The 116,365-nt window shown below is 45.1% G+C and overlaps 2 protein-coding genes across 2 annotated transcripts; one reads left to right on the top strand and one right to left on the bottom strand.

Moving 5' to 3' along the window:
* Window positions 1-20,399: 20,399 nt before the first annotated feature.
* Window positions 20,400-22,474, bottom strand: CLDN5 (claudin 5). The gene has a single exon (XM_080985371.1). It carries the CDS (start codon window positions 22,311-22,313, stop codon window positions 21,648-21,650), a length of 666 nt encoding a protein of 221 aa, XP_080841497.1. The 5' UTR covers window positions 22,314-22,474; the 3' UTR covers window positions 20,400-21,647.
* A 25,247-nt stretch (window positions 22,475-47,721) lies between these two features.
* LOC308465348 (septin-2) lies at window positions 47,722-108,025 on the top strand. Its single transcript, XM_080985237.1, has 13 exons — window positions 47,722-47,848; window positions 56,339-56,390; window positions 57,171-57,270; window positions 61,042-61,128; window positions 64,098-64,221; window positions 70,191-70,325; window positions 71,612-71,729; window positions 76,843-76,944; window positions 77,353-77,498; window positions 79,848-79,931; window positions 82,524-82,581; window positions 94,797-94,888; window positions 106,766-108,025. Exons 2-12 carry the CDS (start codon window positions 56,364-56,366, stop codon window positions 94,863-94,865), a joined length of 1,050 nt encoding a protein of 349 aa, XP_080841363.1. The 5' UTR covers window positions 47,722-47,848; window positions 56,339-56,363; the 3' UTR covers window positions 94,866-94,888; window positions 106,766-108,025.
* The last annotated feature ends 8,340 nt before the right edge of the window (window positions 108,026-116,365 follow it).

Genomic DNA, 116,365 nt, shown 5'->3' on the forward strand with positions numbered 1-116,365 from the left:
ATGTATGAATAGTAGAGGGAATGCAACTTGCAAAGTGATCCCAGGAATGAAAAATATAAGTGTTAAAAGCATATCCCTGAGAGTATTGGAGAGTATGCTAGAATGAACACAGTGGCCTTGTGCAACAACATACTTTAGCCATCATCTGCTAAAGGCAGTAGTATACCCAGGTTTCCAGAGCAGACAAGATACCTTTATGTGGCATAATTGCTCCTGTTCCTTTGCTGGTACTTTTTCTTTTTTCTTTTTGAGATTTAAATCAAATGAAAACAAGCCAAGCACTGCCTGTCTCCCTGAATTCCTTCCAACTCAATGGCAGGTGTCTCCGCTCTTCGCCTGACAAGCTCGAGTGACTGATTAAATGAAAGTAAATTCCCCGGAGTTAAATGGTGGAAAGAGGCTTTTTGTTTTTAATGGGCAGAGGTATTTGGATCTCCCCTCTCTGCGATGGAGTTGGATCCAGACTATCTTAGGTCCCATTGATGTGGTGTATGTGCTTCATACTCTGAACAACCCGTGAGGCAGGTTTTGCTGAGAGACAACAGTGGACCCAAAGTTGCCCAGTGAGTTTCATGGCTGAGAAGATTTGAACCCTGGTATTCCAGGTCCTAAAGGGTAAAGGGACCCCTGACCATTAGGTCCAGTCGTGGCCGACTCTGGAGTTGTGACACTCCTCTCGCTTTATTGGCTGAGGGAGCTGGCGTACAGCTTCCGGGTCATGTGGCCAGCATGACTAAGCTGCTTCTGGCGAACCAGAGCAGCACACGGAAACGCCATTTACCTTCCCGCCAGAGCGGTACCTATTTATCTACTTGCACTTTGACGTGCTTTTGAACTGCTAGGTGGGCAGGAGCAGGGACTGAGCAACGGGAGCTCACCCCGTCGCGGGGATTCGAACTGCTGACCTTCTGATCGGCAAGCCCTAGGCTCTGTGGTTTAACCCACAGCGCCACCTGCGTCCCCCATAACGCCACCTGCGTCCCCCCATCTGATTAGCCACGGTGAAAATTAGAGGTTGGACTAGATGGGCCATTGGCCTGATCTAGAAAGCTCTTATGTTCTTATCTTCTGTGTGATTTTATGGAAGTCACCATCACAAGTTGTGGGGGCAGCTACTGTGGCTTAGATGGCATTGAAAGAGAACTGGGCAAACTCCTGTAAGGAAAAGGGCGTCAGTGACTCAGATAAAGCTCCCAGACAAAGAGGCGTTGTGCTGCTAAGTCCAGTTGCTGGGAACACGGACAAGGGGGCAGTTGCCTTCATGTCCTGCCTGTGAGCTTCCCAGGAACATCTCATGGGCTCTTCTGCCCCACAGGAAGCTAGGCTAGATGAATCACTGGGCTGATGCAGCAGGTCTCTTGGTAGGTTTCCTTGGCATCAGGAACTGGCTGTAAATGATTGTTTAAAGCACAGCAGGAGTGCACAGAATCATTGTATATTTTCGACTTAAAAGCAGACTTTTTAAAAAGGTAGGAGCGCTGCATCATCCATCAGGAAAAGCATCAAAGGGAATGTCCAACGGGGACCAGCGGTAACACTGGTTCACATTTTGTGCATCGGTCACAACAGCAGGTGATGTGTTATTTGAAGACAGCGTCACTTATTCTTACTTAGCAAAGGTTCCCCCTTTTAGAGACTGTACTTTTTGAGAATACTAAGGAAAAACCATCTTCCGCAGAAACTGCTGCTTGCCTTCTATCACTGTGCCATTGAGAGCGTGCTCACTTATGGCTTATGTGTGTGGTACGGAAGCTGTACTACCCAGGACAGGATGGGGTTGTGCAGGGTTGTTAAGGCAGCAGAGAGCATTGTTGGCTGCCCACTCTCCACCTTAGAGCAGATTTATGCCACAAGGTGCCATAGGAAGGCACTGGACATAGTAAAAGATCCATCGCATCCTGGTCACTGTCTCTTCGAGCTCTTGCCGTCGGGACGGAGATACAGGACGATGAAGACAAGAACGAGCCGTCTTAAGAACAGCTTCTTCTCCAGAGCGATCTCGGCCCTGAATGGGAAGCCCAGACTTTGAAAGTCATCTAATCTCCCTTGCTGTATTATACTGTATTGATTAATTAGATTAATTTTTATGGAGCAGTCAAGTAATTTCGTTGTCCCCGAAGGGGGCAATGACAATAAAGATATTATTATTATTATTATTATTATTATTTATTTATTATTATTATTAATGCCAAATCCCTTCAACAGAAGCGGTTCCTTGCAAGACTGTATACTGCGAGCAGCGAAGGAGCATCTGATGTGCATTTATGTTTCACAGGCATAATTATGTAGAACACTTTCCATTTTCTCTTCTTTTGCAAGACTTTTCAGGAAATCTTCCTCCAGTCTTCAGGGTGAAACCTTTCACTTGGTCTTCTTACAATGCAGGACTGCTGCCCTTTCAGGAAATGCCTAGCTGCTTACACTGCCTGAAGAGGTAGGTGCCTTGCTAAACAAATTTAGGATGTGGGGAGGCAATGGGCCCAGAGCCATTGTTCTCTATTTCATCTCACATGCTAGAAAGAAGTCCATTGACTATATACTGTACACAGATACGGATATTCCCTCCCGATCTCAGAAAATCAAGCCAGATTTGCTTCTGTTACACGCCCCCCCCCACCAATTAGCTCTTTTTCTGTATACAGTGGTACCTCGGTTTAAGAACAGCCCTGTTTACGAATTATTCAGTTTAAGAACTCCACAAAACCGGAAGTAGTGTCCCGGTTTGGGAACTTTACCTTGGTCTAAGAACAGAATCCAAATGGTGGAAGGGCACCGGCGGCAGGAGGCCTCATTAGGGAAAGCACGCCTCGGTTTAAGAACGGTTTTGGTTTAAGAACGGACTTCCGGAAAGGATTAAGTTCATAAACCGAGGTACCACTGTATTTTGATTGCTCGTGTTGTTGCTTTGGGGGGGGGGGCTTTCTTCGCCGCTGTGTATCAGCTGGAAACTGGATTCCCACATACAGTGGTACCTTGGGTTATATGCTGTGATAAACGTAGGGGTTGCTCGTGCGCAGGTTGGTGCCACTCCTGGCTAGGTTGCCTTGTTAAACCTTTTCTGTCTGGACAGCCCTGCACTTTGTGGCTGTTCAGTCGCTAGCAGAATCCGTCAGTGGGCGTTTCTTAAACCTTTTCCAGCATAAAAGTTGTTTGACTCCAAGTCTCCTCCTACTCTCCCTGCGCGGAAGTCTTCTGCGCAGGGAGGGCGTGGGTAGCGGAGGACCCGTGCTCTCCTCGCTGATCTCCGGCGAGAAGTCCTGGAGCCCCCTCGCCGATTCCCCCATCTGCCCCCCTTTATCCCTGGTGTTACGCTGATTTCTTTCCCCAGCTGGTGAGCCGCCTCTCCCCCTGCTGGGCCCTTCTCCAGCATCGCTTGAGAGCCTAGCCTCCGCCTCAGGCTCCGATGTCAGTTCCCTGACACATACGCTTCAGGTTACAGACTCCGCTAACCCGCAAATAATACCTCGGGTTAAGAACTTTGCTTCAGTATGAGAACAGAAATCGTGCTCCAGCGGTGCGGCGGCAGCAGGAGGCCCCATTAGCTAAAATGGTGCTTCTGGTTAAGAACAGTTTCAGGTTAAGAACGGACCTCCGGAACGAATTAAGTACTTAACCCGAGGTACCACTGTACTGTGTAGTATACTGTGGAAGCAGAGGAATAGTTTGGCACCCAATTGCCAACAATCACACAAGATGCAGAGGAGAAAGTGGAAGGCAGGCCTCACAGTGTTCCACTTCCTGCCCCACCCATGCAGACAGAGGCTCTTATGCGCAAATAATAAACAGATCTCTATTCAGGTAAGTTACAATCACCAATAGTCAGCATGGATTTCTGAAAAATAAGTCATGTCAGACTAACCTGATCTCGGTTTTTGACAGAATTACAAGCCTGGTAGATGAAGAGAACGCAGTGGATGTAGCCTACCTTGATTTCAGCAAGGCATTTGACAAGGTGCCTCATGATATTCTTGTAAAGAAGCTGGTAAAATGCGGTCTTGACTATGCTACCACTCAGTGGATTTGTAACTGGCTGACTGACCGAACCCAAAGGGTGCTCATCAATGGTTCCTCTTCATTCTGGAGAAGAGTGACTAGTGGGGTGCCACAGGGTTCTGTCTTGGGCCCGGTCTTATTCAACATCTTTATCAACGACTTGGATGATGGACTCAAGGGCATCCTGATCAAATTTGCAGATGACACCAAACTGGGAGGGGTGGCTAACACCCCAGAGGACAGGATCACACTTCAAAACGACCTTGACAGATTAGAGAACTGGGCCAAAACAAACAAGATGAATTTTAACAGGGAGAAATGTAAAGTATTGCACTTGGGCAGAAAAAATGAGAGGCACAAATACAAGATGGGTGACACCTGGCTTGAGAGCAGTACATGTGAAAAGGATCTAGGAGTCTTGGTTGACCACAAACTTGACATGAGCCAACAGTGTGACGCGGCAGCTAAAAAAGCCAATGCAATTCTGGGCTGCATCAATAGGAATATAGCATCTAGATCAAGGGAAGTAATAGTGCCACTTTATTCTGCTCTGGTCAGACCTCACCTGGAGTACTGTGTCCAGTTCTGGGCACCACAGTTCAAGAAGGACACTGACAAACTGGAACGTGTCCAGAGGAGGGCAACCAAAATGGTCAAAGGCCTGGAAACGATGCCTTATGAGGAACGGCTAAGAGAGCTGGGCATGTTTAGCCTGGAGAAGAGGAGGTTAAGGGGTGATATGATAGCCATGTTCAAATATATAAAAGGATGTCACATAGAGGAGGGAGAAAGGTTGTTTTCTGCTGCTCCAGAGAAGCGGACACGGAGCAATGGATCCAAACTACAAGAAAGAAGATTCCACCTAAACATTAGGAAGGACTTCCTGACAGTAAGAGCTGTTCGACAGTGGAATTTGCTGCCAAGGAGTGTGGTGGAGTCTCCTTCTTTGGAGGTCTTTAAGCAGAGGCTTGACAACCATATGTCAGGAGTGCTCTGATGGTGTTCCTGCTTGGCAGGGGATTGGACTCGATGGCCCTTGTGGTCTCTTCCAACTCTATGATTCTATGATTCTATGATTCTATTCTATACAATACAGGCTTGGCAGCAGACAGAGTTCAGTAGTCACGATTTAGGAGTTCAAGATGCTCAGAACTGGATGGAAGCAACAAAAGCATCCTGACGGTTTTCACGCCCCGCCAAGCTTTTAAAGATGAGGCATGACCTGCTCTTTAGTGAGACTTTGCAGGAAGCTTGGGATTGCAAACCACACTCCTCCAGGGTGGGAAAGTCTGCTGCTCCCACCTGATTTCAGGATTCCTAAGCCTTTAAAAAGGCCAGCCCTAGACTGCCATGTTCTGCCTTTCAGGATGGTTCAAAAACTACAGCCGGTGCAGAATGCAGTGAGTCGCACTGCTGGTGGAAAGTAGGCGGTCAGGACTTATGGTGCCAGTATGAGCATAACTGCACTGGCTGCTTTTCTTGCTTTTCACTTTTAAAGGCTTCTGTCTCAGAACCACAATAGCTGACTGACCATCTTTTCCAACAATGGTGTAGTGATTAGTGTTTGATTAGGACCTGGAATAGGGACGCGGGTGGCGCTGTGGTTTAAGCCACAGAGCCTAGGGCTTGCCGATCAGAAGGTCGGCGGTTTGAATCCCCGCAACGGGGTGAGCTCCCGTTGCTCGGTCCCTGCTCCTGGTGGAAGCAGGGCCTGAGGACAAGAGCCCCCTCCCCACTCCTGTGGTTTCCAGCAACTAGGATTCAGAAGCATTCCTGCCTCTGATAGTGGCAGCAGAGCAACAGCCATCATGGCTAGTAGCCATTGACAGCCTAGTCCTCCATGAAGTGTCCAATCCTTTTAAAGCCATCCTAGCTGGTGATCATCACTGCCTCCTGTTGGGAGTGAGTTCCATAGTTTAACTACGATGTGTGAAGAAGTGCTTTTGTTTGTCCTGAATCTGCTGCGGGTCAGTTTCATTGGATGATCTAGTACAGGGTTTCCCAAACCTGGCTCTCCAGCTGTTGTTGGACTACAACTCCCATCATCCCTAGCTAGCAGTGGTCAGGGATGATGGGAATTGTAGTCCAAAAAGAGCTGCAGACCCAAGTTTGGGAAACCCTGATCTGGTATTATGGGGGAGAGAGAAAACCACCTGTTTTTCCACTTTCTTTCCACCATGTAATTTTATAAACGTCTGTTGCCACATCCCTGCTTATTTGCTTCCCTCCACCACCAGACCTTCATTCTACACTTAAAAAAACAATGGTCCAAATGCAATCCTTCTAAAAATCTTTATCCCAGCTGCTGTCTGCTGGACTTGAATTGATTTTATGTATGGGCTGTTATTGCTTGAAACTGTTTTTATACTTACAATTGTTTTGTTCTAACTGTTTTTACATATGTTATTGTAAATTGCTTCGGGGTGTCTGGCGGGAAGCAATTTGTAAATGAAATAAATAAATCATCACCATCATGGGTTGTTTTTTAAAAATCCCTTACGAGGCCATTCCTGGATTCCTGTAAATCTCTCTAAGATTTAACTTCTAAGAACTCTGAAGTTCAGTAGAACTTCTAAGAACTCAGAGTTCAGTAGTCACGATTTAGGAGTTCAAGATGCTCAGAACTGGATGGAAGCAACAAAAGCATCCTGACGGTTTTCACGCCCCGCCAAGCTTTTAAAGATGAGGCATGACCTGCTCTTTAGTGAGACTTTGCAGGAAGCTTGGGATTGCAAACCACACTCCTCCAGGGTGGGAAAGTCTGCTGCTCCCACCTGATTTCAGGATTCCTAAGCCTTTAAAAAGGCCAGCCCTAGACTGCCATGTTCTGCCTTTCAGGATGGTTCAAAAACTACAGCCGGTGCAGAATGCAGTGAGTCGCACTGCTGGTGGAAAGTAGGCGGTCAGGACTTATGGTGCCAGTATGAGCATAACTGCACTGGCTGCTTTTCTTGCTTTTCACTTTTAAAGGCTTCTGTCTCAGAACCACAATAGCTGACTGACCATCTTTTCCAACAATGGTGTAGTGATTAGTGTTTGATTAGGACCTGGAATAGGGACGCGGGTGGCGCTGTGGTTTAAGCCACAGAGCCTAGGGCTTGCCGATCAGAAGGTCGGCGGTTTGAATCCCCGCAACGGGGTGAGCTCCCGTTGCTCGGTCCCTGCTCCTGGTGGAAGCAGGGCCTGAGGACAAGAGCCCCCTCCCCACTCCTGTGGTTTCCAGCAACTAGGATTCAGAAGCATTCCTGCCTCTGATAGTGGCAGCAGAGCAACAGCCATCATGGCTAGTAGCCATTGACAGCCTAGTCCTCCATGAAGTGTCCAATCCTTTTAAAGCCATCCTAGCTGGTGATCATCACTGCCTCCTGTTGGGAGTGAGTTCCATAGTTTAACTACGATGTGTGAAGAAGTGCTTTTGTTTGTCCTGAATCTGCTGCGGGTCAGTTTCATTGGATGATCTAGTACAGGGTTTCCCAAACCTGGCTCTCCAGCTGTTGTTGGACTACAACTCCCATCATCCCTAGCTAGCAGTGGTCAGGGATGATGGGAATTGTAGTCCAAAAAGAGCTGCAGACCCAAGTTTGGGAAACCCTGATCTGGTATTATGGGGGAGAGAGAAAACCACCTGTTTTTCCACTTTCTTTCCACCATGTAATTTTATAAACGTCTGTTGCCACATCCCTGCTTATTTGCTTCCCTCCACCACCAGACCTTCATTCTACACTTAAAAAAACAATGGTCCAAATGCAATCCTTCTAAAAATCTTTATCCCAGCTGCTGTCTGCTGGACTTGAATTGATTTTATGTATGGGCTGTTATTGCTTGAAACTGTTTTTATACTTACAATTGTTTTGTTCTAACTGTTTTTACATATGTTATTGTAAATTGCTTCGGGGTGTCTGGCGGGAAGCAATTTGTAAATGAAATAAATAAATCATCACCATCATGGGTTGTTTTTTAAAAATCCCTTACGAGGCCATTCCTGGATTCCTGTAAATCTCTCTAAGATTTAACTTCTAAGAACTCTGAACAGGAACTGAAATTTGAAGCGTGACGCTAATAAAATGTTGAAGAAGAACCAAAAAGGCAAAAATAGGAACGGGTGATTAAACAGGGACCATAAATTTGGGAGCCTTAAGTGAGACTTGTACTTGTGGAGTTCTCCTTTTCAATGTGCCAGCCAGCAGTCATTGCTCTTTGATTTGCTCTCCCATCCCCTCCTCCCCACAACACACTCAGCATCAACTAAGTCTCCACCCTGCAAATTTATATATCACTTCTACAACCCTTGAGGTTATCTCAACCTCTTGTGTGTGGATGGTGCCCTTTTGGTTACATCAGAATCAATGCTCCAATGACAACTTCACTAGCACTTTATAGGATCCTTTCAGCCTAGTCTCCTGAACTGCTAGCTTTCAGTGTGCAGCCTTTGTTCTTGTAGGGAGGACCATTCAGACATGGGAGCCCCACCCCCAGGTTCATAACATAGTTCATCCTAGACACTTTTACTCAGTGAGAACCAGGCATACAAGATAGCTTCATGTATTTGAATTACTCACTAGCTTTATCTGGGGTAGTAAAATCAGTCTACCAAAAGATATGGTATTGGAACAGGAGTGCCAACTTGGCTCCGCAACCGTGGGTGCCCAGGGCCATGGGTGCCATGCAGCGTGCATGGCCCTGGCGCCGGAATTTGTGGGTGCCCAGTCCCTTCATGGGGAATTTTGTGAGTGCTTGGGCACTCAGGGGAGTAGGTGCCCATGTATAGGAATATATAAAAAGGTAGGGGAAAATAAAAGGTCAAGGACCCCTGGACGGTTAAGTCCAGTCAAAGGCGACTATGGAGTTGCGGCGCTCATCTCGCTTTCAGGCCAAGGGAGCCGGTGTATGTCCACAGACAGCTTTCCGAGTCATGTGGCCAGCAGGACTAAACCGCTTCTGGCGCAACGGGACACCGTGACGGAAACCCGAGACCATGGAAACACCATTTACCTTCCAACCGTAGCAGTACCTATTTATCTACTTGCACTGGTGTGCTTTTGAACTGCTAGGTTGGCAGGAGCTGGGACAGAGCAATGGGAGCTCACCCCCTTGACGATAACATATGAGAGTGCTGGAGGTGAACTAGTTAAACAGGTTACCTAATCAGAACCTAGGGGGTGGAGTCAGAGGGACTATAAAACCAGCTCTGGGAGGGGGGGAAGTTCCTTGGGAGTTGGGTGGTTGGTTGGAGTGGGAGTGAATTGGGATAGAGTCTGTGGGTAGGTTGAGTTAGTGCAGTGAAATAAGCTGAGTCAGGAACAGTTAGGAGCCAGGAAAACAAGTAAACATCTGAGAGGTGGTTTAGTGAGTGAGAGCAGGTAGCAGAAGTTATAGGTCTGGATAGTCACCCCATGATTGTAATTGACCGATACTGTTTATGAAACCACACGCTTGTTAAACTGCAATAAATAAACAGAAGTTTATGTTCCGATTTAACCCTGGCTGGACTCAGTATTGTACCAGGTAGGGCTTGGGTGGTCAGCGAGAAATAAGCTGGTGGCACAGGGATCAATAGACGGTGAAACGTCTGGGGACCCTGTGCGATCGCCACAGCCCCATCGTGGGGATTTGAACCGCCGACCTTCTGATCGGCAACCCCAAGAGGCTCAGTGGTTTTAGACCACAGCGCCACCATGGATATAGCTTATACCAAGTCAGACCACTGGTCCATTTAGCTCAGCATACCGACTGGCAGTAGCTCTGCATGACTTCAGATGGGATGCTCCCATCTCTACCTAGAAATGTCAGACATTGAACCTGGTATCTGCTCCCTGCAAAGCACATGCTCTATCTCTAGGTTGCTGCTCTTCCCTAAGTATTAATTCCCACAGGGGCTGCTGTGCTAACTGGATAGAGTACTCACCACAGCTGCATTTTGGTGTTATATTTAAAAGGGGAGGAGGGACAAGAGAAGGAAAGATGTAAGCAAAACAGGCAACATACTAACAGTGGGCTGTATCTTGGCAGCCGCTTCCAGAGAAATAATAGCAGGAAATATGGCAAGTATAAATTGCTCTAATCTTTTGACAAGTCTTGCTTGTTCATTTCTGCCTTCTGTTTCGAGATAGCAGCTGGGTTTATTTATACTGCGAAATGAAAGATTGCTATTGTCACCGTTAAAGGTCTATAATGGGTAGATTAGGGTAAAGGTTATCCTGGCTAATGCAACAGATATCCTACTTCTAATAAAAGTGATGCAGACAGGATATCCAGCAGGAGAGCGCTATGAAAAGACCTTCAGAAAAGTCCTTTGCCATATGAGAGATGCTCCTGAAACCGATACAGAAACGGCTTCCAGAGAAGTCGCTTTCATTTCCTCATTTTCAGCAGGAGTCAAGAGACCTGACTTGATGTCTTTATACTAAAAATCTAAAGAAAATCAGAGGGGGGAGGGGTTTCACAGTCAAGAACTCTTGGGAATCCCCAAAGTTTCAAAGAACTTCCAGTATTCTCAAAAGCTGCAATTCCAACGATTTTTTAAAAAGAGGTAGTTCCGCAAATTGATGCCCTACACCCAGTAAGGAGATCTTGGGTTTTCATGTTTGCTGTTTGGAGTTAAAATGCTGACAGGAGCTGAACGGAAAATTGAATTCCTGCTGGAGAAGCACACTGGGATTCTTGAGTTTGGAAAATAATACAGCTACATTTATTGTAGGAAATAGATAACTTGATAGAGGAAAGATCTTCATTCTAACTAAGGTGGTGATGATGTACTGAGCCTTCCCTGCTCTTGCATCTCGGATGGAGAGAGATTCAAAAGAGAGATGTCTCTTCTCATGAGAGAGGCATAGAAAATAAGGAAGAGGAAGTGAGGTCAGCACCCCTAAGGGTATAAGGTTCACATGGCAGGAAGTTCAGTAGGTCAGCTCAAGAAGGACAGCTGGCATTTGTTTCCCCCTCCCTGGTTCAGGAAGTGGGGATGAGCAGCATGTGTGTCTGAACTTCTAGCCACACTGAATTACGTTAAATGGGATCCACATTTGAATTTATTTATAGGAGATAGATATTGTAGTTGCATGGAGCCAATGATCTCTTAAATACTTTACAACCCTATGATTCGAAGAGCCCTGCTGGGGCAGTCCAATGACCCATCTAGTCCAGCATCCTGTTCTCACAGCGGCACACCTGATGCCAATGAGAAGCACACAAAGAGGAGGGACGCGGGTGGCGCTGTGGTCTAAACCATTGAGCCTCTTGGGCTTGCCAATCAGAAGGTCGGAGGTTCGAATCCCCACAACGGAGTGAGCTCCCATTGCACTGTCCCAGCTCCTGCCAACCTAGCAGTTCAAAAGCACGCCAGTGCAAGTAGATAAATAGGTACCGCTCCGGCGGGAAGGTAAACTGCATTTCTTTGTGCTCTGGTTTCCGTCACGGTGTTCTGTTGCGCCAGAAGCGGTTTAGTCCTGCTGGCCACATGACTCAGAAAGCTGTCTGCGGACAAACACTGACTCCCATGGCCTGAAAGCAAGATGAGTGCCGCAACCCCATAGTCGCCTTTGACTGGACTTAACCGTCCAGGGGTCCTTTGTTGTTTAGTCGTTTAGTCGTGCCCGACTCTTCATGACCCCCTGGACCAGAGCACGCCAGGCACTCCTGTCTTCCACTGCCTCCCGCAGTTTGGTCAAACTCATGCTGGTAGCTTCGAGAACACTGTCCAACCATCTCATCTTCTGTCGTCACCTTCTCCTTGTGCCCTCAATCTTTCCCAACATCAGGGTCTTTTCCAGGGAGTCTTCTCTTCTCATGAGGTGGCCAAAGTATTGGAGCCTCAGCTTCAGGATCTGTCCTTCCAGGGAGCACTCAGGGCTGATTTCCCTAAGAATGGATAGGTTTGATCTTCTTGCAGTCCATGGGACTCTCAAGAGTCTCCTCCAGCACCATAATTCAAAACCAGGGGTCCTTTACCTTTACCTTTACCTTTATACAAGGAGGACCTGAGCAGAAGAGTGGAGATAAACAGTGGAGATAGAACATGGTCCTTGTGTTTAGCCTTACTGATAGCCTTACCTTTCCTAACTCTAATACCCTTGAGAACTTAAGAAGAGTCTTGCTAGACCAGGTCAGTAGCTCATCTAATCCAGCCCCCTCTTCTCCCTGGGGTCAACCAGATGTCTACTGGAAGCGTGCAAGCAGGACCCAGGCACAAGAACACTCCTTCAAAACGTTTGGGAGCGGCTGTTTTACAGCCTCTCGCTTCTTTTGTGATTCTGTTTTAGGCAGCAAAAGAAGAAGCCTGACTCACAAAAGGAAGCAATAAGAGCAACAAACGAAGCAGATTTTTTGAAGCTTTGAAAAACGGAACGGGATGCACAGGTCTTTGAGTGAACGCGACTTCTTTCCCTGTACCAGACTGAATTCATAGCACCTTAAACCTTGCATTCTTCCTCTGCAAGAATGCCAGGCCAAAAGCTGCTTAATGTGCACAAAGGATCCGGGGAAGCGGGGAGACAGGAAAACTGTACGTTGTAAACAAGATCCTAAAATGCCACAAGACAATGCAAGCTGGTGGGCTGATTCATTGCAGAAAGCCGCGTTCCGTGTTTAAGGGGCAAAATGGTATAACAAGCTCCGGTAGCCAAGCAACTTCATAGCCTTCCCAGTTGCCATGGGGACTTTTATCCATGACGTACTGGCTGAAATTGTCTTTCCCTTGTAACTTAAGACTGTAGTAAGGAGGGGAAGAGGTCAGACAGACAGACCCCTCCTGCAGAGGAATCTAAATGAACAAATTTCCATCAAGAACACGCAAAGAAGGTTTGCCGGGTTCGGTGGCCTTTTGACCAGAAACATACAATTTATGTAGTTTTGCCATGGACCCATGATCTTGTGGTAACACAGAGATGGGCTTCTTCCACCAGTGGTACCAGTTCTGTGGAATGCCCTCCCCTGCTGAAATAAGAGAAAATCTATTGGAATTGGCAAACTCCTGGCAGTTATCTTTCCACAAGGGCCAACACTGATGCCGAAATCCAGCATCTCCTGAGCTCTGTAAGTGCAGCTTTCTCCCTATTAAAGTGCAGAGTGTTTGAGGACCAGGACATTCTCAGGCAAACCAAAATGCTTGTTTACAAAGCTATTGTACTACCAACCTTACCGTATGCTTGTGAAACACGGACCACTTATAAACGCCATCTCCAACTCCTCGAAAGATTCCATCAGTGGTGTCTCCAAACATTTTTACACATCACTTGGGAAGACAGGCAACTAATGCCAGTGTACTGGAAGAAGCAAAGATCACCAGTGTCGAAGGAATGATTCTTCAACATCAATTACGTTGGACTGGTCATGTTGTGCAGATGCCTGATTATCATCTTCCAAAGCAACTACTCTATTCCGAACTTAAAAATGGAAAGCGTAATGCTGGTGGGTCAACAAAAGAGGTCTAAAGACTCTCTCAAGGCAAATCTAAAAAAATGTAGTATAAACACCGACAACTGGGAAACACCGGCCTGCGAGTGCTCCAATTGGAGAACAACCTTTACCAAGGGAGTCATGGGCTTTGAAGACGCTCGAACTCAGGATGAAAGGCAGAAAAGTGCTAAGAGGAAGGCACGCTTAGCAAACCCTCACTGTGATCAACTCCCACCCAGAAACCTATGTCCCCACTGTAGAAGGACATGTGGATCCAGAATTGGCTTCCACAGTCACTTAAGGACTCACTGTTAAAACCGTGTTTATGGAAGACAATCTTACTTAGTTATGAGGGATCGCCAAAGAAGAAGAAGAAGAAGTTCCTGGATCTTGTAGATACACCTGTTTAGACCAACATTCTCCTGAATTTGAACTTCTTGATCAAGTTGTTTTAATTGCTCTTTTAAATGTTTAAACTGATGTGCTTTTTTACTAGCTTGTTGTCTTGTATATTTTAATTGTGGATGTTTTTAACGTTTGGATGGAATTTCAGTGGGTCTACTCTGGAGCAGAATTTTGTTGGAAGCAACCCTCTGGGATTTCCCACTGAGAGAAGCCCGTGCAAGGACTTAAACTATTGCAGTGGGGCTTTCCCCTCTGTGCACCCCATTGGCTCCTGGGTATGCAAGGGGGAAAGAGGGCAGGTTGGTCCATCAGGCAAGCTGACAGAGCAATCTGCTTAGCACTGTGTTGAATTCCTCCTATTGTTTTGAATGGCGTTTTAGGGTTGTACGCTTCCTTATGTTGTGATATGGCAGTATAGCAATACTTTTACAAACAATAAATAAACTTAGCAGTATGGTTGGGCAATATGTTGATATATTGTCGGAAACCATTTTCAAGTCCATATCGTGATAGCAGTTTCATAATTTTTGACCTGGCAATATACAGTGGTACCTCGGGTTACATACGCTTCAGGTTACATACGCTTCAGGTTACAGACTCCACTAACCCAGAAATAGTGCTTCAGGTTAAGAACTTTGCTTCAGGATGAGAACAGAAATCATGCTCCGGCGGTGCGGCAGCAGGAGGCCCCATTAGCTAAAGTGGTACCTCAGTTTAAGAACAGTTTCAGGTTAAGAACGGACCTCCAGGACGAATTAAGTACTTAACCCGACGTACCACTGTATTGCAAATCATTGTCTGTCTGTCTGTCTGTCTGTCTGTCTGTCTGTTATGCAGAAATCACAATGTGGGGGAAACCGTGAAGCCAGCCAATGCCTCTACATAGCTCCATCCTTATTTCAAACACCGTGATATGTCAGTATATTGCGATGTTTTAGCTGGTGATATCATGATGTTGAAAACCAGATATCACTAGTAAATTCCAGATGTGCTTGTCCTTTATCTAATTAAGTGCTAATCCACAAAACACAGTACCACGCTTCAGCTGCATATCCATTGCCCCTTACTCTGCTCCCAGTGCTGATGTCTGAAGCTGTGTACACAAGATGTCAGCCACAACCCATTGGTAGCTTGTAGTTTTGGGGGAAATACTGCTGATGGATGTGATTTCTCTCAAACCAGCTTTCACCCTGTTCAAAAATGTAAGGCATGGTAAAGCTGAGGCATGCACATGTTAGACATCCATTGTACATTCCCAGATAGCAACACATGAAGAGATGATGGCTAAATTGGATAAGAGCATGGGTAGGCAAACTAGGGCCTAGGGACCGGATCCGGCCCAGTCACCTTCTAAAACCAACCCCGCGGACAGTCCGGGAATCAGCATTTTTTTACATGAGTACAGTGGTACCTCGGGTTACAGACGCTGCAGGTTACAGATTCCGCTAACCCAGAAATAGTACCTCGGGTTAAGAACTTTGCTTCACGATGAGAACAGAAATTGTGCTCTGGTGGCACAGCCACAGCTGGAGTCCCCATTAGCTAAAGTGGTACCTCAGGTTAAGAACAGTTTCAAGTTAAGAACTGACCTCCAGAACAAATTAGGTTCTTAACCCGAGGTACCACTGTAGTAGAATGTGTTCTTTTATTTAAAATGTATCTCTGGGTTATTTGTGGGGCCTGCCTGGCGTTTTTACATGAGTAGAATGTGTGCTTTTATTTAAAATGCATCTCTGGGTTATTTGTGGGGCATAGGAATTCATTCTCCCCCCCAAAAAAATATATAGTCTGGCCCCCCCAAGGTCTGAGGGACAGTGGACCGGTCGCCTACTGAAAAAGTTTGCTGACCCCTGGATAAGAGTTTTGGAGGTTGCAGGCACAGGATGGGGAGGAAATCAGGTTTTGCTCGGGAAAACAAATCAGGTAATGTTGTGTACAGCAATGTGAAACCTAGGTTGAAACACAGCCGGGGTGGGTTGGGGGGGAAATGACCTCATTGTGCTTCGAGCTGCTAACGTGTACATGCCTTTAGTCTTCAAGGTGCCGCAAGGCATTGTGTATGTTTATGGTATCATTGTAAGCTACTTTGATTGTGTTATGCTATATAAAAAAAACCATGCAATGCAATTGTTAGCTTAGAATGGGGTGGAGGAGCCTGGAGTATTCTCCAAAGAGCAGATGCACGGCAAATACATCTGTGGACAGGAAGGGGAAATGCTGCCTTAAACATCCTGCTGCAGATGTGACTGAGCGTTTCCTTTTCCTCTTTGCCTGCTGACTGGGTAATTTCCCCTTTGTTGACCCTGCCAGGTTTGAAGTAGATTTGCTGTGGGGTTTCATCTGGAGGGTCTAGTCAAAATCCATCACTTCAATAATAATAATAATAATAATAATAATTTTTTATTTATATCCCGCCCTCCCCAGCCGAAGCCGGGCTCAGAGCTGCTAACAACAATAAAATAATACAGCATTCTAAAATCAATTCATTATAAAATCAGTTCAAATCAAATTAATGGCAACCATTGGGCTAGAGTTCTTTGAAGAATTACCAAAGGAGGGAGTCAGGTTGTGCCCTGGCCAAAGGCCTGGTGGAAAAGCTCTGTCTTGCAGGCCCTGCGGAAAGATGTCAAGTCCCGAAGGGCCCTAGTCTCTTGTGACAGAGCGTTCCACCAGATCGGAGCCACAGCCGAAAAAGCCCTGGCTCTGGTTGAGGCCAGCCAACCTCTCTGTGGCCTGGGACCTCCAGGATGTTCAGGAAAATTCATTGGCTTTGAAAGACGATTAGACAAATTCGTGGAGGGAAAGGCCATCAGTGGCTACTAGCCATGAGGACTAAGCTCTCTGCCTCCACAGTCAGAAGAAGAAGAAGAAGAGTTTGGATTTGATATCCCGCTTTATCACTACCTGAAGGAGTCTCAAAGCGGCTAACATTCTCCTTTCCCTTCCTCCCCCACAACAAACACTCTGTGAGGTGAGTGGGGCTGAGAGACTACAAAGTGTGACCAGCCCAAGGTCACCCAGCAGCTGCATGTGGAGGAGTGGAGACGCGAACCCGGTTCCCCAGATCACGAGTCTATCGCTCTTAACCACTACACTACACTGGCTCTCAGAGGCAGCGATGCTTCTGAATACCAGTCGCTGGAACCCACAGGAGGGAGAAAGTCCTCTTGCTCTCAGGTCCTAGAATCATAGAATCATAGAGTTGGAAGAGACCACAAGGGCCATCGAGTCCAACCCCCTGCCAAGCAGGAAACACCACCAGAGCACTCCTGACATATGGTTGTCAAGCCTCTGCTTAAAGACCTCCAAAGAAGGAGACTCCACCACACTCCTTGGCAGCAAATTCCACTGTCGAACAGCTCTTACTGTCAGGAGGTTCTTCCTAATGTTTAGGTGGAATCTTCTTTCTTGTAGTTTGGATCCATTGCTCCGTGTCCGCTTCTCTGGAGCAGCAGAAAACAACCTTTCTCCCTCCTCTATGTGACATCCTTTTATATATTTGAACATGGCTATCATATCACCCCTTAACCTCCTCTTCTCCAGGCTAAACATGCCCAGCTCCCTTAGCCGTTCCTCATAAGGCATCGTTTCCAGGCCTTTGACCATTTTGGTTGCCCTCCTCTGGACACGTTCCAGTTTGTCAGTGTCCTTCTTGAACTGTGGTGCCCACAACTGGACACAGTACTCCAGGTGAGGTCTGACCAGAGCAGAATACAGTGGCACTATTACTTCCCTTGATCTAGATGCTATACTCCTGCTTTTGAGCTCCCCACAGGCCACTATGAGAACAGAATGCTGGACTAGATGGTCCACTGGCCTGATCTATCAAGGCTCTTCTTATGTTTTTAGAAATACCAAACAGGAAGATGTCTTTATCTTGTCTGGCATGAAGTGGAGAGGCATGGAGTGACGATGTTCGAAACAGGAAACTGACATTTTTGCAAAGGATTTCTCGCTTGCATTAATAATATTTCGTTTGATTCATTTATCAAAGTATTTATTCACCACTCTTTCGCAAAACATCGGGGTAGTGCACAGGGACATGAAAACATTTTAAAACAACAGGAAGAGATAATTAAAGGGACATTTTAAAATAATTGCACAGGCCTACCAGTAATGAAGGATATAGAATTGTTGGAAGGGATCACAAAGGCCATTTAGCCCAACCGTCTGCCAGTGCAGGAAATCGAATTTATATGGCAACCCTACTTGTGAAATCCTTCTCTAAGCACGGGTTTCCACAAGTGCAACTATTGCATTAGATTCCTCCAGGGAGCAGCATTAAATCTACCCTTGTGTTAATGGACAAAGAATGTTGAATAGTCCTGGTTATTAGTTTTTAACCTCAAAAATTCACAGCTTATTTTTCAGTAAACCACTTCCAAGATGCCCCTGTTCATGCTAATCTCTTTTTCTGTACTGGGTTGCCAATAATGTGTGTGTGTGTGCACGTGTGTGTATAGTGTAAAGAGAGTGACAAATAATGGTATGACTTGGCTCAGAATCTCAGCAAACACCTGTGTGTGTAACCAACAAGAGCAACCCTTCATGGACCCTACACCATGAAAAATGATGCCTCTCTGGAAGACTGTCTTGGAAATTGACAGTGATGTCTGAGCTTGTGGCAGGTGATAGAGGAGGATCCAAATCTAGTAACTCATAAGAAGCCAGTGCCTCAAATTTACTGCCTATCCATTTCACTGGATGACCCAGACTTTGACAATGAAGGGAGAGAAAGATGCCAGAATTTCTAGCCACTTAGAAACACAGGCAGCTGCCTTGTACAGAGTCAGACCATTGGTCCACCCAGCCCAGTATTGTCTATATTGACTAGCAGTGGCTCTCTAGGGTTTCGGACAGACTCTTCATAGAATCAGAATTGTAGGAGTTCAATCCCTGGAGACGCCAGGGATTGAACCTGGGACCTTCTGTATGCAAGGCAGATGCCCTACCACTGAGCTACAGTCCTTCCCTCACTTTTCTGCATGCCTAAAATCTTATCCCCACCAGTGGTCTCTCCCCTAAACTGAAAAACCCCAAATGCTTGACTTTCTTTATCGGAGAGGTGCTCCAACGCTTTTGTCATACTGGTCGCTCTTTTCTGTATATTTTCTACTTCTGGCACCATCCTTTTCAGCCTAAGGCAACCTTTGGTTCCATCTGTCTTTTGCAGGGCTACAATGTTCATCAACCCCATCCAACACAGCCTGATGAGAGTTGTAGTCCAAAACAGCTGGAGGGTACAGTCGTACCTTGGTTCTCGAACAGAATGCGTTCCAGCAGTCCATTTGACTCCCAGAACCATTTGAAAACCAAGACGTGGCTTCTGATTGGCTGCAGGAGTGTCCTACAGCCAATCGGAAGCCAAGGAAGCTGCGCTGGATGTTTGGCTTCCGAAAATAGTTCGAAAACCACAACCCTCACTTCTGGTTTTCGATCATTCCGAAGTGGAAACGTACGAGTTCCAAGGCGTTCAGCAAGCAAAGTGTGACTGTACCAGGTTGGCAAAGACTGTATTAAGGGATAAGACATCTATACTGTCCTGAAGTCACGACCTGCTGCCATATCTATTCTTTTGGATAGATTTGTAGCTGTTGCAGCAAAGAGCTGTAGCAATTTTACTCAGCGGAAACATTTGCTCCGTTCTACGCAACTTGTTTTCTGGTAACATGCATTCAAAGCTGGAGTTTTAACAATAGTTTCCCTTCTGGCATTTGAATCATACAAAAGAAAACCCACCTTTTCCTGGAGGAATTGTGCCCCGGCACACAGAGAAAGGCATGTGAACAACAAAAGAGATGCCAGTTTCATGCCCTGAAGAATCAGACCCACAGAGGTCGGTTGGCGGCTATTAAAATCGGAGCGTTGAGCTTGCAGCCCACCCGCCCCCACCCTTGCCGGATTTGAACTAATCTCCTTGCACCGCCAAGCAGGGCTTTGAAACTAAGCAAATATTCAGCACCCAGAATGAAAAACAACTTGAGGCTGAGGAAGGCTGGGCTAAGTTTCAAAAGAGTCGGACAGCAGCCACAAACGCACACAAAGGTTGCAGAGGGAAAGCATTGGTCTCTCTCCTGCTAGCCTACTCTCAAAATTATGTCTTAAACCTGTTAGGACATTGACAGGCAACCTCTTTTACTTGAACATTCATCCCCATTTGTTTGCAAGGAGGGTAGAGGACTTTGCGCCAATGGGAAAGTACCATCCCAGAGTTTCCAGTGCATTTTCCTATCAGTTTCCTGCGCTTTTTGCACTTTTGTCTAGCTTGCAAGTTTCCCGTTGGGACATCTGGTTGGCCACTGTGAGGACAGAAGGCTAGACTACATGGGTCATTGGCCTGATCCTCTAGGGAAGCAGGTTTGTTGCACAAGGAGACCTCCCATTTGATTATCACTGCGTGACCTGAACCTGCCTGGGCATGACTGGATCCCACCCCAAAATAGCCACAGTCTGAAAGTGCCTTTACCCCATCTGGGTTGTTCCTACAGAACTAAAGGAAGCAGACCAGGCAGCAAGAAAGACAAAAGGAACCCAATTCGGCTTCAGGGACACTTGGTAAACATGAGCAGATACGGTTTCCCTCCTTAAAAATGACCAAAAAACCACCATGCAGTTGTAATATTTATATAAATATACACAATATATAAAACAGTCGACGATCTTGGATTCGAAAATACTGCTCAGAACAACAGATTAAGTTTAGGTTACAAAACGGTAGAATCCAGTACCAGTCTTGACTCCTGTGTCAACCCCACTGAAATGATCGAAGCTTATGCAAAAGCAAGGCTGTAAATTAAGAGTGCAATGTAAACGAAAAAAGAAAAATTGGGAATTGAAACCTTGAAAAACTGATTACTTGACCAGACTTTTGGAACCGGGATGGATTTTTATTTAGAGGCAAAAATACTGACACGGTCATTAATAAAAAATAAATCCAAGTGTGAAATTCTCCTCCTTATCGCACAGCTTAATAGTTAACAACATACACTGAAAAGTTTTTAAAAAAACAAAACCCAACACTTTTAAGGCAAGTGTGTAGGGAGGACATCTTACCCTATTAGTGCCCTGCCCTTTGAACACAGGGAAGCTCTGACCCTCAAGCCAGCTTTTGCACAATCCCACTGACTTCACATCACTGAGACCACTTGGGATCACAGCCATAGTCCAGTTTTGCTCCAAAGATGCAAATTCGAGGAGCCATTAAAAAATCCAATTCTAAAACGATCTAATACTCCTGTCTTCCCAACCACATGAAGTGTGCCAATTGAAACCAGCTTTACATCTTAAGCAATGCTTGCTCACCTTTAATACACAGCGAATCCCTTTGGATCATTTGAAACAGTACAAAACAAGGCAATCCCCCCACCAACCCGGAATATTTACAACCAGGATGGCTTTCCCAAAGCTAACCAAACACCTGCTCTCTTTTTTTTCTTCCCCGGCTTGATTTAGAGTGCAAATTCTCCCATTTACATATAATTTAAAAGAAGCAGATCGTGTGTGTGTGTGTTTTGTTCCCACCCGAAGCTTCTAGTTCAGAAGCGACGCCACGAAATCGGTACAATTTGGGGATCCAACCCCCCCCCCAAAAAACCCAGAGGAGTCCTAAATGCAACGGGGAGTTCCTGGGCGCGATTCCTTTTCTTCGCAAAAGAGAGTTTTCTTGGGAAGAAGAGACAAAAGCAGTTTAAAAGGGAGAGGGGAGGGAGCGCTGGTTTTCTGCCAAGGCGATCGCCCCTCGGAAGCTCGACGGCGAGGCCGAGAGACGCGCCAACGCCGCTGCCGCGGCTCCCCGCGAAGTCCCCGCTGCGCTGGCTCCGACGGCCGCCGTCGAAGTTCCCCTGCCGGGGGCGCCTTCAGACGTAGTTCTTCTTGTCGTACTCCCCGTTGGAAGTGGCGGCGTTGGTGGCGGGCCTCCTGGGAGCCGAGTACTTGACGGGGAAAGCCGAGGGGTCTCCCTTGCGGGCGCAGGAGCAGCAGATGAGCGAGCCGCCCACCATCAAGAGCGCGGCGGCGGCCCAGCCGAGGTACAGCGCCGCGCCCATCTCCCGCTTGCGCGACGACGGCACCGAGGGGTCGTAGAAGTTGCCGATGACGATGTTGGCGTACCAGCAGGGCGGGATGAGCACCAGGAGGCCGCAGGCCACGAAGAGGCCGCCGCCCACCGCCGCGATCAGGTCCTTGGCCTTGCCGGGGCGCACGCAGTTGGTGCACTGTGCGCCCACCACCGTCACCAGCAGCGCCACCAGCCCCAGCAGCGCCCCGATGACCATCAGCGCCCGGCCGGCCTGCGTCTCGGGGCTGAGCGCCAGGATGGAGTCGTGCACCTTGCACTGCATCTGCCCCGTGCTCTGCACCACGCAGTTCATCCACAGGCCCTCCCAGGTGCTTTGCGCCACCACGATGTTGTTCTCGATGAAGGCCGACACCTGCCACATGGGCAAGCCGGCCACCACGATGGCCCCCAGCCAGCCCAGCAGCGACAGCGACAAGCCCAGGATTTGCAGCGCGGCGGACGCCATCCCGGCGTCTGGCCTCGACGGCGCTTCTCCAAAGACGGGGTGGGATCTGACCTCTGGATCTCCTCTCCTCCGATCAGCCCGGGTCGCCTCTTTCAGCCTTGCTTCTCCTTGCGTCTCCTGCAAGCCCGCTCTGCCGCCTGAGTCTCATGCAGAAGCCGCCCCGACGTGCCTCTTTATAGAGGCGGCCGCGATGCCCGGGCAGGCGGACCCTGGCTGCCCCCGCCGGAGGGCCTCCCCCGCCCAGGCGCGCCGTAGCCAATCGGGAGAGGGCAGCGGCCCCCTCGCAGCCAATGAGGGGGCTGCGAGGCAGCGGTTGAAACAGGGCAACACAAAGACGCGTGCGGGTGACTCACGGTTCGACGGGGCGGGAGGGAACGGAAGCCGCTCGCCGCCCGCTCCTCATCCCCTTGTGACTGCGGTGGGGAAAGGGGGCCATGGGGCAAAGGTACTTCCCAGGGTTTAGAAAAGGAGAGAAAAAGGGGGAAGGCTCCGTCTGTGCCAGGGAGGTCGCTTGCGTCCCGTGTGAGACGTGCGCCAGGCAGGAAGATAAGAGAAGCTCCCTTTTGAAACCTTGCCAGTCAGTGTTGGAAATGCACCAATGGTCTGACTCCCTATAAGGCAGCTTCCTCTGTTCTCACGAAGATTAGAGTCCAAAACTACCTGCTTGCATCAGTGGGGAGAAATCTTTCCCTCTGGGAAAGAACTTACTTTTTTAAACATTTGGTTTAATTTACAGTGGTACCTCAGGTTACATACGCTTCAGGTTACATACGCTTCAGGTTACAGACTCCGCTAACCCAGAAATAGCACTTCAGGTTAAGAACTTTGCTTCAGGATGAGAGCATAAGTTGTGCTCTGGTGGCGCAGCAGCAGCAGCAGCAGGAGGCCCCATTAGCTAAAGTGGTGCTTCAGGTTAAGAACAGTTTCAGGTTAAGTACAGACCTCCGGAACGAATTAAGTACTTAACCCGAGGTACCACTGTATTGTACAGTCATCTCTCCGGTTACAGACACTTCAGGTTGTGCGTTTTCGGGTTGCGCACCGTGCCGAACCCAGAAGTACCGGAAAGGGATACTTCCGGGTTTCGGCGCATGTGCAGAAGAGCTAAATCGCACTTTGCACATGCGCAGAAGCACTGAATCACGACCCACACGTGCGCAGACACGGCGCTGCGGGTTGCGAATGCTGCGGGTTGCGAACATGCCTCCCACACAGATCACGTTCGCAACCTGAGCGTCCACTGTATTTCTAGACTGCTTTCCATTCAAAGCAGATTACAAACAATAGCATTATAACAAAAAAACTGATGTGGAAGTGTGTAGAACAAAATTTAGGATTGGGATTCGAACCGCTGACCTTCCGATCGGCAAGCCCAAGAGGCTCTGTGGTTTAGACCTCAGTGCCACCTGCACCCATGAAACAACAAAAACTGATGTGGGAATGTGGAGAACAAAATTTAGGGTTGGAAAAAATGAGAAATGCATAGAAACTGAAATTGACAGATCTGTCCATCCCTAGTTAGTAAATAAGTACTAATTATTGGAACCTTTTAATGAGGGTGAAAGAAGAGAGCGCAAAATATGGTCTGAAGCTCAACATCAAAAGAAGAAGAAGATCATGGCCACTGGGCCCATCGCCTCCTGGCAAATAGAAGGGGAAGAAATGGAGGCAATGAGAGATTTTACTTTCTTGGGCTCCATGATCACTGCAGATGGTGACAGCAGCCACGAAATTAAAGCACGCCTGCTTCTTGGGAGAAAGGCGATGGCAAACCTAGACAGCATCTTAAAAAGCAGAGACATCACCTTGCCAACAAAGGTCCGTATAGTTAAAGCCATGGTTTTCCCAGTAGTGATGTATGGAAGTGAGAGCTGGACCATAAAGAAGGCTGATCACCGAAGAATTGATGCTTTTGAATTATGGTGCTGGAGGAGACTCTTGAGAGTCCCATGGACTGCAAGAAGATCAAACCTAACCATTCTTAAGGAAATTAGCCCTCAGTGGTCACTGGAAGGACAGATCATGAAGCTGAGGTTCCAATACTTTGGCCACCTCATGAGAAGAGAAGACTCCCTGGAAAAGACCCTGATGTTGGGAAAGATGGAGGGCACAAGGAGAAGAGGACAACAGAGGACGAGATGGTTGGACAGTGTTCTTGAAGCTACAAACATGAGTCTGACCAAACTGCGGGAGGCAGTGGAAGACAGGAGTGCCTGGCGTGCTCTGGTCCATGGGGTCACGAAGTTGGACACGACTAAACGACTAAACTTCAACAACTAATTATTGGTTAGTCAACCAAATGTTACTCTTCTGTTAGCCTTTATCTTTTGCCAGACGGTACTTAAGAGTTACTGCAGCAGAGGAACAGAAGGCAAAATTGTTTTAAGAACACCTAATCCCCATTGACTATCGAGGAAGGCGGGGGATCATGAAAGGCAAATATTGCATTTAGTAAGCATCTCCCTCCCGTTGCTTGTTAGGACAAACTCTTAGATCTTTCGAGATGTATCACTTTGGAAGATGAAAAATATACAGCCCAAGTGAAGTTTTGTTACTCAGCCCTAAACCGATTTAATCCCACTGCAACTCGTCAAGCAGAATCAAGTGGTGATATTATAATTCTCTATACACATCTACTGAGAAGTAAGTCACTTTGTGGTTTTTCTAAATATCTTTTTCCATTTTACAATATTCAACAATAACTATAAATCACACACAAATCCAATAATGTTTTCTGCTGCTTTCCTCCCTCTTCTGCGGTTTCTTATTTTTCTATCAAATTCTTACTGCATATCTTAATTTATCCTTTTTACCCATTTGTCCTTTTTAATTCCCTTAGCATCCTTGCTGCTTGTGTTTATATCAATGCTGCTGATGTTTCTAATTGTTTACAGTTTGTTTTCATATGTATTCAATAAATTTTCCCCATTCTGCTACAAAGTATTTATCATCCTGATCTCTTAACCTTCTGGTAAGTTTCGCCATCTCTGCGTATTCCATCCATTTTAGTTGCCAATCGTCTCTTTTTGGGGTCGGTTTCTCTTTCCAGTTTTGTGCATATATCATCCGGGCAGTCATGGTAGCATACATAAATGGTTTTTTTCCTGATCTTTCGGCACCTCTTCTCCAAGTATACCTAAAAGGAAAGCTTCTGGTTTTCAAACAAAAGTTATTTTAAACCCCCCCCCCCCAATTCATTATAAATCATTTCCCAGAAGGCTTTTGCAACTTTACAGGACCACCACATGTGAAAAAAGTACCTTCTTTCTTTTTACACTTCCAACATATATTGGATTTAGACATACATTTTTTCCAGCTTGCTAGTCATCAAATCTAGACAGCATCTTAAAAAGCAGAGACATCACCTTGCCAACAAAGGTCCGTATAGTTAAAGCTATGGTTTTCCCAGTAGTGATGTACGGAAGTGAGAGCTGGACCACAAAGAAGGCTGATCGTCAAAGAATTGATGCTTTTGAATTATGGTGCTGGAGGAGACTCTTGAGAGTCCCATGGACTGCAGGAAGATCAAACCTATCCATTCTTAAAGAAATCAGCCCTGAGTGCTCACTGGAAGGACAGATCGTGAAGCTGAGGCTCCAATACTTTGGCCACCTCATGAGAAGAGAAGACTCCCTGGAAAAGACCCTGATGTTGGGAAAGATGGAGGGCACAAGGAGAAGGGGACGACAGAGGACGAGATGGTTGGACAGTGTTCTCGAAGCTACCAGCATGAGTTTGACCAAACTGCGGGAGGCAGTGGAAGACAGGAGTGCCTGGTGTGCTCTGGTCCAGGGGGTCACAAAGAGTCGGACACGACTAAATGACTAAACAACAACAGTCATCAAATACCATCTATACATCGTCTTCATGCAGTTTTCTTTTAATGCATAGCATGCTGTAAATTTTACATCTCATTTCCAAGATCTTTCCCATGCTTCCATATCAATATTATAACCTATATTGATTGCCCAATGTATTTCTCCCTGGCTTAGGAGAAAGGCAGGATACAAATACTAACAACAACATTTTAACCCTTTGTGGCATGCACTCCTTGTGAGATACGTCTTTCTCCCTCATTATTAATGTTCAAGAGGAACTTAAAATTCCTGTTCACCCTGGCAAAAGAGTCTGTCAATAGTGAAGTTATCAGGTGTGTGCATGTGTGATAGTTTTAAAATATTTTTAATGGTTTTTAAATATGTCTCTTATTTTATTTTTAATGCTTTGTATATGCTTCAGATAAACCTTTTGTTTTTAATGGTTTGTAAATATTTCAAATATTTATTTTCTTTTTAATTGCATTGTTTTCATAGCCTGGTGTTTGCTGTCCTGGGTGCCTTTGGGAAGAAGAGTGGGGTAATAAATTTGGGGGTGGTCTCTATTGTTAGCCCCGCTCAGAACAGACCCATTGAAACTGAGGGCACAGCTAACTTAGAGATATTCCTTTCAAGGGGTTTACGCTGAATGGAATTTAGTTGGAGGCAGCTCTTAAGAAATAAATAATCGCACTGAGCAAGGAGTATGGTAAAAGAAAGTGAGGTGGAGACCAGGGCAGGGGTCAGAAACCAGGGGCGGATTTAGGTTTGATGAGGCCCTAAGCTACTGAAGGTAATGGGGCCCTTTATTTGTCAATGACAAATTGTTGCTGGTTTTTTGTGTTGAATATATGAGAACCAAGGTACCCCACTGTATATAGAAAAGAGCAAACCAGTGATATTTTAGGGAACAGGCTAGCAGGTGGGGCCCATTACTTACATCAAAAGGTAAAGGTAAAGGGACCCCTGACCATTAGGTCCAGTCGTGGCCGACTCTGGGGTTGCGGCGCTCATCTCGCTTTACTGGCCGAGGGAGCTGGCGTACAGCTTCCGGGTCATGTGGCCAGCATGACTAAGCTGCTTCTGGCGAACCAGAGAAGCACACAGAAACGACGTTTACCTTCCCACCAGAGTGGTACCTATTTATCTACTTGCACTTTGATGTGCTTTTGAACTGCTAGGTTGGCAGGAGCAGGGACCGAGCAACAGGAGCTCACCCCGTCGCGGGGATTCGAACCGCTGACCTTCTGATCAGCAAGCCCTAGGCTCTGTGGTTTAACCCACAGCGCCAACCGTGTCCCTACTTACATCATAGGAGTCTACAAAATACAAAACACTGTTGCTGTATATAGGTTTTATTTTATTTGTTTTTTATCTTATAATTTGGAAACGTACATCCAGGTTTTTTTCCCTTTAATTTTTTTGGGGGCCCCCAAGAGAGCGGGGCCCTAAACTATAGCTTGTTTAGCTTATATTTAATCCGGCCCTGGCCGTTGCCCAAGGATGTCTCCATCTGACGTTCAGCCAGCCCTCTGATCCATGTGGCCGTACGACAAATGTTCCACCCTTCCCTATGCAACTTTCCTATGCGTAATTAATTATCAGAAGTATTCCTCCCCCCCCCCCGTTATGACATCAAAACACACGCCCCGTCTGCCTTAAAACACCTGCATTTTCACTCTGTGTTGGAGGAATTACAGTATACGGCACTAATTATCAGACTCCCTAGTGAGTTTCAAGGCAGAGGTTGGTGTCCGGTTGCTGCCAGAGGCTTCCTGAAACGAGGCGATGCAATTGTGGCCGTTGGTTTGCTCTCTGTGAAAAGAACAATAAAGCCAATTAATTTCCGTGGACCTCATTTTTCTAAGATGACGAGGAGGTTTGCGTTATCCTTAAGCGGTCCGATCCACCCCTTCTCGGTATGAAAAAGAGCGATAGTAAAATGATCTCGGCAGAGTAACTCTGCCCTCCATATTAACTTCATTTGAAACGACAGCAACACAACAATATGTATATTTATTTAGATCATTTGTACCCCACTCTTCAAACAAAAAGAATTCCACAGTGGCTTATATGTAATGTAATGTTAAAACACGACAATCCCTGCCGTTGGGCTTACAACCTATAAGGCATGACACACAAGACAAAAGGGACAAGGAGGGAAGAGGAAAACAACAAACTCAGGCAAAATAGTAACTGGCCACATTTACATGTCAATAGAAGCAAGAAACCTTGATTTATCCTAGCTTGAGGGAAACAATTACTTTCTCCATCAACATATATGCTGTATACAGTTTTGTAATCTTAATTATATTTGTTGGTTATTTTGTGATTGCTCTTTTCTCTGCTTTTATTTTTTAATTAATGTAGCCTCTTTTTCTTTTTTCTATTGTTTTAATTTACTTTTACAATAATAATAATCTCAATAAAACAAAGCAATAAATCAATAAATAAGCAAGCATGGGGAAAAGTGCCCCAATTAATACTTTGACCAGAAGTAATGTGCTCGTGAATTTCCCAGCAAAACATTTGCAATGTGCTTGATTTGCCACTCCTAAAAAAAGGAAATACTCAAAGTGTCTGTACATGTAACCGCAATGGTTTCATTGGTGGGAAGAGGGAAGTGACTCCAGCAACTTGTCGAGAGCACCAGCTTGTCCATCCTTGCTCTACAGGTATTAATTAACTCAGCAAAGCCTGGTAGCTCAGGTGGTGGAGCATCTGCGTTGCTTGCCCCAGTATCTCCAGGTGTAAATGGGTGAGACTGCTGCCTGAAGCCCTAGAGAGATGCTGCCAGTCAGTGTAGGATATACTGAGCCAGTCTAAGTGGTGAAAAAGAAAGTCAAGGACCGCTGGGCGGTTAAGTCCAGTCAAAGGCGACTATTGAGTTGCAGCGCTCATATCGTTTCAGGTCGAGGGAGTTGGCATTTGTCCACAGACAGCTTTCTGGGTCATGTGGCCAGCAGGACTAAACTGCTTATGGTGCAACGGGACACTGTGACAGAAGCCAAAGTGCATTGAAACGCCATTTACCTTCCCGCCAGAGTGGTACCTATTTATCTACTTGCACTGGTGTGCTTTCAAGCTGCTAGGTTGGCAGGAGCTGGGACAGAGCAACGGGGACTCACCCTGTCACGTGGATTCAAACCACCGACCTTCAGATCGGCAAGCCCAAAAGGCTCAGTGGTTTAGACCACAGCACCACCCACGTCCCTGTATTCTAAGTGGACCCAATGGGCAGACTCTGTAGAAGGGAAATCCCTATGTTCCTAAGTTAGTTTTATTATCACCCCTATGTTCCTAAGTTATTTTGCCCACATGTAAGTCATTTTTTTTGTATTTCTTTGCCATGTTTAAATCCGCAGGTGACAAGATTGTAACTGAAAAATAATAAAAATTATTATTAAAAAAAATAACTAAATCCACGCATGACTCATGGGGACACAGACCCAACCATCGGATGCTCTTTCCACACATTCCGCTTCCTTGCTATCAGTCCTGACATGTCATGCTAGAGGTCAATACAGTAGTCATTTCCTGATTGCCACAAAAGACGCTTCTGTGGTTACATGTGCACCCTCTTTAACCATTCATTTCCTTTTTAGGAATATTTATTTCTTCGCCTGTGTGCGCATGACATTTTCTTCCAGGACCAGTGGAGACTGAGTACTTACTTTCCCCCTGCATAACACACACACACACAAATTAGACGCATTGGTGTTTCTGTGTGTGTCCCTGAAAAAGGATTCTTGTGAATTTGGTTTCGTTCCAAAAAGGAAAGCTTGCTGCAGGTTGGCTCTGCATTGCTCCCACAGCACATCCCTTTGAATACAGATGTCGGCAGTCCTGGCAATGGTGTCTTTGTGGACCCACAGCTGCCCAATGACATTATGGGTGGGTGTTCCCCACAACTGCAATCACCACACTCTTTTTCATTCATCTGGACCAGGGGTCAGCAAACTTTTTCAGCAGGGGGCCGGTCCACTGTCCCTCAGACCTTGTGGGGGGCCAGAATATATTTTTGGGGGGAGAAATGATGCAAGAGCACCACGAGCCCCGGTGGCTGCTTACCTGTGTCTTGTGAGCGGCAGGTGTTGGCGGCAGCGGCGGTGGGGGAACAATGAGCAGCACGCGAAAGGGCTCTGGAGAGGGGCTGCTTAAAATGGCGGCTGCTCGAGCACTGCTGCTGCTGGCACCAACAAAGCCCAGCCCCCTTCCTCCTCTAGGCAGGGCAAGGAGAAGCCAGGAGGAGGGAGGGAGGAGGCGCCACCGCCACCGCTGTAGGAGGGAGAGGGAGAGAGAGAGAAGGAAAGAACGTGTGCACTGGTGATCCATGCCGCAATTCCCAGACCGTCTGTTGACCGGATCCAGAAGGCATTTGGGCCTGATCCGGCCTGTGGGCCTTAGTTTGCCTACCCATGTGCAGGGAGAAAAAGGTGTGGATCACCTCCTCCAAGGGAGGGTTTTCATTAATTTTTTAAAAAATTATTTATTATTAATGTTGCAATACATATATTAAAAGGGGCACGGGTGGCGCTGTAGTTTAAACCACAGAGCCTAGGACTTGCTGATCAGAAGGTCAGAGGTTCGGATCCCCGCAGCGGGGTGAGTTCCTGTTGCTCAGTCCCTGCTCCTGCCAACCTAGCAGTTCGAAAGCACAAAGTGCAAGTAGATAAATAGGTACCACTGCGGTGGAAAGGTAAACGGCATTTTTGTGCGCTGCTCTGGTTTGCCAGAAGCGGCTTAGTCATGCTGGCCACATGACCCGGAAGCTGTACGCCGGCTCCCTCGGCCCATAAAGCGAGATGAGCACTGCAACCCCAGAATCAGTCACGACTGGACCTAACAGTCAGGGGTCCCTTTACCTTTACCTTTACCTTTACATATATTAAATCTTTACATAATGATACATATACATTGTATTCTTAAATTCACATTTTCACATTTCATTATGTACCAACATTTATCCATTTCTTACCCTGTGTCTTCCCTCCACCCGTGCATGACTTCCTTGTTATTATTTTATAACTTTATTATTGAGATTGTATTTTTGTATCTTAATAATTAAACATTCAGTCTTATATATCTGCTTAGCTTAACGACTTTGTGGAATCAGTCTATACATATCAATAAATTATTGTTGGAGCATGTTTTGGTCATGTATTCTTCTACACATTTCCACTCCTGTTTGAGATTTTGATTAGATTGCATTCTAATTGTTGCCGTCATTTTTGCTAATTCAATCATTTCAAAAAAATTACGTTGCCAATCTTTCAATGTTGGTACTTCTTCCAAGAGTTTTCAAATACATCTCAAATAACCACACCCACCCTTCTGGATGGCAGGATCTAGAATCAATCTAGATTGAAAGCAGCTTCTTGAAGATGAGCAGGAAAGATTCCAGTTGGATAAAAGCTACATTTTTGTGCTACAAGTAGGTTAGTGTGTATGTAGTAGGCTTGCCATATTTCAAAAAGTGAGAATCCGGACACAAAGTTGTTTTGGCAGCTATCTAAATTGTATCGAAACTTATTCATTTATGCGACTACAGCGCCAAGAGTGTTACTTGCCCCAAAATGGAAAGAAGAAGAAGTCCCAGCAAACGAAGAATGGATACAAAAACTTATGGAATATGCAGAAATGGCGAAACTTACCGGAAGAATAAGAAATCAAGATAACAAACTTTTTATAAAAGAATGGAAATGGCTTATTGAATATTTACAGATGAATTGCAAACAGATGAAAACAGTAGCAGGATTATTGTAAGAATATTGTAATGAAACTGCAGTTTCATAAGAGTATATATTTAAAGTAGATAATTAAATGAGCAAATTAAATGAATTTGGATATGCAGAAGATATTAAAAAATAAATTTAAGGAACTGCAGAAAGAAGGGGAAGGAAGTCAAACTTTGAAATGTGAAATTGATTGTAAAACTAATGAAATATATAAACTTGAAAAGCATAAATAAAAACTTTAAAAAAGGGAAAAAAGAATTTTGTTATATTTATACCAAAGACCTTCCTTTTTCAACAAGCCTTTTAAGTGAAGATCTTTACCCAAAAAACACTGGACCTATTTTAAATTATGTTTATCTAACAGATCAGCGGCGTAGCGTGGGTTGTCAGCACCCGGGGCAAGGCAAGTAATTTGCGCCCCCTAACCCGGGGCAAGGCAAGTAATTTGCGCCCCCTAACCCCTAACCTGCCGCCGCTGCCAGCTTCTTGCTGCTGCCTGGTCTGGTCTGGTGTGGTTCTCTCCCGCGCTCAGCGCTGCGCTGGGCGGCCGCTGCACTGTCCCTCCCCCAGATAGTCCCTCGCTCTCTCTCCGCACCGCACGCCTGGCACCCACCCCCTCCACAGTGGGCGGCGACCCAGCGGATCAGATCGGATTCGCACAGCCAGCACTGCAGTGAGAGAGAGTGAGTGAGCCAGGTAGGGGCAGAGAGCTGCGAGTGCGAGCGCGCCCCCCCAGATGTTGCGCCCGGTGCGGCTGGCCCCCCCTGCACCCCCCACGCTACGCCACTGTAACACATTATCTAACAGTGTAAATGAAAACTTTTAAAAAGGGGGGAAAATATTTTGTTATATTTATACCGAAGACCTTCCTTTTCAACAAGCCTTTTAAGTGAAGATATTTACCCAAAAAACACTGGACCTATTTTAAATTATGTTTATCTAAGAGATATTTTTTGTTAAGTCTTTGTATTGCTTTTTTACACCTGGAATAGGGTTGTTTCTTCTTTTTCTGTTTCTACAGTTTTGTTTTATGACTGTATCTGTTTAATTTGCATTATAATTGTAGATCTTCTCATTGTAACTTTCCCTGGAATCCTATGGTAAAGGATGGGATAAGAAATGGAATGAAACAAGTAGATAAAACGTCAGTGGCTGTCTTAAAAAAAAAGACAACTGGAGATTATGTCACTGAATTGCCTCTATTGCAAATGCTTTGGGTTCCTTGTTTTGGTCCGAACCCCTGACTTGCTTGTGGTGAAAGTGTCTCATGGCCTGGTCTACTGATCATTAGCCGCACAAAGAGGAAACTGGTCTGATGCTCTGAGCAGGCAGAAAACAATTCCAGAGGAAACATTTTAGCAGCTAGTCAGAGATGTAGGCTTGTTTCCCCCACCCCACCCCCCAAAGCATGAAGAAGAAGAAGAAGAAGAAGAAGAAGAAGAAGAAGAAGAAGAGTAGTAGTTTGGATTTGATATCCCGCCTTTCACTCCCTTTAAGGAGTCTCAAAGCGGCTAACAATCTCCTTTCCCTTCCTCCCCCACAACAAACACTCTGTGAGGTGAGTGGGGCTGAGAGACTTCAGAGAAGTGTGACTGGCCCAAGGTCACCCAGCAGCTGCATGTGGAGGAGTGGGGAAGCGAACCCAGTTCACGAGTCCACCGCTCTTAACCACTACACCACACTGGCTCCTATGAAGCATCATCCTAGGTGCAAACAGAACATGCGGGATTTGTTCTTCCTTCAAGCCCCTGAACTTTATGCAGGATAACCAGCCTCATGTAATGAACATGCTTAGGCATGTCCAAAGTCCGTTTCGGGGGCTAATCCGGCCCGCTGGTTGGTTTAATCTGGCCCCTGTGGCAGTTTACTTTCTGGGGTAAAATCCTAAAAACAACATCAATCCTAAAAAAGCGCTCAACAGCTTCAATCCTAAAAAAGGTTAACAGTTTTGGTTGGCCCTCTGGTTGGCCCTTCACTTCATCAAATCTGGCCCTCTTTGAAAAAAGTTTGGACACCACTAAAGAAGGGGCTAATGCTGTTATGATTTGGTGGGGTGTGAGACACCGTACATTCCTGGGTCCGTGAAAAGAATTGATCAATATTTGGGTTTGAGAATGGCAGAGTTGTTATGCAAATACAGTGGTACCTCGGCTTAAGTACTTAATTCGTTCTGGAGGTCCGTTCTTAACCTGAAACTGTTCTTAACCTGAAGCACCACTTTAACTAATGGGGCCTCCCGCTGCCACCGCACTGCCAGAGCATGATTTCTGTTCTCATCCTGAAGCAAAGTTCTTAACCCGAGGTAATATTTCTGGGTTAGCGGAGTCTGTAACCTGAAGCGTATGTAACCTGAAGTGTATGTACCCCGAGGTACCACTGTAAAGGAGCAGGGAGATGGGCAATTAACAAAGCAAGAGAGGGGTGCAAGTCCCTCCTTCCTCTAGAGAGGTAGTTAGCAGGAAACAAAAGGCGAGAGTTTATAGAATGGCAGTTGGCAGTGGTGTGTTAGCAAACACTACTTGTGCTGCGCCAGAAGTGGTTTAGTCCTGCTGGCCACACAACCCGGAAAGCTGTCTGTGGACAAACACCGGCTCCCTCGGCCTGAAAGTGAGATGAGCACCGCAACCCCATAGTCACATTTGACTGGACTTAACCGTCCATTGGTCCTTTAATTAGCAAAATCTGTGACAAGCTGTAAAAGGAGACAGAGTGCGTGGCTGGTTTCTATTTTGGAGCCAAGGTTGCTGCGCCTATGGAACAAAGCAAAAGATCCTCTTGGATTGTAACGCTGGGAACCTCTCCAGTCTCCATTGTAGGCCAAGATTGGGTATGTGTGTAAATAAACCATATATCATAAAGACACCACGGTCTCTGCAATGCCCTCATTTCCAAAGGAAACACAAATCCTGGGTAAGTGCCTGAAACCACAAGAATATTTCACTGCTGGGATATTCCATATTAAGTGATCCAACTTTTTTTTAGCCTCTTGTCATATAATTTTCTTAATATATTTGACACTTGTTGAATGATCAAATCTAAGTTTAAATCTAAATTTTTATTTTTTTTATCTCCTCCCGTTTGTGAGTTATGAGGGTTTGAAATTTCAAAAAATCAACAATTTTGGTCTACACAAAACCCTTAAAAGCTCAGCTCAGAATTGAGACACATCAAAACTAAAAACACCTGTCTTTTTAGAACTTTATGGCCTTTAATATGATATGTTGCATGATGGATTTACTTTAAATTGTAAATTTAAGTTACAAAATTGAATTTTTTAAAAAAGTGATTAAAAAAATTATTTAAAAATTCAAAAATTGTATTGATTATTTATTATTTCTAAGAGCGACCTGCAAAATTTCATCTTGGGATCTCAAGGGGATCACATAAAAAATTTTTTTGTACATACATGTCTGCCTTATTGGGTTCTGTTTAGGATAAATATATATATATGGCTGTATATAAAACATACATATAAAGCAATATGTATTTAATAATACTCAATAATACTGGGAACTGTAGTTTGCTATGGGTGCTGGGAATTATAGTTCTGCATGGGACAATGCACGGGAATTCTTTTTTAAAAAAATATTTTTATTGATTTTTCCATGTATATGTCTTCTAACAATATATCTTTAACAATTTTTCGTATTTTGACCCTCCTCCCCTGGACTTCCCCCATACTCCCATTTTGTTTTATTTCCATATTGTTCACCCTGCATTTTGTTTCCCCAAAATTTTCTCAATACATATGGTCTTATTTTTTGTTGTATACAGTTGTGATTGTTTGCTCAAACCCTGCCAATGAGTCCATTTCTTTATGTTGCCTCTTCATACATGTTGTAAATGGTTCCCATTCTCTTTTAAAGTCTTTGTTGTCCTTTTCATGTAATTTTTCTGTTAGTTTTGACAGTTCTGCGTATTCCATAAACTTCCCTTGCTTCTACCTCTCTTTAAAATCAGAAGCAGTGAAGGCGATGAAGGTCCTGTGTGAGTGCCTGGAGGCAACTGGAGGATGGATGGCGGCTAACAGATTGAGGTTGAATCCTGACAAGACAGAACTACTGTTTTTGGGGGACAGGAGGCGGGCAGGTGTGGAGGACTCCCTGGTCATGAATGGAGTAACTGTGCCCCTGAAGGACCAGGTGCACAGCCTGGGAGTCATTTTGGACTCACAGCTGTCCATGGAGGCACAGGTCAAATCTATGTCCAGGGCAGCTGTTTACCAGCTCCATCTGGTACGTAGGCTGAGACCCTATCTGTAGGCGGACTGCCTCGCCAGAGTGGTGCATGCTCTAGTTATCTCCCGCTTGGACTACTGCAATGCGCTCTACGTGGGGCTACCTTTGAAGGTGACCCGGAAACTACAATTAATCCAGAATGCGGCAGCTAGACTGGTGACTGGGAGCGGCCGCCGAGACCATATAACACCGGTCTTGAAAGACCTACATTGGCTCCCAGTACGTTTTCGAGCACAATTCAAAGTGTTGGTGCTGACCTTTAAAGCCCTAAACAGCCTCGGCCCAGTATATCTGAAGGAGCGTCTCCACCCCCATCGTTCTACCTGGACACTGAGGTCCAGCACCGAGGGCCTTCTGGCAGTTCCCTCACTGCGAGAAGCCAAGTTACAGGGAACCAGGCAGAGGGCCTTCTTGGTAGTGGCACCTGCCCTGTGGAACGCCCTCCCACCAGATGTCAAAGAAATAAACAACTATATGACATTTAGAAGACATCTGAAGGCAGCCCTGTTTAGGGAAGTTTTTAATGACTGGTGTTTTGATGTATTTTTAACCTTCTGTTGGAAGCTGCCCAGAGAACAACAACTACCAGACTTTTAGAAGACATCTGAAGGCAGCCCTGTTTAGGGAAGTTTTTAATGTTTGATCTATTACAGTATTTTAATACTGGGGAAGCCCAGCCAGATGGGCAGGGTATAAATAATAAATTATTATTATTATTATTATTATTATTATTATTATTATTATTAAAGTTGCTTTAAATGTCTGCAGCCACTTTCCAAACCCAGACTTCTTAAAACCACCTATACAGCAAAATGATGCAGCCCACCTCTTCAGGATTTCAGCTGGTCTGCCAGTCGTGCCCTCCTCTAGGACATTCCGTTCCATTCCTTCTCTTCTTTTCCAATGACAGTAAAAGTTCTGTGGTCACACTAAGAACGCTCCGTTCTAAAAAAAATTCTTTTTGGGGGGATGGCGCACGCAGGATTGTTAAAAACTACTTCTACCAACCTGGGATTCTCCCCCGTGCATTCTGATCCTGCCCTCTTTGTTTCCCGTCACATCTGTTTTGGGCTCCGGTCCAGCTGGCACTCGCCACCTGAGCTTAGTATTTTCGGAACTAGGGAGGGATGTTCTGCTCTGGGCTAGCAGCAGGAAAGTCTCCGGCAGGCACAAGAGCGTGATGTCACCGGTGTTCCCGCAGCTCGGAGAACAAAGCTTCCAGTGGCAGAATGTATGTTTGGCGCGTCAAGTTGGCTGGGAATGAAACTTCAGAGAGCAGCGCAAGGAAAATGTGGGGCCAGGGTACCGCAGCCAGGAAGGCTGAAGGAAAAAGATGGAGGAGAACACAGGGATCTGAAGAAAAGCAACATGCGTGAAGGATGAACCAATGAATTCAGGGGTGATTCTCCTGCTGCCTGGAGGGTTACAGTCTGCGATCACCTGCTGAGGCCGTCCTCCTTTGTGCCTTCTCCTCAAGAGGTGCGGAGGGTGGCAACACGAGAACAGGGCCTTCTCTGCAGTGGCTCCTTGCCTGGGGAGAGTATTCCACAGGGAAGTTCATTACATACCTTTAGGCACCAGGCAAAAATGTTGCTTTTTAACCAGGCCTTTGGTTTATCTGTTTGACATCCTATACCATTTTAAAATGTGGATCTTTTCTCAGGGGAGGGTGTTATTGGGTTGTTGTTTTTATATTGATTATATATGTTGTGATCTTTTCTGTGAACCGCCCTGAGACCTTCAGGTATAGTGTGGTATATAAACTCAATGAGCAATAACAACAACAACAACAACAATAATAATACAGTCCTCCCATACCTGTTTTAAGAGTGCAAAGTGTTTCACATCCATTAGGGACTCAGCTACATTAGTCAAAAAACCACGGTTTGAATGCATTATAAACATGCAACACCAGATGGCGCTGTAGAGCAAAACACTTTTCCACAGGATTTTACATAGGTTTTTTTTCTTTTATTATAATGACCTAATTTCTGACTTATTTATAGTTCCCCACCCCCGCCCCTGTGTGTAGATTCACGCGAGGTCTGTAATTTTTAGGATCACTATAAAGCAAGCCAGCATTTTCCTTGTCTTCACAGCATCACATACATTAGTTCTTTACTCTTTAGGCCAATTATAAAGTAAGCCAGCCTTCTCATTGTCTTCACAGCACAAATGGGTACGTCACATGCTTAAAGGCCCCTCCTTTTGATTGTGGCTTCATTATGAGTAGTGTAGTAGTAGTATTTATTAAATTCGTACACTATCCTAAAGAGGTAAAACAACCAAATAAGTCTACAAGTAGGAATTGATATATAAGCAAAAGTAATTACAAACCAGAATAATGAATAGAATAATAACGGGTGGTAATTTTTTGTTTGAGGATATGCAGCATAAAAAGGAAAAATAGGAAGCCAGGGTGGGGTGGGGTGGGAAGTCTAAAGGGAATAAATGAAGGAAAATATGTAGAATATGTATGTATGTATTGAAACTCTGGAAAATAATAATAATACTAAAAAACTTTGAACAATGGAGGAAAAAGGACACTGCCCTTCATCCGCAGATCTCACAACATAAAAGTGCAATATAAAAGCACAAAATCCAGGATAACTACTACAACAAAACCCCAAACCAATAACCCCTCTCCATGATTTGTCCTCATTATCCTGCTCTCAGTACTGCCTTTTCCTGCAAAATATTTGGAGTGGCCACAATGTTTTGTTCACAGTTAGTGCATATCTCATCATTTTCTGCTGAAATCTCCTGACTTTTAATACCACAAATTCTCAATCTTATCCCTTATGTTGTTTAACATCTACAGTGGTACCTCGGGTTAAGTACTTAATTCGTTCCGGAGGTCTGTACTTAACCTGAAACTGTTCTTAACCTGAAGCACCACTTTAGCTAATGGGGCCTCCTGCTGCCGCTGTGCTGCTGGAGCACGATTTCTGTTCTCATCCTGAAGCAAAGTTCTTAACCCGAGGTACTATTTCTGGGTTAGTGGAGTCTGTAACCTGAAGCGTATGTAACCTGAAGCGTATGTAACCCGAGGTACCACTGTATATGAAACTGCTGAGTGGAGTTATCTGGAGGTTTGGAGAACGTTGTCAGCAGTATGCTGATGACACTCATCTCTACTTCTCCTTTACACCTGCAGGTGAGGCAGTGGAAGTGCTGGACCAGTGTCTTGCCTGAATAATCGACTGGATGAGAGCCAACAAACTGAAACTGAGTTCAGATAAAACTGAGGCACTGTTAGTGGATGGTTCCCTAGATTGGATGCCTTCAATGTTGCCTACTCTTGATGGGGTTACACTTCCTCTGAAGGAGCAGGTTCATAGCTTGGGGGTGGATCCTTTGCTGTCGCTCGAGGCTCAGGTGGTCTCATTGGTCCGGAGTGCCTTCCATCACCTTCAGTTGGTTGCCTAGCTATGCCCCTATCTGGACAGGGATAGCCTAGCTACTGTTGCCTATGCTCTGTGAAATATACTCGGAGTCAAGAGTGGATTTCATGCTCTTTATTCAGCTCATAGTGGTGAAGAGGAATGGAAGTTCCCCCAGAATGTCTGCTTTATATACATGACAGTGGTATCTCGGGTTACATACGCTTCAGGTTACATACGCTTCAGGTTACACACTCTGCTAACCCAGAAATAGTGCTTCAGGTTAAGAACTTTGCTTCAGGATAAGAACAGAATCGGGCTTTGTTGGCGTGGCGGCAGCAGGAGGCCCCATTAGCTAAAGTGGTGCTTCAGGTTAAGCTCAGTTTCAGGTTAAGAACGGACCTCCGGGACGAATTAAGTACTTAACCCCTGAGGTACCACTGTATTTACACAATGGGCCTCATGTGATTGGCTAATTCCGGGATTCTCCTGTAGGCCAATCAGGTTGTGGATTCACTTCCACCTGGAGCTGGATTGGGTGGCTCCTGTGGACCATTCAGACTGCTGCATTCTGAATCCAATTGTTCTAGGACCAATCAGACTGCTGCATTTTGGATCCTATTCAACTCAATACATAACACCACTCTGGTAACCTCAAGGTTAGATTACTGCAATGCATTATACGTAGGGCTGCCTCTCAATACGGTTTGGAAACTTCAGCTGGTGCAGAATTCAGTGGTCAGGTTGCTCAGGGGAGCAAGACGGTTCGAACATATTATACCGATCCTGGTCTGACTGCACTGGCTAGCAATTAGTTTCTGGGCCCAATTCAAAGTACTGGTTTTGGTCTATAAAGCCTTAAATGGCTCAGGACCACAATACCTCAAGGAACTCCTCCTTCCTTATGAACCTACCCAAACCCTGAGATGATCTTCTGAGGCCCTTCTTCACGTGCCTCCTCCTCGGGAGGTCCAGAGGGTGGCAACACGACAAAGGGCCTTTTCTTCAGTGGCTTCCCATCTGTGGAATGCTCTCCCCAGTGAAATTTGCCTGGCGCCTTCATTATATATCTTTAGTCGCCAGGAAAAAACGTTCCTTTTTAATCAGGCCTTTGGTTGATTTGATTGACATCCTATGCCCTTTTAAAATGCAGGTTTTTTGGGGGGGTATTGGATTACTGTAATGGAAGATAAAGCTATCAAGAGCTACTAGCCTCAATGGCTATGTTTTGTCTCCACTGCCAGAGGCCAGCAATCTGTATAAGTAGGAGAAGTTTAGAAAACCAGGGCTCCTAACCTTTCTTCGTTTTTCCCCCAGACAGCATTAAGGTTTCGTGAGTTTCTTTTTTTCTGCCAGACCCTTTGTCAGCATTCCTCTTCCCTTACTTTCACTTCTTCTTTCAGGTTCACATGAATGGATAATGTGATTCTGAAGAAATGTAATAGCATCAAGAGCTGCTCAAGTTCCTCAATTTTGCACTTAAAAATAGATATTTATTGAAATAAATCAAACACATAAAACACAATAAGAATAATATAAATACAACTACAAAAGAGCAGTGTTGAACATTTGACATTTTATTATGTTTTCATATTCTACTGTAAGCCGCCCAGATAATAAATTATTATTATTATTATTATTATTGTTGTTGTTGTTGTTGTTATTATTATTATTATTATTATTATTATTATTAATATCAGGTAGTTAATAGTATTTAAGACCATTTGGAAAGCCAAGTTTCACATTGTATTGTGGAGTCTTGTATGTATTTATTATATATGAGATAAGGTCCCACTAAACACATATTTTTCAGGGTCCTCTGAACCTTTGGCAACATGAGAGCTGGACCATAGAGAAGGCTGATGGCCAAAGAATTGATGCTTTTGAATTATGGTGCTGGAGGAGACTCTTGAGAGTCCCATGGACTGCAAGAAGATCAAACCTATCCATTCTGAAGGAGATCAGCCCTGAGTGCTCACTGGAAGGACAGATCCTGAAGCTGAGGCTCCAATACTTTGACCACCTCATGAGAAGAGAAGTCTCCCTGGAAAAGACCCTGATGTTGGGAAAGATGGAGGGCACAAGGAGAAGGGGACGACAGAGGACGAGATGGTTGGACAGTGTTCTTGAAGCTACCAGCATGAGTTTCACTAAACTCCGGGAGGCAGTGGAAGACAGCAGTGCCTGGCGTGCTCTGGTCCATGGGGTCACGAAGAGTCGGACACGACTAAACGATTAACAACAACAACAATTTTTGATTTATTTTTTAAACTAATGCTAAACACCACATCTTTTGTACCAAACTGAGAGCCACAAGTTCTGTAAGGTTTTCCATTTTGGGGCAATGGAGATTCTGGCAGCTTGATAGGGTTGATGGGAAGTGTTGTCCAACAATGTCTGAATGGCCATTGGTTCCCCATCCCAGGTTTACAACAATGGCCACTTGTGCACCTCTGCATCACAAAGAGGACACTGATTTGCATACAATTTGCAATATGCTAACTTATATCTCCAAATGCAAATTTAGGAACACTCCCTGTAATATACCGTATTTTTTGCACCACAACACTCACTTTTTTCCTCCTAGAAAGTAAGGGGAAATGTCTGTGCATGTTATGGAGCGAATGCCTGCGGGTGGCGGGGGGGATCTGCTGCAGTCGTGAGCAGAGGATCCATGGTTCCCCTTCCTTCCCTCGTCCGTGGCTCGCTTTGAAACAGCAAAGCGGGAGAAGAGCCGCAGAGTGGAGAGGAGAGAGGGACAGAGAGCCTGCTTCTTTAAAGGAGCAAAGCGGGAGGGGAGAGGAGCCTTCTCCCCTTATACCCCTCTTCTTCATTATTAGCAGCATCCTTCTCCACCCACCCCACGCATCCTTCTTCTCCCTTTAAACCCCTCTTCTGCATTATTAGCAGCATCCTTCTCCACACACCCCACATGTGTTCCTTGTCCCTTGAGTGCTTTTCCTTCCTTCCCCACTTAAAATGTGGTTACAAAGCATGGATCCACATGGATCCTCAGGATTTTTGCATTGGGCTACTCCAAACTCACTGTCAGATCACATGTCTGTGGCCACAGCATGAACCACAAAAATCATATATCCACTGTTTCGTTTAGAATATTTTTTTTCTTGTTTTCCTCCTCTAAAAACTACGTGCGTGTTATGGTCTGGTGCGTGTTATAGAGCGAAAAATACGGTAAATACAATGCAATACATATGACTAAAGTAGGGAAGACTGACCAAGTGATTTGTGTGCTTGTTCAGTTTGCTGATGGGCAACTTTAGGTCTCATCCTTCTTTGACTTTGTTATATTTAAACTGGACTTGAACCAGATGACCCTTTAAACATAGGACTTTCCTATATAAAGTTGGACACATGGCCATTGGGATGGTTTGCAACAATAATAATTTCATCATATCTTAAGACACTGGACTAGGGTTCTTCAACCTTGGCTCCCCAGATGTTGATGGACTACAACTCCCATCATTCCTGCACATTGACTAAGCTGGATGATGAAATTTGTAGTCCAAAATCTGGAGAATCAACATTGAAGAACACTGCTGTGGATATTGTCTTGGATTCCTCCTGGTCCCCAATTCTGGTTTTAGGCACATCAACAATATTGGTGACAGTACAATCTGATTTTTGCAACAGCAAGGCCAATATGAGTTCTGCAACTGTGTGTCAATATAAGCAAACTACATTTAAAAACAAACAAACATGAAAATCCCACATTCTCTCTCACACTCTGATGTATCTGCATCATCTTTTGTTTTTTAGGAGTGAACTGTGTTATATTTCCACTGTAGTTACGGTATATAAGGAAGAGAAACAACATTGCTTCCAGCAAAGGAATCCATGTGCAAAGGTGAAGCCACCCTAATTTTCCTTAATTATTTTGATTACAGTGCAGAGCAGGGCTGTTCCTGGCAGAGGCGATTAAGCTATTTATGATCTCAAGGTTATGGGTATCCAGAGATTTTTTCCCCCTCTCTCTCTGCCTCATTAGTGCCATTTTCTTGAGATGTTTTTTAATTAGCATCCTGGAAAGGTGATTTTCGTCTATGAAAAGCAACAACCATTCTTTGTGCAAGTTTGACGTGTTACTAAAAAAAAATCTGTGTCTCCGGGTGAGTTTGTTTATAATTAGGGAAGTTTCTGCTCTTTCAAAATAAATGAGCTGTTAGGGCTAAACTAGAAGTGACATTTGTCACGTAGTTGTCCTGCCTCCCTTCCAACATGCACAGTAAGAAAGAGTTCATAGAATCGGAGAAATGTAGAGGTGGAAGGGACCCCCAAATGCCATCTAGTCCAACTCCTGCAATGCAGGAATCACAACACTTCTTTGGCAATCCCTCGTAGCCGAGTAAGATTGTCTTCCATAAACACGGTTTTAACAATGAGTCCATAAGTGACTGTGGAGGCCACTTCTGGATCCACACGTCCTTCCACAGTGGGGACATTGGTTTCCGAGTGGGAGTTGATCACGGTGTGGATTTGCCAAGCGTGCCTTCCTCTTAGCATGTTTCTTCCTTGCGTCCTGAGTTCGAGTGTCCCATGACACCTTCGGAAAAGGCTGTTCTTCAGTTGAAGTTCTCGCAGGCAAGTGTTTCCCAATTGTTGGTGTTTATATTACATTTTTAAAAATTTGCCTTGAGACAGTCTTTAAACCTCTTTTGTTGACCACCAGCATTACGCTTTCCATTTTTAAGTTCGGAATAGAGTACAGTGGTACCTCGGGTTAAGAACTTAATTCGTTCTGGAGGTCCGTTCTTAACCTGAAACTGTTCTTAACCTGAAGCACCACTTTAGCTAATGGGGCCTTCTGCTGCTGCTGCGCCGCCGCTGCGCAATTTCTGTTCTTATCCTGAAGGAAAGTTCTTAACCCGAGGTACTATCTCTGGGTTAGCGGAGTCTGTAACCTGAAGTGTCTGTAACCTGAAGCATTTGTAACCCGAGGTACCACTGTAGTTGCTTTGGAAGAAGATAATCAGGCATCCGCACAACATGTTCAGTCCAACTAAGTTGATGTAGAAGAATCATTGCTTCATCACTAACGCGTACCTGACAAATGGCCACCCAACCTTTGCTTAAAAACTTCCAATGTAGGAGTGTCCTGCAGGGGACTTTACACTAAGTATCCCCAGGGATGGCCAGGAGCAAGGGAGTTTGTGCAAACTAGCCCAGACCTTACTGTTGAGTACCTCTATCTTCTTCTGTTCCAGCTGGTGCAGCCCACAGGTCTCATGGTCAGCGACACCACCTCCATGTTGAACACACAGCCGATGTTCTTGATGTCTTCCTCTCCAGGGCATCACACTTCCCCAGGAACTCCATGGAGCCAGACAGCTTGGACTCCAAGACCGGGGGGTGGTCCTCCAGGGCAGAGTTGAACTGCTCTGCTGGGGGCCCTGGCACAAAGCTCAGTAGCATGTAGAATAGCTGCCCCATGTGCTTGCTCTAGGGCTGAGGGAGCTTCTTGCTCTCCACCTGCACTACAATTCTCAGAGTGTTTTAACAGTTAACATTTCTCCAATGAGAATAGAGGCGTCCCATTCCATAATGATAATTTTACTACTACTACTACTACTAATAATAATTTATTATTTATACCACACCCACCTGGCTGGGTTTCCCCAGCCACTCTGGGCGGCTTCCAACAAAACACTAAAAAACAATAACCTATTAAACATTAAAAGCTTCCCCAAACAGGGCTGCCTTCAGATGTCTTCTAAAAGTTTGGTAGTTATTTTTCTCTTTGACATCTGGTGGGAGGGCGTTCCACAGGGCGGGTGCCACTACCGAGAAGGCCCTCCGCCTGGTTCCCTGTAACTTAGCTTCTCGCAGTGAGGGAACTGCCAGAAGGCCCTCGGAGCTGGACCTCAGTGTCCGGGCAGAACGATGGAGGTGGAGACGCTCCTTCAGGTATACTGGACCGAGGCCGTTTAGGGCTTTAAAGGTCAGCACCAACACTTTGAATTGTGCTCGGAAATGTACTGGGAGCCAATATAGATCTTTCAAGACCTGTGGTTTATATGGTTTATACCCCACACGTCTTACTGGGATGCCCCAGCCACTGTGGACTGCTTCCAACTTATATAAAAACATAATAAAACATTCATAAAACTTCCCTATACAGGATTGCCTTCGGACTGCTTGGGGGTTGGATAACTCCATAGCCTCCAACATTTCGCCAATGAAAATAGGGACATCCTACGGAAAAGTGGCACATTCTGGGATTAAATCAGAAACCGGGACAGCTTCTCTAAACCAGGGACGTCCTTGGAAAATAAGGACACTTGGAGGGTCTGACTTAATCCCTCTTCCCCATGCTTACACTTCCCAGGATTCTCTTCGGGAAGACACAACTGTTTCAAGTGGTATGATACTGCTTTAAATGCATAGTGCAGATGGTCCCAGAGAATTTTAACAAGAAGGAGATCCCTGAAACACCCTGACAAAGAAGATTCTGTCTACATTTCTGATCAAGCTGGAAACAGTTAAAAATTAAATACATGCACTGGATTAGTTTAGCGAGTACATGACCTTCACTTATCTAAACATTATTGTTGTAATAGGCTACTGTTGGGGAGATCAGGGGACAATTGTCCCAGCCGTCACATTTTCAAAGGTTAGAACTTATCTGTACAGCCATAAGCCCCCACTTTTTTTTTTTCCTGCCAACATTTCCCAAGGCACTGTATAAAAATGTGAAAGTTATGGGCCCAATCCTCTTGGAAGCTGTCCTGTAGAGTCTCTATTGATTGCAGAGGTATCATTCATTTTAGAGGGGGCTGTGCAGGAGAAGGCCAAAGGTGGACAAACTACCCCAGAAGGAGCACAACAGAGGCTGTGTGTGTGTGTGTGTGTGTGTGTGTGTTGTGTTATATATACAGTGGTACCTTGGTTCTCAAATGCCTTGGTACTCAAACAACTTGGAACCCAAACACTGCAAACCTGGAAGTGTTTGAGAACTTTTTTCGGAAGCCAAACGTGCTCTGTTTTGAGTGTCACACTTCGCTTTTGAGTGTTAAGCTGAGGTCTGTCTGTTTTTGTTATTAATTTTGCGTTTTTGTTTTTGTGGCTCTTTTTTTGTGTGACTGTGTGGTACCCAGTTCAGCTACTGATTGACTGTGTGACTGCAGTACATTGTTTATTGCTTTCATGTTATGGAACAGTGGTCTTGTTAGATAGTAAAAGTCATGTTAAATTGCTGTTTTTGGGGTTGTTTTTAAAAGTCTGGAATGGATTAATCCATTTTGAGTTACTTTCTATGGGAAAGCACGCCTTGGTTTTGAAACGGACTTCCGGAACAGATTAAGTTTGAAAACCAAGGTACCCCTGTATATATAACATTATATATTGTTGCTATTTATTTATTTTCTTTTGCAATATGGCCATTTATTCAATACGCAAATGATAATGGTCTTAAAATACAAACTCTTCAGAGCATCATTGCTAGTGCGAACAGCACGGTCTGAACTACACACATTATTATTATTGCCATCTATGACAGATAAGACGATTTCTGTGCTGCTGTCCCCAGGACTTCACATGCTTGACTTTTGCAGAATCTGTACGGATTGATTAAAGCATAAAACAAAACAAAAAACCCAGTTACCTTAATGTATATATAACCTGATACCTAATGAGGAGTGGGGGCAGAGAGATTAGAGATGTTATTGCTATATGCTTGTCACACAAAAGCCAGTGAAATTTATTTTAAAAATAAAATATAATAATAATTGCAACAATATATTATGTATATATATATATATATATATATATATACTGTATATATAGAGAGAGATAGAACACATAATATATTGTTGCAATTGTTGTATATACACACACACACACACACACACACACACACAAACACACATATATATTTCCAGGATTTGAAACGAGACGTGGACGAGCAAAGAGGATTAAACCCCCAGCAGATGCCTCCCCATCATAGCTGTCAACGTTTCCCTTTTTTTAAGGGAACTTCCCTTATTCCGAATAGGATTCCTCGCAAGAAAAGGGAAAAGTTGACAGCTATGCTCCCCATCCCTGTCAAGGGCAAGAGAAGAATCACTTCAGCGGAATCTGAGGGTGGGGAGGGGGAAGGTAACAAAAAAGAGAGCGGGAGAGACACTCTAGGACTTTCTCCTCGACTGCTCCCTCCGTCTCTTCCCCAGGCAACGGCAGCCAGGCGGACACAGAGAGCGCAGGGCTAGAGCGGACCGCCGAGCCTTGTGGGATGCGGGCGGAGCTTCAGGACGAGGAAGTCCCCCGCCTCCTCCCCTCCCCCAGCGCCGTCTCTTACTCCGGGCCTGGCTGCCGACTGCGGTGCCTGAGGAGGGTTTTTTGGACGAGGTAAGGGGCGTAGCGGCGGCTGCTCCTCCGGCTTCCCGAGTCGGAGGCCTCCCTCCCTCCTTCCCCACAGCCCAGTCTAGGGAAGGGGACTGAGGGGAAGGGAGACCGGCTGACTGACTTGACAGCCGCCCCTGGAGTCGGGGGGGGGGGGAGCGAGAGGGGTCGGCGTCCCTCAGCTTCCTCCACTGGGGCGTTGCAGGAGGTGCCCCCCTTTTCCTAAGGGCCGAGGTCCCCTTGCCTGCCCCCCCAATAAAATATTTGAGCGCCCTCCCCCCCCCCAGTGAATGAGCGCTGCCATTCAAATGGCGTCTCTGTGCGTTCTCCAAGTGACCCCCTAATATTTTGTTTTTAGTTGGCACCCCTGGTGCACCCGCTGAGGAGGAAGGGCTGCTGTGGTTGGCATCCATCCGGGAATGAAAGGGTGCCCAGTTATGGGGGTGCGGGGGGGGGGTGAGCAGAGAAAGGGCTGTGGGCCACTGCAAGAACACTTTGCATGCAGGCCAGGGTGGAGAAAAATCAATGATTATTTTTTTAAAATAAAAAAATCGGATTTTTAAAAATTAAAATCGGTTTTTTAAAAAGAATTAAATCGGATTTTTAAAATAAAATGCTTTTGGGGGGGAAATCTTTCTAAAGACAGTTTTCTGTTTAAGTTACATTAGAGTCCAAAGGCTATTCATCAGGAAATAAGGATTTGTTTTAAGTTTTTGATGTGTGCTAAAACTCAGGGGTTTTTTAAATTGTTTAACCACATCAGTTAACAAACATGGATACATATGCTATAATGTTATTGTTTTAGTTAAATAAATTGTTTAATTTTTTATTTTTCTCCTTTCAATAAAGTACAGCAGAAAAGCTGTCCAAATATAAACAGTTAACTTATTAAACCTCACAATAATTTCATAATGATCTGTCTACGTATTTCTAATAGTGTAACCAAATCAGAAATTTTTGCTATACTGTAACTGTAAAAACTACTCTGAAAATTTATCATTCCAAAAATGAAACCTTCATCTAGTTGTAAATATGCAAAAATGAGTCTTTCTGTTAAAAAAATGATTTAAATCAAGTCTTACTGACTAGTGATTTAAATCATGATCTAAATTGATTTGATTTAAATCAAATCCAGCCTGACGCGAGCGGCTGTTTTGGGGGGAAAGGGCAAACTGTTAACGCAGTTCATAGGAGCCAACCCCTTTGGGCCCACGCACCCCCCAGTAAAATATTTGAGGGGGCTGCCCCCCCCAGTTGATGAGCATTGCCATTCAAATGGTGGTTGGGTGCTGTGTCATGTGATCAGTTAGGCAGGGCGGGGCTTACCTGCCCCCCCCCCCCAATATTTTATTCCAGTTGGCATGTATAAAAATCATAGAAATGTAGATCTGGAAGGGACCCTGAGGGTTATCTAGTCCAACCCTCCACAGTGCAGGAATCTTTTGCCCAACATGGGTCTCAAACTGACAGCTAAGAGTTTCATACTTGACCAACTGAGCTAGAAGACAGGCAGCTTAATTTACTGTCTCCCCCCCCCCTCGGAAGACACCCCTGCTTGAATGAGGGGCAACTGGTTGGGTTTTTTCTTTGCAGGGGGTCGTTGGGCTGTGACTTGGTTCATGCTTCATTCATTTTATTTGCTTAATTTTTATCTTCATAAAATTTATACACTGCTAGGTTGGAAGGGGACCGCAAAGTGGTTTGCCAAGAGATAAAACAGTAAAATCAAGAAAATGACTGCTGTTTTGCATGCAGAAGCTCCCCAGGTCAATGTTATTAAACACAACCTGAATGCTTTCGCTTCCAGGAATGAGTAGTGGCAGCCTCTTTTTGTGGGGTGAGGTAGAAGGGCCTGTTGTTTTGTGGGTAGAGCATAGACTTTGCATGCAGAAGATCCTAGTCTGATTTATTCTCCCTGATAATGCTCCCCCCTCCGAAGGATAAGGGGTGTTTATTCTTTTTGTGAAGATTTTGTCACGTTGAAAAACAAACAATTAGTTCTGTTGTGTTTATGTATTGCTTTATATTTTGTACTTAATTTAATGGGGCATGACCATAATAAACACTTCACTTTTTTAACTACGTATATACTGCTTAGCACCATAGTCTCTTAAGTGATGTAAAGTAAGAATAAAAAGATAGGAAAAAAAGATAAAATTGGTTAAAACTAACCATAAAACCAGAGAACGTACTTGAAATGCTTGCTGAAATAAGTAAAAACAGTTTTCACTAAGTCCTGGAAGTTCAACAGGGAGGAGGCTTGTCTGGTCTCAGCTGGGAGGGAGTTCTACAGAATTGGGCCAACAGTCAGAGGTTGGTGAAACCAGCCCCTGCTGGGGGCACAAAAACCTCCTATCAGTCTATGGAGTATATGACATATATGAGTGTGATGGTGCAATGCCACTGTCATGGCAAGATCAAATGCAGAAGAAACTTCCCTTCCTTTTTTGCACCGCAACAAAAGGCATGCGGTAAAATGATTTATTTTGAACAGCTCCTTGCCAAAGGCTCAAAGAACCCTAAGTATGAGCTGTGCATCCAAGCTATGGGGGGCCACTAACTGACTCCCCTGAAGACCTCAGTGATGGGGCAGCAATATAAGGAGTCAGGTGGTCTTTAAGCTATCCTGTACTAAAGTCGTTAAGGCCCTTGCAAATTAACACAAGAACCTTGAACTCTGAACTACTTTTTGAGACACAGTGCTGCAGCTATTGGGCTTGGTGGACAAAGTGTTTGACCTGATATAAGGCTGCTTCCTGTGTTTTTTCTGGCAGGGCTCCTGTATCAGTCAAAAAATAGTAAAAATCAACAAATGGTTTTCTGCTGGAACAGATATGCAGGATGGGTGGGATAGTTAGTGGTGGAAAGCATCACCTGGTGATATTTTGCCTGTTGCATACATTTAAAATCTACTCTTGGGATTTCCTGATGGTGCCCCAAGCTGCTATCAAGCAAAATTCCACATTAGATGATACAGTAGTCCATATCTCTCTCTGTGTAAAGTTACACATTGTGCATTTTTGCTTATCACACATATTTGAAAGCCGACCCTGTCCCTGGGAGGGCTCTTGTGTCTTTGCTGGGTGCAAAAATAAAAATAAGCAGGCAATATAGTTCCAAGCAGGGATGATGGGGAATGTGGTTAATTTTGACCTATTATACAGCTTTAAAAGTAATCATGGGAACCTGGAGCTACTCCCCCCCCTCCCCCATGTTTGCATCAAGCAGTAGTTCATTGGAATGCTAAATGCTTGTTTTAATCTAAAGAATTAGCACCCCTAGTATCTTCCTCCCTCTTCCTAGGAATGCCCTGTTAACTCACTTCTGAAGTGGAAACAGGGAAATATGTGCAGTGCTGGCTCTGACAGCTGCCTGGGCATTTTTAATTATTATTTTTTGCAGTGTAAATCCCCAGCTGGAACTGGGAGCTTGAGGAAAGGAAGACCTGTGTGTTTGGAAATGTTAAAAAAGTAAGGCAAGCTGCATTTAGCTGCATCAAAATTTAATTTAATTTTCTGTTGGCGTGGGGAGCATTTTCCAATGCTAAAATACTTAAAAGCTTCATGTGTCTGTCCATATGTGCATAGGTGTTGCAGGTCGCAGATGGGAAATCCATTCATTGCTTGCTGCTTTGGCAAGAAGGAAGGTGGCTTCTGATTATGTCCTGCCCTATTTGGCAGCCACTCATAGAGCTGTCTTTCTAATCCTTTGTGTGGGTTTTTAAAGCCACGCACGCTTGCGCTGTTGTATTGGGAAGTGAGGAATAACAGAAGTGGTGAGGGTTAAGGACATTTGTGCAGGCTGCCACAAAATTGCAATGAAGCCGCACACGGGAGAAGCTGTAAGTATGACACGCAAGCAATATATATATATATATATATATATATATATATATATATATATATTGTTTCCCTAAAACTAGAAAACATAATTGCATCTCTGAGTGAGCTAGGTGTCAGACATGCACATCCATTTATCACTGAATGGCTTTTGATGTCTAGTTATACAGCTAAATACTTAGGATTTCTCCATCTTAACCCCTGTTTCTTTCTCTGTGCTCATAAGCTGCAGATTTGTGCTTGGCTTTGCAATTCTGAAAGCATTTAAGGAATGCCACATGGATCCAGTACTTCCTGCTTCCATCCCCACCCAGAGCGTCTGGTCTAAGCTATTGGGTATAGATCCTGGCAGCAAAACTTGATCTTCAACACACTGCTCAAGAGTTGGATGTTTTTTTGTTCATTCTTGCATATATCCCTTTCCTTTAAAAAAAAATAAACTTAAATGGAGAGATGGAAAAGCTCTTTTGTGGCTTTCATCCAACTATTCTTCCCTTGGAAGGCTGTAAAATGTCTTTGGTTTTGGTATTAAAAATGCATCAGGCTGCTTACTCAGTTAAAACCATCTACAGACATAATCACTGCTCCACATGCCAGACATGCAGGATTTGAAAGAATAAGGGATGGATGTCTGAGCTGGTTTGTAATCACTTCAGAATTACAAAAGCTAAAAGAGACACCATCACACGATGGCTACTCTCACAATGATAGACATTTCTGCAAACTTGGGAATGTTACCCTATTTTTTATGGATTCATTTTTAAGGGCGCTAAACTGTGATGGCATTCTAGTCTTTAAGAAGTTTTAATGCCAATTACAAAATCAACTTACTATGAAAAAAAATAGAAAATCACTCTGGATACCAAGAGCAGCAGGATATAAATAAAGAATTATTTTTATATACACACATGCTCTTATAGCCATGATGATAAATCATTGGCTAATTTTTGGGTGTACTGCAAACCTGAAAACTTTATATAATGTTTTCATTTTGTTGTGACTGGAGAGTGAAGTCCTCAGATGCCAGCTACTGTACTAAGTTTACTTTTTTGCATCCCGAAGTTACAAAGGAAATGACCTGGGTTCCTTCCTGCCTCTTCCAGAGGGGGCCTCATCTCGTAATGGACTTTTGGGATGACAACATACTGTGGATGCTAGTGTTTGATTGTCATGTCCAACTGACGTGGATCTCTGTACTCTTTGAGTGTAATTTTCAAAAGCCTGCGCTCCCGTGAGATCGGAAATGTTATTGGTACAGTATGTGTCCTTCTGAAATCAGCTTTGATGAATGGTGCCTTACCAAGTTATACAACATCAAAATATGCCCAGTACTTCATTTAAAAAAAAATTGTTCAGTTTTGTGTGTCTCTAGAAATTGTTAAACCACATGTGGTCAAGTACAGTGGTACCTCGAATATGGAAATTTGCTTCTGCATTGATTGCTGATCAGTTTTGTGAATCAGGTCTGCTTTTGCTTAGTTGAGATGTTCCTTAAGCAAGACTGTGTTTGTTTCCACACTGCCATGTGTAGTTTTAACTAATAGCAAAGCAGTTAGGGGGTGGGAGTGTTTGTCAGAAGAGGGCTCTGCTCCCCACATCCCTGCAGGACGGTTTGCTTCTTCCTTCCTCTGCAAGCCCATTTTGTTTCCATGCTGTCAGTGGAGGATGACAAGCCTGTTCCTCCATGAATGTGGAAACCAAGCGGACTGACAGAGGAGAGACTAAGAGGTCTGTTCTTACTATGTTGGTGCACTAGGTAGAAAGCACTGCCCAGTGGGGGAACACCCGCCCCCTTTAGTCTCTTAGGATTAATTATTTTTTTGGGCCTCCTGTATGAAGCTTATTTAAGGCTACAGCTGTGATGCTCGTAGCATAGGTTGGCTGCAAACATACCTACAAAGATATGAGGATGGGTTTTGGATATTTTGCTTCCAAAGAGGGCTGAGAATGCTACAAGTTTATTGGACGTTGGTGCTTAGTCAAATCAGCTTCGGCTATCAGCTGACCTCTAGGAAAGATCCCTGGGCATTAGTCCAAGCACTACTGAAAGCTCTGTTTGTACAGCTGTGTTGCCTTTTTTGGGATGGGGAGGTTCTCAACAGAACGTGTAATGGAGTTGCGTTGAGACTATTGTTTAAAAACATGTTTGGCGATTATTATTTTTTAATGACTAGTTAATTAGGCAGCTGATTTTTTTAAAAAATACTGTTTTATCAAAACATCAGATGGCAAACGTGATGCCATCTACTCTCATCTCTGTTGTCCAAGAGAAAATGCTTCTTCCAACAGATGCCGGCTGCAGTGCACACACATATCATCTAAAGCAGGGCTAGCCAACATCTGCCATTGAACTCCCAGCTCCCATCACCCCCAGCCAGTGCGGCCAGTAGTCAGGGATGATAGGAGCTGCATTCCAGTCCTGCCACCAGGTTCCCTATTTCTGATCTAACTTAATGAGGGTGGCAGTTCTATGCATGCTTAATGAACGTTAAGTGCCACTGAACGAACGCAGTGTGAATTAACTTCTGAGTAAATGTACATTTGGGTGTGATGCACATCTCTGCAGCACCTCTTGCACTGTTTAGAGCAGCTGGAGCTGGTCCGTTAGGATGAAGGGGCACTGCCCTATCACGCTCAATCTGCCCTTAGCCAGTCTCCAGCTCCCCACCTTCCTACTTACAACCAATCCTGGGGGTGGTATTGGCTGTAAGCTGCCTCCTCCTTAGTCTTAGTTTTGTCCTTCTGGAATTCAGCAAGGAGGAGGATGGGACCAAAATGATAATTAATTGGCTCTCTCTCTTGTTGGTTCTGGCTCCACCTGCTGTTTTGGCTTCCTGCATTTTGCCGTACCAGTCCCAATGGGCACCAGTCAACACCACTTAAGACTGATTGCAGAGTTTGGGGCTTTGCTGTCATAGCCAGTGTTTGTCATATCCAGCTTTTCCTTTTCTTTTGTGTGCAGACTACCTCTACTGAAGATACACATCTTAACCATGGCCTTTCATAGAATCATAGTATTGTAGAGTTGGAAGAGATCGCAAGAGGCATCTAGTCAAACTAAAGCATCCATGACAGATGACCATATGCTTAAAAGCCTCTAGTGAGGGAGAGTTCACCACCTTCCAAGGGAGTCAGTTCCACTGTCGAACAGCTCTTTCCTGATGTTTAGTCGGAATCTCCTTTCTTGTAAATTGAATCCATTGGTTCAGGTCCTAGTCACTGGAGCAGCAGAAAACAAGCTTGCTCCATCCTTCATGTGACAGCCCTTTAGATATTTGAAGATGGCTATCCTATCTCCTCTCAGCCTCCTCTTTTCCAGGCTAAACATACCCAACTCTCTTAACTTTTCCTCATCAGTCTTGGTTTCCAGACACCTGAGTTGTGTGTTTTCAGGACCCACCCTATTCCTGTGGCTGTAACTTGTTTTAACTTTTTAATACTGAGTTTCAGATTGTTGTGACCTGCCCTGGGACCTGCTGGGGAATCGTGGGTAATAATAATATACTAAAAGTGTGGTGGGGAACTTTAACAAACAGGCAAGCGCTGTGAACCAGCACTGTGAATGGTTGATCTATGTATTTGTGATCTGTATATTTGCTGGGGAGCAATGGGGAAAAGCTGAAGATTCCCCTCCCTCCAACTAATTTTCTAACCATTTTTCTAGTGCAAGCATTTAGCAGTCCTCTTGCATTCTATTATAACTTGGCGTTGCATCCTGCCAGCAACACTGAACATTAGTAAGCAACAGGAAAGCATCTGCATCCAGAAGTCACAGGTGTCTGTCTGTAGGTCACTTCCTTCTTTTCAGGCCACGAAATGTGTTTGTCAAGAAGGCCAGTGATTAAATTTCTTGAGTCTCTCCTCCTTTGTTTCTGTATATGTTCTGAATAAAGGAGCAGTTGGTTTCATATTTTTTTATACCCAACTGCACAACAAGTCTATTGGGAATCCAGAAACATAAGAACCTGCTAGTTCTGGCTTAGTTACAGTGGTGAAAATTCCTAAATTATTGGTATAGGAACTCAAGAGTGGCTTCTGAGAGCCATGTGGTCTGAGCTTTGAGCAAGAAGCACATATGTGAGCTCTTTTCCCCTTCAATCAGATTGCAACTTAGCTGAGAGTCAGAAGCTACTGCTTGAAGAGCCATGCTCTTGTCTCATTTGCAAAATGATGTTTTCTTTGTTTGCTGCTTCCAACTTGGTTATAGTAAATTTTTTTACAGTATTTATTATTTGTGAGTCACCCAATAAAACACGCTCTAGGAGACGTACAACAGAATAAGCAACATTAAAAACAAAGCACATAATGACAAATCAGCACTAAAACCAATCCCGCAACTTTCTAGGAATAAAATCCAACTCTGCATAAAACAGCTGCAAGTCAGCCACTGGTAGCTGGATCAATTAACTTATCGATGGGACTCAAAAAGCTTAAAACAAACCTGTTGCCATCACTCTACAGATAATAAAATAAATGATACCAAATAATGGACAGAACAGTCCTTTCCCCTAACACATATTTCCATAGCCAGAGGTGGGTGAGGGACTGCATCTATTTGGTTCCCTGTGCCATAGCTGTAAAAATGATGTGATGAATTCTTAGCTTTCCCATTTAACACAGACTTTGTTCCTATTCTCTTCCTCCCACCCCAATCCAGGCTCTGAAATTTGGAGTGTGAGAACATGTCTCAATCTGGTGAGAAAGTGAAGGTAAGTAGAATGGGTTTGTGGCAGACCTTACCAGAACACTGTGCTAGCAACATTGCATGTATGTGTGTTCTGACTTGTGAGCGTGGGGCTGCGTGTTAAGGGCTTTCAAAACAGCCCCCGTGCTGCTCTTTGAAGCCCTGACTTTAAAGGGGCTTCGAAGCGCAGCACCACCTGACATTACTGTGACATTGTGTGATTGCCAGGTGGTCAGCTGTCAAATTTGGCCTGCCTGGGGGTGGAGATATAGTGATCTGGCCCACTAGCCAGAAAGGGTTACCCACTCCTGCTGTACAGTCCTATATGACATTGATTTGGGCAGAAGGTTAGCCTTCCAGCAGCCATCCTTTGCTCTGCTGCATAGTCAGCAGTTGGGTATAAACCACACAATTCTCAAACATGAGTTGGGTTATTAAGCAGTAATTTGGTTATTAAGAGAACTTTGTGCCACTTCCGACACACATGAGAAGTGGCAAAAGAGGAAGTGTGGCTAAGTCTGCGTGAGGGCAGGATGTCTGCACGTTCTCCAAATTTGGGGATGGCATGAACATTTCCTCCCATGCAACATTTACATGAGACCCAGGAAAAGAGGAAACACGAGTTATTGTTCTTGCTGTTCCACTTCTGTCAAAACACCCAACCCCTTTTTTTCGGTCCTGCGGATTTGTGTTGATTCTTTATTGGTTCATTTTGTGTGCTTTCATCATAAAACCCCTGTGCTTTTGTTACAACCGACTTCCATGTTCAGTTCACAACTTTTATTGTTTTTCTCCGTCTCCTCAGTTTTCTGACTCGGCAGGATATGTAGGCTTTGCCAATCTCCCCAACCAAGTCCACAGGAAGTCTGTCAAGAAAGGTTTTGAGTTCACCCTCATGGTGGTTGGTAGGTGCTCCCCCCCTTCTTTTTTTATAAGCACTTCATTATTAGACTATTTTAGGCTGTTAAATATATATCTTTCTTTTGTGTGTGTCTCTCCATCAGTTCTTCCTCCTTTTTGTGTGGAAATCTATTGTTGAAACTGTCATATGGAAGCTAGTTCAGTCTGGATTTCTTCCTGTGAATTGTCTGTCCCTGTTCTTGGGGGGTGGGGAAAGAGACGAGGTAAAGAGCACTGAAGTTAGTATCTCACTAAAGAGGCACAGCCTTCCTGCCATTGCTGGTGAAGGAAGGGAAATAGCTCAGGGGCAGGGCGTCTGCTTTGCATGGAGAAGACCCCAGTTTCGACCTCTACCATTTGCAAATAGGGATTTGCTTGAAGGAAGGTTATATGACAGGGGAAGGGAACCCTTTTCAGCCCAAAAGACAGTTCTCTTCTGGGCAACTTTCTGAGGGCCTGTGATGTAAGGTGCAATAGTGGGCGGAGCAATGAATATTATTATTAGTAGTACAGTGGCACCTCGGGTTACATACGCTTCGGGTTACATACGCTTCAAGCTACAGACTCCGCTAACCCAGAAATAGTACCTCGGGTTAAGAACTTTGCTTCAGGATAAGAACAGAAATCGTGGTGCAGCGGCAGCGGGAGGCCCCATTAGCTAAAATGGTGCTTCAGGTTAAGAACAGTTTCAGGTTAAGAACGGACCTCCGGAATGAATTAAGTACTTAATCCGAGGTACCACTGTATTTGTATTAGTATTGTTAATACCCCACCCATCTGACTGGATTGCCCCAGCTTCCAACATATATAAAAACATAATAAAACATTAAACATTTAAAAAAACTTCCATATACAGGGCTGCCTTCAGATGTCTTCTAAATAATACTAATAATTTTATGATTTGAAACTAATCTGTGTTTGAATGCAGATTTTACCTTTGTACAGCAGGTTAGTTTTTACATACACTCACACATCCCTCTCCATCCTCCAACCAGGCAAGCAAGAGGCGTTATCGGAGTTCTTAGATCATAAAACCGTAAGAGTAGGAAGGGATTACAAGGGTCATCTAGTCCAGCACCTTGCAATGCAGAAATCTTTTGTGCAAGGTGGAGCTTGAACCCACAACCCTAAGCTTAAGAGTCTCATGTTCTACCGACTGAGTTTTCCTCCAGTTCAAGTAGACATTCCAGCCTGGGAAGAACAATTGGGGTGTGATGAGGGTCAGTGAGGGATGTGACCTGGGAAGAGAGGATGTAGCCTGGGGGGAGTCATGAGGGTCAGATGGAGAGGCCTTGAGGGCTGCATTTGCCCTTGGGCTGGAGGCTCCCCACCCTGTTATACAACAATGATAATTCATTTTGCATTCCTTTTTATACAGTATGCTTGCAGAGTGTTTTCATGTCTTCTTGTTAGTCATTCCTACGTCCCACGCTTTTCAGTGCATTTCCCCATCAATTTCCAAACTGCAGAAAGTCCAGGGTTTGTGTGTATGCGTGTGTATCATGACAGAATGCTTTATTCCACTTCACTTACGCAAACCTAAACATCTGGTTTGTGTTGGAATTGCTCCTGCAAAATGCAGGCAGTTGGGAGGCACCATGAATGGAAGCTTGGAAATGAGGCCCAATGCAGATGTAATCTTCCAGCAGCTACCCAAACCATAGTTGAAAGTTTGAAAGGACCCTCAAGCTTGTGAGCTCTTCTTTCCTCCCCCTGCTTTCCTTTTTGTAGGTGTAGCCATTGATAGCCTCATCCTACATGAATTTTGTCAAATCCTCTTTTAATGCCATCAAAACCGGTGGCCATCGGTGCTTCTGTTCCTAACTTTGGTTGCATTTAAGTGAACCATGTCTAGTTGTGGGCAGATACAAATGTACCCTAGTTGGATCCAAAAAGAGAAGTTGGAGGAAATTGGTGCCTGAGGGAGGGAGGGAGATGAAAGTGACCAAGTTTGCGAGTTGCACCCAATCTCCTAGATGTGGTTTGGTGACTTACGTCTCAACTAGGCCGATAAATATTGGTACATACGTGTATTATTTCACAAGTGCTGTCCACTTTGGTCTGTTTAGGGAAGCTGCTAGCTTTTTCTCGCAGTTAGAGATTATGTCATTAAGACACTGAACCTAGACTATTATTGGAAAGTCATTTGTACCAACATTGACTGCGGTTAGGTTTTAACACCACCAAAACTCCCTCTGACTCACTTCCTCTAAGTTGTCTATGAGGACACTTGGGAAGCTTACAAGAAAGGTCAAAATTCTTTTGAGACACAGTTGTGGAATGGGGGAGAAATTTGATTTGGCTTGCATTTAAAAAAAATAAAAATTAAAGCCAAATCTATCAAATTTGCACTTTCTGAAAGAATATGAGAACTGAAACACAGTCATGGTTTGAAATTCACACTTAAACCAAATTTTGTGGGGTGGTTCTCTGACCAAACAATGCTTCCAAAAATGGATATATTAAGTAAAAGCGGACATAAAGAGAACATTAGGGAAAATAACATACGGAAATGCATTATGTTAAGAGAAGCTGCTTGCAAAAATATGTAATTAAGTCAAAAATGTACACAATAATGTGTGGAGAAGTTTGCACTGAAATTTTGAAGAATTTTGTGAGGATTTTTTTTAAAAAAATAAACGAAAACCATGAATTGCTGCAGAAATGTGGGGAACTGAATTTAAGATGGGAAACTGAGAGGACCAAAACTGGCAGATTCTTCCATCCCTAGGCAGAACCTTCATATGTCAAAAGAGCTGCCAGGGTCACACAGAAGGCAGAGGGAAATGGCTCCAGGTTTTTTTTTCAGGGTGGAGGTAGGCTTGCCAAAATGTCTCCTTCTATGTCTGTGGGGCAACGGTGGGAGTGAGCTGTTGGGGTGGACACAGTTGTGTGTGGCCTGTCCAGTACCTCTTCTGCTAGCTAGCCCCCATTCTTGTTCAATGGAGGATGCTGTCTTGTCACCAGCATTGACGTAAGACTCGCTCCACATTCAGCTAGCTTCTGAATGTGCAAAAGGAAGTGTGACACTTTGCCCTTCATTCAAGGCAACCCAAATACCTTGAGCCATCTTTGATGGCTACCACCTCAGAAATGAATGGACTAATGTTGTGTGATTGATTTTAGGAGAGAAAATTTCCTCCATAGCCATTCACCCCAACTTGCTTTTTCGAGTGTGGGGTGGTGGTGATGCATGAAGTTACTTGATATCAAGAGATAAACTCGAATCAAATAAATACAGGAACTGAAGAGAAAGTGCTGGAAAGATGCTTGTCTTGTAGGTACAGTGGTACCTCGGGTTACATACACTTCAGGTTACATATGCTTCAGGTTACAGACTCCGCTAACCCAGAAATATTACCTCGGGTTAAGAACTTTGCTTCAGGATGAGAACAGAAATTATGCAGTGGCGGCGCAGTGGCAGCAGCAGGCCCCATTAGCTAAAGTGGTCTTCAGGTTAAGAACAGTTTCAGATTAAGAACGGACCTCCGGAACGAATTAAGTACTTAACCCGAGGTACCACTGTATTTGATTAGAGCACTTAATTTGGCCTTATGGGTTTCGTTATGAAAATAGGTCGATTAAATTTAGAATTCGCACGGTTCACTTTCCTCAGGCTTGTTTTTCCTGTTTACTTTAGCTAAGCTTAGGAAAGCCTTTGATGTCGTTATCTTATAAAACCAGGGTGGATACTGGCCGTAAGAGATAAACCTGTGGCTTGCATGAAAGTGGGGGGTGGAATTATTCCAGTAATTAAACATCCATCTCATTTACAGGTGAATCTGGCTTGGGAAAATCCACTTTAATCAACAGTTTATTTCTGACTGATCTCTATCCTGAACGTTACATTCCTGGAGCTGCAGGTAAATCGGTTTGTTCCTAACGCTCGCTTTCTGATTTCACATGCTTTGCTTCCTCTGATATTTTGCTTGCACAAGGCTGTTCTTATGTACTGATGATGATAGACTTCTTTTCATAAATATCAGGGCTGTAGCTTCATTTAAAAACAACAACAACCAACAACAAACTAGCTTTAATCAATGAATTAAGTGATTAAGGTGTGTAAAACCGAAGACCTCTGATGGAAGAATAACTGCACTTCCTAGTAGGAGTGTGTCTGTTTGGGGTTCATGCTAGCTGGGAAGCCATTTCTCTCCTGCTTCCCTCCCCTGATACTATAAACCAGGGTTGGAGCACCTTCCAGAGGCTGCATGTCGGTAATGGGCCAGGCCAGAGGCAAAAATGGGTGGGGCATAACTGTGACACTAACTTCCGCACAGTAGACTACATTCCAGCCTCTCAAAAGTCAAAGGCTTCTGCACTCCTGTATGCAGCCTACTTCCACCTGGGCAGGTGAGAAGCACCTTCACCAAGATGCATACCAGCTAGGCAGAAAGGGTGTGTGGAGTGGCCTAGGGAAGGAGGGCAGCCTTGGGAGAGTTTCAAGGCCTGGGTAGAGAGGGCTGGAGGGCCACATTCTGCATTTGGCCCATTGGGTCTGAGGCTCAAGCAGAAGATCCTGCTCTCCCCAGCTTCCTGCTCTTTTCTTTTCCAACTGCTATTCAACATTATTATTAGTTGCTTGTTGCGCAAAGGTCTCCAAGTGGCTTATAATGCATGTAGAACCTAAAAAGCAGATATTGGGGTTATAGCACATGTTCACTCTTAATTGTAAACAATTGTGGGTGGCCTTCTTACATTTTCATATTTCTGCATGTAGATACCTCTCTTTTGTTTCTCACTGGTCTGTTTTTGGCTATTATTTATACTACTTTATGCCAAAATAAGATTGTAAGGGGTTTATGAATTAGAAAAACCAGTTATACAAACATTGTTACTTAAAATAGAGAATAAAACAATGGAGAAATTAAAACAGAAGGTTCAGGTACATCTTCAAAAGCCGGTGGGATGGCAATATACATGGTTCCTTTCATATTTTTGTTGGCACTTGCCATCTGAGTTTGCCATTAGAAGGACTATTATGCCTCTGAATGCAGTTTGCAACTTGCAGTTGCAAATGATTTAGCCTAACACATGTGCTCATGCATCCAGTTCATCCTCAAAGTGCGCCAGGGTGCAGAAATGCTTGATTGAATAGTATAGACATGCTGAAGTATTAGCCCACTATTGAGGTAGAAGTTACTGTTTTTCATCTCCCCAGCTTGACATGAAGCAGAGTTCCCTTGTCATCTGCTGGCGGTTGTAGAAAGACAAGGGATCTCTGCTTCCTTCTAAGACAGAGTGAAAGACAGTGAGAGATTATAAGTGCAACAGGTGGGTTTTGAGTATTGACATGGATGCAAAACTTGATTAACTGAGCCCAAGATTTTTCACGGACTGATTGGCTCAATTAATACTACAGTTCTAATAAATATATATTCTGGCTTGCACCTTTTGTACATCATTATATAAGGAGCATGTTGCAAATTGTTCCTTATCCCATTCAACTTGGCTCCTTTGCTGCCTTTTGTCTCATGTTCTTTTTCGCATCAATGCTTCTGTTGATGACATCAAAGTACTTCTCACTTGTCACTGAAATCGTTATATTGTCTACTCTGGTTGTCTTCTAATTTCCCACAGTGTTCTGCCTATCTAGCCTTAAAAGAGAAAGAGAAAAAAAAAAGCTTCATGCTTTTTGGAACTAAGTGCCATAAACTAGCCAGTTGACAGGATCCTCAGGGGCCACTCACTGTATTCTGCATGTCCGAGGCAGTTTCACCCCAACTCAGGACAGCTAACAACCACCATAAAACCATAAAAGTGGCAGTAAAGCAGCCATAACACAATTACTCTATTTGGGTGTTCACTCCATGTGAGTGCTATTATGTGGAAGTGGGACATCACGACTATCCTTCCTGGCCCTAACCCCATCCTGAGTGCTACCAACCCCACCCCCATGCGTGGGGGGGGGGGGCTCCTCTATAGAGGGAGACCTGCCCTTAGGTTACCCCTGTGATTTAGAACTCTGACTGCCCAGAGTTCTAAGTCATAGGGAGGCAACCTGAGTACTTAAAGCAGGCTGCCCTATACAGACATGCGTTCTCAATGAGACTGTTGGGTTTCCCCACTTTCCTGCACTACATGATTATAGAGCTGGGTTGAACTCCCAAATAGGCTTGTAGGGTTGCCAAATTGCAAACAGCAGCAACACTATCATATCCACGCCACATATTTAAAGCACTCTTAGACCGCTCTGACAGTCATAGAGAATCTTGGGAACTGTAGTTTGTTAAGAGTGCAAGGAACTGTATCTCTGTGAGGTGGGCACTACAGTTCCCAGGATTCTCCGTGACTGTCAAAGTGGCCTTAAGAGTGCTTTGTGACCTAAAAACACAGCAGCCAAACTGAAACTGAAAGATTAATGAGGATCCTGATGAAACACACTTCTATATAGTATTGTATTAGCCTGATGCCTGGCTGTGAAAAGGAATGGCATCAGCTGGGTTTCATGGGGCAAGGGTTTCCATAGCCAGGGAGCCGTCAGCGAGAATGCCTTGTTCTTCATTCTCACCCTCTGCACCATCAGGGGGCTGTGAGACACGGAACAGGGTGGTCTCCGTGGCTACAATAGAATCTTCAAAATCCTCATGCTACTTTTGAGTTCTTTGAGGGCAGCCACTGAGGAATTCTCAGTAAAGGCTGGGCACATGCACTGGATACACAGGAATCCTTGGGGATTCAGACTGGGCATAGGAAGCATTTCTTTTGTGTGGGATGTCATTTCCAGCCTAATTTCTATTATATATTCCCTCCCTCCCTCAGTAGTTTGAATAACATTTTACTGCTTTGTTGGCCAGGAAACTTTTAACATTATATGACATTTCTCTTCTAGAGAAAATAGAGAGAACGGTCCAGATTGAAGCTTCCACCGTAGAAATAGAGGAGCGAGGGGTGAAACTCCGTCTCACGGTAGTCGACACTCCAGGATATGGAGATGCCATTAACAGCCAAGACTGGTATGTTATTTCCTCAGGCTGTGATGCTGAATCTTCACATCTGTCCCAGGCTTCCATTCTGTTGTATACAGCTTTGGTGATACTTTAAACTGTTTTAACTCTCATGTCTTCCTATCGGTGCTGGGGATTAGGCAGCAGAGACACAGCTTCAAAAACCAGGATTGAGCCTCCCCATGCATCAGATGATGTGTGGAAAGTTCAGTCCTGCTTGGTTTGGGTGCACCAGTCAGTTCCCGAACTCCATGAACCTTAAAGAAAGCTTGATTGAACATTTCCCCCCCCCCATCAGGTGATGCACAGGGCAAAGGTTTTCAACCTTTTTGAGTCCACAGCTGCTGTGACCAACTACATTCTTTCTGTGGCACCCCTGTGGGGCTCAGGAGCCCAGCTGTTTCACCCCTTGCTTGCAGAGCTGGCCCCCTCTCACGCTTTTTCGAACACGCTGCCTTGCGGAGTGTTCCCCTCAGCCTCCCCTCCCCTCTCCTTGGGAGTCCTCTGGGCAGCCACAGTCGCCACCCATGGTCTCTGAGATGCCCCCCTGCCCCCAAGAGAGGTACCTCCTCACACTTCCCCACAAGGGCCTGTGACTTGTCAGTCCATTTCCAACAGCAAGGGCTGCCTCAGCTCCTGGCAACCAGCACTCCCTGGCCAGCCCCAGAGGCACCATTCGCTTGTGGAGTTTGTAGCCAGGGCTGCAATAAAAAGCTGTGCAAGCCTTTGGGAGGCAGAGACGTGAGAGGGCATCAGAGGGAGGGAGGGAGGGAAGGAAAGAGGGACAGAGGCCAGTGTTGCTCGCGGCACCCCTGACCATCATTCAAGGCATTGGTTGAAAACCACTGGCATAGGGAGTTCAATGTAGCGTTGCCATATTTCAGAAAGTGAAAACCCGGACAAAACAGTTGACCTATTTTTGGGGGGAGGCGGTGGAGCGCCTCAGCCACCATGACAAGGCCACCCTCTTCGTCTCCAACAACAGCCGCTGCTTGGTGCCTAGGCTGGAGCACCGCTTCTCCCGCAGCGGGCAGTGCACCCCAGGGACAGCTAACTGGGAAGCCAAACACGTATATGTTTGAATGCATTGTGGAGCGCTTTGGTGTGGATCCGTCCCATGTGCTCATGGGGGTGACTGGCTGGAGACATGGTTTGCCATATGTCCAGGTGTTCCCAGACATTTTAAACGAAAATTTCAATATTCTGCCCAGACACCATTTTTGGAAGCGAAATCCCGACGATGTCCGGGATTTTCTGGACGCAAAGCAGCCCTAGTTCAATGCCCCTGTAGAGGTTCACTCCAATGAATGCTGTAAACTGGGAGCAACTGACTTTTATGATTGTTGGGTTGAAATACAATAGTTCAAGCAGATGCTACGTATCCTGCTGCTTTGGCCTACACAGTATTGTTAAATAATTTTGCTTTCCTGGAGTGATTTTTCTAGTCTTTCTGCGCAGGATCGCTTTTAACATTTTCTGTAATAGTTGACTTGGAATTTCCTTCTGTGGGATCTCCAAGCCCCTTTAGCTTGGCTATTGTGTTGCAAGTAGGACTTCCTGTTGATTGTGTTCTGATGCTTTGTTTATTCTTCGGAAATGTTTCATGCGAATCCTGCGAGTTTGAATCCCCACCCACTTTTTCCAGCAGGGAGGCCGAGCAAGCGGCAGGCAGCAAGATGGTGTTATGGTCCATCATTGCATTACTGTTGTTGAATTTGCAACAGAGGATTAAATTTGCAGAATAGGATTACAAGGGCTATGTAGAAACTATTATTTCTCCCACCTCCCCACGTTGGAGGCTTCAATTCCCTTTCTTTCCACAGTCAAAAAGAGTGTTCTAGGGTTTGTAAAAGCTATCTTCTCAAAGTATTTATACTTTTAAGAAAGCAGTATATCACATATTTACACAGCATGCCCCTGAAAATGTTGGCCTCCTGGCACCACTTGCCCGAGCTCAGGGTGTGACCCACTGTTGAAGACCAGTCTTCTGTGCCACTTCTTGTTTTGTCTTACCACTTGGACCTTCATCTGCTAGTCGATCTTGACTACTTTCCCGGGAATAATCCCTCAGGCAGGATCCAATGGAAGACTGATATTCTGCCTACAGCGTCATTGTTATGTCCCAACTGAGAGTTAGCGTAGCAGAATGATGAGATTGGGGGACATTCCAGCTATATACTCACCAGGAAGCTGTGATCAAACATTGTTTCCTTAGTCTCAGGCCTCATTTGCCCAGCTCATCTGTCATACTGTATAATACCGGCTTATTTTACGGGTTTGTCATTAAGGATAGCAGGAATAATATAGTGTGACGTGCTATGAGTATGTAAGAAAAGTGATATATACTTTTTTAAAATGCCTTTGCCGTTCTAGGGCTCTAGCGGCTATATTAAACCTGTCATGTGGCTCTGTGTTAAATAAAAGGTGTCAGGTGATATTTCCTCTGTTCTGAACCTTTTGTTCCACTACAACAAGACCAGTCTTTCTGGGCTGCTGCCTTGTTAGGTGGAAGGAGGGCGTGTGTTTTGGTAACATTCGGTTTATTTCATTTTCTCAAAAACCATTATTTTCCCTATGGAAAAAAAAAAAGATTGCTTTGTTTGCTGTTGTAATGCATAGTACAGGATATGGAGTTGTTTAACTAATGATACTGTCGTGGTGGAAAGCAGGTGCTTCCCGGAAGGTAGAATGTACAATTCACTGCTGACTTACACTTACAGAAAAACGGAACAGCAGTGAGGACTTGAAAGTAGCACGTAAGCAAATTACAGTGACAGAGAAGCGCTAAGTAGAGTTTTTCTGGCACAACACGCTGAGGTTTTCCCTCCTGATCATATTTCATCAGCCCCACTTCCCTTGAATTGCCAAACTTTTTTGTAATTCCTGTGGAGGTAGAAATATTGAGGAAGCTTGGTATACGTGTGTACTATCACCGTCTCACCATGAACCCTTTGCTTTGGGGGTGGGTGCTTGTATGTGACTTCTGTGGGAGGCAGAACAGGATTTGCTAATTTAACAGTTTTTAGTCATAAGGGAACTGAAGACAAATAATCTCAGTTTGTAGGTGAGTGCAGTATTGCTTGTAGTAGAACTTTCAAAAGAACTATTTACACAGAAACTCCCAAAATAGGAAACATCCATTTATTTACATAATAATAATAAAAATAATAAAATTTTATTTATATCCCGCCCTCCCCAGCCAAAGCTGGGCTCAGAAAGGCTAACAACAGTAAAATAATATAATACAGTAAAATAAAATAATACATTATTTGAATACCTTTAATAACTGATATGTTCTGGGCAGTGAACAATGTTTTCTAAAATGGTGTAAAAATATGCAGTTAATCACAATAAAAGTTAATCACAATAAAAGTAGATATACCAGTCAGTCATATAAAACAGTATTAAAAAGCACCAGATGTTCTTAAGCATTTGAAACACCTTGGAAAATTAATAAGGTCATCATCTGGTGCCAAAGCAGCCATAATGTAGATACCAGGCAAGTCTCTCTGGGGAGGGCATTCTGCAACTGGGATGCCACCACTGAGAAGGTCCTCTCTGCCCATTACCTAAGAACCATATCCACCCTTTACCCCAGGCTTCCTCAACCTCGGCCCTCCAGATGTTTTTGGCCTAAAACTCCCATGATCCTTAGCTAGCAGGACCTGTGGTCAGGGATGATGGGAATTACAGTCTCAAAACATCTGGAGGGCCGAGGTTGAGGAAGCCTGCTCTACCCTGATCCCAAACCCACCACCTGCATTTTAAATCCTAACTCTTCCTTCCCCAGCATTTTGCCCTTCAGGAGTCCCCCCCCCCCCTTCCCTTAACAGTCTTATGCTTCAAGCAATTCTTGGCACCCATTCAGAGAGCCAGTGTGGTGTAGTGCTTAAAGTGTCAGGCTATGACCTAGAGACCCAGGGTTCAGATCCTCAGTCGGCTGTGAAGCTCACTGGGTGACCGTGGGCCATTCACTGCCTCTCAGCCTCACCTACCCCAGAGGGTTGTGTTGGGGATTAAATGAGGGGGAGAATCATGTATATCAACTTGAGTTTCTTGGAGAAATGTTATTGTTGTTTAGTCGTTTAGTCGTGTCCGACTCTTCGTAACCCCATGGACCAGAGCACGCCAGGCACTCCTGTCTTCCACTGACTCCCTCAGTTTGGTCAAACTCATGCTGGTAGCTTCGAGAACACAATCCAACCATCTTGTCCTCTGTCGTCCCCTTCTCCTTGTGCCCTCCATCTTTCCCAACATCAGGGTCTTTTCCAGGGAGTCTTCTCATGAGGTGGCCAAAGTATTGGAGCCTCAGCTTCAGGATCTGTCCTTCCAGTGAGCACTCAGGGCTGATTTCCTTCAGAATGGATAGGTTTGATCTTCTTGCAGTCCATGGGACTCTCAAGAGTCTCCTCCAGCACCATAATTCAAAAGCATCAATTCTTTGGCGATCAGCCTTCTTTATGGTCCAGCTCGCACATCCATACATCACTACTGGGAAAACCATAGCTTTAACTATGCGGACCTTTGTTGGCAAGGTGATGTCTTTTGGAGAAATAGGTGGGATAAAAATGCAAGCAACAAACAATCATACACAAACATGTATTTGCAATATATTGTGAACACTGCCCTTCTAAGATTTCAACTTGGTTATGGTTTGGGTCGTAAAAACTTCAGGCGGAAAACCCTGAGATTTGGAACCAACATTGGGGTGGGTCTGAGAGTTGGCAGGGAGAGAAACATCAGGTATGAAGCTTCATGAGGTTTGTAACCCTAATAACTCTAGTCCTAAAGGAAAGCATGAGAAAGGAGGGAAGGGAAAGGGCTGCGAAAGAGGTGACTCAGAATTAGTCAGCCATTTGAAAGTGTTCCTGCTTTGGGTGGGTGGCTTCCTTTTTTCACTTGTACTTAATTCTGCTGGCATTTGACTGTCGCGTGTCCAAGTCATGCTGCGTATTGCGCTGTAAACATGTCCATAACGCGGCAGCCCCACCAAGATCAGTCTGCCTTTAGTCAGCCCCCACATGTTTACCTCATTACAGTACTTTAAACCAGTCTAGGGGGTGGCACTGGCTGTCAGCCACCTCCCCCCTCCTCCTTAGTGTCAGTATTGCCTTTGTAGAATTCAACAAAGAGGAAAATAGGAACAAAGGCAGAACTATGCCTCATTTACACAATACATATAAAGCATCATCATACCACTTTAAACAGTCATGGCTTCTCCCCAAAATCCTGGGAACCTAGTTTAAAGGGGCTGAGAGTTGTTAGCAGACCCCTATTCCCCACACATAGATACAGTTTCCAGGGTTCCCTGGGAGGGAGGTAAAGGTAAAGGGACCCCTGGCCATTAGGTCCAGTCGTGACCGACTTTGGGGTTGCGGCGCTCATCTCACTTTATTGGCCGAGGGAGCCGGCGTATATCTTATGGATCATGTGGCCAGCATGACTAAGCCGCTTCTGGCGAAACCAGAGCAGTGCACGGAAACGCCGTTTACCTTCCTGCCGGAGTGGTACCTATTTATCTACTTGCACTTTGACATGCTTTCGAACTGCTAGGTTGGCAGGAGCAGGGACTGAGCAACGGGAGCTCACCCCGTCGCGGGGATTCGAACCGCCAACCTTCTGATCCGCAAGTCCTAGGCTCTCTGCTTGTTAAACCTCTCTGGGAAGTGTAGCTCTGTGAGGGGAACCACTGGAAGGGGAAGGGGGACAAAACTACCTTGAATTGGTTCCACATCCCATTGGCTCATGCTCAACTTATTGTTGGGCTTCCTGCTTCCTGCCCCCCCCCCCAGTGGGCACCAGTCACCAGTAGCGGTTGTGAAGAAAAAATGAGAGGCACAGAGTATGAGGAAGCATGCTCTGAATGCCTTGAAGGTTAGGGGCTCTGTAGAAGAAGTGGAAACTAAATATTTCACAAGTGCCTGGATGCAAACCTGTCTCATCACAAGTTCCTCCTTTTCCCTTTTCTCTCACTGCAGTTTCAAGACCATCATCCACTACATTGACAATCAGTTTGAAAGGTACCTTCATGACGAGAGCGGCCTCAATAGGCGCCATATTGTAGACAACAGAGTTCATTGCTGCTTTTACTTCATATCCCCCTTTGGACATGGGTAAGAAAAGATTTGCATTCTAGGGTGAACTTTTTTTCACCGCTAAGCAGGCGCTGGGGAAATTCCAGCAAAGAGATTTAACCACCTTACGAGCAAAGCAAGTTTCTTTGTTGTCAGTCGGCCAACTCAATTAAAATCATCTTTGGGATTAATGACCTCCATTTCAGAGAGGATTTGCTATTAAAACTTGTCAGGGGCACATATTAAAAATGGATGACTATCTAGAAACTTAAAAGTTGTAATAACTATGTCTTTCATATGTGTATATGGAAAGTTTAATTAAGCATGTCAGCCACCCACATTTGAAGTAAGTAGTTTTGCTTTTCACCTGGGTCTTGGAAGTTCTGTTTGTTGCCAGCAAAAGTAGAACTTTCTTTAACTTACAAGAGTTATACTTCAGCTTAAACTCTAAAAATGGTGTACACCCTCCTGCCCTCAACTGAAATAACAATATTGAAAATATTGAACATTCTAAAACAATGATGGGGGGGACCTGTGGCCCTCTAAGAGTTGCTAGACACCAACTCCCATCAATCCCAGCCAGCTAGCTATACAGTTGTACCTTGATTCTCAAATAGAATGTGTTCTGGGAGTCTGTTCAACTTCTGGAACTGTTCGAAAACCAAGATACAGCTTCTGATTGGTTGCAGGAGCGTCCTGCAGCCGATCAGAAGCCATGGAAGCCGTGCCGGATGTTCGGCTTCTGAAAATCATTCGAAAACTGGAACACTCACTTCTGGTTTCCAATTGTTCGGGAGCCAAAACATATGAGTTCCAAGGGGTTTGGCAACCAAGTTATGACTGTATTGATGTGATGGCAGATGAGTGTTAGAGACCAAGATCTAGATTTGGGGGATTGCAGTTCAATGGGAGAAATGTTCGTCTTAAAAATTACTCAATGGTATTGAAAACATTAGCTTAAGAAGCTACTGAGTATATAAGCAGGTCAGGGGCGATGGAAGTTGTGGCCCAGCAACGTTTGGCGATCCTCTCCAGACACCCCCCCCCCCCAGTGGTTATCAAAACAATATCAGCAGCAGGACTAACCACAAGAGCAGAGGACTAATTCTGTTTGTGGAATTAAAGAGGGAGATAAATGAACCACCCATGAAAGGGTGTTCTGGAGTTCCAGGGCTGCATTTGCAAAGGCCCTGCTGCTTATTGGGATCTTTTTGACTTTAGATACATAACAGATGATCCATAAGATGCTGCCAAGGACATCTTCACTCAGGACTCCATTAATAATTATTGAGGTTTCCTCCCCCCCCCCCCCAATTGATACACAGGCTGAAGCCCTTGGATGTAGAATTCATGAAAGCACTTCATGGGAAAGTCAACATTGTCCCTGTGATTGCCAAGGCAGACACTTTGACACTGAAGGAGAGAGAGAGACTGAAAAGAAGGGTATGTATAAGCTTTTAAAACGAAATGCCACATCCCGTTTCCGATGAGTTTGTATCTGCTATATGCCTTAGAAATGTGTGTATCTGTTTGCTATGCATTTGGACACCTCTTGAGATCCCATAACCAAATTATGGTTCCTGATATCACTTTTATATATATATTAGGATTGGACACCATTTTGAATCAAGATAGTGGAATGAAAACTGCACTGATTTTTTGTTTTTGTTTCATGCAGTTCCTGAGTAAATGCCGAGTAGAAGGCTGTTTGCATTATATTAAGAATGTGTGCAGTCCACCTTTATTCCATAATGCATTTCATTCATGCTGCCCATCAATTAAATAACAGGGTGGCTGGCATAAGGAGGGAGGCAGCTGACAAACATCTGTTCTAAAGAAGGAGGGGGGGAGTATACTTTCTCTGTGTTTTCAGATGACACAATTTGGTTATAATGGGCATCATTTTAGACGTTCTCTTTAATTTCTGGTGCAGAAGGGGGTGTGCCTCTTCTAACATGGCCCTTGAAACCAGCATCTTTTGTGTTTTGTATTTTCAAAAAAACTATTTTTGTTCAATCTGTTCTCCTGCTAATCAGACAGCACGTTTTAGTCTGTCAAATGGGCAGGACTGAGCGTTATTTTTAATTGCTCTTGATTTTTCAGAAAGGTAATGAATAAATCAGGGGGCGAGGAGGAAGGAATAAACACAACCAAAGCAGGCTGTTTTTTTTCCTTATCATGAGTATTTACACACCACCCTTCAATTAAATTCTCTTGCATTAAAAGGGAGAAAAGGACTGTTGATCTTCACAATCATGGGGGGCTGGAATCAAACTCATTTTATGCAAGTCATTTCATTCAAAAAGTAGCATTTTGATTGATGGAACTGCCTGGGGTGTGTTTACATTTCAAAGGTACACTGGTATTTATATATTTTGCGCCACGATTTTATACTGATTCAATAAAGATGGAATTGCCTGTTCCTTATTAGTTAATTAAGCAATTAGTTGCAAAAAGTATAATGTGCTAGAGCTCTTTCCAGGCTGCTGTCTGATAATGCAAACATGCTGAAACTATTCCCCTTAGTCTAGATTTAACAATGCACACTTGTAAACGTTGGCTATTTGTTTCGCTTTAAATCAGAGATGGAGAACCTTATTCAGCCAGCATGCCATTCTGGGCAGCCAGTGTGGGTGGGGACATGTGGGTGGGGGGCAGGCAGGACCAGAGGCAGACGTGGGTGGAGCAATGAATGCAGATTTTACCTTTGTAGGTTGGTTTCCACACACAAACACACACACACACACACACACACACACACACATGCATCCACCCCTGTCCTCCAGACAAGCAGGAGGAAAGATCAGAGTTTGAGAATGCGTTCCAGCCACGCTGAAACACTTGGGGTGTGAAGCAGGGCTGGTGGAGAGTTCAAGAGCTGCATTGTCTCCTGCCCCCAGCCTGAGGTTCCTCACCGCTGCTTTAAATGAACACCAGCTGCAACAAAACTGTTGCCTAATAAGGAGCACTTAAAGGACAAATAAATATAAACATCTTAGCCCTTTGGTCCGCTTGGGTCAGCCATTGTTACCAGCAGCTTAACCAGGATTGAATGCTTTTAATGTTGATCCAGAGCTTTGAAAGCTTAGCTACTGTATATTTTTCTAACTCAAAAAACATCTCTCTATTCAAAATCTGTAATCAAGGCAGGGAATCAGGATCTGCCTCTCCTGATGGAGCTTTGAAGCCTTTGCTAGGCTTTTTTTAGATGTCTCTGCCATTTGGCAATCAATCTAAGGTAATGCGAGGGGGTTTTGGGGCTTTGTTTTTTGTCCTGAATTGTGGAGAGGTTTTTTCTTTCTTTTTTGGAATAAGCAGAAAGCTTAGTTGTGGGGCTTCTGTCAAGGAAACCCAGCTTGGTGTAATTCCTGTTTTGACTCTGTGGAATTCGAACTTCGTTTTTCATTTTTCATATAAAAACACCCTTCTTTTGAGTGAGAAGAATTGGAGGGCAGTTTCACAAGCTGTGTGCTGCAAAGCCGCAAGAGGAAATCTGCTCAAAAGAATGATTACATGAGAATGGGGATGGGGGGGGGGAGGGAACCTTGGATTTTGACTTCTTAACACATTTCCCCAGGGAATGCTAATCTTTAGGAACCACAGAACCTCCTGGGGCCAATAAAACCGATGTCCGAAGCAGCAAAATGTTGCTTCATTGTTGGGAATATGAAAAGCAGTTTGTTTTTCCTTGAGATTTGCTCCCCCCCTTTCCCCTTTCAGGAAAGCACTTGGCTGAACAGCTGTGATATATTATTCCAGCACCCTTGTTGGGTTTTTCCCGCCATTGTTCCTCTTTTATCGCTAAGATCTCTGCCCAGGGAAATGGGCTTTCTTGTTCGTGCCTCTGGTGAAAGGCGAGCTGCAATGCCACCCTGCTCCTCTGCATTGGGACTGACTTTCTGTTGCGTAGCAAATGCTAGAGATGCTGTGCCTTTAAAACCAAGCTGTGTCAGGCATGCCTCCTTAAGGAAGTATCGAGATTTGCATAGAGAATACGTTTCCTTCTCCAGTGTGTTGGGTTTTTTGGTGGACTGAGCCTGGATGTTGTTGGCTATTTATCTCATTTAATGATTGACGGTGCAGAAGGCTGTAGAGCAACTCCACTGCTTTCCCTTTCTGTGAAGTCTTTCTTGGGGAACTTTTTTAGTGCTCGGATTGACCACTGACCCCTTCCATTCTTCATATCCCATTTTGGCTGAATGGGCTGGTTCAGAGCATCAGATGTACCATATTCGGCCCATCACCCCTGCTTCATCTCTTTACCTGTGCACTGGTGTTGATGCTTTTGTCAACCACAGTTTTTAAACCACAGTTTCCCATTCGAACCAGGAAACTGGCTTAATCTCTGATTACTAACCAGGGATATACAGTGGTACCTCGGGTTACATACGCTTCAGGTTACAGACTCCGCTAACCCAGAAATAGTACCTCGGGTTAAGAACTTTGCTTCAAGGATGAGACAAGAAATCGTGCTCCGGCAGCGCGGCAGCAGCAGGAGGCCCCATTAGCTAAAGTGGTGCTTCAGGTTAAGAACAGTTTCAGGTTAAGAACGGACCTCTGGAATGAATTAAGTACTTAACCCGAGATACCACTGTATATCTAGAATCTGATCCCAGTTAGTAAGTCAAAATTAAACCAGAGATTCTGGAAACTGTGGTTTGCACAAACCACAATAGAAACAACACCATGCTGGTATGCAGCGGGGAGTATGTGGACAGGCTACTTGTTCTCAGCTTAGTAAATAATGGCTTATTAATTCAAGGAAGTGTTGTGCGAGGGACGCGGGTGGCGCTGTGGTCTAAACCACAGAGCCTAGGGCTTGCTGATCGGAAGGTCGGCAGTTCAAATCCCTGCGATGGGGTGAGCTCCCATTGTTCGGTCCCAGCTCCTGCCCACCTAGCAGTTCGAGAGCATGTCAAGTGCAAGTAGATAAATAGGTACCACTCCGGCGGGAAGGTAAACGGCATTTCCGTGCGCTGCTCTGGTTCACCAGAGGCGGCTTAGTTATGCTGGCCACATAACTCGGAAGCTGTTTACGGACAAACGCTGGCTCCCTCGGCCTATAGTGCGAGATGAGTGCTCAACTCCAGAGTTGTCTGCAACTGGACCTAATGGTCAGGGGTACCTTTACCTTTTAGTGTTGTCTGAACAAGAACTACTTGCCTTTCACAAGTCAGGATTTTCTCTGGATGTCTTGGGTTTTCTCTCCAGAAGCCCAGTTGCTTCAAAATCATGCCTTTGGGAGGCTTGCTGGATTTTACACAATTGAAAATTATCTTAGTCTTTTGGGTTCTGTGCGGGAGGAAACGCCAATTCATAATTTTGTTAAGCTTCAAAGTGCATCACGATTACTTCCCCTCCCAAATAACAGCTGAATTTTGCAGTGCTAAACCGAATCATTCCCTGTTGCAAAATTATTTTTTCTTTTTCTTTTTTTTACCAAACACTTCCCGCTCCCCAATAACAAGCTAAAGAATCAATAACTCTTAACTATTTTTCTGTCTAGGGGTAGTGCTTAAACAGTAACTTCATATTGCAAGCTAGTGACATTTGCTAGTGGAAGCAATCAATTTAATTTAATCATCAAGAAGGAGTGTAAGAAAAATGGAAGACTAGGTCAGTGCTTTAGGAACAAATCCCTTAATAGCTGAAATAATGCAAGCTGTGGGGTTTGAGTGGCAACAACATAAGAATACAATTTATTATTAATGGTAATCATTTCATTTATGTCACACCTTTCTCTCCAAGGAGCTTAAGGTGGTATACACGGTTTCCCCTCTTCTAATTTACTGTAATTTTCGCTCCATAAGATGCACCTGACCACCTAGTTTTTAGAGGAGGAAAACAAGGGGAAAAAAATTCTGAATGAAACAGTAGATGTATGATTTTTGAGGTTCATGCTGTGGCCACAGACATGTGATCTGATGGTGAATTTGGGGTAACCCAATGCAAAAATCCTGAGGATCCATGTGGATCCATGCTTTGTAACCACGTTTTTGCGCCATTGCGGTCCCACGCAACAGTGGGTGCATGATTTTGCTTTAGTTTTCTTGTTTCCCCCCTTTGCAAATTTGCTGTCTTTACCTCTCCCCTCCCAGGCAGCCTCCTTTATCTCTAGCGTCCCATATCTCTCTCCCCGATCGGCAAATGATCAACAGCTTTGTTTCAACACCCACTTCCCGCTTTCAAAAAAAAAAGCATGATCTGCTTTTTGCCCCTGGGCAATTCGGCTCCAAGGACCACACATTCGCTCCATAAGACGAACAAACATTTCCCCTTACTTTTTAGGAAGGAAAAAAGTGCGTCTTATGGAGCAAAAAATACAGTAATCCCAAAAACAACACCTTGAGATAGGTTAGACTGAGAGTGAGTGACTGGCCCAAGGTAACCCAGGGAGATTCATACCTGGGCGAGGATTTGAACCCTGGTCTCCCAGATCCAAGTCTCAACACACTGCACCACTGCAGGCTCTCAGAATTCATGTATGTACACCTAATGTAGAATGTAACTAAAAATCACCCCTGCGTTTTTGTCTCTTGTTTGCCTGCAACCATAGGTTTTAGATGAGATTTCTGAACATGGCATAAGGATTTACCAATTACCTGATGCAGATTCTGATGAGGACGAGGAATTCAAAGAACAGACCCGAGTTCTGAAGGTGGGTTCAACATCAACAGGTGCTAAATTAGGCATTTGTCTAATTTAAATGTATTCCTCACGTAGGTGTTAGTTTTGCTATAATTATTGCATATAGGAAGGCATATTTACTTCCCATTTTTGCAGTTGAAATAATACCCTTGACAACATCTCACAACTCCAGTTTCTGAGCCTGTAGCAGAAATTACCTTTACCTTTGCAAAAAAGGTAATATATCAATGATTTTTTTTTTTAAAGAAAGCTTCACATGAGTTAAAAGTTTGCACTTCAACATAAATGAAAATGGAGATTTCTGTGGAATGTTGTGCCAAAACTTTTGAACAGTCAGGGTATTAAGTGGCAAGTTGACTCGTACCATCGGCATTATTCATTGATGATCTTATAAAATGGAATTTATTGACTCATCTAGGCTAGCATTCCTTTTGCTGTGATTGGGTCCAACCAACTTATTGAAGTGAAAGGGAAAAAGATCAGAGGTCGCCTGTATCCGTGGGGAGTGGTGGAAGTCGAGAATCCGGAGCACAATGACTTCCTGAAGTTACGCACCATGCTGGTGTAAGTAGAGTCCCTTATTTAGTCTTAAACTACAGGCATCTATAACAAAATGTGTTTGTCAGAGAGAGATGCCTCTTGTACATACTGTCCACAAAAACATGTTCGCCTTCTTAGCTGCATGGTTTATGTGAGACCTCTGCTTCTTTCTTTATACTGAAACTGCTTTTGTCTTTTGTTTATTGGCTAAATAATCAATAAAAAGACGTTGTTAGGAAATAGGTGGCTTGCTTAAATTCTGGTTTGCTTTAATTGGAATGTACCGTATTTGGAAGCAGAAATCCCTAAAGGAATTTAAATTGGAAATGTCAGGATGTTTCAGAATTCATCTTGATCATATTGCAGCTCTGATTGGCAAGGGGAGTTCTTGGAATCTGAGTTATTTCAATATTTGCTTTTGCAAGACATTGAAGTTGATTTTAGTTTTATTCTGCAATGTGTATCTGTTCTGAATCATAGCCACAAGATATGTTATAGCTTCCTTGTCAATGTACAGATTTCTCTCTTTCACCCCTCCTCGACTAATGCATGTTATCTCCTCTAACAATGCAATTGAACCAAAAAAGATTTGAAACAAGTCAAGCGGAGCATTCCTTGCAGCAAGTGCTGAGAAACTAAATATAGTAAAATTCCAGGAATATGTTAGGGTTGATAATCCAAAAAGTGCTACTTAGCTGTGTGACTCTTAATAATGTCTGAGTTATTCCTCCTAGGGTAATTCCATTAATCAGGCTTTGTGGGTTACAGCAATTCTGTGGCATTTGATTCCATTATACATCCTTGGCTTGGTAAAGTTCCAGTCAAAGATTTCCCCCTGCTGGATTGTTTCCATGTCACATGTGACGTTCACCTTTGAAGCCACAGTGATAGTGAAGACTATTTCTGCAAGTAAGGTGGAGGTCAGATTCTATATTTTATTGTGTCTGTAGGTCAAGTGAAAAGGCTGACTTGATGGAAGAGTACATTCATTTTACATGCTACTGTTCCCCCCCCCCCCATCTTCCTTCACATATGATACTTTCCAGGCTAGGAAGTTCCTCTTAGCATCACATTTAAGAAAACATCCCAGATAAATACTTTTCTAAAGCAGGTGGACCTGTGCGAAGCTTACCAATATGTATGACCGCAGTAGAGAATTGTTGAGGATGTGGGTTGTAGGAACAGAATACTGTCTGTTTTTGAAGTTTGGAATCGGTTAAAATTTAAATTAAGCTTATGGATCTTGTCACTGAAAAGACAGGAAATATAGCATTTCAGTTATTATTGGTTAGTAAAAATGGAGAAAACTATTCATTCATTCATTCATTGAATTTATATACCACCCTATACCTGCAGGGCTCAGGGCAGTTCACAGAATAAACAATGGATTGGGGGAACATAGGAGGCTGCCTTATATTGAGCCAGACCATTGGTCTACTTGCTCAGTATTATCTGCACTGACTGGCAATGGCTCTCCAAGGGTTCAGACATGGAGTCTTCCCCACCTTTAAACAGTCACTGCTTCCACAAAGAATCCTGGAAAAGGTCGTTTTAGGATGCTGAGAGTTGTTAGGAGAGACCCCTCTTCACCCAACAGAGATCCTTGGGAAGAGGGATTGATTGTGAAACCACTCTGGGAATTGTAGTTCAGTGAGGGGAATAGGGATGTCTTCTAACAAATCTCAAACACTTTACAGACTGCAATTCTCAGCATTCTTTGACAGAAGCAGTGACTCTGTGGTGGTATAATAGTACTTTAAACATATGGTGTGGAGAGTATGGGCCTGAAACAAGATTTCTCTGTTTATTTTTTTAAATAGTGGTTGAATTTTCTATTCTTAGCCCAAATTTATGTATTTGTGGGCTCCTCAGTTGTTTTTGTTGAGTTCTGTGTTGCCCATTTATAACTTCATTCTGTTTTTATTACATGTATAAATTTCCTTGCACGTGGATTTCAGGTACAGTCGTACCTTGGAAGTCAAACGGAATTTGTTCCCGAAGTCCGCTCGACTTCCAAAATGTTCTAAAACCAAAGCATGGCTTCTGATTGGCTGCAGGAAGCTCCTGCAGCCAATCGGAAGCCATGGAAGCCTTGTTGGACATTTGGCTTCCAAAAGAATGTTCGAAAACTGGAGCACTCACTTCTGGGTTTGATCATTCTGGAGCCGATTTGTTTGGGAGCCAAGGTGTTCGAGAGCCAAGGTACAACTGTACTTTGGCCAAGAAGTGGCATGAAAAAAAGCATTGGCATGAATCATGTCTGTAAAGGCTGTGATGCTTCTTTTTATCCAGTTAAGAGATGAACCTAAGTTAATAAAATTTGACTCAGGAGCTACTGGCAAAGGAAGTTAAAAGCTGCGTTTCTCGTTTCAGGACCCACATGCAGGATCTTCAAGAAGTGACTCAAGATTTGCACTACGAAAATTTCCGGTCAGAGAGGCTAAAACGCACCGGCAAGTGAGTCTCTCTCTTGAGTTGTGCTTTCTCCCTTATGACTCTGCCCAGCCTTGCTCTTAAACGTAGCTTCAGAAACAACCCCCTCCCCAACTCCTGTATCTGCTGATCTCATTCTCGTAACCTCTCCCTTCCTTTTCCTAGCCTGAAAACACACACGGAAACCAAGGGGAAGGGGCTCCTGTTTTAAATTGCTTCCTCTGTGTTAATTAACGGGAAGAAACCACTGATCCAGCTAGGATGGTGTGTGTGTGCGTGTGCATGCAAGCTCCAGAAAGTATACCAGCTAAGGGCTTTGTGAAATATGACATCTCTCTCCCCCACCCAGTATTCATTCAGTAATTGATGTAATCTTTGGGTTGTATCCAAACTTGTCTTGTTTCCGCAAGAACTGCAGCTTGTTCAATGGAGAGTCCACTCCCATGCACCCCCCAGATCTGTCCTGGGGATTCCCCTGATCCTCTGGAGGTGTCTTTAGGTATGTGCAAATGGGTCGACCTTGTCAGATGCAACCCTTTATTCTTATGTTGCCCATCTGACTTGGGCCGTTTAGATAGATATGGGGAATATGCATACAAACATTGAAATCTGCCTTATACTACGTCAGGCTGTTTGTTCATCTAGCCGTATTATGCCTGTTCTGTCCGGCGGTAGCTCTCCAGACCAAAATCTTCTCCCAATGTTGCTCCCTGAGATCCATAATCTAGGATTGTGACACACTGTAGCTCTGTAGTACAGCACATGCTTTTCATACAGAGAGTTCCAGGCTCAGCCACTGGAATCTCCAGTTAAAATGGACCGGGTAGCTGGATATGGGAAAGCCTGAGTCCCTAGAGAACTGTTGCCATTGTAGACGATAGGTGACAGTTAATCTGACCTGGTATAAGACTGCTTCTGGTGTTTTAAACTAAATATTTTAAGGACTGAGCCTTCTGCATCCAATGCTGTTTCCCCTTCCCTGTCTCATGCGTAGATCTCACAGCAATTCCTATACGTCTTGCACATATCTTGTATATTTTAAAACAGCATGCGCAGATGGTCACAGTGGACCGCGTTCAGAGTCCCTGTTTGCAGACTGCACTGGAAAGGCAAAGGGCTGTTTTCACACATGTTCATCTATTGATGTCAAGTTGAGATATGTGTGCCTGAATGAACCAGCCCCAAACCAAATCAAACACCATATGGACAGAACTTTTAAATGCCCTCTCAAATGCAGTGTGTTCAATGCTGTTATAACTCACTAATTCAGCTGTGGCTTGTTGAGTGCCGAGGAATCAGTCAAGTGGTGTTCATGCCTGTGAGGCTCGACTCTTCAACCTTCAGAAATGTGCAGTGGTACCTCGGGTTACATACGCTTCAGGTTACATATGCTTCAGGTTACGGACTCTGCTAACCCAGAGATATTACCTTGGGTTAAGAACTTTGCTTCAGGATGAGAACAGAAATCGTGCTCCGCGGCACAGTGGCAGCAGGAGGCCCCATTAGCTAAAGTGGTGCTTCAGGTTAAGAACAGTTTCAGGTTAAGAACGGACCTCCGGAACGAATTAAGTATGTAACCAGAAGTACTACTGTAGTCCAATGATTCTTGATTGAGAATGTCCCAGCTTCCTTCTCTCTGTGTTAATTTTATATAACCAGGCAAATTAGCCTGGCGAAAAAATGTCTTAATTCCTCTTCCTGATGCCACTCTAAACTCACTTCAGTCCCTCTGTGTGAATATTGTGCCCTTGACCATTCTGTTTTTAGTGTGTGAATCTTTTCTGTTCGTGTTGTGCCTTTCCTGACAAAAAAACTTGTTTCTCTTTGATATCGCTCGGCGCGAGAGTGCAGAAATATTTCTAGTTAAGGAAATGACTGTGTGTGTCTGGGCTGGTTCTTTGTTTTATAACTTGGTGCCATAGGGTGTGGGTAGGGGGGTAGGCAGAGGAAATGGCTCCACTGAAGTGTAGGACAGAATTAGGGTGTAAAAATCCAGGAAATTCCTTATACAAAACAAGAGTGAAGAATGAGAAGGTGACAGCTGCAAGGCTGCCTGGGCTTGAGAAAACTGCAGAAAGGCAATTCCTCCTTTGCATTTTTAGAGAAGGGTTACAATATGGAAACTCGGGTCAAATCATTGTCTGAATTCTAATTGGTTACATCTACAGCAGTCGGTAAATGAATAAAACAGTTGCCCTGAAGCAAAAAAAGCATATTTCTTTGCTTTTTAGATCAGATGTTGCCAGACTCCCAACTTTCATCAGCCTCAACCAGCATGGCCAGGGATCTGGGATGTTGAAAGTTATAGTCTAACAACATCCCTGTTTTTAGATAATGCAGGGCTTAATCCCAGAAGAGACGTTCCCACCTGTAAAGGAGGAAATGCCTCTTCTAAGACGGTTTTTGCCACCTGCATATTTGTAAGAACTTGCATTGAAAACACGTTGTTTTTAAAAAAATCTGTCTGATTAAAGGAGCTAGGTTTCTTTTCCAGCTGAACAAATTATTTTTAATAAAACCAATTTGTCTAGTTGGCTGCATTATGTTTCTGCTCAAGATCTGAACCCTTGTCCTTTAGCGCCTGTGATGCTAATGTGCATTTCTTGTACCTGACAGGCCTGTTGAAGAAGAAGTTGTGGACAAAGACAGGATCCTTCAGCAGAAGGAGGCTGAGGTAAGCTTCCGAGCAAAACTAAGTTAACATCTCATTAGCAGCGAGGCGCTCGGCTGAGTTAATGACATTCTGAATGAGTGCAAATAAAAATAAATCCATTTGAGTACAATCCTTATTTCTGGCGTCAGAAGAGCCCTGTTGGATCGGACCAAAGGCCCATCTTGGTCTCGCATCCTGTTGTCATAGTGGCCAACCAGATGCTTCTGGGAAGTCCAGAAACAGAACTTGAGCACCATAGTCCTCTTTCAACTGGTATTCAGAGGCACATTATTTACTTAAAGGCATTTATATACGCTTAATACTTTGAATGGGACGTGGGTCCACAGCGCCTAGGACTTGCCAATCAGAAGGTCGGCGGTTCGAATCCCCACAATGGGGTGAGCTCCTGCTGCTCGGTCCCTGCTCCTGCCAACCTAGCAGTTCGAAAGCACATCAAAGTGCAAGTAGATAAATAGGTACCACTCTGGCAGGAAGGTAAACGGCGTTTCCGTGCGCTGCTCTGGTTCGCCAGAAGCAGCTTAGTCATGCTGGCCACATGACCCGGAAGCTGTACGCCGGCTCCCTCGGCCAATAAAGCGAGATGAGCGCCGCAACCCCAGAGTCGGTCACGACTGGACCTAATGGTCAGGGGTCCCTTTACCTTTTAATACTTTGAATAACTCTAAGAGGCGTACAGTCTAAAAAAAGAAACTATATATCACAAAAAAACCAAAGCACAACCTGAAACCAGTAAAACAGCATTATAAAAAAGACACACACAAGCACATACAAATGAATGAATTTGTCTCCTGCCCTTTTAAAGCCATCCAGGTTGGTGGCCATCGACACACCTTGTGGAAGTGAACCTCACAGTTACAACTATGTGCTCTATGAAGACGTTCTTCCTGTTGCCTGTCCTGAAGTGCCCTCTCTTCTGCTTTATTGGATCATCCCCTAATTTTAGTCTTGTGAGTGACGGCCTACCTGCCTTCTTCACACCACTCCTATTTTAACACACCTGTGTCACGTCCGCCTCCCTGCACCTTATTCAGCTTTTTTTCTAATATGAAAAGCTGCAAATGTTGCACCTCTTTTTTCATAAGGGAGCTGCAGTCTCTCAGTTGTTTTGGTTGTCCTTTGCAGCATCTTTTCCAGCTCTATGATGTACTTTTCCTAGTGCAGCCACCAGATCTGTGCACGGTATCCCATATCCTTGCCCGCTCCAAAAGTGTGGCCCATAGTATATTATTCCACCTCTGTTTGATAGCTAAACTTCTGGCGCCCACTGCTGGCTGCTTCTATTTGTCACAGCCATCTATCTGTTCCCCACCTTACTTCAAATATGTAAATCCTTTCACATCGGAAGCTGGCATGTTAGCAGAGAAAAAGTCTTGCAGTCCAGATTAATTTTTGACATGCTAGTTTCCCCCCTGTAGGTATCCCCCCTTTCTCCCCACCCCTGACCCCCAACAAGGTGCGGGAACATTTTATCAGGGTGAAGTGGTTAAGCCTAGATTCAGGTTTGAGAACGAGGCCTAAGACAAATTTGTTAATAGCTATGTTTGGGTGAAGTAGGCCTCCAGTTAATCAGTGGGGAAGCCTTTGTTTTATCTATACAGTGGTACCTTGGTTTACATATGCTTCAGGTTACATACACTTCAGGTTACAGACTCCGCTAACCCAGAAATAGTACCTCAGGTTAAGAACTTTGCTTCAGGATGAGAACAGAAATCGTGCTCTGGTGGCGCGGCGGCAGCGGGAGGCCCCATTAGCTAAAGTGGTGCTTCAGGTTAAGAACAGTTTCAGGTTAAGAATGGACCTCTGAAACGAATTAAGTATTTAACCCGAGGTACCACTGTAGTTGATTAGGATTTTCACATTGTTACAATAAAATATTGCAGTCCCCTATTACCTGTCCGCCTCCCAGTTCCTCTACCTCCCTCAGCCCTTGTGTGTTTGTTCCCCTCCCTTTTTAACCACAGTTTTTCCATTTTGGTTGTTCATTGTTTGGCGTGTCAGGCTTGCATGCTCAGATAAGGGTTAGTGCCATTTTGGGGGTCCCAGATGAACAACCATTATTACATCTGAGACATCTCCCTCCCTGCATTGTCCCTCCCACTGCTTCTGGTTGTGTAGGTATTAGTTCCAAAACTGCACTCCAAATTTCTTGGAAGCTTGGCTTCTTGTGTAGTTTACGGAGCAGGATTTTGTCAAGGGCCGCTAATGGCAGGAGGTCTTGTAGGAGGAAGCCTTTGTAAACTGGAAGAGTGTTGGCTCTTATTTTCTTTTGAGCCTGCTAGCTTCCCCTGAACGATGTAATGTTTGTTTGTATCACATTTAATCCCGCCATTCCTCATAGTTGCTTGGGGTGATGCAGATGGTTCTTCCTTCCCTCCCCCTCTGTCTGCACAGCAGCCCTGTGGGGTAGATTAGACCAAGATTGGCCCAAGGTGACCTAGTGAACTTCACGGTCGCCAGAGGCGCTGAACCTGAGTATCTCTGGTTCCAGTCCAACACTAACCATTACACCACTTTGGCTGTCCACACATAGGGGCGTCAGTGCTGATTCTGAAATGTGGAAGAGGCTAGAAGCTTTTTCCTTGGGTGGATTTCTCAAAAAGTCTTTGCCAAGAGTTTGACTTCTGAGCGGAGTCTGAGTCTTGGCTGAACGTAGCAGCTGTTAGCTTAACCTACCATGCAAGATGCCGTGATAATATTGATGTTGACTCTCCTCTTTCCTGCTGAGTTTCCCTGTTCCAGGGTATTTGGCAACTGTCAGCAAAACAACAGAGAAGCAAACCACCCGTCCTTTTCCCCTCTTGAACTCTCCCGATTGTATTTCCAAGCCTCTTTGTTGTATAAATATAAAATGTACAATGAAACATGATGAGCGTATTAAGAATGCACATTTAATGTGCAAATGCAGAATGGGAGGACGTTTGGTGAGATGGACAGCTCCCTTATCCTGTTTCTACAGCTACCCACTAGTGCAGACAGCGAGCAGCTTCCCCACATAGGTTGGGGAATCTGTGGCCCTCCTAATGTTGCTGGGCTGCCATCTCTCCATCAACTCCATCTAGCATGGCCAGTGGTCAGGAATGATGGGAGTGCTGGTCTAGCAAGATCTGGAGGGTTACAGGCCTCCCATTCTTGTGTTAGTAGGCACAACACCCACTTTCCCGAAAGTTTCATTATGAAAACTAAAACTGAAAGCAAGCAGACTTCTAGACCTTATGGTTGGAATGTCGTGTATAATTGTGTGTGGACAAATCGGGGCTGGGGAACTGGATCTGGGCAGCACCCTGGATCTGTACTGCTCACACCTCCCGCAGAACAAGTTTGATAGGTAAGCAAGTCTGCTTCCCTGTCAATTGTGACATAAGGTGACCCGTTTTTGCATAGTGTCGTGCACCACGCAAGCAGTGAAGTATCAAAGCCCGCAAAGAATCTTGCGGTACCTTTAAGGGACTAGCAAATTTATTGTGGCGAAAGCTTTTGGAAGCTGAAGAACATCATGACTGCCATCGCTCTGCCCACTTGTGATTCCTAGCAATATTTAGAGGCTATTTGCTTCCGACATTGGAAGTAGAACATAGCTATAATGGCTAGTAGCTCTTGATAGCCTTCTTCTCCATTGGATTTGTCTAATCCCCTATTTGGTTAATTTGCCTGGTTGGTGGCTAACACTACTTCTGTTCCTAACCTTGGTTGCAAACACTGGATTGAAGCAGACCAAGTCTTGTTTTTTAAGTCCACTTCATGAATAGTTGTCCTAAACTGGCAGGTAGGCACTCATCTGGGTACCCAGAAATATCAGTGTAAGTAGTGAAGTTGGCTCTCGAATTTTGGAATTGTTAGGAAGCCATTAACCATGGTTTCCAATCTGCGCGTAATGGGAAACCGTGGTCAGCTGCTGCTTTGTGGTGTGTTTGCTGCTCAAGCAGAGTGACAGCAATGGAGTGGCATATGGGTGCATGCTACTCATGTATATCCTGCCTTATTAAGCCGGGATTCCGTTGCAGGAATGAGGCCAGTGCATTTTAATGTTTCTTTTCGGAAGGGATTAAATGACCTCCTCTGTGCCTTAGTTTTGAATTTATATACAAATATACATTGAAGGCTTTTGGCTGTATTTGGAGGGTGAGCTCCTTGTGAGATAGGCCTGCCATAAACAGCTGCTGTTTTAAAGTTGGGAAGGATTGGACAGATATTGCAAGAAAACAAATGTTTGTTGAATTCCTGTTGTCTGTCATTTCTGTTAAGGACCGAAGAGGCTTTGCTTAGTCTTGTGTAGATAAGGTGGCACGAAATCTCTTTATCTCCAAAGCAGTCTGCTGAGGAGTCGAGTTGGGGGAGGACTGGGGGGTTAGGGGGCAAACCAGAGGAAATGGGCTTACATTCTTTGGCCTTTGCTGAGAACACAAACATCAATTTCCCTTTCTGTTTTTACATTCTGAGCAGTAATGATGCTTGAAGTTCTATTTACAGATTTGCAAGGTTTACATAACCTCGGGGGTGGGGGGTGGAGGATGAAGTCTTGGGCAGGTGCCAGGTCCACCATTATCAAGACATCACTTCTGCTAAATAATCATTATGGATTTTATCAAAGGACACTGTGCTTGGCTGGTTGGAGCCATTAATCTCTTGCCTGCTTTCTTCAACCGTGTTGCAAGATCATTTCGGACATGTGTAGATTTATTTTTTGCCCTCCCACCAGCAGCTGGCTTTTGTTTTCGGAACTGCCTTTTTTATGCCTTTTCTCCAGATACAAAACTAGTTGTGTCTGCAAAGAAGGATATTCATAGGGAGACTTGATAGACTGACTACCCTTCTGCAGATCTCAAGATGCCATCAAGCACATTTCTGCTATCCTCCTTTGGTCACTTTAAGAAGGATATTTGAGCTTCAAATAGAAATACAACAAGCTGTGTGTTTTGCATTTCATGGCCTGTTTACAATCTTATTCTATATATACATACTGAGTTACTTTGCATGACGCTGTTAACCAAATCCTGGTTTAGCAAGTGCACACAAGTGTGTGGGCTCTGGGACAGGAGTCCCCCCCCCCCCCCCGGACCTCCTTACTGCTAGGTTTAGCTAAGCCAAAGATTGGCTTTATTCAAGCCAGTTCTCAGAGTTAAGATGGCTCCTCAGTGGCCACCAGTGGTGGCTGGTGTCTATTTGGTACTGGCAGGGTGACCAACAGTAGGAGGAACCAGAGCATGAATGGGTGTAGCTAGAGTCAATGACAAGCAGAGCCAACTCATTCTGGTTCTGTTGTCATCTACCTCAATGCTGAGTTCTACAAGGGCTGAGACTGAGGAGGAGGAGGAAGCAGGTGTTGGCATACTGAGGGCAGACTAAGGTTAGTGGTGCAGTGCCCCAGTCACCCTATGGACTAGCCTCCACTGCTAACCATGAGATGTCACCAATGTTTGTTTTAGATCCATGCCTCCATCAGTGTGGATGCCAGTCCACAAAAGCTTCTGTTACTGTAGACCTGTTAGTCTTCACTGTGCCATAGGATGCTATGTCTACTGTCCTTGTGTCTTACAATCAGTCTACTGTCCTTGTGTTACAAACAATTAGCCTCCTTGTGTGTTACAATTAGGCTATTCCCCCGCCCGCAACAAAAAATTAATAGGGTTGTTTGTTTATGTCTGATTGAACGTTAAGTGTTGAAAATCCTTGTGTGTGTTAGCCATTCCCATGGCTTCTCTAAGGTTCCACTTTACCACTGTTCGGATCTGCACCTTTTGTAGGGAGACTCTCCACATCAGTGCTTCTCTCCCCCTGCCTTTAGGCCCATTACAGATGTGCTTCAAATGGTCTCTTCATCCACATTACCAGAGACAGAGCAACTCTTCTAGGTGAAGTCCTACCAACATTTTTTTGGGGTGCACGCACCATGGCACCACACATGTTGGCGTGTTCACCTGTTAGATCATACACTTGTTAGGTAAGCTTTCCCCAAGGTGGTGCCTTCCAGGTGTTTGCACTCCAGCTCCCATCAGCTGCAGCTGGTATGGCCAGTGGCCAGGGGTGATGATGGAAATTGTAGTTGAGGAACGTCGGGAGAAGGTTGAACTAGGACAGAGGTGTAGCCAGCGTGGTGTTCTCTGGATGTTCTTGGGTAATTTGCATCAAGCCTCCTCAGCATTTCAAATGGCCAGTGATTGAGTTGTGGTAATAAGAACATCTGGAGGACCCATGTTGGCTACCACTGAACTAGAACAGAAAGTCTCAAAGGCCACTACTGGAAGGTATCATCCTATAGCACTCTGATCTGAAGACTGACCTTATGTCTCTTGCTCAACATTTATACATCTAGCTTAAATCATTTTCTCTTGCTCTGTGCTGCATTAGCTTCTTAAAGCGGTCTTCGTTTTGGAAAATAACCGACATTCTAAAGTAATGCAGAGCAGCTCGTAAATAAACAGTGCTTAGCTAGCAGTAAACATATTCTGTAATTTAACACGCATGGCTGTACTGTGTGCACGTCAACTTCTATTTTCCCTCTTCGGCCTTACTATATATCCTATTTCTAGAAATGTTGCTTTTTTTATATTTCAGATTATTAAACCAAAATAAACGCAAGCCTGTACTTAAGGAAGCCACAAGGGGGCGTAATGTGGTACAGGCTTGGCTGCTGTCAACTCCCCAAGGGCTGATAAATAAGTAGATAATGTAGGAATTTGGGAAAGCCAGAAGATAATATTTAACACGAAGCAGTAAGCAGAGCAGGGGCACAAATATAAAAGTTCAATGTGAAGTGAAATTATTCACCCTTGGAGAAATTAGCACTGATAGAAGATGAATAACAGAGGAGTTGACTGTGTTAGTCTGTTACAACAAGATCTCCAAGGTACATTTATGACTCTGCTGGTTTTAACAAGTTTAGGGGGCTTGCTTTTTGAAATGCAGTTGATTATTACATTTACAGTTGCACAAAGCATTCATGCCACAGTTGATCTGTAAGTCTTTGAGGTGCAATGAAACACTCTTCTCTTGTTTGCATGAATGAGAGATGTTGATTTGATTCTGCTGCTTAGGATGTGGGGTCAAGAAGATAACCTTGCTAATTCTGAGAAATGCATGCCAACCAGAACCTGGTGATTAGAAGCTATGGGATTCTCCAGTCCTGGCAGACTGTGACCCTTTCCATGAGTTCAAAAGATAGGGTGTGGGCATAAAGTGTGTAGGAGGAACGGATACACCTTGATTGTTGTGCCTGCTGCATTCCAAAGTTATTTCCCAGTCTGAAGTTGTCCTCTTAGGGCAGAGGGGACAGGGATGTAGGAAGGCATCGTTTTCTGTTCTGCCTTGTAGTCATCACATGCAGCGCTGTTTCCATTCTGCTGCAATTCATCTTCCACCAAAACCCATGTTAATCGTCTTCCATGGTGAAATTATGTAAGTGATTTATGCAATTATTTATGTATTGTTTCTGGACTGAAGCAAACGCAACAGCAAATACCAATGGTGTTTGCTGGGTAAATTATTACTGTTCCAGACGGGACAAATAAGCAACCCACTGGTAATTTCCTCTCCCGTTTCCCCCCCATCAGAATTCACCAACATCCATAGTGGGGGTGGTGGTGGCACCTGCACATCTGCTCCTGAACACACACTGTGTTTGCAAGTGTTCAAAGAATGCATGGACAAGGCTTATCATTAGCAAGATCCAGATCTGATTAAAAGCTGCCAGCATGGGAGGATGGACCACAGCATGTCCTCCGCCTTTGCCTTCTCATTTGTCTGTCTTAAAGTGCAGGGGTGGCTAACCTTTTTTTGGCCCGAGGGCCTCATTCATCCTTGGCCAAGCCCTCCGGGGGCCACTTGCCAGTGTTGGGTATGGCCCAAATTGGGTGTGAGCTCCCCATGCCCATCCACACGCTTCCTCCTTAGCCGATCTATGTAGATTATCAGGGTGGGGGAAATTTCTGTCCCTGTTACAGAACTGGGCTGAATAGGCAGGTGCCCACACGAGCACTGTGCTTATTTAACAAATTAAAAATATTCATTGCTGTTGCAGCTTAAGCTGCAGTAGCAGTAATAATAATAATAATAATACCCTGCCCATCCGGCTGTGTTTCCCCCAACCACTCTGGGTGGTTCCCAACAGATTAAAAACAGAATAAAACATCAAATATTAAAAACTTCCCTAAGCAGGGCTGCCTTGAGATGTCTTCTAAAAGTCAGATAGTTGCTTATTTCCTTGAAATCTGATGGGAGGGCGTTCCACAGGGCGGGTGCCACCACCAAGAAGGCCCTCTGCCTGGTTCCCTGTAACGTTGCATCTCGCAGTGAGGGAACCTCCAGAAGGCCCTCAGAGCTGGACCTCAGTGTCCAGTTCCAAGCCCTTTTGGAGGGTGAGGTTAGCCACCCTTGTTCCACAGTGGCCATCGAGTTGCCTCTGGGAAGCCCAGAATAGGACATGAGTACACTGGCTTCAGTGAGTCTTTGGTGGCCTGCTGTCTTTCATACCTGATGGTACAGGGCAAAAACTTCCAATCTCTGCATTGGTTCTCATGTAGCAAGGGACTTTTCTGAGTTGTCTGTTCAAAGTTCTTAGATTTCCCCCTGCCTTGCCCCACAGAAGGCTTATTTTCAGGTTTTCTAAATTCTTGTTAATTTTTTTTGGGGGGGGGAAGGGGGACAATAATTTTGCGTCCTTTATTGTTCAACTTGTTCTAAATACAAAGATGGGGGAGAAAACTGTTGTCCATAAATAGCTGGGGCGCAGCAGCTTGTCACACTTGAAGAATGTCTCTTTTATGATGCCCAAAGAAGTCCCATGGAAAAAAAACGTTTCCCGCGGGAGACTTGAAAAAAATAAGCATGAAAACTGGCTTCTGATTGTGTGTGGGTTTTTTGGCCTGTGCGCAGCGAGATTAGTGGCTAGTTAAAAATACCTTGAATACCAAAGAGTGCATTTAGCATCGTGGGAACGTCTTCCTCTTATTTGCTTCTCCACGGCCCTGAAACTTCTCTTGGTCCTTCACCCTGCAATCCTCTGCTGGGTTTTATTAGTTAAGAGGTGGCTATTTCTGTCTCTCTCAGTTTTAGTTGGCTAAACGGCTGACAGGCTCTGCAGCGCTCCTGGTTGTCTCCTATTTTTTTCCTTTCCTTTTGTCCATAGTAGGGCCTTGTATGATCTCCTGGAGGAATCTCTGTGGCTCAGTTGTGCTGGACAACTCGTCAAAACATGCCCTCCATCAAATAAATAGCCGCTTGTACCCATGATGTATAAGACTAGAAATGCATGCAGTTTATTTGAATGTTTTATAATACAGCGGTACCTTGGGTTACATACGCTTCAGGTTACATACGCTTCAGGTTACAGACTCTGCTAACCCAGAAATAGTGCTTCAGGTTAAGAACTTTGCTTCAGGATGAGAACAGAAATTGTGCTCCGGCGGCGCGGCGGCAGCAGGAGGTCCCATTAGCTAAAGTGGTGCTTCAGGTTAAGAACAGTTTCAGGTTAAGTACGGACCTCTGGAACGAATTAAGTACTTAACCCGAGGTACCACTGTATACACCATATAGTCCCATTATTGGGGTGTTAGGGGAGGGGTGGTACCCCTGGTGGGGGGCACGTCATGCCCCTGGGTTAGTTTGTCTGCCTAATAATAATAATAATAATAATAATAATAATTTATACTCCGCCCATCTGGACCTCAGTGTCCGGGCAGAACGATGGAGGTGCCTTGCACTCGGTTCTCACCTGTGGCTTCTAGAAGCTGTCAGCATGTGACAGTGGATACACCCCAGGAGTGGCTTCAATTAGCCAGCTAAACCAGGTGAGGGTAGTTGATGGGTCTCAAACCCTCAGTGAGTTAGGGGCTTCCCCTGCAAGCGCAGACAGCCCCTGGCAGATTGTGGGTCCAAGGGTCAAGAAAGCTGTTTCTGCATGTGCTGTAAAGGGAAGTGAGGGGCAGATGAGGCTCATCAACCTGGGAAGGTAGCTCATCTAGGACAGCCTTTCTCAACCTGTGGCTCCCCAGATGTTGTTGAACTACAACTCCCATCACCCCCAGCTAGCAAGGCCAGAGCTCAGGATGATGGGAGTTGTAGTCCAACAACATCTGGGGAGCTACAGGTTGAGAACTGCTGATCTAGGAGAAGGAAAACTCTGATCCTACACCTCTGCTGCCTTGTGGGATATATTTGGGGGGAGAAAAGGTGAAGGATTAAACCCTACACAAATCCAGAGCGGAGTCCCTCAAGACTCTTGGATAACGCCCTGTACGCCGCCTCCCAGCTACTCCTGCAGCCAAGCTGGTGCCGAATATATTGCTTTCCTTTCCTTTGGACCCCATCAGCAGAGCCATCAATCCACCACCAATCACCTGCCTCTATCTCATTTGGTGGAGATGCCCTGAGCAGGGCCTTGACATGGGCTCTGAATCATGGCTGCTCACGTGCTCTTTCCTCAGCCTCTTTTTCAAATCAGTTGAAGCAGACATCCTTTCCTATGGATGGTTGAGCTTGCTGCTTTTACTTTCTGCCAGCCAGCATGAGTGTGTGTGTGTGTGTGTGTGTGCGCGCACACACACACACACACTTGCAGGGAGAGAGGGGAAAGGGAGCTCGTTTTCTGCCCTGAATATTTATGAGAGGCTCTTTGTTTCCTCCTCGTAAAGGTAAATGTCACGAGGCCAGATCATTTCAGTTCTTTACACGGAACGTAGGATGAGCAATCTGCCTTGAAAAGCTCCTGCCGGCACCGCTGAGCAGATGGGTTTTAATGATACTGTCAGTTTAGAGTGTTGAAAACGATTGCTCATTCCCAAAGGGAATGTGTCCCCCCACCCCCAAGAGGGTGCATTCAATGCAACCTTGTTAGGGGTCACTGAAATTAAGTCTTGTGTATAAATACATGCAGCAGCCTTATCCACCATCCTGGTGCCTTCTCAGTGTTCTGAACTACAGCTCCCACCAGCTCCTGCCAGGCAGGCAAAGACCACATCCACTGGCCTTGATGCCCTTGGAGGAAGGAGGCAGGGCTTTGGCTATGACCAGCTCCAAGTTTGAGGAGGCTTTGGCCAAAGTGCCTTCCTCTGCCCGAGTGCCCTGGAAAAAATGTATGTGGTAGTGGTGAGTCGCAGCAATGATAGGCGACTGAGACTAACTGCCATTTTCATTTCCCACAATGACCCAGTATTGTGGTTTTGGAGCCTTTTGGGAAACTTGAATGGCAGCTAAACCCAGGTGCCTGAAAAGGGTTGTTGTGGTTGTTGTTACAAAGGTGTCTTAGAGAACATAGAATCAATGAATTGTAGAGTTGGAAGGGAACATGAGGGTCCTCTAGCCCAACCCCCTGCAATGCAGGAATCAATCAATCAATCAATCAATCAATCTTTATTACAGTCCAGAGACCCAACAAATTGTTACAAAGCAATGCACAATTCAGACAGCCTACCTCCAGGTTAAACAAGCATTGCAATGCAGGAATCTTTTGCTCAATGTGAGATTAAGAGTCTCATGTGCTACTTACTTAACTATTCATGTTAGTTTTATGCCCCGATGAAGCTGTGGCAGCTTTCTGAGGATGCCAGGTGCTCCTGATAGCCCCGATTTAATATTATATATGTAAAACAGCTGACAGTCCTGTTGATTTGATGTGCAGGGTGCCTTCTCTATTTCCTGTTCCTATAAATGTCCCTGCCTTTCCTCCCGTGAATTCCTTTCCCTACTGACTATTTGTATTTTTAATGTCTTTATATCCCTGATCTCGGATGAATTACGGTTAAGGTAGCTTACGAAAATAATAAAACAAGGAATTACAGCTCCTTTAAGTGTTAGTAATTTTTAAGAGCCATCACGATAAAATGCAAGAAGCGGCTGCAGCAGGATAAGGCAACGCAACTGCTACCTCTCTGCCTTAGGGCTTCTGTTATGACATGCCTTAGGTCAGGCGGCAACTCACTGGCTGGCTAACCCACCGGTTCAGAGGTGATGAGCCTGCGGCCCCTCTTGATTCTGTACTGGCCCTGCTGGGGTGTGGTTGGTGGGCTTGGGGAACTGGTGTCCCAACAACATTTGGAGGGCTACAGGTTACCCCCACCCCTAAGCTAGTTGAAAACCAGGGCCCTAGTTGACAAAGCAGAGGCAAACACCCTGGCCAAATCAAACCCTGCAAGATAGGTTTTCATGGCATTTGTTTTAACTGTGCTAGGAACTTGTTTAAATTGTGCTGGGCATTTAGAATTCTCTTTCCTTCTTCCATACAGTTGCGTCGTATGCAGGAGATGATTGCTCACATGCAAGCCCAGATGAGGCTGAAGCCTGGCGATGAGTGAGACGGTTCACCAGGCCGCTGACGGTAGGTGTCACTTCACATTTTGGAGGCCTTGGCTGTAAAAGTGCATGCAGGTCAATTTTCAGCAGCAGCAACGAAGAAACAGTGGGGGGTGGGGGTACAGCTCCTTGGAAAATAAAAGAGCAACAACCGTAAGCACGCAGAGGAATGACTAGGCTGGCAGTTTTGTGTTGACGAGAAAATGCAAAGCAGTACGATCAGATTAAATTCCAGCTTTCTGTAATAAATGGATTTGTGTATATGGTTCCTTTGGTCCTCGAGGGGCCATCGTGCTACGTTGCACAGCTTGGCAGGAATGAGCCCTGCCTGGAGGCCTCTTCTGGCTTCAGAAAGGTAGGTACACTTCTCATGTTTTCCCCCTAAACTATGGAAATCGAAAACATAGGGGGGGAAGCGCACGAAGTTTGTTGCTACTGTTGCTGAATGCTCAAGTTTTAAGACACCCAGCTTTGGTTTGCTGGTCCTCTGGAATGTAAAGCCTGAGTAAAAATGGTTTATATTCTACCTTATGACCGCGTGACAAACTGCCAACATTCCAGCCCTTAAATAAGGAGTTTTTTGTTGCCTCCACTTGAACCTTTGCTTTTCCTGTTTGCATTAAAAGCACACGCACACAGCCCTTCTACGTTGTTGTAGACATCTTAGCTAGCTACAAACCACTTTCCACAATTCAGGAAGCCTGTCCTGACATTTCACCAAGAAGCTAAACAGATGATGCGGTTTAAGAACACTTAGGGGTTTTTTTGTTCAAATTACTGGACAGGAACAAAGTTAGGCTTTCAGCAGCAATGGTAATAACGTCCTTTACCAAAATGGCACCTGCACGATTTCCCCAAACTGCAAGATAATCATGGTAACTGAGGGGGGTTGCGGGGAGAGAAATAGGATTCATGGAACAAGTGAAGGCAAGGGAGGCGGTGCTGGACTTCATGAATGAACATATGAGGACTGGAAGCATCTGTCCACCTGGTCTTGAATGGACCTTCATGAATCCTTCCAGTCTCAGAGCTATTTGCAGATTGCATTTGCTTTTGCATTTAAAATATGAAAACATGGGGAGCACAAACTTGCTTTTGAATATAAAGGAAGACTCTTTAAAACCAAAAAAACCAAAACCCTGCTACCTTGTAAAATCAAACCCATCTGCTTACAATGGCAGCCAGGAAGTGGTTAAGGACCAGCTGGAATTCTGTTTAAGACAACACTGATGCTATCAGAGGTCTAAACGCCACAGCATTTGGCATTCTGAAAAAGCGATTCAAGCATACAGTCCAAGCCTTGTCCACCTCCTTATGTGGCCTATCTTCCAGCAAAAGGAAGCCTGTTTTCAAAGTTGACTTGCTTCTTTCGGACTAGTATACACTGAAGGTTAAAAAAGACAACAGGGGTTTCGTGTGTATTCAAAAAACCAAAAAACATGTAGCATTGTTAAGAACCTGGGCTCTTAACAAGTTGCAAGCTATTTCAGAATTCTTAGGAGTGTTTTTACTGGAAGAAAAAGAAAATCAGAGGAGCTTAAAAAAGACTAATAAATTTACGCTTTCATAAGCGTTTGTGGGCGAGATGCTACTGCGTCAGATGTGGTCCACTTCTTGATAAAGTGGATTCTAGTCCACAAAAGCTTATGCCATCATAATAAGGTGCCACGAGACTCCTTCCTGTGACCCCGCCCCCGGGCTGATTAAGACAGCTACTCCTTTCGAAACTATTCAGTGGAAGAAAGTATTCAGAAAGACTTGCCCCCCCCCCCCGCTTGTGTTTAGAAGCCCACTTCTAATAATTGGTAGTGCACTTTTGAGATGTCTGTTCAAAACCTTACTGAAATGTTTACAGAATTGTGTGACAGTGAGAGTATCCACAGACAGACAAACAGACAGACAGACAGACAGACAGACACACACACACACACACACAGCGCTGAATGTGTGAAACCATTCATCCTTCAGAATTTGTAGCAGGAAGCCTGGATAAGGGTTATCCATGGCCACACCTTAGCTTGTGTTCTTCTAGAGCAGGGATAGGAAACCTCTGGCTCTCCAGATGCTGTTGGACTACGGCTCCCATCATCCCTGACCATTGACCACCCTGGCTGAGGCAGGAGTGCCAGCTTCGCCCCACGACTTTGGGTGCCCTGGGCCGTGGGTGCCATGCAGCGTGAATGGCCCTGGCACCAAAATTTGTGGGAGCCCGGGCACTTCATGGGGAATTTTGTGGGTGCTCAGGAGCCCACGGAGCCGGCATCTGTGGGCTGAGGCTGATGGAGGTTCAGCAATATCTGTTCCCCATCCCTGTTCTAGGGGGGTGTTTAGCATTACAGGCCGAACTGCAGCCTACAGGCTACTGAATTGTTTAACACAGATGGCAAGCAGGAACATAGATAGCTGCCTTACACCAAGTCCTTCCATTGGCCCACCTAGCTCAGTGCTGTCAACTCTTACTGGTAGCGAGGGTTTGGGACAGGGAGTCTTTCTCAGCAGCTGGTACTAATGCCTATTGCACTGGCTCTGTCTTTTTGGGGGCCCAATTCAGAGTGCTGGTTTTGACTTGAAAAGCCCTTCCCTGCTTAGGGTCAGTAGAACTGAAGCATCACTCGAATGTGCCTGTCTGTATGTGAGGATGTAAAGGCCCGTCTGTGGATGTCTTTGTCATCTAAAGCCAGGCTTTCCATCCCTGGGATGGGAAAGATTCCCCACTCCTGCCAGAATGTTGTTTTCAGACTGCCTGAGATGTGCTTTTACTCTTGTTCCCTCTGCCTACTCTGTTACCATTTGACAGACTTCTTTTGAGCTGATAGGAGCACTGGGAGTGGGTGTGGATGAGCACATCAGCACCAGTGCAAGCAAGACTGGGAATGTCTGCTGGCACACTGGATCTGGGATCTGGGAGCCCAACCTCCAGCCCAGAAAGCGCAGTCCTGTCTGCACAGCACAGCAGAGAATCACGCTGTCAGCTGATGGATTTCCATCTCTTTCTCAACTCTGCAGGCTTCCCTTTTTTTTGGCAGCGGGCTCCAATAAAACAATCCCAAGCCTTTTTTTTTCTTTTTTGAGTTTTCCAAATTAGATCAGTGCTTTATATTATTATTATTATAACTCATGGCATCTCAATCTGCCTGTGTTGCCGAAATAGCTGCGGTAAGGTGATAGAGATGGCTTTCTGTTTTTCTTTCTGGAAATGAGAATTAGCAACATAAATCTGCCTCCCCCTCCAGATTTTTTTGGCAAAGAATAATCTCCCATCACTAAACTAAAAACTTGCAAGATTGGATTGCCTTCATATTCTACTCAGTTCGTTTAGGGCAGTCTGCCTTAACTTGTTGCCCTCCCATGTTGTTGGACTCTAAGTCCCATCAGCCCCAGCCAGCATTCCCAGTAGTCAAGGATGATGGAAGTTGTTGTCTGAGACATCAGGTTGAGGAAGGCTGATTTAACATAGCAACTGGGGTGTCTTTGGGACAGAGTCAAGAATTTAAACTCTGGAAAAGACTGCGACAATTAACTCATCCCACCTATCTTGTAATGTTCCTGCATAATGATGGAAGAGTTTATTGTGTTTGGCTTTTTTTTTTAAGGGGGTGGGGGTGTCTTGAGCTACTTTCGCCTAACTTGACCGTATTAGCACAACGTGCGGTTTATCTTGCTTTTAAAACCATTAGTCATGCTCCTGACAGGCACATTGCAAAGAACTGAAAAAACAGCCCACTCCCTACAATAATGGATACGTGGGGTTCTAAAAGAAAAAATATGTGTGGCGTTGCCCTAGCAACCAGACTTTAATCATGGTCCGATGCCAAACTGATGTGATGAGAAAAGTCATCTCGGGGGGTTAGTGGGGGAGGAAGGATGTATTTGTGTCTGTAGCTTCTGATGCCTGGAATGTGAAGCTTAGGCAGAATTCTAGCCTTTTTGGAGCAACCACCTTGTAGCCTCCGGGGTGTTTTGCTAACCAAGGCAGGGTGAGCTGCCCCAACGCTCTGGCTCCCCTGCCTCGCCGTGAGTCACGCCGGCCCGTCTGCTTTGTTGCGTCTGCAGAAAATGTGTTGGGATTTGCTCTGATGAGGTTCACTTGCTGCTTGAAGCTTCCTCCGTCTTTTTGAAGGGTAATGCTGAAATAATGAAAAATTCCGGTTCTTTTTATGCTCTGTGAAGACCTAGAGATTTGTGGCTTTGAAAGAGGGAAGATTTTTCTGGGTGTTTTGTGGTTGCTTGGATCTGCGGATTACGCTCACATGGTAGTGATCTTCCTTAACATGAGGTCATTGCGTGCTCCGGTGAGGTGGGAGCAACCCTTTTTCTCCTTAACTCATTAATCTTGTGTGAATCCTGCCTTTCCTCCATGGAGCATGAGGCTCAGTATGTTGCACTCTCATATTCTCAACAGCCCTATGAGGTAAGCTTGGCAGAGAGAGAGAGAGAGACAGAGACAGAGACAGAGAGTGTCAACTTGACCAAGGCTACCCACTGAGTTTTACGGCTGAGTGGGTTTCCCCTGATGTAAATCTCAGGTCTTAGATAGCTCAGTTAGTTAGAGCATGGTGCTGATAAACGCCAAGGCTGCATGTTGGATCCCCTTATAGAACAGCTGCATTTTCCTGCATTGCAGGGGGTTGGTCTAGATGACCCTCGGGTCCCTTCCAACTCTACAGTTTTTTTATTCTATAGCCTAACTATTTTTTAATACGAACAAACAGTGCACGCTGCTCAAAATCCCACTATTTGCGCCTTCCCACCTCTCACTGAGAGCAACAAACCATTAGACTTTTCTCGTTGGCCCAATTCGTGGCTCATGGTTTATTTCTACCAAACAACAAACCACTTGCGGTTTGTTTAAGGGGAAGGCCCTCTTACCAGTAGCCACCTGCCCGAGCGCTGAAGATAAGAAAGAACCCAGAGAATAGATTCTGGGGAAGACTGTGCTGTTGAACAGTATCTTGGGAAGCATGAAATATTAAGCTGTTGGGATGGAGTTTCTGGTGGAGCTCATGAGTAGTGTTTCACTGGTTGCTCATCCGGAGGGCAAGTGGTGCGGTATGAAAGGGAGGAGTAAAGGAAATGGGGAGGATAACCTCCCCTATCTCTGTTCTTTCTGTTCTGTTTCTCTCAATGCCACCTTGATGGTGGGGGTAGCAGTAGGAGTCATAGGAGACAGTTAGCATCCGTGTAGAAAAAGGCAGGGAATCATCTAGGGCGTAAAAGGTTTCCCTCCCAGAGCCCTGAAATCCCTTTTATTCATTGGGTTTTTGTCCTTTCATCAGTTTTATCACTGTATCATAATCATGAGGACTAGGAACCTGCTTCTTTCCATTTAAAGACGGGAGGGTTGCATTCTAATACTTCAGGAAGCTGAAACGAAGCTCCAGATTTGTGGCCCATGTGTTAGTGTTCTTAACATCTTTGCATTGCTAGTGGGGGGGAGGAAGGTGCTGTATGATTTTAAAAGTACAATAACTAATATTGTGCTAAAAGAGGATTTGGGTTTTGTATTAAGCTTTTAATCCTTGAGGTAAGAGAGAACACAAACCGTTCAAGTAGGAGTGCTTAAAAAGAAAGAAAGAGCCAAAACAAGTAATATCCTATGAAGAGTGAACCATGTTTTATTTCTCCTCATGTGGCCAGTTTTTACATGATTGTGAAAGTTTGGCTCCATGGGGCTTCCTTGTCTCCTCTAATCCTTTTGGTGTTAGTGTCATTTCACAATTTTTGTCAGTGATCTTTTTCAGGCGGAGTTGTGGTGTATCCTTTTGACTTCTGTAAGCTTCACCCCGCAAATTCCCTTTTTTTATTTTGTAAATGCAAAGAAGTGAAAGTACCTGGAATGTTGGTGACTGATTAAAATACATCAATCAGCGTCACTGATGTGTTCAGTACAAAGGGAATGTTTCCAGATTTCACATTTTCTCTTGATGGCACACCTGCAACCCACGTGGAGAATTGTGTTGGTAAACAAACAGGAGGCTGGGGGAATTAGCAATCTTATCATTTTATTTATTCATTAACCCATCAATTTCTTTTCTACCCCATCTTTCCGCCAAGGATCTCAAGGTGATGTACATGATTGTAGTCCCACCCACCCCACGGCCTCTGCACTTTATCCTTACAACATATTTTATTCATTTATTCATTCATTCAGATCAGCCTTTCTCAACCTGTGGGTCCCCAGATGTTGTTGAACTACAAATCCCATCACCCTTAGCAAGCAAGGCCAGAGCTCAGGGATGATGGGAGCTGTAGTCCAACAACATCTGGGGACCCACAGGTTGAGAACCGCTGATCTAGATTAATATATCCTGCTTTGTAACCCTGAGAGGTGATCAAAGTAGCTTATGAATGATTATCACAAAAAAAAGAGCCCCATTCTGGTATCGGGGACAGAAACAACATGGTGTCCCCCATGGCGCCAGGATTTATTCATTTGCTATCCTCATCTGTGTTCCACCCTTACGTTCCCCTTCTGCTTCTCCCTACCAGACAACAGCTTTGACTGATGTTCTCTGAGGCAAGGGAGTGGGGTTCGACAGCTGGAACAACAACCTTGTGAGAGAGGTTAGGCCAGGAGTGGGGAAGCTTTTTGACTCCATGGGCCAGAGCCTAATTAGAATTGGACTCACCAGCCAAATTCGGAAGGTGGGTGGGGTTCCCATAATGGCATCATAATGGCAAATCCCAAAGTCAGGGCTTCAAAGCACCTTGCATGGTTCTGCGAAAAGGGAAAGGTTCTTCCCTCATTTTAGCAGGTTAAAAAACCCCCTCTGTTCTAGCAAGATATTCTGATGCCTTCCTTTTCGTGATTCAGGGCTGGGTGGGCTTTGGAATCCCCTGCTAAAAGGGAGCTTTCTATCGTTTTAGTGGGGAATCCCATGCAGGTTTGCATGGACTGGTCTACTAAAATAATGGGGGGCGATGGTGGAATCAGTTTTAGCCGGGGATTGTGGTAGCAAACAGCTTCCTGAATCAATAGGAGGTTAGCCTGAAAGAGTGCTGAACAGAGCAGGATTTAACCCTTGCTCATCAACGAAGAGGCAGCCAATTTAGCTTGATCTACACCGCTTCCTCCAAGTATGCTTTTCTATCCCAAGGGCTTCTTATGACATTTACATTCATAATACTCAGTTGCAGTGGACCAAGGGTTTTGTTTTGGCCTCTTGTGCTAGGTCTTGAGAGATTCGTGACAAACCCTTGCACCTGCTGTTCTCCTGGTGATGTAAGCCCCTGGTTTTCTGTCAATCCTGCCTCTGAGGCGAATGTCCCAAATATTTTTGCATCTTCCTCTGCTCTTACCTGGACTGCTCAACTATGTTCCCAGCACAGCTGCACAAATATACAAGGGTATGAAGTGGCTTCCTGCCAGAATTCTGCAATTCAGTCACGTTATAAAACAGCTTAACGGATTTGGATCGAAGCAGGGCAAGCAGACTTCCCCATCCTGGTGCCCTCCAGGTATTTTGGAATGCAACTCCTGCCAGGCCTAGTCAGCACGGCCCTGCTGGCTGGGCCTGATGGGAGTTATAGTCCAGAACTTCTGGAGGGGCACTAGGTTGAATAAAGCCGTTTTATTTTGCTTTAGTGGAGATGCCAGATGGGATAGCTGTTAACCTGTTAGGAACGGAGAAACCCAGGGCTTTCAGACCAGTAAATGTCCTGGTGCTCATCTGAATGTGAAACCTATTTGGAGTAACTGCAAGGCTTGTGGCTGCAGTTCAGTAGATGAGAACAGAAGAATCCTGCTGGATCAGGCCAAAGGCCCATCCTGGTCCAGCACTCTGTTCTCACAGTGGCCAGCCAGATTCCTACAGGAAGCCCCTAACCTAAGCAGGACCTAACTGTGGGTTCAAGTTGTTCCTCAACTGAAGTGCCTAGTTTTCCCCCAAACTTGGGGCTCCAGCTGTTTTTGGACTACAGTTCCCATCATCCCTGGCCACTGGTCTTGCTAGCTAGGGATGATGGGAGTTGTAGTCCAAAAACAGCTGGAGACCTAATTTTGGGAAACGCTGGCCTAGCTTTTAGACTACCCACCTCCAGCACTCTCTTTTGCATGCTGCGATGCCTCACAAACTTTGTTCTAACATCAAAATATGGAATTATTAGTTTTAATTAGTTTTGACTAGTTTTATCAGCTTTTTATTTACTTTTCCCAGGGATGGTCATTAGCCTAACTTTGTTTCCCCAAATCCCTCCCCTGAATTATGGCAGGCAGTAATTCAGCAGGTCATGAGATCTGGAAGTAAGCACCCTGGAGGGGCTGCTACAGCTTCTCCCTCTGATTACCTCTGCCATGGCAATTGGTAGCTGGGAGGAGTCTAGAGTCTAAACTGGGGCTGGATCCAGGCATGGTGGGGCAGAGCTTGACTGCTGCTTCCTGTCCTTTCATGGCCTCGGCAATAAATAAAGGCGTGTTAAGGTGTCAACCTGTTAACTTTGCCGTTCCAGCACTTATCTGTCAGTGTGTAATGCCTGATTTAAAAATATGACTCTTCTGGGGAAACCAACAGTGTCAAGGCAGGACTGCAACATTTACAGCGATCAGAATTTAGAGCTGGTTGCAGCTGCTGAGCCCACAGTGTACTGTTGCAAATGTCCTTCGAAACAGCAACAGCAGTGGTTTAGGTCAGGGGTAGGAGCGTTCCCTCCAGATGTTGCAGACTAAAACGCTTATCACCCCCAGGGTGTGTAAAGCAGGGCCATTGAGGGTCTGGGGAGAACAGGGTATGGCTTGGTTAAAACTCTACGCCTGACATAGAGAAGCCTAGATGGCTGCATTTGGGCCCTGGGCCTGACATTCCCCACCCCTGGCTTAAAGTTCTCTAACTGCACTATGCCTTGGTGAGTAATTTAGCAGAATATGGCCAGCCTGCTTTTAAAAAAGAATATCTCCCCAAGTAGAAGGATAAAAAGGCTGACGTTTTCAAATCTGGGAATTCAAAGTGGAAACCTGAGATAGTCCCGGGGCGAAGGGAGGGTGAGTCTGCAGCCCTGCCCTCCCTCTTTTTACGGTTCTTCAGACCCTCCCTGGCCTAATTCCCTTGCCCAAGATCTCTGGACTCAGATTCCTCATTTCCCATTTTGCTCTTGCCCTGTTTTTCAATTAGGACACAGTGCCTAACCCAGCACAACTGGCACTTTCTCAAAGAAACTGGAAAAACAAGATGCTGCTGCTGCTGCTGGATTGTGTCTAATAAAATGTAATCTGCCCTGGAGCAAATTTAGGTAGCATTCCCTTAATTTTAGTCTGCTTCCAGGAAATTGGCAGGATAGGTTTTTTTTCAGGTTCCTCCCCTTCTTAAAATAAAAATAAAAACGTGTGTGGTGCCTAACTATTGAAAGGGCTAAATTGACAGTATAATAACAGTAACAGATAACACTGGTCAACAACAAATTTGTTGTCTGCGTTTTTTCAGCTGATTTAGGATGAATCTGATGCACTGAATCCAAAAATCACATTGGTTTTGCTCAATCAGGTCAAGTTTTTGAGCTATGGCCACATGTCTTTTTTACATTTTTGTTCACATGTATGCTTGTATGGAGCATTTTAGAAGAAGTTGGTGGGGGTAAAAGGCCTGGTCAAATAATTGTTTTGATTGGAAATGATTATTTTAATGACAAGAAGTATTCAGGTCTGATAGTTCTGGGTGATTATGTCGAAATCTTCCATAAATTGGTCCTGCAAAGCATAAAGTTGGGGGATCAAAACTAAGTTAATGGGGCAGCCACCCCACGAAGTATCCTGATTTTCAATCAGCATGTCGTCCTGTAGCTCATTGTGATGAAATTCCAGTGCCTATCTTCGGAGAACTTCCTGACATTAGTGACGAAGATGCCTCCAGTGTTGAAGGACATGAAGAAGAAGAAGTGGTTCTTGAAGATGATGCTCCACATCCATTTTCCCAAAAGGAGTTGAATGATCTAGTTCGTGACCTCAGCTTGTCAAAGGACTCTGCTGAACTGTTGGCATCCAGATTGAAGGAAAAAAAACCTCCTCTCTGACAGTGCTCACATCAGCTTCTTGCGCAACAGGCATCAAGAGTACCTCCGTTTTTTCTCGGAAGAGAAGGACGTGGTGTACTGTGCAGATATTGCGCAGCTTCTGCTCAAGCTTGGAGTGCCACAGTATGAACCCAAAGATTGGAGACTGTTCATTGGCAGCAGCAAGCGATCACTGAAATGTGTTCTGCTACACAACGGCAACCAGTTTGCCTCTATACCCCTGGCTCACTCGAGTACACTGAAGGAGAACTATGAAGCGGTGAAGTATGTGCTGGAGAAAATTGGTTATGATCAGCATAAGTGGTTTATTTGTGTTGACCTGAAGATGGTGAACTTTTTGTTGGGACAACAGTCAGGCTTCACCAAGTACCCATGTTTTCTCTGCATGTGGGATAGTAGGGACCGTGCTCAGCATTACACGAAGGACTGGCCTGTGTGGGAGGAATTGGTGCCTTGCAAAGAAAGGAACGTCATCAATGACCCTCTGGTGGACAGAGACAGAATACTCTTCCCACCGCTGCACATCAAGCTCGGCTTAATCAAGCAGTTCACCAAGGCTCTGGACAAGGATGGTGACTGCTTCATTTACTTGTGCCAGGCTTTTCCAGGATTGACCATGGAGAAGTTGAAAGCTGGCATCTTTGACGGTCCTCAGATCCGTCAGCTCATCAGAGATCCAGAGTTCAGAAACTCAATGACCGAAGTGGAACTGGAAGCGTGGAAGGCATTTGTTCTGGTAGTGAAGAACTTTCTTGGCAACAATAAGGCCAGAAACTACGCAGAACTTGTCAACAACATGCTGACTGCTTTCAGAAACCTGGGCTGCAACATGAGCGTCAAGATGCACTACCTATTTTCACATATGGACCGGTTTCCCGAGAACCTGGGTTCAATGAGTGACGAGCAGGGGGAGAGATTCCATCAGGACATGAAAGAGATGGAGACCAGGTATCAGGGTTGCTGGGACGCAGTCATGATGGCTGACTACTGTTGGACTCTGAAGAGAGACCTCCCTGCCGCTGAGCATTCCAGGAGTTCCAAGAAACGGAAGTTCAAGCCCTGAAGTTTGAAAAATGGTGAAGCAACATGCAATTTATGTGTACTTACCTTTATCAATGCCCACCATTCAGTTTACAGAAAACCTGACCTGATGGAGAGAAACGGATGCCATTTCCTGATTCAGCAGTGCAAAAATACCCTAAATCAGTTGTAGAAATCTAGACAACATTCAAAAAGTAAAAAATTGTTGCCCAGTGTAATCTTTATATCCTGCCTTTTCCCCAGACTGGGACTCAAGGCAGCTTACGCATACCCACACACAAAAAAACCACACACACACTGGTATCATTCACATGATTTGGAGGCAGACAGCATGTGCAGAACTTTGTATGTTTGAACTGCCTGGATGTTTAGTAACTGCTATTATTATTTAATTTAGATGCCAGAATGGCTGCTAAGTCGTTTGCAACTATGAAATTGATGCACAATCAAATCAATACATAATTAAGTCAACACGTAATTAAAATACACAATTACAAATCCATTGGGGCATTAACCTATCCTTAATTAAAATTACAATAAAACAAAGAGTAAAACTAAAATAAAATGTTTAAACTGTCAAAACCGTAAAATTGCAGGTTCCGTTCAGGGAAATGCTTGAGTAAACAGGTGAGTCTTCTGGAGCCGGCGGCATGCCAACCCTGATGGGGGGGGGGGAGCTCTAGTATTTCAGCAGGGAGGGCATGTCCTGCATTGAGAGCACGAAAGCCAATACCAGGGAATTGTGTCCATGGGAAAGTTTTCTGTTTCTTTCAATAGAACGGATCTGTGCTGTGTTCGTTTGCACAGGGTGATCTACCTGTGGATGGAAGTCTATGGCCTTTTCTTCTTTTTCTTACAGTGGCTACTCAATGCTCTTAAAATGGGTCAGTGCTTTATCTGAAACTGAACGGTGACACTAGTGAAACGCCAATGGATCATGCCTGGACGCAGGGCTGGATGCTACGAGGAGCAGCTGGCGGTCTTGAAGATCATATTGGAAAGCAGCTTCTCTTCTTCTCCCCGTATATATATATATACCTCTCCTTAATCATGTTGCTTATATCACCCTGTCGGTAATAATATGCTCGTGCTTATAATGTGGGACTTACTTTTCCTTATCTTTCCCTCCCTCCTTTTTTTTAATTCAAAAGCAAATATGCCATCTTATATGCAGTAGGCTTTGAGAGTAGGTTGATGACCCATGTTTCGTTTTGTTTAGCTTGGCTAACATGATACCTTTTTTGTGTGTGTGGCAACTTTCTTACTAAAAGACGCGGTGACCTGTTTACCATAAATGTCTGCAGTCTCCTAACTACATTTTGTTTAGGCTTTGTGTAACTATTGTGTAACTTGTTGCTAGTTTACAACAGCCCTGTCCGCACTGTATGTTTAAAGCAGTACCACCCCACTTTTAAACAGTCACGGCTTCCCCCAAAGAATGCTGGGATATGTAATTTGTTAAGGGTGCTGAGAATAGGAGTCTCCTAATAACTCTTGGTCCCCTTAACAAACCACAGTTCCCAGGATTCTTTGGGGGAACTCATGACTGTTTAAAATGGAATGATGCTACTTTGAGTGCTTATGGGACCAACATTCTTCTCTCACTAAAAAAAAGATGTCTGTCTCTGTAAGCCAGTCTTTGCCAACCTAACACCCTCCAGATGTGTTGGCATACAGTTTCCACCAGCCCGAGCCAATGGGCTAGTGGGAATTGTAGTGCAAAACATCTGGAAGGCGCTAGGTCAGTGAAGGCTGTGTTGTCACCTGTGCTTTGGCTCTCTGGGGTAGAATTCCCCTTGGTGCTTCCTGTTTTTTTATAATTATTATTATAAAAATACAAATAAACGGTACAGAACACTAAAGTGATGGGGGAGGATGAGCCATCCTTTTACCCGCGATGCCTTAAAATCATGCAAATGTCTTAACATGCCAAATATTCTCAGAGGCCTCCTAGAAGATCCGCCTTGAATTTTTCAGGTACTAATTAGCAACCTTTTCTATCGGAACAGGTTTTGTTTTTCCTCGGTTGAAAGAACAATGGTATTTTCACAATTATTTTATATTGTATCATGACACTAAACGTCCCTTTGCAGTTTTGTAATAAATTGAACAGACACGAGGGGAAGTAAAGCGTGTGGTTTTTTAAATCCTTCTATTTTGGTTCACTAAACAAAATACGTCAGCAGAATCTGTAAAGACCCGGGGATGGGGGACCTATGGCCCTCCGGTTGTGGTTGGACTACAACTCCCATCACCCCTGACCATTGTCCACGCTGGCTGGGGCAGATGGGTGTTGAAGTTCAGCCACATCTGGAGGACCACAGGATACCTACCCCTCTTCGTTCTCCAGCCGCAGTCTTCAGGAAAGTGACTGACCCTGCTCCCCCAAAATTCAGTTGGTGGGGTGGGGGTGGGGAATGAAAACACAATGCTAGTTAAAGCGTAAGAAGAGCCTGCTGGAGAATGGCCCATCTAGGCCAGGATGCTGTTCTTACAGCGGCCAATCAGATGCCTGTGGGGAACCTGCAAGCAGGCCCCAAACACAAGAGTACTGTACTCTCCTCTCCTGCAGTTTCCAGCAGCTGGTTAGGCATGAGTGTGGGGTGTTCAAGTATAAAAGGTAAAGGTAAGGGACCCCTAGGGACGCTGGTGGTGCTGTGGTCTAAACCACTGAGCCTCTTGGGCTTGCCGATCGGAAGGTTGGCGGTTCGAATCTCCGCAATGGGGTGAACTCCCATTGTTCTGTCCCAGCTCCTGCCAACCTAGCAGTTCAAAAGCACACCAGTGCAAGTAGATAAATAGGTACCGCTCCGGCGGGAAGGTAAAACAGTGTTTCTGTGCGCTGCTCTGGTTTCAGTGTTCCGATGCCCCAGAAGCAGCTTAGTCATGCCGGCCACATGACCCGGAAAAACTGTCTGTGGACAAACGTCGGCTCCCTTAGCCTGTAAAACGAGATGAGCGCCGCAACCTCAGAGTCGTTTACGACTGGACTTAACTGTCAGGGGTCCTTTGCCTTTACCTTTTTAAGGGACCCCTGGATGGTCAAAGTTCAGTCAAAGGCGACTATGGGGTTGCGGCGCTCATCTCGCTTTCAGGGGGAAGGAGCTGGTGTTTGTCCACAGACAGCTTTCCAGGTCATGTGGCCAGCAGGACTAAACCGCTTTCGGCGCAACGGAACACCTTGACGGAAACCAGGGCGCATGGAAATGCCGTTTACCTTCCCGCCACAGCAGTACCCATTTATCTACTTGCACTGGCGTGCTTTTGAACTGCTAGGTTGGCAGGAGCTGGGACAGAGCAATGAAAGCTCACTCCATCGTGTGGATTCAAACTACCGACCTTCCAACTGGCAAGCCCAAGAGGCTAGGTGGTTTAGACCACAGTGCCACCCGCGTCACTCAAGTATGTACAGTTGTGTCCACAACTCTTTCACTGGTTAGCAAAAACGTTGGTGAGCCCTGATCAAAATAAAACACAAATGTGTAAAAACAAACCCACCTTAAATCCTATTATCATTCTTAGATACTTGCAAGGAAGAGACTGCTGTGCAGCTTTGCAGCAACCTAATTCTGACTTGAAAGTCACTGGGACTGATTCGTATAAGAACTTGGCTGGATCAGGCAAAGTGTCAATCTAGTCTAGGGTTACCAGATGCCCCCGTTTCCCGATTTGCAAATAAGTCCCTGGACAAATTCCATCCCCGGAATGTCCCCAGATTTCATCTAATGTCCACGGGAAACACAGCAGCGGCAGTCTCAGTAGCCTGGAGCAGTTGGCTTGGGCTGCTTTCAGGAGCTGCTCGGAAGTCCCCATATGATGGTGGTGCAGGGGCTCTAAGATGCAGCTTCTGGGCTGCCTCCACCTTCCCTGAGCCCAGCAGCTAAACTGTGAAGAAAGGCTTCATGCTGCCTATCGGAGCAGCCTCCCAACTCCTACTTGCGTGCAAGGGAGGCTTACGCTGCCTATCTTTTTTTTTTAAAAAAAATAATATTTATTATAGTTTCACAAAGAAAAAATCACATTAATAAGAAAGAAAAATTTAAGAATAAAAAGTGAAATACACAGTACAAAATACAAAAAGAAAAAAGAAAAAACAATGTAAAAAGAAAAAACAGTTAAAAAGAATTCCGTCTTTTCATGACTTCTTTTACATTTACTTGTTTCCCGGACCTCCTCATACCTCCCTCTTTTGTATTCCAATTCAGTTTGTTAATCCAGCAATTTCTTTCCCTCTTTTTAATCCCAATCCTTAATCTTAATATATTATAACATTAAGTTTTAACCTATTAAAAACCAATTTTTCCATTCTTTTAACCTTTTTAATCCTAATCCTTAATCTTAATATATTTATAACTTTAAAGCCTGTACAGCTAGAAGCCACTTAACTTCAATCCAACATCACTCTAACATTCATTAATTTTGCAATATTTCTGTAAATAATCTTTAAATTTCTTCCAATCTTCTTCCACCGACTCTTCTCCCTGGTCACGGATTCTGCCAGTCATTTCCGCCAATTCCATGTAGTCCATCATTTTCATCTGCCATTCCTCCAGTGTGGGTAGCTCTTGTGTCTTCCAATACTTTGCGATGAGTATTCTTGCTGCTGTTGTAGCATACATAAAGAAAGTTCTATCCTTTTTTAACACCAATTGGCCGACTATACCCAGGAGAAAGGCCTCTGGTTTCTTCAAGAAGGTATATTTAAATACCTTTTTTAATTCATTATATATCATCTCCCAGAAAGCCTTAATCTTTGGGCACGTCCACCAAAGGTGAAAAAATGTACCTTCAGTTTCTTTACATTTCCAACATTTATTATCAGGCAAATGGTAGATTTTTGCACGCTTGACTGGGGTTATGTACCACCTGTATATGATTTTCATAATATTCTCTCTTAGGGCATTACATGCCGTAAACTTCATACTTGTGGTCCATAACTGTTCCCAGTCAGCGAACATGATGTTATATCCAACATCTTGTGCCCATTTAATCATAGCAGATTTCACCGTTTCATCTTGAGTATTCCATTTCAGCAGCAAGTTATACATTCTTGACAGATTCTTAGTTTTGGGTTCTAACAGTTCTATTTCTAATTTTGATTTTTCCACCTGGAAGCCAATTTTCTTATCCAAATTGTATGCCTCCATTATCTGATATTAATGAAGCCAGTCTCGCACTTTATTTTTTAGTTTTTCAAAACTCTGCAATTTCAATCTTTCTCCATCTTGTTCCAAAATTTCCCAATATTTTGGCCATTTGACCTCCATATTAAGCTTTTTCAAGGCCTTCGCTTCCATTGGTGACAGCCACCTTGGAGTTTTATTTTCCAATAAATCCTTGTATCTTATCCAAACATTAAATAGTGCTTTCCTGACAATATGGTTTTTAAATGCTTTATGTGCTTTGACCTTGTCATACCACAGATATGCATGCCATCCAAATACGTTGTTAAAACCTTCTAAATCCAAAATGTCAGTGTTTTCAAGAAGCAGCCATTCTTTCAACCAGCAGAAAGCTGCTGATTCATAGTAAAGTTTAAGGTCTGGCAGGGCAAATCCACCTCTATCCTTTGCATCTGTTAGTATTTTAAATTTTATTCTGGGCTTCTTGCCCTGCCAGACAAATCTAGAAATATCTCTCTGCCACCTCTTGAAACAGTCCATTTTGTCCACAATTTGCAATGTTTGAAACAAAAACAACATTCTAGGCAATACATTCATTTTTACGGCAGCAATACGACCCAACAGTGAAAGCTTCAAGTTTGACCAAATTTCTAAATCTTTTTTCACTTCAGCCCAACATCTTTCATAGTTATCTTTAAATAAGTTCCCATTTTTTGCTGTCAAGTTAATCCCCAAATATTTAACTTTCTTAACCACTGTTAAACCTGTCTCATTCTGAAACCTCTCTCTCTCTATTGGTGTTAGATTTTTCTCTAAAACCTTAGTTTTTACCTTATTCAATTTAAATCCTGCAACTTGACCAAATTCTTGAATCAGTTCTAAAACCCTTTTGGTACTAGATTCTGGCTCCTGTCACGTCAATACTAAGTCGTCTGCAAATACTCTCAATTTGTACTGTTTGGCTCCAACCTGTATACCTTTAACCAACTGATCCCTTCTAATCATGTTCAGCAAAACCTCCAGGACCGAAATAAAAAGCAGTGGGGAGATTGGGCAACCTTGTCGTGTCCCTTTTTCATTTTTTTTTAAAATGATATTTATTCCTTTTTCAATCTTAAATTCTTCCGTCACCACATTATTTACAATTAATTTAGCTTTTTGTTCTGAATAGATTGCACTTATACCGTTTTCAAAACCTTGGCCTACCCCCATACCCTGTAGGTTCTTCTTCATAAAACTGCAAGAAATATTGTCAAAGGCTTTCTCCGCGTCCACAAATATCAAAACTGCTTTAGTGTTTATATTCACTTCTAGTTTCTCCAAAATGTCAATTATCAGACAGATGTCTACCCGGGAGAAAGCCCGCTTGGTCTTTATGGGCTTACGCTGCCTATCAGACCTTGTGTGCAAGCAGAGGGGGCAGGGATCTCTCAGTTAGGCAATGGGAAGCCTCCCTTCCCAGCTGAGGGATCCCTGCCCCCTCCTGCTTGCACACAGGTAGGAATGGGATTGGGGCTGCTCCGATGAGAAGGGGAGGCATTGCGCTGCCCGAGCCTCACTGCCGCCGCTCTGGCCCTCCTTCTCCACCTTCCATGCCTGACCCACCACACACCGCTTCGCCACCACCGCCACCGAACCAATAACTCAGGGGCTGCCCAGGCTCATGGAGAAAGGAGATATGAGCCTCGGAGGAAGGGGAAACATGGTTGAGGTCAAGGTGGTGGCCGCCCCTCTGCCACCACCATCGCTGCAGCATCAACATCCCGAACGTGTAGTATGTATGTATGTATTTACCGTATTTTTCGCACCATTGGACGCACCGGACCATAGGACGCACCGGATCATAGGAGGGGGAGAACAGGGAAAAAATTTTTTTTCTTGTTCTCTCCCTCTAAAACAAGGTGCGTTCAAGGTACCTATTTTTTTTGGGGGGGGGGGAAATAAAGAAAAAAAAATCCCTCCCCAGGCACGGGGCAGGCGTGGGGGAAGCCCGAGCTTCCCCCGACCCCAGCCCCCAGAACAGCCTGCTATCCGCAAGCCTAGGGAACCGAGCCGGTCTCCCCAGGCTTGTGGAGAGGTGCGCGAAGCCCGGGCGCGCTCTTCAGTGCGCACCAGGCTTCGGAATGCAGGCAGCTCCGCGCCACCCTCCCGAGCCCCGCGCGGCTTCACGCCGGGATCGGGAGGGTGGCGCGGAGCTGCAGGAAGCCCTGGGGCGCAGGCAGCTCCGCGCCACCCTCCGGAGCCCTGCGCGGCTTCGCGCGGGGGTCTGGAGGGTGGCGCGGAGCTGCAAAAAGCCCTGGAGCTCAGGCAGCTCCGCGCTACCCTCCGGAGCCCCGCGCAGCTTCGCGCCGGGATCGGGAGGGTGGCGCGGAGCTGCAGGAAGCCCTGGGGCGCAGGCAGCTCCGCGCCACCCTCCGGAGCCCTGCGCGGCTTCGCGCGGGGGTCTGGAGGGTGGCGCGGAGCTGCAAAAAGCCCTGGAGCTCAGGCAGCTCCGCGCTACCCTCCGGAGCCCCGCGCAGCTTCGCGCCGGGATCGGGAGGGTGGCGCGGAGCTGCAGGAAGCCCTGGGGCGCAGGCAGCTCCGCGCCACCCTCCGGAGCCCTGCGCGGCTTCGTGCAGGGGTCTGGAGGGTGGCGCGGAGCTGCAAAAAGCCCTGGAGCTCAGGCAGCTCCGCGCTACCCTCCGGAGCTCCGCGCAGCTTCGCGCCGGGATCGGGAGGGTGGCGCGGAGCTGCAGGAAGCCCTGGGGCGCAGGCAGCTCCGCGCCACCCTCCGGAGCCCTGCGCGGCTTCGCGCGGGGGTCTGGAGGGTGGCGCGGAGCTGCAAAAAGCCCTGGAGCTCAGGCAGCTCCGCGCTACCCTCCGGAGCCCCGCGCAGCTTCGCGCCGGGATCGGGAGGGTGGCGCGGAGCTGCAGGAAGCCCTGGGGCGCAGGCAGCTCCGCGCCACCCTCCGGAGCCCCGCGCGGCTTCGCGCAGGGGTCTGGAGGGTGGCGCGGAGCTGCAAAAAGCCCTGGAGCTCAGGCAGCTCCGCGCTACCCTCCGGAGCTCCGCGCAGCTTCGCGCCGGGATTGGGAGGGTGGCGCGGAGCTGCAGGAAGCCCTGGGGCGCAGGCAGCTCCGCGCCACCCTCCGGAGCCCCGCGCGGCTTCGCGCCGGGATCGGGAGGGTGGCGCGGAGCTGCAAGAAGCCCTGGAGCGCAGGCAGCTCCGTGCCACCCTCCTGAGCCCCGCGCGGCTTCGCGCCGGGATCGGGAGGGTGGCGCGGAGCTGCAGGAAGCCCTGGGGCGCAGGCAGCTCCGCGCCACCCTCCGGAGCCCCGCGCGGCTTCGCGCCGGGATCCGGAGGGTGGCGCGGAACTGCAGGAAGCCCGGGAAGGCCTGCATTCGCTCCATAGGACGCACACACATTTCCCCTTCATTTTTGGAGGGGAAAAAGTGCGTCCTATAGAGCGAAAAATACGGTATTTAGTGTCCCTGGATTCATTGAAAAAAAATTGATAACCTTAATCTAGTCCAGCATCATCTCCCCCTACAACTGGCCAAGCAGATGCCTCTAAGAAGCCCACAAGTAGGCAGCTGGGGCTGGTCCTTGAGGCAAATTGGGCTCTGCCCCACCAACCTCAGCCAGCCCCCACCTGTCTTTCCATCTTCCTTACAACCTGCCCAGAGGGGAGGGAACTGTTTGCTTCCTCCTCTCAAGTTTCAGTGTTGTAGAACTCAGCAAAGAGGAGGAATATGGGGGCAAAACCAGAATTAGTTGGCTCTGCCTCTTGCTCCACCTACCATTGGGCTCCCTGGCCTTGCTTCCCACCAGTCCAAATGGGCACCAGCCATCCCTGGAAATGGGATATGCAAGGCAATTGCTCTCCCCTGCTCATTTTGGAAGTGATGGCACCCTTCTGTAGTTTTGCTGCAGCCCAATCCCGTGTTCTGGAGCAAGTCTGTATTCACCAGAGCTTTTTCCCAAATAAATGTGCATAAGGAATACAGTTGTCTTACTGTGTTTTCATGGGGGAACCCCTTGCAGGGTGTTGTCCCCCCTCCAGAAATTGAAACTGATGTGGTAGTTTGGGTTGATCTTCGGCATGGATTGCTGATGGGAAAATAAACAAGTCACTGTCTTTGATTACCTAAACACTGAGCATACAAATAGTTCCCTAAAATCCCAGGGAATGTCAATGGGGAATCCATTTCTTAGGTTGCATATGCACCATACATTCAAAGCACATTCCCCTCCTGCAAAGAAAACAGGACAGTAATTTCTTAAGGGTGTTGGGGATTGTAGCCTCTGTGAGGGGTAAACTATAGTTCCCGCATTTCTTCGGGGAGGAGGGATGTGCTTTAAATGTATGGTGTGCATTCAGCCTTATAAGGGAAGAACTTCAGCCAGGGTCTGAATCAAAGGGTCCATAAAGGCAAGAAAGATATGTAGATTAAAACCATGGACTATCACTGATGAGGAAATGAGCTGTCATTCTCTTCACAGTAATGTAAACTCTTCTAAGCTTCCCATAGACTTGTTTCCTGAGTGCTCTGATTCTGCTTGGTGCTGGTGGTGTTGGCAGGGAAGAGAGGAGGGGATGAGATTTTCTTCCCCGTTGTGCCGTTGGGCCAGGAACTGCTGAGCCATTGCAAATGGCTTAGTAGCCCAGGTCTGACTCACAGGCTTTGCAGCCTCTATCCGAAGGCCCACATCCACACTGCATTCAAAGCAGTATCATAGCACTTTAAAAAAAGCATGCCAGGAGCTGGAGTCAGGGGCAGGTCAGCAAGAAAATTTCTAGTGTCAGTGAACTCTTTATTCAAAGAAACCCAAACAGACCTAGTGATCACAGCAACTCTTCCCAGTAGGTCTTGCCCAGGCTTCCTCAACTTCGGCTCTCCAGATGTTTTGAGACTACAGTTCCCCTCATCCCTGATCACTGGTCCTGCTGGCTAGGGATCATGGGATTTGTAGGCCAAAAACATCTGGAGAGCTGAGGTTGGGGAAGCCTGGTCTTGCCCCGATGAGGCAGTTGCGAGGACTGAAGGTCCCTGCCTTCCCGCTGCTCTCTAAGGCTCCATCCTCAGGTCCTTCCCCAGCAATCTGAAGCTCCTTCGTCTTGTCTCTCGTTGCTCTGCCCTCTTCATCTCTCTGCATGTTCTGGGAGATTAGTGGAGATGGGAGCTGGTCACAGCAGGAGGGGGAGATTCCCTGTCTTCTTCAGCAGCCTGCCTCCACTCTGCCTCTTGACCATCCTCTGATTCTGGCCTGTTCTCTGCCCCAGCCTCTTCCTGCTCATTAAAATCCTGTTGCCTCTGCACCTTCTGACACCACCTGTTCCCAGTCTGTTCCCTCTGA

Source organism: Podarcis pityusensis, assembly GCF_964106645.2.
Source record: "Podarcis pityusensis genome assembly, chromosome: 16".
NCBI lineage: Eukaryota > Metazoa > Chordata > Lepidosauria > Squamata > Lacertidae > Podarcis > Podarcis pityusensis.

Coding starts and splice junctions, on each gene's coding strand:
- CLDN5 (XM_080985371.1), bottom strand. CDS start 22,313: ATGGCGTCCGCCGCGCTGCAAATCCTGGGCTTGTCGCTGTCGCTGCTG.
- LOC308465348 (XM_080985237.1), top strand. CDS start 56,364: ATGTCTCAATCTGGTGAGAAAGTGAAG. Junction 61,129..64,097: donor TTACATTCCTGGAGCTGCAG/GTAAATCGGTTT, acceptor TTTCTCTTCTAG/AGAAAATAGAGAGAACGGTC. Junction 64,222..70,190: donor GCCATTAACAGCCAAGACTG/GTATGTTATTTC, acceptor CTCTCACTGCAG/TTTCAAGACCATCATCCACT.